At 47.7% G+C, this 143742-nt stretch overlaps 2 protein-coding genes and 1 long non-coding RNA gene across 3 annotated transcripts; 2 read left to right on the top strand and 1 right to left on the bottom strand.

Moving 5' to 3' along the window:
• Positions 1–28328: 28328 nt before the first annotated feature.
• Positions 28329–102761, top strand: LOC119845152 (Golgi integral membrane protein 4-like). Its single transcript, XM_038377030.2, is given in 16 exon segments — positions 28329–28721; positions 48524–48598; positions 52491–52540; positions 56083–56136; positions 62441–62591; positions 68319–68401; positions 75252–75407; positions 75582–75787; positions 75789–75888; positions 78536–78693; positions 84110–84309; positions 89332–89399; positions 91676–91843; positions 95633–95692; positions 95694–95705; positions 102184–102761. Coding segments are annotated over 16 exon segments (1836 nt in total). The 5' UTR covers positions 28329–28534; the 3' UTR covers positions 102292–102761.
• On the bottom strand, positions 72886–73887 carry LOC122457029. The gene is made up of 2 exons (XR_006276295.1): positions 73758–73887; positions 72886–73133 (listed from the first exon to the last, which is right to left on the bottom strand). It is a non-coding gene; the product is annotated as an uncharacterized LOC122457029 (long non-coding RNA).
• Positions 102762–113050: 10289 nt separating the features above from the next.
• Positions 113051–117428, top strand: FNDC10 (fibronectin type III domain containing 10). The gene has a single exon (XM_043499801.1). The coding sequence runs from the start codon at positions 113051–113053 to the stop codon at positions 113741–113743; it is 693 nt and encodes a 230-aa protein (XP_043355736.1). The 3' UTR covers positions 113744–117428.
• The last annotated feature ends 26314 nt before the right edge of the window (positions 117429–143742 follow it).

Raw genomic sequence — 143742 nt, 5'->3', positions numbered from 1 at the left:
TCCCTGTGTCCCTGTTGCATCCATGCCCAGAACACTCTTAGTGCACACAGATCATTCTCCGGAGCATCCTGCGCAGCTGGCTGTGCCCTGCCGGGATTACCAGGGTGCTCATCCCCAAGAAGAGCGAGGTGCAGAAATCTGCAGCCTGAAGCAGGAAGGGTGCAGTGGGCCAGCTGGTGAAGCTGTGGTAGCTGACTGCCCGCGTGTTGGTCCCCAGCAGGCCACAAACAGAACCACCAAGGCCAGGATGACTTGGCAGCTCTCTGCTCAGAGAAAAACCTGGCCAGCCCGTTCTCGGCCCCCAGGGCTCTCACATGCCTATTCAGTCTGTGTAAGGTGTACACGCTGGCGCCCAGCATCAGGACTACGGGCACGGTTTCGTGGATGACTAAGGAAGCTGTGGCATAGGCCAACTCGCTCTGCTGGGAGGGGAAAGCCCATGTGCAGTCCAGCAAAGGCCTGGTGGTACTGCTCACTAGCATCAAGGAGAGAGTGCTGTTCCCAACCGCTGCATGGCTGGAATACACCAAGGCAGGAAGAGAGTACAACACATTTGCCGTCTAGAGGGCAGATACAGTGATAGCTGCATCCTTGGCCCCTCTGGCTTCCGTAGCCCCCAGGGGATGCTGCTTCCTTATGATACGGCAATTGAAGATGCTCTGGCAGGAAGAGGCCCAGGTGCAAGGTGCTCAAGAGCCCCCAGGGGAACATGAAGACCCTACACCAAGTGGCAGACAAGGAGAGCTATAGCCCCAGGTCAGCTGTGAAGATCAGCGTGTTCCACGGCGCTGTGAGAAGGAGGTAGATGGTGGAGAGAGTGGCCAGGAGAAGGTCAGAGGCAGCCATGGTACCATGCTTCACAGTCATGGCAAGAACCAGAGCACCATACAGAGACGCCTGCACCACGTTGCCCTGAGACAGCTCATCCGGTGTCATTGCTCTGGCATGCCCCGAAAGCCCTGTGAAGGCAACCTAAGGCAGGCCTGTTATATCCAAGTGCCCATGTCATCAGTGCCTGTGCCAGCCTGAGAAACCCACCTCCTCCCAGAACCGGGGCACCTTGGCTGTGCAGGCATCCAGAGCCAATCCCATCATCATGCCTCCAACCTGTTCTGCTTCTCTGGGATCAAGACAGGGACTTCACCTTCAACCCACATTAATGGAGACTCCCAGCAAGGGACCAGTTGGGTTGTTTTTTTTTATGTGGATTTTATTTCTGGGAACTAGCCCAAGACACACACGGCCAAACTCATTATACCTGGGCCACTGAATAACCAGAGCAAGGCAACAGCTTTTGCTCACTACTGTCCTAGAGTAGATCCAGAACAGTGACCTAGATACCCTGGTACCCTACCACCAATTCTCAAATCCCAAGAATGTAGGTTCCACTTAGATAAAGGGCCTAAGTGATGGCTCATTATTCACTGTCTCAGATCCACTCACTTGTGTGTTGGGGTCCTGGAACCTGGAACAGAAAAGCAAATGCCCCTCTCCTTCAGTACTTGCCATCCTTCCAATTCCTCTCTTTTCTGGTCTGCTCACTTGTTTGTGTGAAGAGGTACTTTTGCCGACTCAGCTAGTTTTCCACTCATTTCATCAGCTCATCAGATGCTTAGCAACTAAACAAGCATTTATACAACCCACTGATTCAACAAATGGCTACAGCTGGGACTTTAAAGACCTGTGAATCCAGATTGATCCTCCTCCCTTGCTAGAATGAGACAGAATAGGCCTACAAAGAATTGCATTGTCTTTCTGTAACACTGGGAGGAGAGTACTAAAAGCCAATCAGTGGGAAGGAGTTTGCCAATCAAATATACGTTGCACCTCTGAGCTGGTGATCTTGGAGAAGTTAAAACCACTGATTCTCCCAATGACCCCTCTGAAGCAGGTGGGTATGTACCTTTGCATCTACTTTACACCTGGATAGATGGGGAGGCACAGAGGGTGCAGAAATAAAACAGCCCACAGCAAAACCAGGCCTGGAACCCAAGCATTTTGACTCTTGATGCCCTGCTTTAAAGGCTAGCTTATGGTGATGACTCATAAATTTTGGCACGGGAAGCATTGTCTTTGCAAGAGGGATTTGCTTCTGATGCTTTTCAGCAACAGGTTTTATGCACATTTATCTTGAGGGCAGCCTTCCTTTACAGCAGTCTGATCTCCTCCCTCTGTTTCAGAGGAGCCTGATTCCAGGCCCTTTGTTCTCCCCTTCACCTCAACATGGCAGCTGAGGAAGGTTTAGGGAAGATCATGTTGTGACATTACACCCCATATTCTTCATAGAAATATGGTTAGGATATGAATATGGCATAACTAAGAGATACTTTATGCAAGATGGGTCTTGTAAGATGTCACTGGAAAGGTTATAATTTACCAAATGTGTTTATCCAATTTGCATGCATGTATCATTTTTGTATCTGAAGCTGGGAGTATTGACCATGTCTCTGGCCTCATCCAACATAGTCCATTTGAAATACAAACAATGTTAGTGGTTTATTGAGGAAATGCACCCAAGCATAAGGATTACCCTAGAAACGGTGTGCAATAGAAATCTCTCGGAGATAGCTCTGTACAATGGGCATGGTTTGACTCAGGGCACAGCAAAAAAGCTTTCCAGGAAGATGGGGGAACATATAAAAGAGGGACAGTGACAATTCGAGGTGTCCTCACTCTCCCTACAACAAGAACACCTGAAATCACCTGAGGAACGAAGACTGAACTGTGGGAAGTGATGGTCCCAGGTTGGAAGGATTTTTAGCCTGTGTAAGAAAACCTGGGAAAGCCAAGGCAGGTAGTGCCTTAAGAATCTGCCAGCCTGTTTATCACTCAGGGTAAGAATTTGCTAATTTGTATCCTATCTATCTAGTGTGTTAAAGCTCAGTTTGCGGCTTTTGTTTATTTACTAAGGTAATCAGCTTTGTTCTGTCTGCTATCCCTTTAACTACTTAAAATCTACCTTTGTAGTTAATAAACTTATTTTGTTTATTACGAAACCCACTTTACTGTGATTTCTAACTGGTTGGGGGGCAAGAAATCATGCACATCTCTCTTCACATTGAGGAAGTGGGTGGATTTTTCTGAGCTTGCGCTGTGCAGATTTTTCTATATAGTGCAAGACAGTAGTATTTTGGATTTGTCTCCCAAAAGGGGTGGGCACATGAGTGCTGTGGGAGTCCTCTCACACACAGCTGACTTGAGTCTGTGTCTGCAGTGGGTGTGGTCCTACCTGTATGTGTGCTGCAAGAGGCCGGAGAGCCTAATTCTTTAAAGCAGGGAGAGGGAACCCCGGCTGGTTGAGCAGAAGGGGCTCAGTGAAATCCCAATACATCAGGTGGCATCCCAGAAGGGGGGTCCAACCCGTCACACATGTTTATTCTGCAACATTGGTGGGCTGCCATAATGCTTCTGCCCTACAGCAAAGAAGAGGATGTGGTGTGTGCTGGTATCTTCAGCCGACTGGATCACACCATTGCAATCCATCCTGCCTTAAAGGTGACCTGAAAAAGAAACTGGGATTATGTCCCCTTTTTGCTTCTCTTTGATGGATAAGGAACGACTGAAAGGATTTTTCCTGTTTGTTCTTGCGTTAGGAATACGAGCTCTCCTCTCTGCTATTCTTGCTTGAGGACTCCATGGAGGACTGGAGAACTAGGACATGAAAAGAAGTGAGAGACTGAAATCTGATCAGTTCTTATTGTAGAAACCCTTCAGGGCAGCAACTATCTCTTTGGGACATGATATAGGATATTGGGGTCTAGCACTGTCTTTTAGGGGATGTCTTCACTGCAAAAAAAGGGGTGTGTTGTTACCTTGACTAGCAGCTCAAGTGCAACCCTAAGCCCCCCTGGAACTGCTAACTGGAGTTAAAAGCCAAGTTGCCATGTCTTCACTTCTAGTTTAACCCGAGTTAGGTAACCTGAGCTAAGAACACATCTGTGTGCAGTGAAGATCTCTTTGCTTCGCTGACGTTTTTGCTGACTCTTCTAGCCCTTCAGCATCTGCTGCACCTTTTCCTCTCGAATCGTTTTGCTGATCAGTGGGAATTTCCAAGCATCCCAGCACATTCTGCTCACGACCCGAGCTCTGACAGCCAATCACCACATCTGCTCTATGCGATTCAGCTCCTCCTGGAGTAAAACAACACTGCCGGCTCCCCTTCTTTGGAAAGACAGACGGTTGAATGGCAGCTTGGCTAGTGGAAATGCTGATGGGGATGTGGGGCTGCCTGCTCTGTGAACTCCACGAGACCTTACCAAAGCCCTGCTGCTTAGCATGGCCTTACTGCAGCCCTCTGCTAATGCTCCTTTAATTGCTTCATTTGGCTATGTGTTAGCAAAGCTGCAAGGATGCGTTAGCTGGCTTCGTGGACGGCAGCTCTTGATAATCACACAGCTTATGGAAGCATCAGCCACTAATTATACCAGGACTTGCTCTCCCCCATGATCCTTTGGCCTGCAAAGGATGATGGGCTCATCCCACTGGGCCTGATGCAAACTAGGTTGTGTAACCCTACCTTCTCTCAGCTTTGGCATCTAACTGAAACAAAGCCTGGTCCTTAAATCATGGACGATGTCATCACCACAGCTCTAATCCTGGGAGGTTTGTGATTAAATCCAGGACAATATCACAGGTGTGGGCTCGATCCTACAGTTGCAGAGAGGCTGGCTACAATATGGTTGTGGCACACAGATCCTGTTCTCTACACGCATGGGCCCGTGAGATGTTCAGTGCATCAATTCCTGTCTGTCATTTGGTGTCCGAAGTGCTCAGAAGAGGCTCCAGGCCTCCATGGATGTGAGGAGCAGAACTGAGGGTGGCTGTGGTGGGAGCCAGGATCCCTCGCGAGATGTCTGCTCCCTTCAGACGGGCACACGAGGAGCCACAGCACAGCCTGCTTCTCGGCAGGTGAATGTTTAATGTCGAGTAGAGGCTGCGTCTGGGCTGCTTTGACCCTTGTTTTATCCCAGTCCTGATGAGATCTGGTTGGCGTTGTGGGCAGCTCCAGGGTCCCACCCCTGCCCCTCGGCCTTGCTGTGCACATCAGCGCGGGAAGGTGCCTCTCTCTTCCTAGGGAGACAACAGGGCTTACATGTCTGCTTGTTGGCAGGTAAACAGCGCCTGCTCCTATGAGTCACGTCTGAAATCACTTTGTGCCTTTAGATGGCACCGTCCCCAAAGCTGGTCTGCGAGTATGTTCCGCCAGCTCCAGGGCCAGATGTGCTGCTCAGACAAAACAGAGCATCCCTCCAGGGCTGCTGGGGAGTGACTTGCTGTGTCCCAAAACCCTGGCGCTGGTGTGGCCTGGGGCTCTCCCCTCCTCGCGGCCTCTGCTCCATCCCACCTGCAGTGACCCCTTTAGCCCTTTCACTGGCCCCTATACACTGCTCCCCTGGCATATAGGGGCAGCAAAGGCATTTCAACAGCCCTGGGGAGAATTCCCACAGCATAGGGCAGAGACACATGGCCCTATGCTGCCCCCACTCCTACTAGAACTAGTGGCTTGCTCTCTGGATACTCTGGGCTGCAGTGCAACTCATAGACAGCACTTGGCAGGCTGCCATATGTTAGGGCAACCGTGGGGGGCTGCAGCATATTGGGGACAGCAGCATCAGGGAGGCAGAAAGGGGGCTTAAAGCCCCTCTCTCAATTCCTCCTTCTGAGCTGTGGCTTCTGCACCTGCCTCCTGAGAGGGGCAGTGTGGGGTCTGACTCGTCCTGGGAACACTGAAGCGAGCTGAGACCGTGCAGGAACGTTTGCATGGAGCACAGAGTCAAGTGTCCAAATCAGTGCTTTTAGCAAAGATGTCAGGACACGTTTCTGTTCCTCTGGGGCTCGCCCTCAGCCCCTGACAGGGCATCTCCTGGCTTCGAGCAGAACTGGAAGATCTGGTGCTGGCTGATTAAGGTTTGTGGTTCTCTCTTTTGCACGTTGGCGAGTTGACAAAAGTGAAACAGTTTCCCTGAGGTTAGGTTGGAAGGTGACGGTCACAGTGTTTTATGTTGAACTAATGGGGTTGGGTGTTCAGAACTCTTTCTCCCTCTCTCCCTTCACACACATGCTCCTGCGCTGGCCCTCACTTCGGTGGGAATTCTGTCATCCTCTATGGGCAAAAGAGCAAGGATCACACATGGAATCAGCTTGGCACACTTCTTTCCTTTAGCTTTGAATAATAATAATAATACCTAGTTTTATCTAGTGCTTTTCACCAGCGTATCTCAAAGCACTTTACAAAGGAGTGTGGTCTCATTATTCCCATTTTACAGATGGGGAAACTGAGGTACAGAGAGGTGAAGTGACTTGCCCAAGGTCACCCAGCAGGTCAGGAAATGAACCTAGATCTCCTGAATCTGGGTCAAAAAGCTTTTTCCAGTAGGTCACACTGCCTCTTTGTGTCACCCATACATGATTCACCGAAAGTTTATGCTCAAATAAATTTGTTAGTCTCTAAGGTGCCACAAGTACTCCTTTTCTTTTTGCGGATACAACACAGCTGCTACTCTGAAACGGTACATGATTGTGCCCTTTCACTACTAAGGGACTGATTCAGGGTAGCAGGTCCATTGGCATAGATTTAATACATCAGCCACCATCTTTTTAAGAGCTGGATTATCTAACTCTTTCATCCAAACTGTCTTGGTGCCATTTAAATCCCCACAGCATAAATCCAGCCACCTGTCACCTTCGTTCACTTCCCTGTGTATGGAGAAAATGTGACAGGCTTTTTTTAATAATTGATGGTCTTTGTTAGCTAGCTGTTTCTCACACAAACTATCCTATATTTATTTTTCTCCTCCAGTTCAGAGTTGCCTTGTTTCATTTGTGCTCTGGCTGGAAAGAAGAGCTGCTGTTACACAGAGATGCATTTGTTAATAGCAATTATTATGTTTGCACAGGTAATATCTAAACAAGTGCTTCACTGCCCTGTGTGTCGCAAACAGCTAATTAATCAGGAAAATATTAACAGCCACTCGTTTTCTTTCTTCGAGCAGCCGGCACTGTGATATTGTGCTGCAAAATACAAGAGTTGACTGAGCCCTAAATAATTGATAACACTAGAAATCACATCTATGAGTGAGAGTGACAAGCGCATATTAGGTGGGTCTCTTTCTGAATGGAAATGGGCTGCAGTTATGCACCTGGAAGCTGAGATCAGTAAATGTAGGTGCCAGCTCAGAACTAGACCCAAGGAATTCTGTTCAGTGAAACCATGCATAAGTAAAGTGTGCAATTGTTTGCAACGACTGGATCTTAGAACCACGGGATAATGGAGTTCTTTGGGATCCTGGAATAAATGCCAGGTTTTTTTTTTTTCTGTATTGCTAGGGGCTGAGGTTCTGGGGGGCCCATCCTGCAAGCCATGGAGGGCCTGATTCTGTTCCCCTGCAGCATGTGTGTCCTCACTTACACTAATGCAAAGAGGGTGTTGAATTATTATAGCACTCAGAGACCTCAGCAGAGCTCACAGTCCTGTTCTGTCAGGAGCTGTGTGTGCAGCGCCTTCCCCAGGTGACTGCATCCTAAACAGACAGCGGGAAGGTGGCGAGATGAAGGCACAGGGAAGAGAAGCCGCTTCCCCAGCTCACATGGCAAGGAGTTGCCCAAGCAGAATGGGGGCGTTTTACACCCATTTTGCACTGGGATAAATAACACCAGGAGCTGGGCAATGCAGAATCCGCCCCAGAACATGCTCTGGGAGGCGCTGGGGGCCCTCCACTCCCAGCAGCTCCAGTGGAGGCTCTGGATGTTTAGCACCTTGATTAGCAGGGGAGTTCGCTCTTCACCAGCTCGCGATGCAGTGGCCAGGCAGGCTGTGGCCCAAATCCCACGTTGCTTCTTTCTTCCCTTTCCTACCAGCCACCAGCTGCACGCTCCACTTCCACTTTGAAACTTGCCAAACTTCCCTGCTGGGAGGTGAGGGGCGATTTGGGAGGTGAGGTGATTAAAAGGACAGGACGTGGGGATGGGTGGGGAGGGGGGAAGGTAGGAGGTACATGGGGGCACTGAGATTGCTAGAGCCCTACTTTGTGGGCTGTTAATTAAAAATTAAAATAAACTGTCGACGGAGCCTAGGCTTGACTTTGACCAAGTAAATCAAGCAGAAAGGTTTTCCTATGCATGTCCCACAGGGGAATATCCATGGTCAGGGCAGGGTTCACTTCAACCTCTTTTTTCCTAATCAGGACATACCTACAGAGTTCTCTTCTGGGGTGGTGGTAAGAAGCTCCCCAGAGCTCTGGCTTTTGGCATCAACATACCGCTGACGTGAACAGGGCCATTCTCCTCTCTCAGATCTATCGTTTCAGGCTCTCTGCAGACTCAGGCAGGCTGCACTGCATAAATCACAGTCAATTCCTATGTTCAGATTTTTTTTTTCACAACCATGAGAGCTAGAATCTTAATTTTTCTTTCGAACAAAACCTGAGATTCTGACACACTAATATCTCCAAGTAAATCAAGCAGAAAGGTTTTCCTATGCATGTCCCACAGGGGAATATCCATGGTCAGGGCAGGGTTCACTTCAACCTCTTTTTTCCTAATCAGGACATACCTACAGAGTTCTCTTCTGGGGTGGTGGTAAGAAGCTCCCCAGAGCTCTGGCTTTTGGCATCAACATACCGCTGACGTGAACAGGGCCATTCTCCTCTCTCAGATCTATCGTTTCAGGCTCTCTGCAGACTCAGGCAGGCTGCACTGCATAAATCACAGTCAATTCCTATGTTCAGATTTTTTTTTTCACAACCATGAGAGCTAGAATCTTAATTTTTCTTTCGAACAAAACCTGAGATTCTGACACACTAATATCTCCAAGTAAATCAAGCAGAAAGGTTTTCCTATGCATGTCCCACAGGGGAATATCCATGGTCAGGGCAGGGTTCACTTCAACCTCTTTTTTCCTAATCAGGACATACCTACAGAGTTCTCTTCTGGGGTGGTGGTAAGAAGCTCCCCAGAGCTCTGGCTTTTGGCATCAACATACCGCTGACGTGAACAGGGCCATTCTCCTCTCTCAGATCTATCGTTTCAGGCTCTCTGCAGACTCAGGCAGGCTGCACTGCATAAATCACAGTCAATTCCTATGTTCAGATTTTTTTTTTCACAACCATGAGAGCTAGAATCTTAATTTTTCTTTCGAACAAAACCTGAGATTCTGACACACTAATATCTCCAGGAGCTGGAGCCCGAGGTCCAGGCCGATGATGTCAATGCCTTCCTGCGACCATGCGCATCAGGGGCACTCTTTGGGTCGGAGAAGTGCATCCTGTGTGATGAAAGGTGCCATATGCATGGATTAGTAACAAGAGAAGTGGTTTGCTGTGTAGGTCGCTCTCTGCACGTCACCCCAGAGTACAGGTGCAAAGTCATCATTCCCTGTGTCAGGAGCCAGTTTGCACTCGGAGTAGTTTTCATTGCTGACTTCAGCCAAGGCACTATTGCAAGTAATTGATTTGCCCATCTAATGACCTTCTGGGATGGCCAGAGGCCTCCCAGGGGAGGACACAATACCGGGTGACCTTCTTTCTGTGGATAATCCCATCAGTGCTGTAGCATCTGGCTAGCAAATGAACAGCGACACCTGCCTACCAGCTGCCACTGAAGGTTCTGATGATTGGTTGATCTTTCAGCCCTGTGTTCATTTCCTGTCCCAGGCCAACTCTTCCTGCTTTAGGGACTACGCTTCTCCAAGCAGGTGCCATGTGCCTGCTGCCTGCCTTAACGGCTCTTCTGGTTCTCGGGGTATTTAGAGCTGCTTCAACAGTATCAAGGCAAGGTTCTCCCTACCCCTGAGTATCCTTCTTGAGTCCTGCCTTGCATGCAGGGGCCTGGACTAGACGACCTATTGTAGGACTGGACGGGACCTTGCTTCTATGATTCTGATCTGGAGGGGCCATTTCAAAGAGGGCGAGACCCGTTTAATGTCGGTGGCTCATTCAGTCCTTACCCCCTCACTGCTGAAAGTGCCAGTTGTCATCGCGACAGAGAAGGGTGCGGTTAATGCACAGGACTGGGCTCAGCAGAGCGGCGTTCAATCCTAGCTCAGCCACAGCTCAGGCGGGATCTTGGGCAGCGTGCCTAGGGCCAGTGCACTGAACTCTGAACCTTTTGCCCCTTCATCGCTCTGCACCCCCTTAGTAAAATGGGGATAGTATTAATATTTCCGAGGACGGCTGCAAGGATAGATTCCTTCATATTAGCGAGGTGTTCAGATTTACGATGGGCAGGGCCATGTAGATAGAGTATGTGATGTGGGCAGTTGCCAATCAGGAACTGACTGAGACCTGCCAAACTCATTTCACCCACTAGATCTGCTTTTTAAAAAGGAAAGGCTGTGGCAACACGCCAGCTGGGTAAGTATATCAGACGATATGAAGAGAAGCCCAGTGGCAGAAGAAACGATCTGTTACATTTCTTTGGCTGCAAGGTACCGGCAAGAGGATTTATCTGGCTGTAAAAGCTGTGACTTATTATTTTAATATTTTACCAATATTGCTGCATATTTAACCCCACTGAGTGGAGGAACCTGTTAATCTTCCTTCCCAGAGTGTTTTACAAGGGACTTCTGCGGAAGGATCTGCAACAACTGTGCTATTTCACAGCAGAGTGTAAGTGGTGCAGGGGAACTCAAAGGGAGTGGCAATGCGTCTTTAGCATCGCAACAGACAAAACGACGCTGGGTCAATAGGTTTGTTTCTATTCCACTGTGCCTATGGGAGAGGAGCACGGACTACCTAGCAACTCACTCGGCTCTTCCTTGCAGGCCAATGTTTAATACACTCGTCCGAATAGCAGCCCTTATTCATCTGCTGCTCAAAAAGGACCAAGTCCTATTTCCCTTACTTAGAGGATTAGTCCACTGTGGCCATCAGCTTTCTATCCTGATTAAATTGAGCAGGGCTATCTGTTCATGCAGGGTGAAATGATTGCAAGCTTCTGGGGAGAGGGACTCTCTCTTTATTTTGTTTGCACAGCACCTGGCACCCTGCGGGCCTGGTCCAGGAGTGGTGTTCCCAGAGGCATCTGCAATAAAAAGAATTAATAATAATATTCCCCTGTGCAGAGGGTCGGCTCCACCCATCCATCCAGCTTTAAGGCCACCATCACCACCATATCTGTCTCCTCTAGATTCAAAGAGGACTATGCTTTCTTCACCTGACAGGCGCTGGGTGTTCTGTGTGGGAAGGAGGATGGCAGGCAGGTTTCGCAGATTGCTCTGAGGCTTGTGATCTCACTTCTTCCAGCCGTGAGTTCCATGTGCCTGGGCCAGCTCCGACAAAGGTTCTGTCTCATGCCCATTGGCTGACAGTAGCATTGTTCCAGTGGAACACAGCTGTCATTGGAATTATGGTCACAGAGGCCATCTCCGTGCTAGCCAGGATCAATGCCAAAATAGGGCTTGTGGAGGAGTCAAATGGGTTTGTGATGCCCTACACAGGGGTGGGTTTTACCCATCTGCTTGGTTTTGAGGTGTCCTTTCCTAAATGGATGTGGGATGGAACTTGAGGGCCCTGCTCTATCCCCATGTTACTCCAATTTTATGCCACTGAAAACAGTGGAGTTGCACTGACGTAAAACTGGAATTCTATTGACTTCACACTGGAGGTGAATCAATCTTGTTGCAACCTGTTATCCATTGGCTGAGATTTCTTATACTCCCTTTGAGTTCCCCTCACCTATTACACTCCTCTGAGAAGTGTCATTGTCGCGGCTAGTCATTGGAGATGCACACAGAGATTTGGGGTTGGTTGGTTTGATTAGCACATTTTTATCAGTCTAAACAAATATCACCCACAGAAATACTGCATTGAAAGAGCATTATCGAGGTTCCGATGTCAAGCACTCAAAAGCTAAGAAATGCCAGATTTAATGCACCCTTAATTCAGCCCTCCTGTATATAAGCATTTTGATACAGCCACTAATTACATTGTCAAATACTGTTTTTCCACCTGCTTCATTCAGTGCACAGGATGGAACTGTTCTGGGGATAATTTTTCAGAGGCTTATAATTTGGCCAGATGTGGGCAGATTTTCATAAGGATGGCAAAAAGCACATGCCTGCCAAATGTCAAGTCCCTGCTCCAAGGCAAAGAGGTTTGTGGACTTTTCAAAGAAATGGGCACCAGAATTTTTGAACTTGAACATGAGCAAAGCAAATTATTTTCCCCAGCCTCATTTTTGGAAATGGCCAAACTATTTTGGCTGAAATTTTCCAAATAACTTCAGCCTGAGGCAGACACTTGGCCTGGAACATGCACCCCAAATAGTTTAACATTTGGCAAAGCTATCAGCAACTGAAATCAGGGTCTTTTAATGGGAACTGTTGGGCAGCCTTAATAACTGGCAATCTCATACCAGCCCCACCCATAATATAATATAGATGGAGCTATAAGTGTTCAGGAATAGAAAGGGTTCCATTTTTTTCAAAAGCAGTCAGGCAAATAACCCCATGCCCATAATTAATTAGCTACGTACAGAAATATTTGCATAGCTTTGGGAGAAAGTCACCAAATCAATGACATTTGCCATTTGTTTTGCATGCTCAATAATTATTATGCCCCACTCCTCCTGTCATGTTCCTGTCCTGTGCAGCTCTAAAATTTGTCTAAATTGGCCTGAGTACTTCCTTCCAGATGAAATAGCCTGGACGAATTGGATGATTTGAATCCACACTTCCTCACTGGAACTCCATCAACATATTTGTTCTGTCTACTGCCATGTGTAAAACATCAAGTGTACTTGGCAGAAACTGCTCGAGACCATTAAAGAGGGAAAATTAATGCTAGGATTTTTTTTAAAAAAAAAATAAACATCAAGCATTTCTGCCCCAATTGCAAACGAATTAGTGTGAACTAGAAGCGAGACATGCAAACATGTAATACAAGTGGAGATAAGGCATTGTATGATAGAGAAGATATAAGATGGAAGCAAGAAAGGCTAATAGCTGGACATTTCATACAGCATAAAACACTAGGCTAGACACCACTGTGCCAAGATACTGAATGACATACTGGCAGCAGAATTAGAACAGAGGAAATATATAGCAGAGGTGTACGTATACAGACACACTAGTACCAGAATACTAGTTAATACCACCCACTTTATGATTATTTATTGATTTATACATGTTTGCATGCTTCAGTGAGTTCATCAAGTATTTATGCCGTGACAGTGAAAACCAAAGGAATAATAACAAATGAGTCACTATTTAGAACCCCCTACCGTTTTCAAAGTGGTGCTCTGCAGAGTTAGCATAATCCTAATAATAAATAACAAGGAACACGTTATGCATGGAATACCAGGATTGCAAAGCACTTTAGAAAGGTGCAGGAATGTTATCACTCCTATTTTACAGATAAGGAAACTGAGGCATGGGGTGGTTCAGGTGAATGCTTTCTAACTGGGTGCCCAAAGTTAAAACACCTGTCTCCATATTTCAGCACCTAAATAAGTGGCCTGATTTGGTTCAGAGCCAGTGTACTCAGCACCTCTTGCTATCATCAACCCCTGCCCTAACTCAGCCCTGGCGTAGAGGTCAGGTAGAGGGTGTGGCCAACTCATGCTGAACTGCAGCTATTCCCAGCTGATGTACAATCCCTTAGAGATTGTGTCTCAGATGGTAGATGTTAGAGAAGCTCCTGAGACCCTCTCATCTGCACTGAGGTAGGTGCAGATTCACTTTCTCAGGGCTTAGAGACACACCTACAGAGCAATAGGCAGCTGGAATTTCTGGCCAGGTGTCTCTTTAATCTACTTGGAAGGGATTTACGGTTGTCCAACAAGAAAATATTCCCGATGAAGAATGTCTGAATGATTAGATCTGTTCTCTAGCATTCGGTAGATACGTCCCTGGAATCTGGAAAACGGAAAAGATAAGGAACAAATTAGTATTTAAATATATGAAACCATTCTAGTAGCGGAGGTTATATTTATGAGGACTTGTAAGAAATAGCTTCCCAGCCTTTTTCTTTGACATATTTGTCAACCTAAATGAGTATTGCACATGAAAATCTGCCAGGGAACTCTGTCTGCGCTGGTGTAACTAACTAGCAGGGCGTATGCCCTGCTGCTTATTATCTTAGAATTCTAGAGGCTGTGTTATGGCGTAAATCTGCACTGCATCAGAATGTTAATGCCTGGGAGAGCCTGTGAAATGCACTATCCGGCTGCACTGATCTAACCTTTGAAATGTTCTGGACCAAATTCATCCCTGCCATGGCTGCAATGAAATCAATTGGGGTTACACCAAGCATGACTCTGGCCTCTCTGTCTCCTGATAGACTGGGGATCCCACCTTTGTCGCATGCGGGAAAGGCCAACGTGATCTTGCCGCACCCAAACAGGTAATTTTAATAGGCACTCCTGGGGTCCGATTCAAGCTCTGGTGTACGCAGGTGCAGTGCCTGGGAGTTGCACTTGCTTACACTGAATTTCTGAATTTGCCCCCCTCCCCCAACCTCGTTGACTCCTTTCTCAAACTGGTTTGATGTATGGACACACGCCAGGGGAAGCAGCCCCTGCCCTTTGCTCTAACTGTACCTGGACACCTTTGATTAATGCATGTATGATACCAGGCTAATCCAAGAGCCCCACTGAAGCCAAGAGAAGTTTTGTTGCTGACGTCTGTGGGGCCAGGATTTCACACTCCCACTGTGGCCCTCCCAAATGCACACAGCTAGGGGATGAAACATGCCCTGGCTCTGTTGGACCAGTGCAGGGAAGGAAGGCCAAAGCAGACAGGCCCTTGTGGAGATACCCCCGACAGCTACCTTCTCTGTGTGATGCTGGTGTGTGGGGGTGCTCCCATTCGAGTGTCCCTGCTGAGCCCCATGGGGGTAGCATGTGAACAGGCAGAAGCTGCTCATGTATAAGCTGGTTCTGCCCACCATATTCACCCCCTCTTGGGCACTGTCCTTCACATGCCAGACAAGCCACTGTAGGGGGAAATGTCAAGAGGGCTTGAGGGACTGATTTAGGAAAGTAGATGCCAGGAGGTAACTATGCCTGGCATAGATTAGCTGGGGGCAGGGGCATGTAGCATGTCTGGGGGGATCTGAAGGATATAAACACCCAGGAGGCAGATGAACCGTCTGGGGTGCAGTAAGGGGCGCTAAGTAGGAGAAACTGAATGACCATCTGAGAAGGAAAACTTGGTCTGAGGATCAGGAAAATGGTTCTATCTGATTGTGAGATGTTTCTCCAAGCCAGGCACCTGAAAAAGTCACATTACTTCAGAACCTAAAAGCAGCCTGCACAACTCACTAGCAAAAGTCCCACAGTGAACAATCCTACATTATCCAGGAGGAAAAGGAAACAGGCCCTCAGGCAAAATTACTTCAAATAGTTTTTTTCCGGTGTCTAAATGACATAAACTGGCCAGGAGAGTCACTTTCCATGAGGTTTGTGGTTTATGTTTGTGTACGACTCAGACTTCATGTGACTGTAATTGCTCCTTGAGATCAAATTTTTCAGGCAGTGCTGGCTAACATACAATAGTGTGTGAGAGAGGAGTGCCTGGTGCCTAGTTGTCCACTGGTGTGTGCAAAGGCAAGGTTTGCAGCTCTCTAACACAGATGCCTGTGTATATTTTGTCTGACAATTTCACCTTTTGCATTTTTATGGACGTGAGAGACAAACAATCGCCATTTAAAGCCACTCTTTGACTTTTCCTCTCGAGGCTCTTTTGTGGGTCAGAAGAATTGAGCTTGGAACTTTAGGCCAGTAACCATTTTTCATGTTTAAAGATCTCTGTGTAATTAGCTTAGTGTCAACTTGATTGTTGGCGAGAGAGAGGATTTCTGACAGGGTAATATAGAATGGAGGCTGATTTACATTTCTGTAGCTTCATCTCTTGCAACATAGAGGAACAACTGCCATTTAATGTATCCAGTTGGCTTTTTCCAACCACTGGGGATGTGTACCTGGACAGAGACGGCTGAGGGCTATCAACTAGCCACAGGCTCTTTAAAGGAATATTTGAGTGGTTAATGCTATCTTTCTGCCCTTGCTTAGCAAAACATTATAGATCTCAAACAGCATAGACTGCACTGCCGTGACAGATATATTTTGAAAGGTTCCCATTAAAATGTACTGTACAGTAGAAACAAGGCATGGGGTAAAATTTTCAAAAGCACCTAAATGATTGCAGAGCATTAGTCCTTTGGAAAATCAATGGACCATTTTAAAAACCCCACCATAAATGACTGACCTGTCCAGCTGGCCACAATTATATCGAACCTCAGCAAAATAGGAGAGGGTAGGGGAGCTCTTTGATCACTCTTGGGCATGTTGGTTTACAAAGTTCTAACTGGACTTCCTTGGCTGACACCCTCATTAGTGACTGGTCAAGGGAGCTAACTAGGGATCTGTCTAGCTCACCACTCAGCGCATTCTGAAAAGCTGCCTCAGGTTTTCATGGACATCTAGGCAGTGCAAAATATTTGTGTCCAACTTTAGTGAAAGTTTGGCCAATACAAAGGAATGAATGTTCGCAGAGAAGCTTGGACTCAGAACCACTAGATTTCAGTACTAGAGTTGAAGATTTCACAGATGTCTACTAACGGTGGGAGCCATCCTGGTATAGTGGAGAACACTAGACTAGGAGCCTGGGTTGGGGGGGGCGGGTCTGTTCCTGGCTCTGCCACTGATTTTCTGAGTGACCTTGGGTGAGTCACTTCCTTTCTCCGTTTCTCTGTTTCCCCTCCCTCCATTTATCTGTCTTGTACCCAGGTCACAGACTGTCTCTCTTTATGTGTGTGTAGCAACTAGCATGCTGGGATCCCAATAACTAATAACCCACTCCGATTTTGTCTAGCAACTCTGGATGGACTCTGAGAGTGCAGAGGGAAAGGGTAGGTTGTATTCAGCTAGGAAAACATTTGTAGCCCGGGAGTCACTCAGTGCAGCCAGTAGATTTAGATTGGGCTCAGAGGAGGGGGATGCATGTTTGTTCCCCACATCTGCTCTTGCTGCAAGTCAACAGCTTGCTGTTTCTTCTTACTTAGTATCCTGTTTGTATGCCCTTGGAGTGACACCAACTATGCAGCCTACACAGCTCCACCAGCCTGCCTAGCAGTGAGCTGCAGCATATTCTACTGGTCCAGGCCTGATCCAACAAATATCTGTGACAGTGCACCATGCCCACAGTACTGCAGTCATGGGACACAGCACAGACCAGGTTGCCAGTCGAGGACTAAACTGTACTGGGGTTTGTGGATGCAAACAAAATGCAGTGAGGACCTATGCTGAGGTCAGCAAATGCCTGCTCACACGTGGCCTGAACCACGATTTAATAAAACCAAATGGACACCTGGAATGAAAAAGTCAGACGCTAGCTAAAGCCACTCAGTTGCTTTGTGGGGGCTACCACGTTCCATCTATAATGGAGCCCACTGGAAAGGGAACCAAACGAAACCTCTGGATTCAAACCCTCCCCACCCTGAGCTTGCAGAAGGTTCAGATCTGTCACTGAACTCTGCGGGTTGCACTGCAAACACTCTTGCAGGTTGCTCCTGCAAATGCCTGCAGAGTTCTCCTGCTGCTCAAACAGATCAGCTGTAGAAATCCTGCCCCCCCTCTCACCCCCCATTGCAATATTTCCCTGTGGTTAAGCAGGGCTTTGCTTATGGCCTTGGTCATTGTCTTAACTCCATTTCGAGTTCGTGTGGGTTTCATGACTGGTGCCAGCCTCCGAATCTTTGCCCAGAGCTGCTGCTGCTGCAGGGAGAGAAGGGGCGATTAATGGCACAATGGAAAATCAGATTCACCTCTGTGATTGTGCTTCCTTAGCTCTGCCTGGCTGAGTGCGAGACAGGCCAGTATAGAACACTGGGTGGAGGAAAAACCAATTATGACTCGATGCCACAGCAGAGGGAGGAGGGAGCGTGTGAATCCGGCCCCGTTTGGTGGGCTAGCAGGGCTGTGCGTTTTCTCCCTTCTGTCACATACAGCTGGGCCAGGGAAAGCATCCAACCTGCAGAGAGCCAGGCACTTGACGCTCCAATAGCCATTGGGCTTCCAAGCCTCCCAGCATTCGCAATGGTCTGTGAATGTGAATTAAACCAGGCTGTGCTCTGTGGCTATCAGGGATGTAAACAGGATGGATTTGGAAACCAAATAAGCCTCAGGAGCCAGAAATAAAAAAACAAAACAAAACTCCAGAACAAAGTGTTCAGCGTGGAACAAATAAATCCATTGTTTGCTAGCATCGGTTTCTACTTACTGTGAATCCCTGACTCCCTGCACACCCTTGGCTTCCTCAGATTGTCCCTGCTCTGACATGAGTGTGGTTGCCAAAGGGCTGTTTGTCTCTCAAGACAGGGGCTCAGGATTGTCTGCTTCCATGTAGAACACTCTAAGGGCTGTGATTGGCCTAAAGCCAGCTGTGGACCAAGCAGGGGACAAGGAGTCAGAAGAGCTGGATTGAATTCTTATATCTGTAGCTGACTCCCCACAGAAACCTTGAACAAATTACAAGCTCTCTGTTCCCTGATCTCCCTGTCTGTATAAATGGGGGACAGTGCTGCTTACTCTTCTTTGGAAACTATTTGGGAATATCCCTCTCCATCTGCCATGAGCAGCCCATGTTTGTTGCTCACGCTGGTGGAAATGAAATTAATAGGCAGCTAGTTTAAAACAAACAAAAGGAAGCATTTTCTCACACAACGCACAGTCAACCTGTGGAACTCCTTGCCAGAGGATGTTGTGAAGGCCAAGACTATAACAGGGTTCAAAAAAGAACTAGATAATTTCATGGAGGAAAGGGCCATCAATGGCTATTAGCCAGGATAGGCAGGGATGATGTCCCTAGCCTTCTGATTGCCAGAAGCTGGGAATGAGCGACAGGGGATGGATCACTTGATGATTACCTGTTCTGTTCATTCCCTATGGGGCACCCAGCGTTGGCCACTGTTGGAAGACAGGATACTGGGCTTGAGGGACCTTTGATCTGACCCAGTATGGCCGTTCTTTTGTTGTTCTTATGTCTTCTGTGTGGAGAGCCAGCACAATGTCTTTGCACCATTAATGTCTCACTTAAGCTGTCAACATAGAGCTGAAATAGAGCGTAAGTGGTGCACCGTGCCATGTACCTTGTGCCCAGGGTACACAGGGGAAAACTTTGTCCTCTGTTTCAGAGTAGCAGCCGTGTTAGTCTGTATTCGCAAAAAGAAAAGGAGGACTTGTGGCACTCTGTGATATATACACCCTGCATCCTCTCTTGTAGGCTGCATGATGTTCCACAACCCACCGCACAGCTGGAATATGTGTGTGATCTCACCTGTGTTCCCTGTTCTCTGCTGCCCATTGGACCAGCAGCCTGGATGCAGGTTGGTCAATGGGATGTATCAATCTTTACAACCTGGACGTAAATCTCTATATGAGCCAATCAGCATCAAGGCTTCCTCTGTGTTCTCAAGCTGTCTGAAAGTCCAGGGTCTTGATTGGTCAAGCTCCTACACAAGTGAGCTTCTCCTCTTGAAACATCCCATTATCTCAGGGTAATTTTCCCTACTTTTAAAATAATTTAATACAACCAAACAAGCAAATGCCACTTGTCCTGCTCTTCACAGGAGGTACCAGAGCTGCTGGACTGTGCTTCAGAGCTCTTTCTGCCATCATTCAAGGGAGGGACTTGCTTGCTCCAGAAAAGGTCACTTTCTTTCTACAGATGGACCTAAAATTGGATTAATCTTTCGGAATTTCTGAATCCAGATTTGTGCTTTCCAGCTGGCCCCATCTCTGTAATGGGCTGAAGCAAAATCGGAGATCTGAACAAAGCTTGAATATTGGGAAAGTTGGATCTGAACACAGATCCAGCCTTTGGGTCCCAGGCCCATTGCTCCTTTTGTCCCTTTTATCCCTAATCAACTTCCAGAGGGTGGTGTTTTTCTTGTCTGGGTCTGAGATCCCCCCATACCACCTGACTTACTTGTTGGGAGCAACTATTTTAAACTGTAGTGATTTAGACAATGACTGTGGTAGAATCCTGCAGTGTGTTCTGCAAGGGGACTTTTTGTCCTTGTATTTGAAGCCTTTATCTTGTCTGGGTTCTACATGTGACTCTTATTGTCAAGTGGAAGCTTGTCTCCACTGCTAAAGTATGCCAGGAAGTGGATAACTGCTCGTCTCCGAGCAGGGTTTTTTAATATCCAGATTTGAGAAATGGGTTACACCTTGTGTCTCTGATGTAATAAAATACAGTCACAGGTAGATTAATTTCCATCCACCAGGTTCTGTGCCAGAAGGTGGCTGTTAGCTAGGGAGATGTATACCTGTGCCTCCAGCATTGCCCAATAGCTACTTAATTACCCCACACCAGAGATGCAGAGATCTATTTTCAGTCTGCTTCTGCAGGGACACCTGCCTGCTTGGTTTCAACTGGTGCTTCATATAAATCGGAAACAAATGAACAAATTCCACAGAGGAGCATGGTTCTGCTCGTACAAGAGTCCAGCGGTCCTGTAGCTCATGCATGCGAGACCTTGCTGTTGCAGTGCCAGGGGTGCATTTATCCTTTTGCTCTTAGAAGACGGTTATTCTGTTTCATACAAGAAAGAGGAAGGGAAGAAAGAACCTCTTCTTGTGTATTGATAGGATTTATAGGACCCAAAAGGAAACCCCAGACTCAAAGAAGCTACCTAAGAAGCTTTCTGGAGCATTCATGTTGATTTTTCAATATATCTTGGAACACTGGGGAAGCTGCGTCCAGTTCTGGTGTCCACAATTCAAGAAGGATGTCGATAAAATGAGAGGGTTCAGAGAAGAGCCATGAGAATGCTTAAAGGATTGGAAAACATGCCTTATAGAGACAGGCTCAGGAGCTCAATCTGTTGAGGTTATCAAAGAAATTAAGGGGTGAATTGATGGGGATAGCATGAGAAACACTTGTTTAATAATAGAGGGCTCTTCAGTGTAGAAGAAAGAGGTCTAACAAGATCCAGTGGTTGGAAGTTGAAGCCAGACAAATCTCTAACACTGGAAATAAGGTGCAAATTTTTAACAGTGAGAGTAGTTAATCATTGGAATAATTTACCAACAGGGACATATTTCAGCCAAAACTTCTTTCAGTTAAAAACAGAACTTTGGCAATGCCATTTATGTTTTATCAATTTTGTAAATAAAAACAAACAAAATTAAAAACCCAAAACAAAATTCCAAAATAGTCAAAATGTTTCTGATTCAAAATGTGCTTCTATTTTATTCAGAAACATTACAAAACACTTGAAATCTAATCAGAGTGTATAGTTCCACCCAAAACTAAATGTTTGGGGTTGGTTTTTTTTGATCTGCTGAAAAATTTTAAAAAAATCATTTTCAGTTTGACACTAAATAATTTTTTCCCCCTGAGTTGTCAGTGAACCGAAAAAGACATTATTTGCACAGCTTTACCCAGGAGTAAAAGGTGCTTTAGCTTTATGGCAAAGGGGTAATATATATATTGGAGTTGGTGGAAAAAGTTAGTGGCCTCCAGTTTTGCAGCAGTTTTCTGAAAAAAAACCAAAACCTTAGCCTGAGATTTCCATTGTTTTTCTGCTAAATTTTTTAATTATGGCTGGGAGTTGGAATTTTCCCTGGTTCTAATAAAAAGCCATGCTGTCTGCACCTCAGTAAAGCAGTTAAGACTGTGCATATTTTACAGGGAAGCAACTTCCTTTTAAATTACTTCTCCTGCTTTGCAGGCATTGTACAGAAGCAGGCAAGGGAGTTATAGAGCTCTAATTGCACCATGATCAGTTTTCTAAGGAGAATACACTCTTTGCCCCTTTCTGTTTGTAGCTTGTCACTTCAAAACCAATCCTCATTTTCTTTAATTAAAAAGGTACCTGACTTCCACAGAAGGACTGGACTTGCCCGTAATAGCTTCTTGTCATGCATGGCCAGGTGCAGTCATTGCAGCAGTATTGCCAACCCACACAAAGATCTTGAGTTGGGATTAAAAAACCCAACCCAGTTATTAAAAAAAATAATTGGGGTTTCTCTATATTTGAATTCTGGTTTCTGAGCTTTAAGGTGAACTCCATTCATGTTTTCAAGCTTTTCTTGGCAACCATGATAGAACCTTACTAATTTTTAAAATGAAACCTGAGAGTCTTATCTAATCAGTTGACTCCAGGAGCTGGGGCTTTAAGAAAAAACACCAGCTATCACAATCAAACACCAAATATCATGGGATAAAGTCGTGAGAGTTGGCAAGACACTGCAGTGCCTCAGAATAAGAATAGCTGAGCCTGATTGGAAACTGTGATTCAGAGGCAGAGACTTTGCCTCTGGCTGTTGAGCTTGTCTTTTGAGTGTGGGGGGGTTTGTCTGGGAGTTTCTGCCATCTTGAATTATCATGGAAATCTGGTGAGGTTAGCTATCTTTGAGATCTCAGCCACACTCTACTTGGACTCCAAGAACAGGTCCCTTCCAATTTTGGAGCCAACCCAGAACCAAAACCATAGAGGTGGATTTGAAACAGGAGACTCACATGTTAGGTTCCAGCAAAGGTCCATGTCTCTCTCTCTTTTTTTTGCACATTCCATTTTTCCTTCCTGTGCTTCAGAGAGATGTGGTCTGAGTGAATGACTGGGAACCAGGAATGGCTGAATTCTAACCTTGTTCTCATACTGACTCCCTGTGTGGCCTTGGAAATCACATAACTCCTCTGTGCCTCAGTTTCCCCATAAGTAAAATGGGGCTAATCCTGTTCATTGGGGTGGGGGTTGTGAGGGTTAATTTGTGTTTGTAAAATTCTATGAGGATGAAAAGTACTTAGTATTGTTGAGACTGGTGCAGGCTAAAAATCAGTCTCTGTTTCTATAAACCATAATGGGAGAGTCCCCTACAGTGTCTTTGTCTCCCTTGAATGGCTGATACACATAAAACGAGTCTACCTCTACTGCGACTTAGCTAGAGAGTCCATTAGCTCAGGTAGTCAAAGCTCATGCTCTTGCTCTTAGAGAAAAGATCTAGATCTAGAATTGCAGCCTGAATGGAGGCAATTATGTTTAGTATCATGGCCATACAGCACCATCTCTCTGCCCACCCCACTCTGGTCTGTAGGATTGTCCCTAAGATATGGGCATTGTAGCTTCCCCTAAAGTTCCTTCTAATGGAACCTAATTGTAAGCTGTCTCTTCTCATTATGGGAATGAGGGAACAGTTCAGCTTCGAAGCCCCCTAAATTTGGTATGCTCTAGAGCCTCTTTTTACTTTAAGTATAAATGCCCCCTGGGAATCGTATAACTGGGGATGGGACACTAGATGGGGAGGCTCTGAGTTACTACAGAGAATTATTTCCCAGGTGTCTGGCTGGTGGTTCTTGCCCACAAACTCCAGGTCTAACCAATCGGCATATTTGATGGCTGGGAAGGAATTTTCCTCCAGCTCAGATTGGCAGAGACCGGGAGGGGGTCACTTTCCTCTGCAACAAGGGGATGAGTTACTTGCTAGTTTGAACTAGAGTAAATGGTGGAATTCTGTGTAACTTGAAGTCTTTAAAAGAACAGTTGTGGACTTCAGTAACTCAGCCAGAGATGAGGGGTCTATTACTGGAGTGGGTGGGTGAGGTTCTGGGGCCTGCGATATGCAGGAGGTCAGACTGGATGATCACGATGGTCCCTTCTGGCCTTGGAGTCTAGGAGTCGAAAGCATTTTGACTTGTGTGAGAAAGCAGGTGGAGTAAGAAGCCAGCATACACTGGGGCTGGCAAATTTTGGAGTGCGAATGCAACGTGAAAACTCTGTGTGTGTGTTTGTGTGCATAGGTGTGTGTATTGTGGGGGGATCCCTTCCAAAGATTATCAGCTGACATAAGAAGAGCATTAAATGCAGCTGAGAGCAACTGTTGTGAAATTCTGTAACTAAACCACTCTTGAGCTGAGCCCATTAATTGACCCATCTAGGAGAAAGGTTTTGGGATCCATGCCCAGTGAGCCATTAACTTATCAAAAGTGCCCAAGAGATGCTAGAAATAAAAAGAGTCAGTGTGAAAAATGCAACAATACCTGCAATCATTACTGCAGCATTCTAAATGAGAACTAGGGAATTTTTTGACTAAATATTTTTTTCATCAGAAGATTCCAATTCATCAAAAATTAAACTTGCAGAGGGAACGAATGGGTTGGTTCTGATGCATTTTCAACTCAATAAAAGTTTTGATTAATAACAGAGTTTTGAAATTGTCATTGTTTTGTTTCAACATTTTCAAAATGAAAACATCCAATTTTTTCAGTTTGAAATGACTTTTTGTTTTGAAATGTAAGATGATTTTAGTAATAAAAAAATTAAATGGTCAAAACTGAAACAAAACAGTTCAAAATGAAACCTTTCAATTGGCTGAATTGATTTTTTTTTTCCTGCGTTTTTGGTTTGTGAAAATTTTCAAGATTTCAACTTTTCCTCCCAATTCGTGGTAGGATAATTTTGTTGATATCTTGAAAATTTTCAGTGGGGAAGAACACTTTGTCCAGCCCAGCTCTGTTTCAGTCACTAGGGCAGAATATTGTAAAATGTAGATGTTGTCAGCACGGCCACTAATCTGCTGTGCCTACTTCCCCCTCTGCCTCACGCTCTCGGCCCACCAAGACAAGCGTTGACAACGTGTAAGAAAGAGACAAGCTGCCTGTGATATCTGTCAGGGGTGGGTATGGCCCACCCAGGGCTACACACTGCATTTACAGATTTCAGCAGTGCTCACTGCTGTTGTGGGACGCTGCTCAAAACGTGGCTCACAGGTGCTTTCCTGGTGGTCTGCAGAATGAACCACTGCAGCTAGGGTGACCAGATAGCAAGTGTGAAAAATCGGGACTGGGGGTGGGGGGTAATAGGTGCCTATATAAGAAAAAGCTCCAAATATTGGGACTATCCCTATAAAATCGGGAAATCTGGTCACCCTAAGGGCAACATCACATGGCAGGGGATTGGGAGAGATGGGTTGATGGAAGAATCTCTCTCTTGTGAAGTGGCTTTCTGAATGAAAGAGCTGGACAGCTACAGCAACATAATCTTTCCAAACCTCTTAGGTCTACAGATTTGGGATGCAAACCCCACTACCCTCTCTTCCTTAAAGTCATCGGTATGTTCCTGTAGGTGGATTATTTGCTGTTTAGGCTACAACTACCCTAAAGGACTCTCTAGTGGTATTTTGGCACCTTCTGGACTAAGGTCAGAACCAGAAGTCCAAGAGGGGGTGACAGGAAAAGCAAGAATAAGATAAGAAAAAAAAGTATCCACACGTTTTTGAAAAGATGTTTGATAGAAGGGAGAAGGGTCATTCAGCATTGTGGAGGGGTTTTAAAGGGGGAAGGGGAAAGGAGGCACATGATGAAAGAGGAGCACCCAAGTATGCTTGATGCAGTCCTCATACTGAATCCTCAATCGCCCTGTACCTTATGCAGTTATGTGCATTCACACAAGTGGGGGTCAAATGCTACCAAATCAGAATTGCCCTCTATGACAATCGATGGCCTGACTGCAGGTCACAGGAAGCAAGCAGAAGGCCCAATAAAACTTCTACTGGTTAGCGATACTTTGGGTTTTTCGCTCACAAATGTTGAAATTCTTACTCAGGCAAAACACATTAGAAAAAAACCCCATTTCCCTTTACCCATCTTAGCTCAGAAAACAGAAACAATTCCATAAATTGGTTGTTTCTTGTCTGCTGCAGTGTCAGGCTCTCCTGCACTAGCCCACCCCTGCTCCATTGGGAGCGGGGTGGGGGGAGAAGCAGTCCATCAGCCTGTTTCAATTGGATTTCTAGGGGCCTGGGGTGTCAGAGAAACTTGTATTTAAAAAAACAACACCACAAAAATGTCAGTTTGGGACCAAATGCGACCTGATGAATGCTTAACTCTCAGCTACCTCCACAACATGCAGACGCTGCAGAGCATGACAAAAGTCTCCCTTGCTTCCTTTACAATACTAATGGGATACTGAGCATCCCCTGGTCCATTAGCTGGAGCCGCAGGCACGCATCGTCCCCAGACACTGGGCCAACGCCAAGCCCTCCATCTTCGGGGGCTGCTGGAGCTTGGAAAAAACCAGCCCAGATATAAAATTGTTTCCTCATAACAACAGTGACTTATCGATCCTGGCTGCCGGCCCTCTCGCTTCCTGCCGTTAATGCCTCTGACACCGCCCCTTTGGCCTATCAACCTGCTGCTGGGCCAGCTTGGTTCTCTTTGGGGTGTGGGGAGAGGAGCAAGAGGCAGAGCCAATCCCCTGCTGCAGAGCGCGCCTCTGGCTTCTCCCCAGCACCACTTCCACCCCACCCTTGTTACCCCTCAGACCAGAGGCTCTATCCCCAGCCCCTCACCCTCTCTGCCGCCACGTGGTCGCAGTCTCAGCTTCTCCTGCAGCCCAGATACATATCCCCAGAGCCACCTCCAGCCCACAGGCCCCGGCCCTGCGGGATCCCTATTCTAAGCTGAGCTGGTTTGGACCATTAGTCAAGTGAATCCATGTGCACACTTCTCCCACACCCACTCCACATTTTCCCCGTGCTACAGCCCTGCCTGCCCCCTTCCCAGCAATACCCATCCCCACGCTACAGCCCTGCCTGCCCCCTTCCCAGCAATACCCATCCCCGTGCTACAGCCCTGCCTGCCCCCTTCCCAGCAATATCCATCCCCGTGCTACAGCCCTGCCTGCCCCCTTCCCAGCAATATCCATCCCCGTGCTACAGCCCTGCCTGCCCCCTTCCCAGCAATATCCATCCCCGTGCTACAGCCCTGCCTGCCCCCTTCCCAGCAATACCCATCCCCACGCTACAGCCCTGCCTGCCCCCTTCCCAGCAATACCCATCCCCATGCTATAGCCCTGCCTGTCCCCTTCCCAGCAATACCCCATCCCCACGCTACAGCCCTGCCTGCCCCCTTCCCAGCAATACCCATCCCCATGCTACAGCCCTGCCTGCCCCCTTCCCAGCAATACCCATCCCCACGCTACAGCCCTGCCTGCCCCCTTCCCAGCAATACCCATCCCCGTGCTACAGCCCTGCCTGCCCCCTTCCCAGCAATATCCATCCCCGTGCTACAGCCCTGCCTGCCCCCTTCCCAGCAATATCCATCCCCGTGCTACAGCCCTGCCTGCCCCCTTCCCAGCAATATCCATCCCCGTGCTACAGCCCTGCCTGCCCCCTTCCCAGCAATACCCATCCCCACGCTACAGCCCTGCCTGCCCCCTTCCCAGCAATACCCATCCCCATGCTATAGCCCTGCCTGTCCCCTTCCCAGCAATACCCCATCCCCACGCTACAGCCCTGCCTGCCCCCTTCCCAGCAATACCCATCCCCATGCTACAGCCCTGCCTGCCCCCTTCCCAGCAATACCCATCCCCACGCTACAGCCCTGCCTGCCCCTTCCCAGCAATACCCATCCCCGTGCTACAGCCCTGCCTGCCCCCTTCCCAGCAATACCCATCCCCGTACTACAGCCCTGCCTGCCCCCTTCCCAGCAATACCCATCCCCACGCTACAGCCCTGCCTGCCCCCCTTCCCCGCAATAGCCATCCGCATGCTACAGCCCTGCCTGCCCCCTTCCCAGCAATACCCATCCCCACGCTACAGCCCTGCCTGCCCCCCTTCCCCGCAATACCCATCCCCACGCTACAGCCCTGCCTGCCCCCCTTCCCCGCAATACCCATCCCCACGCTACAGCCCTGCCTGCCCCCTTACCAGCAATACCCCATCCCCACGTTACAGCCCTGCCTGCAGTTCCCCCTGCACGCCCACATCCATTCAACCTCTTCCTCTCCAAACCCCCCCTATGCTGCTACAACTCCTCCTCCCCACGGCTCGGCCCCTCCTTTTTGATCCTTCCTCGGTCCAGCCGCCCCACGCTTTCCTTCCCCGGCCCGGCTCGGCTCGGCTCGGCTCCTCCCCAAGTCACATCCCCCCCCCGCGCCGGGTCCTCCAGCGCCTCCTAAGAGGCGGACTCTCTGCAGCGGCGGCTCGGGTGCATTGGTCAATTTTCCTGTCAGTGCCCCGGCCCGGGGGCTGGGGCTTCCTCTTTGAAATTGTTGCAAGTTTGGAGGGAGGCAAGGGCCGGAAAGTGGGGAGATTCCCGCAGGAAGGAGGGGGGGGCAGGGCAGGGCAGGGCAGGGCAGGGCCAAGAGGCCTCCATCGCCCTGCGTTGGGATCATTCTTATTTTAGTTTTTATTATTATTACTATTTTTTTTTTGCAGCACATGGGAAGCAAAACTTTCCCACGGCCCCCTTGCCCGCCGCTGCCTCCCGCCCCTCGTGGCAGCCGCCAGCCGCCGCCGCCAGCCCCTGCCCCGGGGCCAGGCGCGCGCGGGCTCCTCGCTGCCCCCCGTGCAGCTGCGCCGCGCCGCCCTGGGCGCTTCTGCCCCGGGTTTGCCGCCCGCGCCTGCGGGCTCTGAGGCATCACAGGCGAGGCCGGGCTGGGGAGGCGGGAGAGAAGCGGCCTCGCCCGGCGAGGGCACAACTTCAGGGATGGGCGCTTTGCGGGGAGCCTGCTCCGGCTGTGCCCGGCGGCGGCTTTAGTGGAAGCGGGGAGGCGACGCAGCTGCGCGGCCGCTCTGCTCCGGTCTCGTCATGGGCACGGGGATGTGCTCGAGGAGGCAGAAGGGGCTCTTGCAAAGCGGCTTCTGCCTGGTGGCGGTGGCTTGTTTGGGCTCCGGAGTTTTCATGTACGGTCACTTGCAGCAGAAGGCGAGGAACGCCGAAGCCCTGGCTCTGAAATACAAACAGCAGCAGGAAGCCCTGTCCGCCCAGCTCCAAGGTGAGTGAACCCCTGTGTGGCTTTGCGCCTCTTGGACCCCCCCCCCCCTCCCCGCTTAAAGTGCTCTGCTGGATGATTCCTCCCCAGCGCCGCTAACAAGTGTTAGCTGCTCTTTGTAAACAGGCTCTGGTGCCGATGTGAAGGGGTTGCAAAAAGGCAGGGCTCCAGCCTGCTCCTTTTTTAACCTCCCTGCCTGGAAATAGGCTTACTATGCATCTCAGCTTTCAGAGTGGCAGCCGTGTTAGTCTGTATTCGCAAAAAGAAAAGGAGGACTTGGGGCACCTTAGAGACTAACAAATTTATTAAAGCATAAGCTTTCGTGAGCTACAGCTCACTTCATCGGATGCATTCGGTGGAAAAAACAGAGGGGAGATTGATTTTCTTTTTACACATCTCAGTCTCTCTCTGCAGATAGCACCAAGGGTCCCCTGTGCCTTTGTTTAATCCTTGAGTTCAGTTACATCTGATCTTCCCGGGTTTATGTCCTGGTACTGTCTTTGGCTCATTAGCACAAGCTTTTATGTAACTTTTTGGTTTTTAATTATATCAATTAACTCTTATTTGGCTAGGCAGAATCAGAACCATAATACCCAGCTCTTCTGGGTGAGGAAAGTTAGGTGCCAGGATACCAAATTGTGGGAGGGAAGGTTTTTTAAGTTATCATAACATCCGGCACAGCTGTTTTGAGCAGAGAAACCCCCTCAATTTAGTGAGAAAATTGATCTGCTGTTCTCCTAGTGCTCCTGCCTGCCTGTCTTGTTGTTGATGAATGCTAATATAATGCCATAGCAATGAGGCGTGCTTAGGGGGAATTGACTATGCAGGGCCCATTCCTGGAATCCAAAGGGAAATCGCTTTTTTGGGGCTGTATCTCTGTAATTTTTCCAGAAGGACCACCCACTTATACTGGCAGAGTTTCTGCACAAATACCACTAGCAGCAAACTTTTTTAAAAAATTGTTCTCCCCCCCCCCCCACCTTCCCTTCAGACAAAATCTCCAAACTTGGGAATTTTTAATTTTAGCTCCTGGAGAGATTTCCCAGAACGGCAGGATGGAAGACGTGTTCTTGTTCTGAACTCTCTTTTTTTTCTGGACTGTTCATTCTAGACTTCTTGTCTCTTTGCTAAATCTAGAGCTCCCAGTGTTAACACCAGCATTCTCCCAAGGTCCTGAGCCTGTCTGTATCTTTGTTAGATATAAGTAAAGGGATTTATTCCTTGGAGTCCAATTCTCTGGAGCCAAGAGCTCTGCATCTGTAGGGTGGACTCAGCTATGGAATGAAGACCCACAGAACACATTTCGTATGGCTACACGCCACTCTGATTCTGGTGTCTCAAGGACAAGAGAATCACTTAAACATATTTCTGGTCATAAATAATAGACTAGTTTCTGGCATGTAAAGACAAGATGTTCCTCAGGCTCAGAACAATTATGACCTCCATCAGATATAAAATTATATCTTATGGACGGTAGCCTGCATTGCTAAGAAGGTCTACTGGTTCCATCCCTGCCATTGACTTGAGCAGGATTATGCTGAAGCATTTTCTTTTCTGGGTCAAATCTTCCAAAGTGTGTGCGTGCTGCATTGCATGCCCGCAGGTGCCAGTGTGCATGTGCTGTGCAGAACTTGGCATGCAATTCAGCACGTGCTCTTCTTGCAATTTGGACTCTGTGTTCCCATCTGTAAAATGGGTAGAGTGACTTTTTATCTGCCTCACAGGGGTGTAGCAAAGTGTAAATCTGTGGCGTGCTGTGTATGTGTTCAATACTTACAGTTCGCTTCCGTTTTTCCTGCTAATTGCTTGTGGCATTAAGGCAGCAGCTATAGGTGGTGCCTCTGGCACTGCCCCACCAGAGACCTCCCACACGGGCCTCTGATCAGAGACAGCTGGGTCCAGATAGAAGGATCAGCGGTGCAGATATTCAGTCCACACTATTTCTGCTGACGCCCACCATCGGGGTGGGGTAGATGTTAAAAGAATAAGTTGAGACCACCAATCTCTGGGACCTGGTTCTGGGAGCAGTACAGAGGAAGTTACGGAAGTCAGGCTCATAATGTTATTCCACTCGGAGAAAGTTTTTGTTTGGATGCGTGAACAGGTAGCAAGTCGCCTGGTCGGTTTCAACCTTACCACTAACAAATACAGGCATTGCCATGGAAACCCTTCATATTTTGGGAACATTTTGTCCAGTTATTTTAAGAAAGATGAAAGTTTGATTCAAATTTTGTTGGCAAAAGAGGCAGAACAGACTGGCATCCGCAAAGCTGTCAGTGCTGTTCATAGGTACCTTCAGGTACATCGATAGTTGCACATCTTGCTGTGTATCTCATACTGTCTTCCCATACCTCCACCAGTAGCATTGGTCTGGTGCTTAAAGCCGGGGAGTGGGCACAGGGCTCCTGGGGGCTGTACCCAGCTCTGCAGCTGTCTTGCTCTAAGACTTCGAGCAGTCGCTTTACCCACTCTGTGCCTCAGTTTCCCCCGTCTCTCTGTGTGTAAAACAGAGACAGTATTTCACAGGAGGCTGAAGCAGGCAATGTTCACCCCGCACTCTACATAGTTCTTCCCATCTCTGAGGTACTTCCTGTTCCCTTCACAGCCAGCAGAGCAAGTGGCCAACGCTTCTGGCTGTCCTGTAAATAAAGTTTTCAAGTGGAACAACAGGCCACAAATTATTGCCGGGGAAAGGAAAGGGAGGGGAGGAAGTGAGCCTGTTCTCCTTGCAGGGCTGCCCTGGAGCCAGTGACACGTGGCCCAGGTTATGTCCTCTTGTTGGCACAGGCAAATGGATCTTCCCTTGCTCTGCTGTCAAACAGGAGCCGAGCAGCTGCTGAAATCGCTTTGGAATAAAATGGGCGGGCTCTGAACTCGGCTGCTTGTATCAGAAATGTGAAAGGAAGAGAGGGAGGCTTCCTAAGTGTGTGGGTGCCTCCTGTCCCACATAGTCTCGCTGCTCCAAGCCAGGGCATGAACCATTGGGGCCCCCTGCAGTGTGATCAGTGGGGCCTGAGGGGGAAAGCTTGCCTGCTGCTGCCTGGGATCCGCTACGCGCGTCTGGTGCTTGGGGGTGCTGGTGTGAGACAGAAACTGCCAGGCCTTCTGGTCCTTGGCTGGGCTCAGCTGTCTTTTAAGGGATGAGGTTGAGGGACCTATCACGGGTCAGTGGGAGACGGTGAGGGGATTACATAGGCGCACCCAGGTTGCAGCCTGGCGTGCCCTGCCTAAGATCTCATTCCTGCTGAGGCTCCAGATTTCCCCCACCCCAGACTAATGCAGAGCCCTGAAATTTTGTGGCAAGTGGCTTTAAAAATGCCTTCCCTTTCCTCACAGGGTCAGGGAAGAGGGGGTGTGTGTGTGTGTTGGAAGGTTTTAGATGCTCTTTACCAATGACCGTATTGACCGTGGAGACTGAGACTGGTGTGATCTTATTTCAGTTATTTTACTAGCAAATGGTGCTATCAGCGCATTGGAACTGGGGGATGGAAAAGATGTACTTACAACCCCATCCGGTTCTCCCTACCTCTGCCCTGTGGCCTGGCACGTACACTCACACATTAAACAGACTTCTGGGCCAGAAGAATTCTCCATCTCCTAAAGAGCCACCATCATACATGGGTGACAGTAAGACTTTAATACTCCTACCCCAGCCACTGGGCATCCATCATGTGCTTTGTTGCCTTTGCCACCGCTCATGAGTAGAAAGAGCTGCATGGTAATGCTGGCTCTCATTCTGGGTTGTAATCTGTTGCTCACCCCCCCCACCCCCCCGCCCCTTCCATGTGTGATTTCTTGAAAGCTGCTGCAGTTTGGCATTTTGGGAGGTGGGGGTTTGCTACGCCAGAGATGGCGCCAGTGTCACGGGCAGTGGGTTGTGACGTGACTGAAGCAATCTGGCAGTGGGATTCAATTGATTTCTGTAGAAGAGAGAGAGAAGCTACCTGGGTGGTTAGCATGGGGGGGAGGGAGGGAAAGGAGCAGGGCTAAGTACTACATTGAAGTTGGTGTGGGACTTTGTGTGCTGTGAAACTGCCTGTAGTTTGCAGGCATCCAAATGCATCCGATGAAGTGAGCTGTAGCTCACGAAAGCTTATGCTCAAATAAATTTGTTAGTCTCTAAGTTGCCACAAGTCCTCCTTTCTTTTTGCGAATACAGACTAACACGGCTACTACTCTGAAACCTGCCTGTAGTTTGCAGTTCTGAGATGTATGTTCAGTATCCTGCCGTTGCAATTGCTGCAAACTCACTCACTCATCCTAGCAAAGCAAGAGCCACGCCTGATTATTGTAACAAATCCAGGGCTACCTTGGAATTTCGCTATGCTGCCCTTGGAACTTCTCTGCCAAAGCTGTGAGAGAGCCCTGGTGCTTCTGCTCCAAAGTCACTGGCTTCTTACCCCAAACTTTAACGTAGACTCTCCATTAGCTGTTCATGCTATGGGGCATAGGACACACAGCTGAATTCCTGATTCCTTCCAGTAGAGGTCAGTAGGATATGACTTAACCAGGTCATCCCATAACATTTGAAGTCTGGAATTGTAGATTTTTATTAAGGACAAAGCGATTTGTGTCACCAGGTAGCTGAGGACATGAAACAACTTGTCATAGGAAAAGATGCACCAAGGTTAACAGCAGAGTCAGTAAGATGTGAGGGAGCTCAGACCTGTCCCCATCTACACAGTTCACGTATGTTAGTATTTCTAAGCAAATCCTCCAGTTCAGGGGAATGTGTGTAGTGGCAGGAAATGGTTAAGAAAATTAGCTCTCATTTAATTTTTGTTCAAGTCTATTCTTTTCAGAAGTTCAGGGCTTTGTATTTTAGTTTGCTTGGCAGCATGTGACACTGCTTTAGCCCTGGAATTCTGGCGAAACTCCAGCTCTGTTAATTACACTCCGACCTCCTTAAATACCCTGCTGTAATTTCAACTGGCTACAGAGTTCTTCACTTCCTGCCCTAGGCTGCTATGTAAAACTACTCTGCTCTGTTAAGCAGCTGCTGTATTCCACCTCCGAGATGGGTGAAGTGATCCTTCCGTACAGGACTTACTTCCAGTTTGTGCAAAACTTAATCCAAGTTTACAAGGTTCTGATAGCTTTGCGTGAAAGGTGGTATGGAAGGCAACGTTTTGTCCTTCTCATTGGCTGCAGGGAAGGCTTACCTTGCTTTTAACGTACCTGGCCCCGGGAGTCAGGAGATAGGGGGTTGTGTTTGGCTCTGCCACAGAGTTCCTGTGTGATGTGGAGCATGTCATTGCCGAGAGATGGCCCTAATTTGTGAAATTAGGATTAGGATTTTTGGATCTGGGCTTCGGTTCAAGTTTGTCACTACATATAACTGCTCCATGCCTCATTTTCCCCATTTGCATCATGGAGATAGTAGCACCTCATACCTTTATGGGGCTGTCAGAGCAGACCTATGCTGCACAAAGGATGTGACTGAGTGAACACTTGTGTTGCAGAACACATGCAAGTATCTCTTTTGACATGAAACTTCCCTTGCATGGTGCACCATGCACTTCTTTCTTCTGCAGTTCCTAACAGCACCGGGTTGTTTAACCAGAGTTGGGGGCCTTTGGTCTTGTCTGAGCTTGGCTTGGCAGTTCTTCCCACTGTTAGGAGGTGGTTTTGAAGTAACACATAAAAAAGGCTTCTAATTCTGGGTTTTAACCAATTAACTAATAAAACATCCTTGATTTAAAAATGTGTTTATCCAATAAACACTAGAAATAGTTACTTGTATCTAAGGGGTTGTCTACATGGAGCAGTAATATGGATTTAGGAGGTGTGATTTTTTTAAAGCGCACAAACATGTGCATTAATGGTCCATGTAGACCTTGCTGGTCTACCCTAGAGGTACTCTAGTGCACTTTAATGTAGTGCTGTTTGAAAGAGTAGTATGTTAAAGCGCACTAGGGATCATTACGAGAGATTACTCATTACAGTATATACTACTGTAATGGGCAATGTATATAATATTACATGACTATACAAAGAGAGCCTCGAAAACCCCCGATTTTGAACATCTACATAAAATTTAAGAATTGCTAAAAAATAATCTCCCAAAGATGAAATGAATAACCCCCCAAAAACAGAAGCCCTACATATAAACAAGCCCATGTGGCAGTTGTTTGTAATGACTGTGTCCAATATTGATGTCTCGGGTCAATGCATCTTGATGATCCCTTGCTTATGTCTTGAAACTATCAGTGTTCTTGGAAACTAGCGCTGTTGACTGAAATACCCTCATGCCAAATACCCAGAGGGGAAATTTCCTCCTAGCGCATGGCTGCTCATGCAAATGTAATGAACTTCAGTGTGAAATTGTGAATCAGAGGGATCCTAAAAACCAACAGTGCCATTGCTTGCCAGTCTTCCAGGTGTCTTCGTTGCTAGCCAAAGCAGCCACGCCTTTTTACTGCTGGAACACCATGTCCAATCTCCCATCCCACCAAAGAGTTGTTACCATCCCTGGCTGTGTCCCAGCTTAATTTACACTGGGAGCTCTTTGTGGCAAATGAGAAACTCACAAAGAAGGGTAGTGCCGAGAGGGCCTCTGGAAGGTGACTGACCTTCAGATGACAGAATGTCATTGACTGAGCTCCTTCATGTGTGTCTGTGTGCTGACTTTGGCTTGGATCGAGCAGGGCAGGGAAAACCCCCAGGGTGACCTCTAGCTGAGCAAATGGCTGGATAAGTGCTTCTAAAAATATAGTTGTCGTTGAAGACTTGCGAGTGCTATGCTCGTGTTCCAGCCGGCTGAGCCACTCCAACAGCGGGGGGCCTGCTTTGAAGGATGATTTCAGGTCCTTGGGATGGAAAGTTAAACAGCAGTTCCTGGCCTGAGTTACGAAGAGCCTGTTGAAAACTGAAAGGATCACTCCCTCTTCTCCCCCTTCCCCTTCAAATGTACAGTTTTTCAGGAACCAAATTGACAATCAAGCAGCTGTGACTGAGAACTTTAACCCTTCCTGATCCCAGTACTGACAATCCCAAGTGTTCAAACATCATAAGCCGGGCCCAAAAAATCACAGGATTGGCTTGACAATCATGACAAGTTTTACACTGTTTTTCTTTGTCTTGGGTTTCTGAACCTTGAGGTTGCACTCTGGTCATGCTTTCAAGTTTTTCCGTGTAACCATGAGAGCTAAAACTTTAAAAATGAGCTGAGATTCTCACCTAATCATCTGACTCCAGGAGCTGGGGCTTTAAAAAAATCCACCAGATAAAGAATCATAGAAATGTCAGGCTGGAAGGGACCTTGAAAAGTCATCAACTCCAGCTCCCCTGCACTGAGGCAGGACCAAATAAACCTAGAGCATCCCTGACAGGGGTTTGTCCAACCTGTTCTTAAAAAATCTCCAATGATGGGGATTCCACAACCTCCCTTGGAAGCCTAGTTCATGGGTTGTAAAACCTGCAGGGGAACAACTTAAGGGAAACGCTTGGTTCTTTTTCGTTTTCAGGGTTGGCTTAGATTCTAGGCCACAATGGACCTGACAGTGTCCTGGCAGAATGGACAATGCCTTTATTTTTAGTAGAGTCTCGATGCACCAGCCGAGACCGGGTACTTATTGTGCTGGGCATTGTAATGCACAGAATAAGAGACAGTCCCTGCCCTGAAGAGCTTACAGTCTAAATAGACCAGATGGCCAAAGAAAGAATTATTATCCCTATTACATAGCAGGGGAATTGAGGTACAGAGAGACTAAGTGATGTGGCCAGGGTTACGCAGGGAGCCTGTGGCAGAGCAGGGAATTGAACCCAGGTCTGAGCCCTCACCCAGCATCCTTCCCACCGGTCAAACGACTTCTTTATGATGTGCATAGTAACCGACCCTCTCTTTGCTCTGTTGCTTCTGGGCCATCTCCTTTGCCCCTCTCTTTCATGCTTCACTCAACCACTTTAGCAGACAAGACCTTGCTGGCAGGGTGAGTCCGGCTCCGATTTACTGCAAGATTTTCGTGTGGTTGAATTGAATTGGGGGCGGGGGGAGACTCATTACTGAACCACTCGGTGGCTCAGGCGCATTGTCATGGGCCACCGCGCTGAGGGCTCTGCCAAGAATGAACAGTGCAGGCGCTGTGCAGCTTTGGGAACGGAGGCTCAGCGAAGCTGCTGAATAAACTGCAGGGCCTGGAATAGTTACAGGGACGTCAAAACTCTTGCCAAGGGTTGGGGTTTAGCAGCCTTGCCTCCCCAGCTGTTTCAATCCCCTTCTCCCAATCAGCTATGCTTCTTCAAGGGATTGGAAGGTCCTTGCTGGTCAGTTGCTCCTGTTGTTGATCCTCCCAGAAATTCCCCTAGCAAGGAGGATTCTGTGGGAACTCTATGCTGCACAGAGAAACGTGCATGGCTGCGGTGTGTGCTCTCCTTACTGTCCAGGCAGAAGCCTTTGCTTTCCACTGTGGCCCTTCCTCTTTAGGGGGTTGGGTTTTATACCTGAGTTCTCTCTGCCTGACGCAGGACCGGTCCCATTACCTCTTTTTGGGCTTCCCTCTTTGGAACTTTCAAATCGGAACTTGTTGCCAGGGGATGTTGTGAAGGCCAAAAGTATAACTGGGCTCAAAAAAGAATGAGAGAAGTTCATGGAGGATGGGTCCATCATTGGACATTAGCCAAGATGATCAGGGACACGACCCAGTGCTCTGGGGGTCCCTAAGCTTCTGGCTGCCGGAAGCTGGGACTGCATGACAGGCGATGGATCACTTAATTGACCTGTTCTATTCATTCCCTTTGAAACATCTGGCTCTGGCCACTGTGGGAAGACAGGACGCTGGGCTAGATGGGCCATCGTTCTGACCCAGCATGGCCATTCTTATGACACTCTCCTGCCTTCACCAGGCGCTTGTGGGATTCTGCAGTGTTGCAGAAATGCAGAGCACAAGAGAAGCAGCCTGGCAGGGTCCCCTGCACTCCGTTGGATGTGTGCCCCCAGCGCTCTTGGGGACTGTGCTCTCTTGCTCCATTGTCTGCTCTCCGAGGGGCCTGCCCTCCGGTTGGCTCAGGGCTCAAGGAGATGTTTTCAGCAGGGAAACTGGTAATTATTTTTAATCCAAGCTGCACTGGGCTCTGTTGGCTTAGATAGAGAGGAGGTGAGGGCCAGTGGTTAAAATGCATGTCTGGGCATCAGGAGATCTGGGTTCTAGACTGGACTTTGTCACTGACTCGCTGTACGTTCTCTGGCAGGTCATGTCCCTGCTCCGTGCCTCACTTTCCCCATTTGAAAAATAAGACGTAGGCCTGGTCTACACCCAAAACTCAATAGCTACGTTGCTCAGAGCCATGAAAAATGTTGTCCTGAGCACTGTAGTTAGGTTGACCTAACCTCACCTTCCCCCCCCTCCCCATGTAGATCTGGCTAGGGAATGGAGGGATTCTTCAGGAGAGCAGGATTACCTACATTGATTGAAAAAAACCCCTTCTGTCGCTACCGGGCTTACGGGGGCCCGCTGTATCTGTGCCGCTGTCGTGTAGACAGAACTGAGACTTGACTTACCTCCCCCTTGAGGATGTTGTGAGGCTTTATGCATTACATTGTAGGTGCTACAACAGGACCAGGTTAATAGAAGGGACCACGTGATCATCTGGTCTGACGTCTGGTCTAATGAAGATCAGCAAATTTCACTTTGTGATTTCTGCATCGAGCCCCTAACTCGCGGTTGTGCTAGAGCACATCTTTTAGAAAGGCTTCCAATCTTGATTTCAGGACTTCGGAATTGTAGGTTAAGTTCATGTCTATATAATAGAGGTGTGTGTGTGTGTATGCACTCCCCATGTGTGTATAAAATAGCATACACAGATGTGTACATAACCCTAGTTTGAAGCTTAGCGCGATTGGGTGGCTGCACAATAATATTTTAGACACAGTCAAAGCATTCCTAGAATTTCCTCTGATTTGGAGTCCCTGCTGCCACGCGTCTTGCATCCATGGGATCCTGGCACTGAGCATGCCATGTGTTTGGGAGGCTTTTGGGGGGGGGCGGGGGAGGCAGTAATTGTTTTTGCCTGCTGCCGAGTGATCAAGCTGATGATGTGACAGCCTTTCAAGATTGATTATAGACATCTGAGGATTTTGGCTGCGGCCCGTGTAATGTATTGCAAGGTTTCACAAAAAGAAAAGGAGTACCGGTGGCACCTTTTCTTTTTGCGAATACAGACTAACACAGCTGCTACTCTGAAACCTGCAAGGTTTCAGTGAGGGATGGTCGTGCGTGTGCAAAAGGGCCCAGCTGTGAAAGGATTTTCTTTGGAAGCAGCTGTTTTGTCCCCTCTGCCACCCAGTCACAGCCCAGCACCATGCCTCAGCCTGGACAAGTCTCCTTTCTGGAAGCAGGAGGTATTAGCAAACCAGGGAGAGCTCTTGGGGAGCTTTCAGATTTCAAACTGGATTAAAATCATCATACATCAGGAGGTTTCTTTGGCACTTTATCTGTCATGTGGCTGATGCACAAAACAATCCTTCGCTTTCCCTCCGGGTTACTGCAGTGCACAGCATAGATGTTCTTTTGTGCATGTAATGGGAGAGCAAGCTGGTTGGCCCATTTATCCTCAATGGCTTGTGTCTGCTTTAGGACCAATTAATGGGTCGGGGAGGGGGTGGGTGGGAGGAAGCATTCGTCTGGCTGTCTCCTGCGTGCGGCTGACACAGTTTCAGAGCAGCTGACCTGGGAGGCACTGGGCAGCTTGAGTCTTGCAGTGGACTCGGCTGGGAGTTGTTTCAGACTTGCTACAGAGAGGAAGCTTGTGATTTGGCTGGCCAAAGAAAAACAAACTCCCAGGCTTCCTAGCTCAGGCACCAAAGCAGGTCTCCGTCATGATAGAGGAGCATCCCCTTTGCAAACCTCCAGCCCAAGCGGCTTGTTTGCTGATGCTACAGCACAGGGCAAGGTATAAGAACCTGGAGAGAGAACTAGTTTGTACCCAAAATCTGGGCACTTTTACTGCAACAGTGATTTGCTTATAGTGCATACATAGCAACTCGTCGCACCTTGAATGTTCCAAAGCATTTTACAAATTGGGGTCTCTGTAGAAATAATAATGCATCTAGGGATCTTTTCCCCTGCCACTTAAATGCAGCCGCCTATGGTGTTGAATGCAATAGCTGCATGGTCAATTGGGAATAGTCTCAATTAAAAGTACAGAGGGTGGCTGCTTGCCTTTTTTTTTTTTTAAGGTAGAAGGTCAAATTGGAATCACTCAGACAGCAAAAGCTAGCCCCCACCTGTTGTGAAAAGTCTTTACTAATCACACCTGGTTGGAACATTCTACTTCTAGATGCGCAGTGCTCCCCCAACGCCATGCCGGTTTGGTGCCCAGGCAGAGTTCGTCCTGTCAATTCACTGACACCCACTTTGCGCTGCACCCAGGATTTCCTTAGCGTCCTCCCAGTCCAATTATTGGCCTGGCCTTGCTTAGCCTGGGAGATCTGGTAGGGTTGCAAATTCTCATAGCCCTGAAGCAAGCCCTGGACATCCAGTCAAATGAGGTGTCTGTGCGCTGGCCTGTTTTCCCTGGAATCCTCAGTTCAAATCCTATCTTGGGCCGAAAGTTCAAATAAACCTGGTTTCCCTGGTCATGCCCAAAACGCCGATGGTGTGGCCTGGCATGACAGGTCCTCTTCGATGGGAGGGGACAGAGGACTGGAGCAGCAGTCGGTGCTGCTGTGGGTCAGTGGAAGCTTGTGCAATGCAAGGCTCAAGTCCGCACTCTTGAGCCTCATTTTTAGGGCAATCCCACTTGGGATACAGTGGGCCCATAGAAGATTGACTGAGCAGCATGACTTGTCTTCTGGACAGGAAATACTTCCCGCCACCCAGTTCCTTCTGCCTCTGGGCACGCTTGCATGGCTCTCTCACGCTCTTTTGTCATGCTGTACCTCCCTTTCTAGGAGTGTTTTTCCCCCGCAGGAATTTTTGTCCAAATCAACACTGTTTAAAATGGTTTAGAGCAGACTGTGATGAAAACAGCCTTTTCTGTCGAAATCAGGTTTTGGCGATAATTTTCCAAGTACCTCTAATTCCGAGCATGTCTCTGGCCAATGGTCCACTGTCACACCCTCGATTCCCCTCCAGTCTCTCTCCCTTGGCCATTCCTCGAGGGTTCTCAGAAATGTTCAGCATTGGCCTAACTTTGCTCCCGTTGCCGTGCAAAAGTCCCGTTAACTCCAGCGGGAGCAGAATTGGGCCAGTGCTGAGTGCTTCTGAGACGCCCACCTAGGATTTGCCCTTCGCTATTATGAACTTGCCGTTATTGCTAATGGAGTTTTTAAGACTGCGCTTTTGGTTTTCCATCCTGCCCTTTAATGTTCCATCAAACGTAATTGTCAGGAGCATTTGATCTTATTCATCGATATAAGGCGGGTTGGGGAGGATTGACAGAGCCTTTAAAGACCTTGTTGCCGATGTGAAATCACTCACTAGACAGATGCTCTTAGGAGCTGAAACTCTTTCCAGCTAAACGCAGGTAGAGATCGAAGGCTCTTTTACTCGGTTAAACTGTTGACTTGGACCACCTGAACACTGCAACTGCTGCTCTGTTTGGGCTGCTTTTCCTGCGAGGAGCCATGGCTTGGACTCGGATGGTCACAAGCTATCGGGTGCTGTGCTGCCTTGAGGGGTGAGTGGCTGTGGGACGGAGCCAGTTGATCCTTTCTGCGTCTCATTTGGGCTGCTCCGCTCCCAATTCCAGCTCCCTTTTCCGCCATCACTTTACAAAGAAATCTCTTAGCCCCTTGGCGTGTTACTGCAGCCCAGCTGTACGGAGTGACTGTACGTTAACAAGCTTCCTCAGCGTTTGCCCCAGGATATAACGTGTGGCTGACCCCATCCAGAACTGGCAACTCCACGCTTTTTGGTGGCAAAACCTGCTCCCTTTAATTTGATAACTATTCACCTGGCCCAGACTGATGCTGTGACTTGCGGGAGAGCAGGAGGAGGGCTCCGTCCCACTAGTGAGTCATCTAGTTCCATGTTTCTTTCCATGATGGGGAGACAATAGGATGGAGATGAGGATGGGAAGAAATAGAAACCATTTGCCCACTCGTCACAGACACAACTGCAGTTATTTGTTTTTGTTTATGAACATTTGGGGTCTCCAAACACCTGTTTGAAGGACCCCAGAACACTTGCAAAACCCGCTAGATGGGATTTCACGTCCGTATTACAAAACCTCCCTTTTGGCTTTTGAGCCAGCTCTCAACCAAAAGGCCCTTGCAAAAGGCCCAGCTCTCTTCTTATCCCACTGCTTCTCCTTTTGGGGATGATACCTGTTGGATTTAGGATAACTGGAGCTGCATGTTAATTCAACCTCTTTGCTTCACCTGCTTTGAAGTGAGACCTTCACTCCCTTTGAGGAACGGATTCCTCTGTTGAAATGCTGTCCAGTGATGTCTTCAGAGCTATATTGTCTGAGGAATCATAGTAGATACCCCTATGGCCAATTTATTGGAGGGAGGGGGATTGTTTGCTTTTTCACTAGTGGCAGAACTACATGACCCTCTGTGGATAACCTCCAGCACCTGCCATGTTCTGACTCAATTACGTGAGGTCAGAGTGCAGAAGGGTTGGCACATAAGAACGGCCACACTTGGTCAGATCAAAGGTTCATCTAGCCCAGTATCCTGTCTTCCGACAGTGGCCAATGCCAGGTGCCCCAGAGGGAAAGAACAGAACAGGGCAATTATCAAGTGATCCATCCCCTGTCGCCCATTCCCAACTTCTGGCAAACAGAGGCTAGGGACACCTTTCTAATTGCTGGTAACCGAATGCCTGAGGCCCCGCCCTGCCCTGCCTCTTCCCACAAGGCTCTACCCCCATCACTCGCTGGGTCGTCTCAAGGAGCCTGCCTTCACGTCGGAGGTGGCCCCGGCTGGCATGGGTTAATGACCCAGCATTGCCCCATGGTAACTGGACTTTTGGTTTGGGTGCTATTTAGGGTTGCCAGGTCCCCTTTTCGAAAACCGAGCACCTGGCAACCCAAAATGGCACCCAGAAGCCAAAAACCGGACTGTCTGGGTAAAAACCGGACAGATGGCAACCCTAGAGTGCAGGGATAATTTACTTAGAAGGGACGCAACAGTGACTGTGATTATGATTGTGAAGGGCTCTTTGTCACCACAGTTCATATGCATAAAGGGTGCTTCAGGGTCTCGGGGAATCTGTACCATTGAGTAGCTGACAAATAGCATGTGACGTATATACTCCATACATGGCATCCTTCAGAAAGCCATGACTGTACTGGAGTGTCTGTCAAACAGAGCAACTAATCCTCTAATACCATAACGCGCATTTCACCATCCCTGAGAGCAGGAATCCTCTCCAGGGTACCCAGGGACACAGCTGCCAGCAGCCTTTCTGCAAACTCACTGGCAGGGTGGGGCCTTGCTTGTACAGCGGGCTGCTCCCTCTGGTACACTCTGGCTCTTGTTTTATTACTGGGGCCAGCTCATCGGTTCCCCGGAGGCAAATCTCTGACTTTGAAACCTCGCTTGGCCAATGGGACGCCCTCCTGCGTGTCCCAGAACTGAAAGGGCTCGATGGAGAGAAATCTTCTCCACATCCTCAAATGCCTCTGCTGTGGAGTTAATATCCATTGTAGAGAACTTCTTAAACCACCTAACAGAATTAAATGGAAAATTCTCCTCCTGCTTCAGAATTTGATAAATCTGTGCAAATTCTATAGGAAGATTATCTTTCTTTCTTGAATTCTCTAAGCGTTTTCCATAATTCATTGATTGGCTATCATTCTGAAGGATCCTTCACAAGTTTAAACAGATAGAGATAGACACTGAGTTGGTGTAAAATGTCATAGCTAAATCAGTAGGGTTATTAAAAGTTATACCAGCCAAGGATGTTCCCCCAGTGAGTTAAGGGATTCTTAGACACACATTCGTCTCTGGGGTAGAACACAGCAATTGTTCAAACGATGCATGGCAGCACTACGCAACAGTCTAGGACAGGAAGTGAAGATGCCTGTATCCAGTAGAAACTGCAAGTGGCCCTGATAGCAGGTGGAACCTCTACATGCTACTGTAGAACAAGTGTTAAGATTCAGTCGCTGAAATATTCGATCAGACCAGAAATGTGCAAAGAGTGAAGAAGCAGCAAGATGGTTGTGATGATTACATGATTTTACAAAGGCCCAGTATCTGATGGCCTGCCAGGCTGCACTGGCTGGAGATATACGAATGTCTTCAACACCAATAAACTTTAGGTCTGGGCTTGTGATCACAAAAGAGCACTGTTAATGCAACCTTATTTGGACCAGTATATTTTATAAATGGAATAGCCCCAAAATGCGTGATCGTCTGGTAAGACTGCCATAGAAAGTTCACTAGCCTAAGTGCAAAAACCTACTGGATATTTTGCTCACTGATCTTTTAAAAAATAAAAATTAAAAAAAGGCTAATGGCCCCAAGCAAGTGGGTAATTCAGCTGTCCCTTTATCTGGTGCACACAACCTGCAAGTTCTTGGAAGATAAAGACAATTCAAGTTGCTAGGTTAGGGTAGAGCAGCTCGGAATGGCTGGGTCTTGGAGCCAGCACAACATGCTGGAACAGAGCCTAAATTCAGGGGATGTTTACTCCTAGGATTGGAGCAGCTTAAAAGAACCTGTCAAGCTGTGGTTGTTTTTAAAAAGTTCCATCACCTTTTATATCCCCTTGTGGGCTGGTAAACAATGGGCTGAAATGTGGTCCCTTCCCATTCAGCGATACAGGGTATGGGATTCATAAAGAGCAGCCTTGTGGTTTTTTGCTGGAAGCTTCTTGCAGAGAAATACAGTTGAGCTTCTCAGGTAACTGCATGCACCAGCCCTATGGTGAGCCCTGGGCTCACATGCTAGCTGGTGATTAGTGGAACCTCCTTTTAAAAATCACTGTCTGATATATTTTTTTTTCTTTCTTCCTCAAATATGTGGACAATCCTGTCCGACCCAAAGTATCTCTAGCACTAAGAACAATATTTTGCATTCTGTGTGGATTTAAAATACATACATATGCGCCACCCAAATCTGCTGCTGTTGCTTCTAAAGTGTCTTAGAGTCAGGTCTAAGTGAGGATAAGTTGCACCAATGAAGTAGTGAACTCTGGGAGAATGGGTCCTCCATGTTGTGACAGGTCACCCTAGTGCTTGTTATCTGCTATGTTAAAATTCGTCCATCATGTTTTGCTTCTTATCCCGCTGAACAAGAGACCCTATAAATGTGTCTGCGCAGCGTCAGCCAGGTATAAAGAGACGATCAGGGCTTCTGTGAGGCAGGGAAGTGCTTTACAGCAAAATGAGGTTGGCTTGGCTCAGACAGCAGGACTGTGACAGAGCTGGGAATAGTACCCCGGAGTCCCAGCTGTTACTGTTGTGCCTTCCTTACTCCTTCCCTTTGACACTTCCAGAAAAGCAACTGAAATTGGTTTGGAGTAGCAGTGAGTGAGTGAAATTGACTTGAGTAAATCAAATCAGTGAATGCTATTACTTTGTATAGTCCCCTTTTCTGACCCTAACCATGCTTGATGCACATATTGTTCCACTTGACGCCAGTTTGGATTGCTATGCTTTGTGTGTCTGGGGAGGGTTACCTGGTTTGCTGAAGAGCTGGCTGCATTTCAGTGCTGGGTGGCATGATCACTGTCTAGCTTGAAAAGCTCCTTGGGATAGTTCAGGTTGACAGGGGCAGAAGATGTGGGTGTAAGATGTGAACTGAAGCATTCTGTGAACTGAAGCGTGGCCTTGGTAACTTATTACAAAGTGGGACTTCGTTACGGGTCCCATCAGAACTATAGCAAGATTGTATAGCTCCTTTAAATATAATCCTGCTTTAAAGGATAAGGAATCCCTTTTTAAACCCCAATAAAAAGCCGCTGCTAGCTTCTCAGCATTAGAGAGAGACTCCTGACTCTTGTCACTGGAAGGGGTGAGCAATAGGGTGTGTATAACGGTTGTTTCTGGTGCATTTGAATCAAAGCCATATCAGCTTGATTTTTTTTTTTTCAGGGCCAAATCCTCAGCTGGCATAAATCAGTGTAGCTCTGTTGACTTCAGTCGAGCAACATTGATCTACACTGGCTAGGGATCTGGCCTCTCGGGGCTCCTCAGAATCTAGATGTGCTTCTCAAAGTAGCATTGGATTTGTTCCACTCTGGCCTCCCCAGCGTGAGAGCCATTTCCAAGTCTCCAGTTCTCCATGCAGCAAAGGAGCAGCAGCACAGGATCAACCGCTCTCGCGGGAGGCTCGGTGCTCTCAGCCTATAGGAGAAGATTTTTGAGAAAGGGAAAGCGTTGCCTAGCCAGTAGCCCAAGGGTGGGCAAACTACGGCCTGAGCTGTTTTAAGCCGGCCTGTGAGCTCCCGCTGGGGAGCGAGGTCTGGGGCATGTCCCACTCTGGTGCTCCAGACGAGGCACTGGGTCGGGGTCCATACCACGTGGCTCCCGGAAGCAACCGCATGGCCCTGCTCTAAGAGTCGGGGGCTGCTCCACGCATAGGAGCTGGAGAAGGGACATGCCATTGCATCCGGGAGCTGCTTGAGGTAAGTGCCACTTGGCACCTGCACCTCTGAGCCTTTCCCCCTACCCCAGCTCTGATCCCTCTCCTGCTCTCCAAACCCCTCGATCCCAGCATGGAGCACCCTCCTGCACCCCCCTCCCACACCCCAACCCCAATTTTGTGAGCATTCAGGCCCGCCATGCAATTTCTATTCCCCAATGTGGCCCTCAGGCCAAAAAGTTTGCCCAGCCCTGCAGTAGCCCATACCTCCTGTAGGAGCCCGCAGCAAGGGATATGATGCTCCCAGGAGAAGAGGTCATTTTCGGTAGAGCTGGTCAGAAACCTTTTGATGAAACGTTTGTGTTGGAAAATGCCAATTTGTCACAACAGACACATTCTGTGGAAATTTCGATGAAACTTTCTCAAGTCCAGGGTGGAATTTCGGGGGGAGGGGAGAGACACACAGAATAGCCAGGAGCCCAGTGGTTCGGTTCAAGTCTCTCCTCTCCCTGATTCAGAGCAGGACCTGGATCTCCCACATCCCAGGTAAGTGCTATAACCACCGGGGTATTCGCCACTGTGTGCTGGGTCGGGTTCTCTCTCTTTTTTCTGTTTTAATGGCAAATTTCAAAGGTTTCACTTGCATTGTGAAGTGAAATTAGACCAATGCCAAAACCTCAGCCTTGGTGAAATAGGGACTAGTCTGGCTGGCTGTCTGGTTTGCCACTCGCTCTGGGCTTTTCTCGAGGGAAACTATGAACCCCCCTGTGCGAGCTGCTTCTAAGCTCAGTCCTCTTGGGAAGGATTTTCTGTCTTCCTGGCATTTCCCCAGCACACAGGCCCTCCTGGCAGAATTATCTCCGGGGATGTACAATATTCTGCAGCCAGCCTCCCTTGTTTCTACAGTATGTCAGAATGGCTCCTGAGTGTAATTTACATGGGAGCCAAAGTTGGCTGTGCATCGCTGGGCGGTTGTTACACTTGTCTGTCTGTAGCCTTCCCCTTAAGCTTTATCCTCCACAATGGCCCAGGTCCTGCACTGACATCCAGGGGTTCAGTGTTTTAAAGGCTTTCTCAGTGGTTCGGGTAAGTCTCGTGAACTTGTCCTCTCCAAGCCCTTATTTTTAAGGCGATGGCCATGAGCATTTGAGTGGAGGGTTGGGCAGGTTTGAGTCTCCCACTGTCCCAAATGTGGAAGCGTAGCCCTCCCCGGTGGTTAGAGAAGGAAACCAGCGTCGTTCTCTTCCCTGATTCGCCCACTGACTAGCCCTGTGGCCTCGGGCCAGTTGCTTCCGCTCTTTGTGCCTCCGCCTTCCCCTCTGTAAAACGGGGATGGCAATACTTAGCCACCTCCGTAAGGTGATCTGAAATCCTGGACTCGCAGGGCTACCCAAGGGCAAAGTGTAATAACCTTCCGTAGCCCCCTAGGACATCGTTGTTAGTGCAACATCAACTCCCTCTCCCTCTGCACAGAAGTCTCCCAGGCCCTTGGATAGTGCTGATCTTGGGGCCTTTTGGGAGTGTGTGAGAGAATCTGTATTGTAGGGATTGTCTCCTTCAGGATGAATTTCTGCTCCGTCCCTCCCTTCCCATGAAGAACAATAGAAATAACCAGGGGACAAAGACTCAATCAGAGGCTGTTCTTGTGCCCCAGGAGCATCTTTCCAGTTCTGTGCCTTCTTGAAAAAGTGCCTGCACCTGTCTCTGTGAGCAGAGGCTCGATAAATCCTTTTTCCTTCCCTGCCTGCGGGAGTGCAGCTGTGCTGAGCAGCCCCATCAATAAGAACTGCCCTTAGCCAGAGATGTGGCTCAGCAATCTGTACCGAGCTGGTTCGCTATGGGCTGTTTAACCCTACAGAGCTGCTGATGCATAACCAGCTTTGGCCCCCCAGTGGGTTAGTAACTCCACCGTGATGCAGTCCCAGCCCTAAATGGAGCATTGAGGCCGGTTTTTGATCCATTTGTCCCTTCTTCTTTGTTCTGAAGTGTATTTTACATGGAAGTCAAGGTTGGCTGTGCATCGCAGGGCAGTTGTTGCACTTGACATGGGGCCTTGTTGCTACACCTGAGCCACCGTGGGCTAATTGTCCAGAAAGTCAGGGCCTGTTGTCTCCTAGTCATGAAATAGAAAGGGAGAGTTAGAAGGAGGAAAGATCTGTTGGCCCAAGTTCACCCCCCCTCTCTGCATGATGCTGTGTCCCACTGCAGGGGACGCTCAGGATGTGCCCCCTACTTGCACTCTGTGGCTGTGGGGAGCAAATGCAGGGGAATGCATAATTGTTTGGCTGGTTTATGTCATGCTTTCCCTTTCTCTTTGCGTCCCTAGTTGTGTACGAGCACAGATCCCGGCTCGAACGATCCCTGCAGAAAGAGCGAGGGGAGCACAAGAAGACTAAAGAAGGTGAGTCTCTTGCACAGGCATAGCAGAGGTCGGCAGCAACTCAAAGAGTCTCGCTAGGGAATAACGCACAGCACCTAGAGCGATTTCCACCTTCATAGCACTGTTCAAAGGTTCACTCCCAACATCCTCATGAGGCGGTAGGTGGGAATTATCCCTGCTTGACACATGGGGAAACTGAGGCAGAATGGTTAGTGACTCACCTGAGTCCACAAAGGGAGGAGGTGATGTGAGATTGGGGATTGAAACTCTGGAATGAATGGTTCCTACTCCTGTATTTAGTCCCTGTGTAAGCAATCCGTCTGTCTAGGCTCTGGCATTGACACCTCGGACGTAACGTCTGAGTTCCACAAACCTGTTAACTAAACCCACCACTGGACCATGCCTCTTCTTTTTAAATAGGTAAACTTTACAGCAAAGTGAACTAGCTTGGTCAGTTTCACAAAAATCAATACAGCCATGATAGGTTCAGTGTTTGCAAGGTGCTCTGGAGATGTGTAGCTGCCTAATGCTTCTTAATAGTAATAATAATAATTAATAATAGCATTATTGCAGGCTTTTTGTTATTGACATCGGCTACAGATTGTAAAACCTCCCATTAGCTTGAAATCCAGAGATGAACATGTCTATTTTTAAGACCGTGAAATTGAATAGGAAATAAGACGCAAAGGGGCTAGAGCCTCTATCTCGTAGCACTGAATGCTGGATGGCAGATCACTTTAGCCCTGAATGTTGCTGGCAATTTAACAGCTTGGTTTGTATCTTCAAAGCTGCTATGTGGAGAAATACATCTATCCCTTTTGGTCTCATTCCTAAGCTCCCTGCATTTCTGGAAACGTTGACATGTATCAGCCAAGTTTGTCATGAGTCTGTGGATAAATAGTTGACTCAAATGTTGAATGTCTGTCTTCTAATATTTAGATTTCTTTCATAGTTTGTCAGCGTTGCTCTAGGAAATGAGGCGACTGCCAAAGGGATTGCCGCAGAGCATGCATGGACTCTGAATGGCTCCAGGCTGCGTGCTTTTTGGCTCTTAAGAACACTGGGGAGCTTTTCTCCATGACTGGATCCAGTAGACCATTTATTTCAAGCAAACATAGCATTGGATGCTTGTGGAGTGAAGGACGAGTAGTGCTGTCTTCAGTTAGCTTTCACCACACGCCCCAGTGTCCTGACCAGCTGTACGCTCTGCAATTACTTGGGTAGCCACCTCTTGGAAAGCCATATATAGCAAACCATGTAGTGGTTTGGTGACTGGGGCACAAAGACGTTGGCACGGTTACTCTACCAGGATCTGCGAAGTCAATGCATTAACTCCCTGTGCCCATCCCTTCCCAGGGGGATTTGATTACCATTCTTTGTGTTCTGGTAGCACCTGGGAGTCCCGTTCTTGCACCAGGACCCCCTTGAGCCAGGTGCTGTACAGACATCGATCCAACAGACGGTCCCTGCCCCAAAGAGCTTGTGCACTGAGCTGATGTGCTGCTGTGCCCTTTAAATGGAGGGTAGCAAGTCTGTACAATATTGGGCTAGAGTTTGCTCGGCATTTTGGGGGGTGAAATGAAAAGCTCCACCCCCCAGTGCATCCGTGCAGAGTGGTATGTGCTTGGCTCCCAGTGACACAGCAGTTAGGGTCAGTTCTGTTTCTCTGAAGCTTCTAAGGAAGTTGGGGGTGTAAGTTTCATCGAGCCATTCCTAGCCTAACCAAATACCATAGCCTCTTGCCTGACCAAGATTTGGACCCCTTTGCACTCTACGTGACAAACTTACAATCTAAATAGATAAAGGCTGGTGAAGGGAAACTGAGGCACCACGTCAGGAAATGACTAGTCACAGCAGGTCATTCACAGGAAATAGAACCCAGGTCTCCTGATTCCCAGTTAAGTGCCTTATCCCCTAAGCCACTCTGCCTCCTGGCAGTAGTGATTTACACAGCCTTCTTGGGAGTGAGAGCACAGAGAAGGATTCTTGGAGGGGCCGCTCTCGCAGTGGCGAGGAGAAATCTGAGGCACACTGGTGCTCCCAAAGGTATCACCCCTTTGTCTGTTGCTTCCTAGGAGCTCACTTCTGATCTCACTGTGGCCCTGATGACTCGGCTGGGCAAGGGAGGGAATCTCTGGCTTTAGAACTGGTTGGACAAAGCATGGGTGCTCCTGGCCCTGTGCTGGTCTCTGCAAGCCCACCAATGTGTTATGGGGTTTAACTATTCTGTGTTAACTCCTGCTCCCCTGACGTGGTACCTCAGCAATGAGGGCTGGCACTGTCAGATCCTGGTTGTTTAGGGGAGCTGTCTCTCTTCCCGCAGTGACAGTCCTTTGGAGAATGCAGGGGAACCCTGGTAGTGGGAATTTGGGAGATGCATGAGATCACCAATGCCACGTTCTTCATGGGAAGGCCTTTCTTATTTGTGTGTTTGATTCAGAGGGAGGAGCATGCGGGAACACACCAAATAATTGAATCCCTTTCCCAATTCCAATGATAGATCTACAATACCGTGATCGGATCTAGTTAGCACCAAGGTGGAGTGCGAAATTCACCTAACCTCCCATCCTAAGAAGAGGATGCAGTGTAGCAAATAAATGATACACCCTCATGAGGCTTGCAGGAGCCAGTGCTTCCCCGTTGGCTGGTGCAGACAGGACTGAACGCAGTGCTTTTTATGCCTGTCTACTGGAGCTCGGTTGCACATGGAAATGTGTGTATCTGGCTTTGCTGTACACTTATTTACATCAAAGTATCAACCAGGCAGCTTAATTAGAGGCCCAAGCACTGGGATATCGGGGGATGCTGCAGAGCAGGACAACAATGAGGTGCGTTATGTGTTGTCCCAAGACTGGACTAATGGGGGATGCTGCAGATCAGGATTGATGGATATTGCTCGAAGCAGGCAAGGGGACACAAGCCCGGAATAGCAGCTTGGTGCTGTAGGGCCCCGTTGAGGTGCAGTGACGGAGCGGAGTGGGCCCTGAAGGGAGGTGAGCGGTCATGGGAGTTTGAGGAGGCCAGATACAGCAATTGGGTCCCTCGCTTGGCATAAGCAATGAAGCCTCAGGAAAGGACAGGCCATTTTTTCAAAGGGCTTTCTGGATCTAATGCAGCTATGCTTTGTTTTCCTTAATCATAGACACTGTTATCTTCACGTTTTGCCTTTGCAGTGGGTTAAGTTGAGTCTGTTTGAATCATTTTATTATGATTTGTTTTATGGTAGTGCCTAGGGATCCCGATCAGGTGCTGTACATGCAGTGCAATGACATTTCCTGCCCTAAGGAATTGACAGTCCAGCCTTCCTATGTAAATCATGTCTGAGAGAGGATGAGATGTCCCAAGGTTCTCTTTGGACTCTTGGAGCCAGCTTTGGCTCACTGTGGCTAGTGCTCACCAGCCAGCCCTTGGGGAAATTTGTGTGCAGATAAATCGGTTTGTTGTAAATGCATTGCCTCCTCCACCTGTGTATGCTGCAGCTTGCCACTGATGTTCTCCTTCAAGCCCCACCGCCGTGCTGGGAGAAATGCCACTGTGTAGCTTTAAAATGTATTTCTCACTAGCATCTTTCGTCTCAAAGGACCCCAAAGAATTGCGCAATCTTTGCACCCACTGAAATGCAGCCATGCCTGGGGTGCAGAGTGGCAGCGATCTAGAACACTATACTGTAGTGGGAAGAAGGGAAATTTTGGCCAGGACAGCAGAGCGGACAGGTTTAATGGAAAGTACTACATGGTCTTTGATTGCACAGAGCAGACAGGACCTCAGTGTTCTTTAAGTCTCTTAAAAGCTTCTGCATTCCATCCGGCTGGATCAGCCTTTTGCCCAGTTAGGAGTTTTTCTCCTTCTGAAAATTATAAAACAGATCCTTGTAAATTCCATCCAATTAAACTCTCTTCTTTTTCAATTCTAGATTTTTTGGTGTATAAATTAGAAGCTCAAGAGGCACTCAACAAAGAGAAGGTAGGTACAGTATGTTCCTGTGTGTGTTAGAGAGAGAGAGGGAGAGAGATCCTTTCAGTATTTCCACAGTTGCACAGCAACATACATTGGGCATGATGCTGGCATTAGAGTTTTGGGCCAGTAGGTATCCCATCAGGATGAATCCTGGGTCACTTCATATTAATGGTCTAAGGGCTTGTCCATGTGAATGTTTAGTTCCTGGCAAGCTGTGGTGTGAATCCATCCCATGCTAGCCTGCTGTGGACTAAGTGTCCATGTGGACCCTGCTGACTTGCGTTAACACTTTGAGTTTGTCTACATGGGGGCATACAGAAAAATTAATCCAAATTTTTTAAAGGTGTGAATTTGAACTGGATTAGTTAAACCTCATTAACATCTGTGTGAACAGCTTCATTCAGAATTAAAGTGGCCTTAATTCAGTTTATTTGAATTCATTTCCAAAATGAATTAAACTAAACTGAATTATTAAGGCCACCTTAATTCTCAATAACAGCATTCATATTGGGATTTAATGTGGTTTAACTAATTCACTTCAAATTCCTATCTTTAGTTAATTCAGATTAATCTTCCTGGATGTTCCCATGTAGACAAGCCCAAACTGTTAACGCGCATCAGCAGGGTCCATATGGCCAGTTAGTCCGCAGCAGATTAGTGCATAGTAGATTCACATCCCAGCTTGCTGTGAACTTGTCTACACAAACAATTAGTCTTATGTGAATAAGGGTCTATTTCAACTCAGTTGGGAAGGAAAAAAGAACCGTGTCTCTCTGGGGATGTTGCTAGCCCAAGTCCCTATTGTTTGTCCAGATCTGTAAATGGCAAACTGAATGACTGGACTTCTAGCCTCCGTGGCATCATGGAGTCCTGTTTAACTGCCTATTGGCAAAGGAAAGGCCAGTTGTCTTTGTATTGGACAGAATTCTATTCACCTGAGAAACAAAGCATAGGGACAGCACAGAAGAGAGAGGAACTATACTGCAGAGAAGCTGTGGACACTGTCACTGCGATGGAGGTAAATGGTTTCTCCTGGGGTGGGTGGAGCACGGCAGCAGAACGGAGTCAGGGAGATCATGAGTAGCAACAGCCTGCAGCCCCGTCCCAATGGGAGATGGGTGTTTGTCACTAACAATGTGCATGTTTAAATTACCAGCTACCTGGTGCAGAGAGCCGGAGCAAAAGAGTGCGTTATTCAGCCTATCGTAGCAGAGTTGATAGGCTTTACAGCCAACCCCCGTCTGCCAAAAGGAGGGGGGGTCTTTTTCCCTTCGGTGGTGGGGCGAGGGCATCTTTCTTTGGAGATGGGAGTCCTTTGTCATCATATTCATAGCCCCTGACCCTTTGCAAAACAGAGAGCTTTGCATAACTGATGGCTGTTGTTCACTGCATGTGATGCTGTGTGACCAACAGCAATGAAAGTGTCAGTGCTGCTGAATTCAGGCAGAACTTTATTACTCGAGTCCCTAGGAGCCCAGATAGTTCAGCGTTTGCATCTGATTTTCACAGACTTCCTATTGTCTCTATTTATGGGGCTGAAATAATGCAAGATTGGTCCCATTCCAGGGTTTTCAGCCCCATAACTACTCTTTGTGGTGTTAAATCCAGACAGCTAGACGTGCAAATGCTAGAGCCCCTCTTCATTTATATCCTCACTGCAGTTTGCCAAGTGCCATGAATACAGCAGCACAGAAAACAAAGGGGAACCTTTTATGGTTAAGTAGTATATTCAGTTTTAATGAAGAAGTTAATAGGGTGTACTGGTGAGATACTCCTGTGAATGTGAAGAGCATCTACAGTTACTGGGGAGAAAATGACAAGGAATCTTTATCCTCATGCTTCAGGGCTGGGGTCAGGAAGAAATGCATCCCTAGGGTAACTCACTCACTTTAGATTATAGGACTTGTTACTCCTTCCCCGAAACATCTGAAATTGGTCACTGCTGGAAACTGGGCGCCAGACTAGGTGGAACATTTAATCGGTTTCATTGTGACTGCTAAATACCACGCAGTAATGGAATTCGAATAGTAGATATACTTGCTGAATAGACTGATGGCTATGCAGCTCCATAGCAATTGTGTCCCTGAAACTCATTTGCTGGTAATATTTTGTGTCCCATTGAATATGTAATTTGAGTTGTGGGTTAGAAGATTGCAACAACTATGCACTGTGCTTAGTTTGCAATTCCATGGTGCTGCCTGTGATCTGTACCGGGCTACTTAAAGCTGCCAAATACAGATCTGAGCAGAGATGCTTGTGAAAAGGCAACAATTCTGCATCTTGTTCACATCCTGCACCCTGCAAGCTCCGAGTTTTCACAGGGAAAAACAGAATCTGGGCCCTGCCTTCTGGGTCTTGGGCCTTGTCAGCACACTAACTGCACTGGTTTGGTTAAAATTGAGTTGGTTTAAAGCAGTGCAAGCCATTCTCTGGTTACGTGGTTTATCGGTAAACACATGGTTTATAACTGGTAGCTGTACCCATATCCAGGAGTTTAAACTGGTGCAGTAAAACCAGCGCAAAGATTGGTTTTTAGTTAAATTGGTGTAACTTTCACATGTAAGGGAGGCCTTAGGGTTTGTGTTGTCTGTCTCTCCCCTGCGGCTCATTAACAAGAGCCCTCATCCCAGTTCCCAGGGAATTCTCTCCTTTATAAAGCTCCAGCCCATTGTGCTCTGGTGAGAATCACTGGTCAGTGAGAATTACTCTGTATTTACACCAGAGGAATGAGAGCAGAATCCTGCCCCTTAATTTTAATTAACTTCCCTGTCTGCATCTCAGTGCATGTGCTCGGGAGCCAGATTCTGATCTTACTTACACTGGTGTAACTCCATTGAAGTCAGTGGAGTTACTCCAGTTTTACACCACTGTGAGCGCAGAATACAACCCTTGATTTTCTTTAAACTGGAAAAAATTCCTTGAAACCAATATTTTTTTGTGAAATGGGCGGGTTCGATGAAACACCTGCACTGAAAAACTTTTGGTTTAAAAAAAAAAAAAGTTTCCAGTTGCTAAAGTCTCTCATTTCAGTATTGTCAAACCAGAAAGTTCTGAGGTTTTTTTGGTCTCGAAACAACTTTTCACATAGAAATGTTAGTAAATTTTGCACTAAAAACATTAGTCAAAATCAAAATTATCAAAAAGAACCATTTTGATTAACCCAACCAAAGGGATGTTTTTGGATTTTTGGTTCACAAAATTTTCAAGCTTTCAAGTTTTTGTCCAATTTGTGATTGTATTTTTTTTTCCTTTTTTTTTTTTTTAAATGTCAAAAAGTCTTATTGGACAGGAAAACTGTTTCCTGCCCAGACTACACGAGTAGTTCAGTTACTTTAAACTAATCCATTCTAGCAGCACTCACTGAGAAGTGACCCTTCTTAGGTTAAATGGATGCAACGCTTAGTCTTATACAGGAGACCAAACATCATGGGCACTGACTTGCATGTACTTTTAATGGTATGATTATGTAGCCACACTGATGTTGGTGCGTGGTTTTGATCTGCCTCTTTATCTTCTGCATTCTAATGTCTTTATAATATTTGTTACAGCAAGATTCTATGAACAGATATGGGGCCCTCAGTTCACAGCATAAGATACTGAAGGTAAGTCAGTGCATGACTCCTCCTCTTTGACTGGTGAATACTCTCTGTGCCTGGGTTATACCATGGATCTTGACCCCTATTGGGTCACAATAGGAGGACATGTTGGAAACATTGCAACAGTCATTTTCCCCTCGCTTTGAACCTCTCCACCTTTCACAAAAGGTTTGACTAGCACACAGGTGCGGGGAGACTGTGCTGTCAAGTGGTTAGAGCAGCAGAACTGGGGGCTCTTGGCTTCCAGTCCCATTTCTACCAATGACTTGCTGCATGATCTTGGGAAGTCATTAATATCTGTACCTCTGCACAATGGGAATACTACAGTCATCACCGGAGCATGTTCAGGACTCTACCGGGGTCTGCGTGTTGAGTGAGGGGTGGGGCAGTAGCTCTTTGTCAGACGAATCTGGCTTTGCAGCATCAAATGTGAGGGGGGGAACACAAATTTCCACAAGTTTTTAGACAAAAATATGAAATGGGCCTTTTGTCAAAATTTCGCCCAAAAGAACCAAAACTGGAGGAGGGGGAATTGTACGCAACACAGCAGGGCCTCCTGTGAAACAAGTCGCGTCTTGCACAGGCCTGTCTGGGAGCAGAACTTTCCCAGGACAAATGTCCCATTGTCTTTTTCTACACTTGGCTTGACCCTCTCCATCACCCCCCCTACCCACTATCCCATTCTACCTGGACCCTGGAACACTCTCTGCCTTCCCATTTGAGAGGGGAACAAGTACAAATGTTCCTTGGTGCTGTTACTGCACCTCCCATCTGCAGATTTCAACCTGCTTCACAAATGGGAGGGAATTAAACCTTACAGAATCCCTGCCAAGTAGACAATATCCCCCCCTTCCACTGAGGGGAAACTGAGCCCCTCTTCTGGCTTCCTAGAGGAAAGGGCGCATATATGAGAGATGCCACCAGCTTGACTCAGGGGCTGCTGCCCCCTCTGTATCTGCGTGTGATGAACATTTGTAACAGGAAATGAGGCTCATGGTGGAAGGTGCAGGGCTTTCTCCACAAGTAGCAGAAGCCTGTATCTGGATTCCTGTTGTCTCATCAGCGATGTGATTTCTCATGACTCTTTGCATCTCGAGTGGAGACTGAATTTTTTTTAAATGTTCATCAGAAGAATGCACATCGTCACCATTTACTGTCTGCAAAGGAAAAGAGCTGGATTCGAATGAAAGGGATTTGTAGACCAGGACCTCCTGACATTGCCATACACTGGGAACTTGCAATGAATGGCATTTTCCTAGCACTCGTGGTACGGGGCATATATTATTTACCTCTTCATTTTTCTCAACTGATATTCGCAGAGCTGCTTTGTAAGCCATGAGAGAACTGTTTATTTTGTAATGCATGTCTCCAGATGTTGTCCAGAATTAAAATTGCAGCTGGCAGAGAGGTCTCAGGCACCGCACTGAGCAGGAAAGTAAATGTGGAGGTCTTGCGCTGTATTCTACATGGCACAGATCAGTGATTCTCAACCTCTCCAAGACTAGATGTCTTTCTAAAGGATATAGTCTTGCTCAGCTGCAAATTGAAGGGCTTGATGTAGGGAACACTGAATGAAGTTTTATGATAGATCCATAATACATCTTAAATACTTTATGGCTTCCATTACCATAATATCTGAGCACTTCACAACACCTCTCTGAAGTAGGAATGGATTAGCTCCCTCCCCTTTTTATACATGTGGGAAACTGAGGCACAGAAAAACTGAAAGACTTTACCCAGGTCACACAGGAAGTCTGTGGCAGAGCTGGGAATTGAACCCTGGCTGCCAGCTAGTGCTCTAACCACTGGACCATCCTTCCCACAGGTCAGATCTTTAAAATCAGTCTTTGGTCAGCAACCCCAAAACTTGCTCTGCAATCCACTATGTTTAAAATAAAATAAATAAATAAATAAATAAGCAACATTGATCCAAGGCTAATAAAATATCAGTGTAATTTAATTCAAGATGCATCTCTTCACGAATTCCTTTTTAAATTAAATTTAGTAAAAATTAATAGTAAAAATTTAGTTTTATATTAAGTCAATCAATTATTTTAATGTAAGAAAGTAATCTAAAACTATATGTGGCTGAAATCACATTAAAAAGGAACCTATGTGAGTCCACTGTGAAATGTATTAGAGAAGGATTGCAGCTAAAAGTGCTAATTAATTCTCGTTAATGTGAAATGTGAGCTTGCTTGCAGTACATCACTTTCTCTGTTCTTGGTGCAATGCACTATTCAGTGTGTTCTCAACCCGGTGTGTGCCCATTCCACAGCAGAGAGGAGTCTGCTATAGTTCTCAGTTACTGGACTTTGGCTCAAATTGTAGAGTGTCATGGCTCAATTCCTGCTCACAACCAGGACGGTGGTGGTCATGCTTCTGCAACAAGTGGCATTGGCTCATTCTCCAGGTTTAAACTTGTTCCTGTATTTTTGTCTATAGGAATTTGGTGAACCTGAAGCTGAAAGCAGTGGTCAGACCTTCTGGTTAAGACCTTCTGTCTCTGGCTCCAAACTTGCCACTGGCTTCTATCTCGCTTGCTGAGTTTATGCTCGATGCCTTTTTCCACACATTGGAACATGTCACACTCACTCATGCAGTTGCTTTTAGACTCGTAGACTTTAAGGTCAGAAGGGACTATTATGATCGTCTAGTCTGACCTCCTGCACAATGCAGGCCACGGAATCTCACCCACCAACTCCTGTAACAAACCCTTAACTTATGTCTGAGCTGTTGAAGTCCTCAAATTGTGGTTTAAAGACTTTGAGGTGCAGAGCATCTTCCAGAAGCTATGGACACTGCAAACCTGTTGGAGCTGTTGAGGGACCCACTTCCACGCTGCTCCTGTAACTTGAGAAGTCCTTCTGCGCTCATAAAATGAACCATGTGCCGTGTATGCCAGACTTCTGGCTTGGTACACTGCAGTGTGTGAATACTTGGTGTACTTGTAAAGGGTAGAATGGCAGCCAAGACTCCTGGCTTCTCTCCCTAACATTGACTGAGGTTTCAGGCAAGTTATTTAACCTCGCTGCCTCACTTTCCCTGTTTCTTGATGTTTCCCACTTTTGAGTTACAAGCCTTTTTAAACAATTAAGTTTGCTCTAAGCAGAATATTTTTCCAGAGGCTGATTTGTGGCTGACCAATCCCCTGGAGCATGCAAGTTTAAATTACTTTGGACCCCTCGTAAGCCTTGTGTTCACAAACCATTACAGTTCTTTGTAGCTTATTTTTTAAAATGGCAGGCTGGGAAAGATGCTCTTGTGGTGAAGGAGCTGGACAATGGGTATGTCTACACTGCAAAAAAAAAAAAAAAAAGTTTCACTCAGGTTGGTTAATTCGAGTTAACATAGCAGTAAGGACACAGCAACTCCATTAGCAGCTTGGGTTAAAGCCCATAGAGCAGCCTGGGGCTCAACATGAGCAGCTAATCCTGATTAAACGCCAAGTTGCTATCTCTTCACTGCTATTTTAACTCAAGTTCGCTAACCCAAGTTAAGGACACACCTCTTTTGCAGTCTAGATAGACCCTGCCACTCTGGAGATCTGGGTTCAGTTCCTAACCCTGCCACAGACTCCCTGGGTGACTTGGGCAAGTCAATTAGTCTTTCTTTGCTCAGTTCCCTATCTCTGTAAAATGGAGATAGTAATCCTTCCTTCGTCTGTCTAGATTGTAACTGTTTGGGGCAGGAACAGTCTCTTCTCTATACAGCACTTACATAATGGGGTTCAGATCTCAACTGGTGCCTCCAGGTGCTACTGCAGTACAAATCCTAAATCAGCATTGGGACAACTCTGTGGATCCTGGGATACTATTTTCATCCATACTATATGTACGTGAGGACCTCCGTGGCATCTCTCTCTTTACCTTATTGCTCTGAGTAAGATTGTTCAGCAGGAGACAGTTTGTGCTATGGACTTCCCACAGATCTGAAGGCCCCATAAAAGTATGTCCCATTGTTACATGAAGCAGCGAGGATGACTCTAAGCACTGATGGCATTTTAAAAAAATCATTTAAGGGAAACAAATTGGAATGATTGCTGCAGCCCTGCAGAGTTATTGTATTGAAAGGCCAGGAGTTCACCTGCGAGCCGGTCAATTTATATATGTAATTGGTGCTGGCAAACTAAGTGTGGAAGGACTCCATGGGTTACTATGGGAAACCAAAAGGAGGTGAATTCTGGTTCACTGGGTTTGAGCAAAAGGATGTCTTGACATGTTTTGTTCTCTAGTGTGGGGAGGGCAGGGAGACGGAGTCTGTTTTCAAATTATTCACCCTGCATTTTTGAAACTCCACTCCCCATGAATCTCATTAGGACCCCTGGTCCCAGTGCCCTCGCCTTTGTCTGGAGCAGAACTGATATGTGGACTGTTGGCCGTACATGTCCCCCATGGGTTAGATTGAGGCAGCAGATGTGGGACTCCCTCCAGCTCCGAGCCGTCTGTACTAGTGGAGAGGGGGTCCCTGCAAGGGGTTCTCTAGCAGTTTTGGTGCAGTGGGGGAAAGCAGCTAGCAGGTTTTCAGAAGGCAAACCCAAAAGAGAGAACAAAGGAACAAATAGATTCCCCATTCAAAACCTCAGTGTGTGTGCGCTTGGCAGGCAACATCGGGACACAAAATGGCGGCGGGAAGGGGAATTTTGTCCTGTTTAAAGGTGCAGGAATCGGGAAACTTGGCTTAGCAGATCAAACTACACACACCATGGAAACCTCTTCTGTCTTTCCGTGTAACGTCCCGCAGTGTGGCAGGAGCTCTGGAAAGGACGTCTGGATTGGCGCAGTGTGCCACATGCATATGGTAAGGGAAGGTCATGGTCTTTGGCTAGAATGTTGGGTGAAATCCAGAACCATGTGCCAGACCAATGAAAACGGAACGTAATGCAGCAGGAGGCCACGTGGGGTGAGGAGCGTCTCCAAGAAAACACATGTTAAATCCATTGGCCGGTTGGAGACTTTGGGACAAATAACAGCACTCCCTCCTGGTTAACGTGCACCATGCGCTGCGCTAGGATGGGTGGCTTCCATGGAGAGTCTCCAGTTATTTCTTCCCCGTACTGTTACTCAGAACCGAGAAGTTTTTTTCCTTGCTTTCTCAGGTCCCTCCTCCCCCAAATCCCTCCCTCAGTGAGGGTTAGAAACTCTGTCCTTAATGTGTCTGGAATTGTTTGGCATCTGACTACAGGAACCAACTTCAAGAGGAATCCTCCACTCTCTACCCCGGGGGAAAAAGAGGGCAAAGAATCCCTGAAAACAGATCTCCTCCTCCCCTCTATCAGCCTCCAGTGAGATGACAGTGAGAAGTGCAGGAGGTGGTCTGCTTTTGTTGGCAGTAATATGGAGTTTTCTGGGTTTAAAGGGCCAGGTAGTTTTGTGGCTTGCTGCCGTTTTCATAATGGGTATGAGCCAAAAGCCTGGATCCAAATCCCCCATCCCGAGCTCTCAGGAGTTCCTAGTCCCATATGGGAACTTCACGGCCCCAAGCATCACCCAGGTCAGCGTTACTTGGTGGTTGGAACACATCAGAGGACTGAATGAAACAAGCGGGTGGGTCACAGTCCCGGATCCCATCGGACACGCTTTGACAGCCTGACACCCACCGCCGTGAGTGGCTCTGACTGACTGACTGACTGGCCTTCACAGCCTCAGCCGAGAGGCCAGGATTGTGTGGCGCGTGGAGGCTCAACCCTCTCACCTAGACAGGTGTCCTTCCAGCTCCAGGGCATGTGTGTAAAGTAGAGGGTGTGGGTGACGCTTGTGTCTGGGGACCGAACAGATGCCTGCAGGAGTGGGTGGGTGAGATTCTGTGGCCCGCATTGTGCAGGAGGTCAGACTAGATGATTATAATGGTCCCTTCTAACCTTAATATCTATGAATAGTCCAGGCCTGTGAGATTGCACTAAAATAATGCTGTCTGGGTGGTCAGCACTGGAAATAGGCCAGGAAATAGCATTGCATAGTGGAGCTGAGGGCACTTCAGCATCCGGTGTGGCTACTGCAGGGCATGGGGCTGTTACTCTGTAAACTATTCTAGCATGTGTCTAGGTGGGGAGAGGGCCAGGGAAAATACAAGCGTGGAATGGACTTTTGGCTTCGACTCTATTCCTGGGTGCCAGGGGGACTTTGGAGATGGGGGCATGAGGCTGAGGTGGGCTGCAGAGAGGGCCCTGTACTGGAGAGGTGTGATAAAGATGGGACTGCAAATGCATGCATTGGCAGTGCTTTGGAAACGTCCCAGCGGAGGGGATCAAACAGCCACGGGGGGGATTTGCACCAACCCTGAGTGTTGCTTTTTCACCCCCCCCATTCAGAACCAGCATGAAGATGTCAAGAAACAGCTGCTTGACCTGCAGCTACAGCAGAACAGTTTGAAACTAGAGCATCGCAAGACGCTGGAGACCCACAGCCAGAAATACGCCCAGCTGCAGCGGGAGAAGGAGAGTGAAGTCACGGGCTTGCAGGGTGAGTGCGGCGGGAGCTGGGCCAGTGGGAGTAGAAGGCGCGACTGATGGCCTGGGTGTGGGAGAGGGTGACCTTCCGCCTGTGAGCTCCTGCTAGTTCCCTTCTGCAACTGCCAGAAGGATCCTGAACAGAGTACAGGCTAGTTGGGCATGCGTGTATGAGGGAGGAAGGGGAGGGAGACCGGGTCAGTAGAGACAGAAAGCTCTTTAATGGTCTATATTGAGTGAGTTTGGGTCTCAGTCTGGTTCCCAGTGTCCATAGTGCGCACCATCCCCCATTGGCAGTCTGAGCCGAGAGGCCAAGGACTGAAGAGTTCAGGCTCCATGAACTGCCTCTCACCGCAGGAGGTTCGGGATGCATCCTGTTGGCATGGGACCGTGGGGAAGCTTGCCTTGCTGCCAGCCATGCAGAAACTGTCCTGTGGGTAAACAGAAGCTGTTGGCCCCAGGGTTCTCACCCGCAGAGCTGGGCGAATAACGGAGTTTCTGGCTTGCTGGCTATTTCGAAAATGTGTTTTGGGTCGAACACGACGTGTCATGCGACCCGAAGCAAAAGGCTTGGTCTCGATTTTTTTGAGTGGGTTTTACGCCTTTTTGGATTTTTAAAACGAATGAAAGTTGAAGTCTCAAACCGAAAAGGAGTTTTGACTTTCTTAATTTGGGGTGGTTTTTTTGGTTTTGGTTTTTGTTTTACACGAACCATTTGGCGAAACGGACACAAAATCACAAAATGTTTCGACGTCACCACATCTGCATTTTTCACTGGGGCGTAGGGGAAGTTTTGGCTGAAACATGTTGCCCAGCATCAATCATGAGCCCTAACTAAGCTTGAAGCGAATCATAGGGAGCCTGGTTACGGTCTTCTGAGTAGAATTCTGCCCACGGGTGGCCCCACTAGTCTAAGTGATGAGTGTTTTAAGTTCAGCACAAGTTGTATGGGAGTCACATGGCCCCTGTGTTAGTGAAGTCTCCAAACTGCCTGGAACGGGCAGGACAGTACTGAAATTCCACACTTCCCTCTTTTGGGTCTTGGTATTGCTACCACACCCCTCAGCATGGTATCTGGGCCCTTGTTCTGTTAGCCAGAGTCCTCATGGTGCTGCATGGTGAGACACTGACACAGTAGAAGGGAATGGCTTGCTCTGGAGGATCCTAAGGGTTGTCCAAATCCAAAATCGGAGGCATTGAAGTGCTATTGTGCTCGCCAGTGTGTTGCCCATGTGGCATGAGCTTCTGCTGGAGCAGAAGGATAGAAACACACTGGGGGTGGTCTAGCTGGGATTCTCCATGCCTGTGTCCCACGGTACACCTGTGTGTACCTACTTTCTCCGAGCACCTCCTGCATATCAACATCTGAATTCTCGCCTCACTGTTCTCCTCTGAGAAGCTGAAGGCTGAGCCCCCATGTTCTTTCTCTCCCGACTCCAGTTTCCCATCTCTTGCTTCACAATTGGCGGTTTGATGAACTGCATGTGCTGAGTTTGGTTCTGGGATGTTGTACGCAGTATAACGCTCATGTCCTTCAGAAGGGGTAAGGCTCAGCACATGTGTAAAGAACACTTCAAAAAGCCAGCTAGATGGAGCCTTTGCCCTGTGCCTTATGGCACAGGGCCAGGGAATCAGGCTATTTTAACCTTGCTAAGTCATTGTCATAGTCTTTCTTGCCACTTCCCTGTTTGGGGTTGCCGACTTTTATAGAGTTTTTCCAAAACTCATGATTGTACACCTGGCTGTCTTGCAAATTGGTCTCTGTAAGGTCTGTTGATATCTGGTCCCTGTACTAAGTCTCTGGCCTCCGCCTTCGTCATCTTCCACCCACGATTATTGCAGGGGCTGGCCTATCACTATGAGTCTCAGATCTCTGCTGGACATGTCCATTCCAATGTAGCCTTGTCTCCCTTAACTTGTCTTCAGTTGAGGCAATTCAATCTTAGGCCCCGTATAATTTCATTTCATTTTCTGTCACATTTGACCATCTCAACACCTTCATCTCAGTGATGGAGAGCATTCAGATTTATTTTTGTGTGACTGGCCAAGTCTTTGTTCCATACATTAGGATAGGTTGAATTATAGTTCTCTTCCTTTTTAACTTTACTGGCATCTTTTTGTCACATGTGGGTCAGCTCCCACCATTTGCACGAAGCAGCTTTTGTGCGATACTGGGGGGCACCGTTGTCAGCAACCACTGATCCTAGGTATTCTTTCACTCTCAGAGCCGTCTGCCTGTGATATCTTTTTATGGTGTGTCCTCCTCCTTCAGCTTTCATCACCCCAGTCTTACCAGCTTTCACTCAACTTTCACTCTGTCGCCGCTGTTCAGAGTTGGTTTGCCGGGTCTTCATACATATCACAAAGTCACCAGCAAACTGTTTATTCCAAGGTGGCTCCCTTCGGATATTCTCATTTATCACATGCAAGACAAGTGCAAAAAAAGTGGATCCGCAGTGCAGGCCAACGTTTACTGGAAACTCTCTGCTGCAGCCCCATTTGGTTTTGACTGTGGCAGTTACTCCATTGTCTATATCATGGATAAGAAGGACATATCCTTCTGGCACACCTCTCCATCACAAACTCCACCAAACTAATTCTCTTGGTACATAGAAGTGCTCAGATACTAGGTCTCGTAAATTCTAGAACCTACCTATATATTTGTTCATTAGCCCATTCATTTATAAGCCAACCCCCCAAGATGGATAGGTAAAAATAGTAAAAACTGTATGACCCTTTCATAAGCTGACCCTATATTTCTGGGGTTGGCAAACTTTGGCTCCCAGCCTGTCAGGGTAAGCCTCTGGCAGGTCGGGAGGTTTTGTTTACCTGGAGTGTTCACAGGCACGGAGCCCCTCAGCGTGCCACTTCCTGCAGCTCCCATTGGCTGGGAACGGCGAACTGTGGCCACAGAGAACTGAGGGGCTCCATGCCTGCAGACGCTTCAGGAAAACAAAATGACAGTGTATTAGATATTCAATTCAATGATTTCAGAGTTTAAAATCATCAAATTTTGATGTAGACCTGTTTATAAGCCGACCCCCACTCTTTGATGCGTCCCTTTTTTACCAAAATATTCGGCTTATGAACGAGTATATACGGTACATTTGGAGTAAATTTAACCCTCCCTTTTTAATTCACGGTAAGTGTATATAAAACTCTTCTAATGGCAAAAATTGCTGCAGGGAATGCTGATACCTCTAATTCCTGCAGAGCATATCTATTTAGTTCAGTTTTTATTGAGATCGTGAGATTTTTTTGAGGTTCATTCTAGCCCCTGGATTGGGTCCGAGAGTGAAAGCTGCTGATGGGTTTTTTTTTTGTGTTTGTTTTCCCCTGGGGGTTACTGTAGTCTAATATTTTAGTAATGCTGCTAGGGCGGAAAAATAAACCTTACGTGCAAGCTAAACAGATTACCCAAATATTTGATTCCATCTCTCTCTTTGAAACACACAGCAAAAAACAGCAAGGAAAATGACTTTTATCAAAGCAAAGGGGGAATAAAGCTCAGAAAAAACACTTAAGGGCTGGAAAAAAGCTATTCAAGGAGTCTGACTTCAGCCTGTGGTAATTGACATTCAATGCCCATCTTCCCGGCTGCTCGTTGACTTGGTAGGATACCATTCCTGTATTATTAACTCTAAGCTGGCTGGTAAATCTTTCCTTTGTGGGAAGGTGGTGGTTGAAACCCCTCTCAATGAAACGGCATAAGAGATCCCTCTGTCACTGAAAATAAAGGAGGTATCAGAGTAGCAGGAACCTTTTTGTAACACAGCTGGAAACCAGGTGGTTTTTACCAGGTATTGTGATGAGAATTACCTGCTCTTGGGCCAGGGAGGTGGTTAGAACAGGTGATTGCTGGCAAGGCAGCTGTGGTGTGTTCTCAGCTCTTGCTCATTTGGGCCACCGGTCACTTTACTGCTTTGTGTCTCTGTCTCCCAGCTGGTAGCATGGAGATACTGCCCACTTTTGTAGAGCACTTTGTGATCCTTGGATCACTGTATACTGATTCTTCAAAGACCTCTGAGGCTTGCAAATACTGCTGAGCGAGCTGGGGTCTGCTTCTCTCCCAGGCCCCCATGCGCACCCCTACTTTATGTTCCCTGCTGTTTTTTTCCACTCCCTCGTTATAGGACTTTACGTGTAGTAACACCAGGTCTCCCCCTTACAGCCCCTTGCTCTAATCCATGCGGTTCAGATTTCTCCCGCCGTGTGGAGCTACCCCTCTGCTTTCTGCAGATTTGACCAGGGTTGAACTTGCACTAGAGAAAGGCCCTAAAGACAAAAGGTGACATCCTGGCCCCGCTGGGTTTGTCCACACTGCAATAAACCACCAGGGCTGGCCTGTATCAGCTGACTTGGGCGTAGGCTGCAGGACTAGAAAAACCGCTGGAGCCCAGACTATGAGACCCTCCCCCCCTCGGGTGTGACATGCACAGTGAATAGAGACACCATTGTAATTAGGTTTCAGAATAGCAGCTGTGTTAGTCTGTATCCTCAAAAAGAACAGGAGTATTTGTGGCACCTTGGAGACTAACAAATTTATTAGAGCATAAGCTTTCAAGGGCTACAGCCCACTTCATCGGATGCATAGAATGGAACATATAGTAAGAAGATATACATACATACATACATACATACATACATACATACATACATACATACATACAGAGAAGGTGGAAGTTGCCATACAAACTGTAAGAGTCTAATTTAATTAAGATGAGCTATTATCAGCAGGAGAAAAAAACTTTTGTAGTGCTAATCAAGATGGCCCATTTAGACAGTTGACAAGAAGGTGTGAGGATACCTAACGTAGGGAAATAGATTCAATATGTGTAATGACCCAGCCACTCCCAGTGGCTGTATGGTGAGTGAAAATACCACGCCCTCACTTGCCATGAGGTCCCTCCGATCTATTTGCAGGCTAAAATACACAGCAGTGCAGGTTTGAGATTCTAGTGGTGTTTTAATACAGCCTTACGCAGAGCCCAAAATAAGGCCGGCCCCGTCTGTCTCTTCCCTTGGGGATACAGAGTCAGTTTTTGTATTCAGTGCAATGCGGTATGTCGGAATTGGTGCGTAGCCTTTCATGCATTAGTGAGGATACGAAGAGTTTGCAAGGAGTACAACCCTGATGCTTCAGGGCATAAGCCAGCCGCTGAACAGGTTTAGGAAGTAATTTCCCCAGTGGCTGGGTTAACCTAGAACTGCCTTCTCCAGGCTTTCTTGCACCGTCCTTTGAAGCAACTCGTTGTCTGAGAGAGAGGAGACAGGAGGCTGTGCTGGATTGGCCCCCCGGTCTGATGCGCTCTGCGTTGCTGTATGTGGTTGAGGGTTGACCATACTCTGTCACAGATGCCCTGCCTGAAGTGCCTTCCTTCCAGAGTAGGGGCTCTGGCATTACTGCCTGCCTGCCAGCCAATAAACAGCAGGAGAATAGCTGGGCTGCAAGTGAAGGAAAACCTCTTATTCTGACCAGTAAAGGGCATAAAAATGGTGACGGCCCCTGACCACCCCCTGCTGCCATCTGGTGTTTAGGTCCCTCTCTAGAGAAGGGAGTTACTTGGGTTGACAGGAGGGGATGGTGGCTTGTATCTGAGAGGATGCTCCAGAGGTGCCACCTGATCTTCCTCATGCTTTGAGAGGCCCGGCGTTTCCATGTGAGTCAACGGGATGCGAGTGAGGAGCTGCGCTTAGCCGAACTGTTGTGTTCACCTGTGTTCTCTCTCTTCTCTTACAGATACCATCTTCAAACTCCGAGAGGAGAGCAAGCTTCTCCGGCAGGCCCACCAGGATGTCCACTCTCAGCTGCTTGATGCTCAGGTAATAGATGCGTTAACAAGGTAGCCAGAATGCAATGGCCTGATCCTGAAGTCAGGTGAATGATGTTTATAACCGGCTTAGAGCAAACACACCAATTGGATAAGGCTTCCCAGTTTCAGAGGGACTAATGGCAAGAGGCTTTGTGCTTGTAAAGCCGGTTTGGTCTAGTGACTCAGCGCCCATAGACCTTAAATCGGAGACACTGCTTTGCCGCTGGCTGAGATGAGATGAGATGAGGAATCTCCTGACCTTAAGGCTTCCCAGGGCTTTCCACTGTTGTTGGCTTGTACCCTGGCCTCTTGACCAGCACTAGTAACTTTCTAAAGTGTTGTGCTTGCAGAGTGCTTTGAGAAGGTGCTGTGGGGGGGGGCTGAGCAGTGGTCTCATTTGAAGTGTGTGTGGATACTAGGAAGGAAAGGGATTTATTTAGGGACAGTCACAGGAGGTCTGGATGAAGCTGAACACAGGGAAATGTGAGTAGAGCATCCCAAGAATGAAAAATATCCCCCCGGGAATAAACTCTGAACTGAAGTGACGGGAGCATCATCCTTGGAGTGCTTTAATTAGCCAGAGCCCTAGGGAATATTGAAGGGAACAGCTCTCCACTGGCTGGGGCATGGCCGGCTCTCCCAGGTGGGGCTTGTCTGTGGAGTCAGTGTTATACCCTGAGTTCCACCATAGACTTTCCCGACTCTGGCTCTCCCATCCCAGTGGGATACCTGAATGGAGAGGACTGATTGGATTTCATGCATAGACTGGGAGGCCATCTGAAAACAAGGGGTGAGGGCTCCCTGGCATCTTCCGGAGGTCGTTTGTCTTTGCTCCCAGTACCTAAGAGCTGGATGGAAATCCGCCACAACCCAGGTCCTTCGTATGTTCAGTATTCGTTTGAGCTTTGTTTGGGAGACAATTCTTGAAGGTGTCTTCCATTCCGTTTCCGATGCCCTACCTTTTGCGTTCAGCCTAGGAGGGGTTGCAGCACATCCTCCAGCTCCGAGGCTTTTAATAGAGCCCCTGGCCTTTCAAAGGGAACTGCTGCTCCATTGCTACCTTGATGGATCATTCATTGGGGAAGCCTCTTGCCAGCTGAAATTTCTTTTTGTCTCTTCTTCTGAGGAGGAGAAGACAATATCCAGCTCCAGGGTCCAGATCAGCTCTGCCCTTCCTCCTCCCACCCCAGCTCGGTTCTATGGCAATGAGATATGCAGTCTTCCAGCTGTAAGTGGGCAGTTCAATGCAACTGGAAGCTGTTACCCTTTAATGCTCTGTGTGCAGTGACTTGATGGTCTCAGCTGAGGGGTCTGCGTTACAAGACCCATGCTGCAACTGACTCTCCTCAGTGCCCTGCTTAGCAGTCTCAGCATAAAGATGAGGGTTGAGGCAGGTCTGGAGGGAGATGTCAGGGAAGGTTGTTCTGGTCCTGTCCATGTTGTATCCACTTAGTTCGCTAAGGGAAGCCTTCAGCCTCCAGGGCTGTCCCTCAGTGCTCTTCACCAGCACTGAAATCACTTGGAACGGCTGTTTGTTTTTTCTGTCTCTGTCCTAGCACAAAAGTCTCAGTTACACAATTCACAAATTAGGCAAGGGAAGCAGTCGGTGTGGTTTTAATTCAAACCATCCAAAAGTGTCTGGCAAGGCCTCCAAAGATCTACTTACCTCTAGCAATCAGCTCTCTATATTATGGAGCCTGGAGTCCTCCATGATCTGCTTTTTTTCAGTCTGAATCCTTTGGAAAGAGCTTTACAGCCTGTGTTCCTGGAGGGGCTTTGTGGGGTTGGTTGTACAGACATTTTCCCCTGACATCTTTTCATTCTGCTTATCCCAAACTGACCCAACCCCAATATCATCCCAGAGATCAAAGGTTACACTGATCTTGGACTTGTTCTGTTAGGCCCAGAATGAGTCCCAAGACTATCATGCTGCTAGAACGGGAATCAAAACCCTTGGCTTTGGGGAGGAAGAGATTCAGGAACATCTGCTTGTAAGGGGGTAAAAAAACCCCCTGAGCTGGGGAGAAATCTGGATCTGAGCTTTGGGGCTGAGGCCCATCGCTATGCTAGACTAAGAGACCAGTGTGGTCCTGGCAAGGTTTTGGGTCCCCTAGTATTAGGGACAACTGTTCTGCACTCTTAAAAGGTGCTAGCAGGGTGTGAGACCACTGACCGTGAGATCACGCCATTCTGATTAGCAGCTTGCTTCCTCCCCAGCCACATGAGTTCCAACATATCTTTGCTAAAATCCTCTGAGCCCCTGTTCTCAAATGGTCTGAAGTCTTCACTGCTAATCCTAGCTCTTGATGCAAGCAGCTCGTCGGGGATTTGTGTTTTCATTAGGTGTTTGCATGAGGCATATCACGATGGGGAGCCTGGGTCCCTAACTGAGGTCCATAGACACTACCATAGTGCAAACAACAAATGACAAAGAAAGGCAGCTGCTGAACGTCTCTGGCTGAGATGGCTGCAAAGGTACTTTGGTTGGTGGAGCAGGACAGATGCTTTCAGGACCAGTAAACCTCTCCGAGCACTGGGCTGGGCCCAGCCCTTGGAGTTGCAATGATCCCTGCTGCATGGCTGAGACAGTAGTAAGCATTAACCAACCTCTCTGTGGGTTAATTCCTCCCGCAATAACCAGCGTGTGTCATTAAACCCAGATCTCAGGAACGTTTCCATCCTGAGTGGTGTTCGGTCACCTTCTGCTGACGGCTATCCAATTAATTGCAGAGAGAAATAGTGCAGGGCAATCCTGCCTGGTTGAGACGGGAAGTCACTTGGGAATACAAATAGGCACGCGCAAACGGTAGAAAATGGTTCTCTGGCTGCTTCGTGCACTGATGCTTTTGCAGAGGGGGAGGCCTTGGAAGGGTTCCTAAGAGCGACACCAACAACAGGTCCTTGTTCAGCTGTAAAAGCTGTTGAGTTTTTGAGGAAGGGGGCAGAGAGGGAAGCCTGAAGCGCAAGGAGCATGTAACACACGCAGTTTTCCTGGAGAGGTGCTTGCGATCAACACGGCCCCTGAATCCCAGCACATTGCAGGAGTCCCACTGCTCCAAGATGGGGCTGGGGGCCACGGGGCCCCCATTACAGGCAGGCACTGCGTTTCCAGTGCGGCACTGTGCAAACTGGACAAAGCTGGGGCTTGGCAGATTACCAAGGGACAGGAGAGACCGAGGGGGAGATCAGTGTCTTTCTGAGGCCCTCGAAAGGAGCCAGACCCTCCAGTCGCTTTGTCAATATATTCTCTGAAGTCATGTCACTGGCTGGATTAACGTCTTCTGTTGTTAATTAACAGCCTGCTGTCACACTCTCCTGGGCTGTGTGCTAAGCTCAGAAGCGGGGAGCTGGTTGTGGCTGGATGCGGCTGACAGCCAATCCTTCCCCTGAGCCAGGCGCCAGGGGTGCTAAGGGCTGGAGGGGAGGGGATTTTTCTTCCCTTTATTTGCAACATTGTTCTTGTTTCCTGGCCTGCTCTGTTCTGGATGGCTCCAGGGAGTGCCAACATCACAAAGAGTTCATCACTTCAGGTTAGTTACCTGAATCCATCGCCGATTGTTGGCTGAAGTCCAGGTCTCTGGATCTGAACGCAGTCGCTCTGTGACAGCTGTTTGCTGGCCCATGTGACATTTAATTGGATGGATGAGGGGGTAGCTCCGTAAATTTCCCCATGGGCAGGTGCCCAAACAACCACCAATGTACTCGGAGACTAGCCTGGTGATTGAACTGCCTTTCCCCTCCTCCTCATGGCTGAGGCAGGTTGGTGGGACGGCTCGCATGGGCCTGGACCGTGATGTGCCCAGTCTGGGAATAAATAAAGGACCTCAGTCAATCCAGCACCCTCCACTGGGGCCTACTTCTGTTCCTCACTGTTTCACGAATTCTGGACAGCATCCGCTCATTCCTTCAGGGAGTGGTGGGCGTTGTCCGGCATCCTCTGCCTGGAGTCTCCAGCTGGTGCCCTTGTTTTCACCCTTGCTCCTATGCCTGTTGTTCTGAGAAATCATTGGGTCCTGGTGCTGGTGCCCCTCCCTCAGTTGTGGGGGCAGGGCTTTAGTTTTGGGTGGGCCGAGGCTCTCCCTCCCGGGATTCAAACAGGCCAGCAGCCTTAACCAGCACCAAAACCAGCAGGTGATGCAAGCGGCTCCAGACATGTGCCCCCGCCCTACCTGACAGCACCCTCCTGCAGAGTGAAAAGCAGCTCAGCTTTAGCACTCGTGCATCGTTTTGGCCTCTATACCAAAACTCTCAGAAGTAGCCTCAAATGTGGATTTAGTGATGTGGGCACCTGTCCTCTACAAAGCAGATTGAGACCGAGCCAGCTCGTATAGGGCATTGAACAGCTGTTGGAGGGTGGCATGTTTTCAGGGGCAGCCTCCGTCAAAACCCGAGGCGCTACCAGTGAGAGGCTCCATGTCCGTTACCAGACACCCTTGTAGCTAAAATATATTTGTCTGGCTCACTAAGTGCTGAGAGCATTTGCACCTTGGCAACAAATGCAGGATCAAGGGTGAATAATTCTTTAGCTAAGCACTTCTCAAATGCTCTTTCATGGATTCTGTGCTGGGGATATTATAGCCAAGCAGTCAGGAAAATGAAGCGTATTTTTTGTGTGTGTCACACTCTCTCTCTCTCAAACCCTTTCTCTCTGACATTTAAAAAAACGTGTTAAAAGATTATTATGGGTACAAAGTCAAGTACTGGAAATTAGGAAATGCCAGAACTAAGGCTGCCTGTGTTACCTTGGCCACAAATGGACACAAATCAGACGTCAAGAATTATAACATTCAAAAACCAGTTGGAGAACACTTCAATCTCTCTGGTCACTCAATCACAGACCTAAGAGTGGCTATACTTCAACAAAAAAAGCTTCAAAAACAGACTCCAACGAGAGACTGCTGAATTGGAATTAATTTGCAAACTGGATACAATTAACTTAGGCTTGAATAGAGACTGGGAATGGATGAGTCATTACACAAAGTAAAACTATTTCCCCATGGTATTTCTCCCTCCCACCCCACCCCCCACTGTTCCTTTGATATTCTTGTTAACTGCTGGAATTAGCCTACCTTGCTTGTCACCATGAAAGGTTTTCCTCCTTCCCCCCCCTGCTGCTGGTGATGGCTTATCTTAAGTGATCACTCTCCTTACAGTGTGCATGATAAACCCATTGTTTCATGTTCTCTGTGTGTGTGTATATATAAATCTCTCCTCTGTTTTTTCCACCAAATGCATCCGATGAAGTGAGCTGTAGTTCACGAAAGCTTATGCTCTAATAAATTTGTTAGTCTCTAAGGTGCCACAAGTACTCCTTTTCTTTTTGCGAATACAGACTAACACGGCTGCTACTCTGAAACCTGTGTTACCTTATTTCACCCGCTTGTGCTGTGTTCTGTGGAAAAAAGTGTGATCACACAGTAAAAGACTATCATAATGTGTACATGCACAAGGGGCTTGAATTTAGGGTGCCACTGACTTCGCTGGGGCCAGTATTTCACTCTTGGTAGCTAAGCAAGCAGATTCCTGCATCAGCCAGCAATTCTTGCTATTAGTACAGTGCTGATTTGCACCAATCTTGCCTTCCTGCTGCAGATGACAGGTGAGTGTTTATGCAAAGGGAATTTACGTAGCGTGTTCATTATCCAAGGACTGCAAAGCACTTGGCACGCCTTAGTAAATTGACAGGAGCATTGACTAGCTGGTGTTCTGATAGGTTTTCTTTTTGGTGTTCTGATAGTACAGATGGGTGAAGTGAAGCACAGAGGGGCGAAATGACTCTCACCCAAGGCCTTGCAGAGTGAATCAGTCTCTGCTGGGTTTGCTAGAATGAAATCTCTCTGGTTTGTTCTAATCTAGCCAATCTTCTCATACCAGCTGGGCTGATCCTTTCTGTCCCGCAACCCATTCCCTACCTCCTTTCCCATGCTGCCTTGTCTGTTCTTAAAAAACCACCACTGCCACCCCTGAGGTCAAAGCAAAATATGATGGCAAAGGAGAGACTTGAAATCAACAACCTCTGCTCAAGGAAGTTTCCTCCCAAACTTTCCTCTCTGCTTGGAAGACTTATCTCCCAGCTCTGGTTTGGCAATCAGATGAAAAGAATTCCCCTCCCCTCCCTTCCTCCCATGCAGACTTCCCTATGAATAAAACGGAGAGGCATGCCAAGCCCCTTCTGAAAGGCTTTTTCAAGCCCTTTCGCTTTCTAGGGTGGGGAGGGAGGAAATGAGCTGATAAGCCGCAACAAAGAGAAAAGTGTTACATTTTGCCTTGGAGTCCAGGGGAATCCATTTTCATTGAAGTAAATTGAATTGTCAAGTAGAATTAAGCCAATTATTGTGTCAACCCCTCTGAGATGAACTCATCCACTGAGAAATGGCTCCATGGAAAAGAGCCTTGACCCGAACGTACGTATGTACGTGTGACCCAGAATGAAAGGGACCAGAAAACCAGAGGTGTAAGGGCAGAAGGAATCCATTCTGCAACATAGGCTGTGAATAGCACTGTTTGAAAAGTCGGTTTCATGGGTCAGCATTTCTGATGTAAAAAACGGATGGTAAAAGCTGGACGCCATCAGGCTTGCTGGGGTAGGGAAAAACTGAGTCTGAAATGAGGGCCATCCGTGCAGTCGGGACAGAAGGGAGAATTATCATGGCGGAGACTAGCTCTTCTTGGGGGCTTGCTGCAGTCTGTGATGGGGTGGTGCTGGACAATAGATGTGAATTCTCTCCAGCTCCTTCTTGCACACCAATGCCCCGCCCCAGCCTAGAGGAGAGCAGGACTCTGTAGTGATGGCTTTTTCCAGCAGGGAAATGTTAACCCTTTGTCATCTGAGTTTTTATTTGCCCTTCTCATTTCCCCAGACCCAGATGGAGGAGTTCAGGCAGCTCAAGGAAGCTCTGCAGAAGATGCCAAGTTTCAAGGAAGTGGGACCTGTGAAGGGGCAACAGCAGCTCCAGGCATTGAAGGAACAGCCCCCGGTGCCGGGCAGCAACCATTTACAATTCTCTAGGCAGAAGGTACTGTACCCTGGCATTGGGCCTTGCTGGGTTCCAACCAGGACGTCTGAAGTCTCCTGGGGAGAGGAATGCTGCTTGATGGGGTGGTTGAGTATCTGGGGCTAATTCTTCCCCCTTCCCGCTCTCCGTAATTAACGCAGCCTTGCAAAATTCTTCCTTCTCTCCTCCTTCCAGGTGTTTGCAGCCAACGGGGCCAAAATGCCTCTGAGCCCCGTGGATCAGGAGAAGCCCCCTGGTGGGAGCCTGGTGAGACCACAGATCTCTGGGGTCAGGAGCCAGGGAGAGGGAACTTTGCCCCAAGGCCAGACCTCTCATAATAATGATGGCCCCAGGCCCCAGGGCAATGTGCTGTTCGCCCATCCCGCCCCACTGCAGGAAGCCACCCACAGCAGCAGCCCTGCCTGCCTGGCCACAGGGGCACGGGGACAGCCCTGTGATCCGATTCACACGGACAGTGAACAGTGTGCAGAATGGGAACTCGGTAAGTGGAGTGCAGTCAGCTGTGTAATCCAGGCCGGGACCTAGGGAGAGCCTGTGACACTAGACAGCACAGGCTGGGAGCTAGGGAGTGAGCGAGAACCACAGGGTCTGTCTGGGTCCAGCAGCCTCGTTTTAAATTTGGAAATGAAACCAGCCCCCTGTCCTGGGAAATAGACATCGTTCAGCACAAAAATGAGTCAATTCCTGCAGTCTGTAATGAGCAGCAGTGCCCGCAGCCATACACGCGTTACGCCCAGTTCATACCCTTGGCAGGGGGCATGACTGCCCACAGCGTAGGTCAAAAAGGGCAGTTTGCCCCAGGCTCCCATTTGAGGGGGGCCTCCAAACCAAGTGGCATTGTGACCCGTTGTGCAGTGCCTCAGCGCCACTCGGGTTTGGCTCTGAAGCTCCTCCATCAAGACGGAGTTGTCAGGTCAAATTTTGGTGAGTGGTCCTGCAATCTCGTGTGCTGGGTCATGACGACCAGAGTGGGGAGCCAGGCCCCACCACCACTGCAGGGTGAGTATGCCCCAGGTGAAAAATTTCAGGGGGTGCCTGTGCCATGAAGTGTGGCAAACTTCAAATTCTGAGCAGCTTTGCATGGAATCTGACCGTTTCCCTAAATATTAATGTGCACCCCCCATTTTCCAGTCCCCAGAGTGCTGTGGCACGGTTTAATGGGCTACTCGGCAACAATTGCTGCCCCTAGATTCATTGTGAACAACCAGGGTGTTTTTATTTCTGTTGATCGTGAGAGATGACTTTTTTCCTCCCCTGGAGTCTGACCGCTTTTGGTTTCCATTTGCAGATTTCTTCCCTCTGAGCTGAAGGGAAAGGTGGATCCCTCTCTCACTCAGTCTTCAGGAAACCATCCTTTGTGAGGTGTTTGTGTTCCCTCTTCCCTGGGTGCTCTCCTCCAGTGGGGGGAGAGCTGACTGCGGGCCTGAGGGGCAGCCAAGCAGGATTAATGAAGTGGTCCGACTGTTTCTGCATCTCATTTTCCCCATTCTCGCTAGACTCTGAGTCACTCCCTTTGCAAACTGCTGGACAGTAGTTCAGAGAAGGGCTGGAGCTTGCAATCCTATGGCAGCAGGGAATCCTGCTCCTGGGAGGATGCTCGCTCTGCAAATAGGTCACCGTGGGTGTCTTCATCTAACCTCATCCTGTCTACCCCTCTTTGCCGTCTAGCTACAGCCCAGAGGTGGACCTAGGGCTTCAGCCACATACTAGGAGGATCTTGTCCATTTGCTCCAATGGGCTTTGGATGAGGCCATAAAGTCCATGGGGATCAGCTACAGGCTGGTTCTTCTGCTGTGCAGTCAGTGGAACTGATTCCACCGTCAGCCAATGGACAGGGAATAAGTGGGTGACCAGCCAAGTCCTCTCCTTTTCCTTTTCATTCAACTAGCTCCAGAGGGCACTGCTCATCCATATTTATCCTAGTTATTCATGGCCTTTTCTATTGCACTCTTCACCATGGCATCGGAGCACTTTGTGGCCATCATGAATTTATCTGCCCAACACCCCCCTTCCCTGCCCCCCCAGCCCAGTGAGGTGGGGGAATATGATCATCCCCATATTACAGCTGTTTTAGAGAGATTAAGAACCTTCTTTCCCGAGGTGCTGAGCACCCACAGCTCCCATTGACTCCCACCAGTTAGCGACTTGCCTGGTACCACACAGCAAGTCTGCGGCAGAGCCAGGAGCCCACATCTCAGGGTCCCACAGTCATGGGCAGGTAGAGCTAAAAATGCTGCCGTAGCCAGCTGTAGGGACCCGCGAAGTGAAGCTGGGCATTGGTGTATGCAGGAAGACTGGAGACAGGGGCGGGGGATACATCCTACAGTGCAGGTGTGGGAAAGAGGCACCAGAAACCTTGGCTGTTTGCCGTGTTAGTGCCTATTTCTCTCTCTGTGCATCACTGCAGGCATCTTTTATGCAGCCCCTGGTTGGGGACCCCCAAACTATATTTATGTTTCAAACCACATGTGGATGTGGATTTTCACAGCTGGCCTGGTCCAGAAACACTCTTGGTCTCAGACTTGAGTAAGGACATCCTGTATGTACTCAGGAGGATGGTCCAGTGACTAGGGCCCTGGCCTGGGACTCAGAAGAATGGGTTCAACTCCCTACTCTGCCACACACTTCTTGCGTGACCTTGGACAAGTCATTTGACGCCTCAGTTTCTCATCTGTAAAATGGAGTTGTTAATAGCACCAGCCTGTCTCACAGAGATGTTGTGAAGATGAGTAAGTGTTAATTACATCCTGACAAACCAAACCACAGTATAATAACGCTAATCGCAGTGTAATTACATGGTAATTACTGTACCCTTATTTTAAGGTGTGACCGTAGGATTGCCCTTTTGTCCCATGGACATTGGCCTGCTGAGGACAGGGCAAGTACATTTCATATAGCCCACCCAACAGAAAGGTATTTTTCTTAACTCTCTGGGACATGAATTACTTTCCTTTGCTCAGAAAATGGTAGCATGGCTGGCAGGGAATGCATCTCCTCTGCAGAGCGATTCCTGTCCCAGTGTTCCCTGATGAAAGATGTGATCCAAAACCAGGAACCTTCCAAACACAAGGCGGCAGTGAGGGTCCGAGAGGCCAAGTAGATTGTACGGATCTTTGTCCTCTCTGCAGGATCACAAGGTGGTGGTGAGCATTCAGGGGAAAACCAGTGAGGAAAACCATGTTCCCAGACGGGTGGTGTCCAATCTGAAACACCCATCTACGTTGGAGAAGGAGGCGGCTCCAGCCAACCATCCCTTGGCAGGGAACAAACAGGCGCAGATGCAAAGGTTTGTACTACAGGGCTCTCCTCTCACTCTTACAGTTTAGGGGGAAGAATGCTAAAGAAGGTCCTCAAGACTGGCCCATTGAACTCTTCCCCTTGCTGGGGTATTCAGTGTTATCTTCCACATAAAGAGCTGCAAATGAAGACTCCAGGTCCTAGCATGCTCTGCTCTTTCTTGATTTGCCCATGCAACATCCATCTTGCTTCAAGCTGCAGGCCACTCGTGTCAAGATGCAGCGCTACATGCTAGGACGCATGGCCTGGTAGGTTCCATTTCCATGTGAAAGGGGAGGGCAACAGGGCGCCATGTTGTGGAACTCTCCACGGACTGCATTTAGCCAGCAGGGTGGGCTTTGTCTACCAGTTCTGTAGGTGTTGTGCACTAAGGAAAGACTGAGGAGCTTCTGTTGAGCAGGGTGTAGGGCATGGATTGAGTCTTAGCTAGAAGAAATGACAGAGCAGAATTTTGAGTTGACTTCTGCCAACCTCTCTGCGGTGGGGAACTTAAAAATAAAAATGGTGTTGTTTAGCAAGCTGAAGAAATACAGCAAAGTGGAAGCCAGACATCTTCAGCAGCAGGGCCGTTAAGGGATCCCATCAGCTTCTCTAATTAAGAGGCGTTAAGCTGTGTATTAAAGCTGAGGTTCACTCATGTTTTCCACTAATTAATTAGTAATCTGTGGGAAGAACCAAAGCAAGATCTGAAGGCTTGTCATTTTCAAGGTTATATGGTAATCGAGAAGCAGCAGGCGACTGGCCCCAATTGAGATGCTGACTTCTCCAGGCTTTGCATCTGGGTTTTGAGGTGAAGGTTCTATCCTCTTCTCATTTGTGGATTTTCTTTCCATCTTGTGGGAATGGAGCTGGTTGCTTTGATCCATGTCTACGTCCATACCAGCAGGGAAGCTTCTTTTGAAGAGCCTTACATGAATTGTACGGTGGACACCTGGACCTTGTCTACATATAAACGTTGCACGGATTTAAAATGTTTTTAATCCTTGAGTTAATTCTGGTTGCATTTCTCCTGAGTAGCTGCACTTGAATTGTTTTGCAATTGGCTTATCTTTGACTTTAATTGTGTCCACACACGCGCAGCTTGCATGGCTTTAACTAAGAGATTTAAAACAGGTGCACTTTCTCTTTTTAGGTTTGAAGGCCTAGCTTATTATGAAATTTCCGAGCCTTTGGGTGGGGGGGGCTGTAGTTTTTATTAAGACAATGCCAGAATGGCCTCTTTGTACAATCGCAACCTCCATCGCTCGGCATTCATTCCATGGTATAGGGAGAGGAGGACGAATGCTCTCTGGGTATTTACAAATAAAGGTGGATTCAGAAGTAGGTGGAGACCGTTACACTCAGATCATGGAAATGGATACTTATTGTTTGTATTGCGCTCACGCTTAGGAGCCCCACATCATAGACTGGGACCTGTTGTGCCAGGCGCTCTGTACAAATACAGAACAAAACTACTGTTCATGCCCCAAAGAGCTGACCATCTAAGTGAAGGTCTCTGCTGACCAGTTAGAAGAATGAACATTCTGCGTGTGAAAACACTTTCTGATATTGCAGTTCTTCCAAGTTTGGCTATGATCCAAAAAGAGCATCTTTCTCAGCTCATCTGCTCCCTACATATCTCCAGGTTACATCTACTTAGTTTACTGAAACAAACCAGATGTGGCTCCTGTTAGATCTCGCAGCTGCAGTCAAGCTGGGGGAGAGACCCGCTTTCTGAATTGTCAACTGAGTTCTGATGGGGATAGTAACAGTTTGTTTACTCCCCCTTGTTCTTGTTCACTTTGGTTGCCGCTCATCAGGGCAGGCACTGCCTCTTCTTATGTATCTGTAAAGCACGTAGCCCAGTAGGGCCCTGGTCTCAGTCTGGTCCTCTAAGTTTCACTGAAACAGCAATCATACTAATAACCTGGCTTTAAGAAGCAAACTGGCTTTAAGAAAAATATACTAGATGGAAGGGTTCTGTTGTTGCGGAGCTCCAGAGCCATGAAAGTCAGTGGAGGTGGGTGTCACTAAAGGCATCAGCGCTATATATGGTTGCATATAACACAGAAGGGAGTTTGTCACCAGTAAGTAAGTCCGAGCATGCAAGCGTTGAGCTGTTGCAGATGGAGAAGGAGACCACAGCATGGCATAGATCCATTCAGGAAGAGTGCTGGGTCAAAAGTCAAGAAGTCGTCAGAGCAGCTAGGGACTGTCCTATTACTGGATAGTGTTGGAGGGGGTGGGGGAACATCAGAGTGACATTCTCTTGGAGATGTCCATGCCAAAGATAACACGCAGCCTGCCAGAGGCAAAGAAGCCATTTGTCCAACACGAGGAATTATTGCAGGGGTGGATTAGATCAGCAGATTCCAGAGAGGCCCTGGATGGTTGATTTACATTTTGATTGTTTCTGTGATGGGTGATCCAGGATGATATTCTGGCTGCAATTTCCGATCTAAAAGCTTGCGCAGATGGCAGCGTGCTGACTTTAAATGCAGCAGCTGAGCCCGGTGGGAACAGGCAGAAGGGAGGAGCGTGCAGAGCTGGTGTTGGTGAGCTGAAAACCACGTCCATACAAGGGCTCAGGGAAGGACAGACAAGTTCTACACAAGCCAGGAATCAAATCCTAGAGTGGCTCCAGTTGGCTAGGCGCCAAGAATTCTGGGATACGCCCCCAGAAATCCTTGCGCCAGGCACAGGTAGCTGCAGTCCCACTGTGGACACAGGTCTACAGAGTATAGGGCACGTATGGCATAGCAATGTGGGATTCTCGGAGGCGGGTTTAGCTAACGTGCTCACGTGTGCATGAGCCAGGACCCAGGGCAAACCTGCAGTGTAGACATATTGAATGCACCAGTCCCACTAATTTTAGTGGCAACTGGGTATCCAATCTCTCAAGCAGATTTGAAAATCTCAGCTAGGTGTGCATCTGAATCGGGGATCTCAGGCTGTATAAAGGAGGAATCTGAACGTGAACTGAAGCCGTTTTTTTTGAGGTTTAAAGTTCTGGTAATGCCCATCATTTTTCACTCCTGAAAGTCTCCATGCCTCTGGGATTGGTGATGGAAGTGGTGAAATGTTGCAAGGGTTGGTAACTATTCTGGAGAGTTTCCCCTGCTACTTTCGGGGGGACAAAGTGTTCAGAGAAGCAAACTGGTCTTCTGGAGGCTTTCCCAGGATTCTGAACCTTTAGGTTCACCCCCTAAAAATGTGAAGGCATTCCTCAGAAATCAGGGCCATGTTCAGGCCTGGTGTAGGTAGGTGCCACTCGAGTAAATCTCAAGGTCTGGGTTTGGCTCTTAGTGTGTTATAGATCTTCAGAAGCACGAGGCTAGGTGCTTGGGTGATTTGAAACTTGCCCATTGTGTGGCGTTTCTGCAATGAGCTGGGTGGAGAACAGACCCCCTTGTTGGAGAAGGCTAGGCCATCTTTGTACCCTGCATAAAAGACACTTCCCTCTGGCACTGGATGAGAATGTCTGCATAGGTATTCTACCTTAAACACCCCTCTACAGCCCCCTCCACAACCCATCTCTCCATCTGTAATGCACATTTATAGACAGGGAGTGGAGCCTCTGACTAGCCATGTAGAGATGGGCTTCTGAGCCCAGTGGTTGGTACAGGTACCCTGCAGAGATGGCAGCATTGAGGAGAAGAAGGGCGTGGCATTTGGCATTTGTCCTGTTGCCAACCATCATTAAAGCCTTATTGTGCCAAGAGGGAAGCAGACAGACAGACAGTGGATCCAGGTAGCAACAGGAGCATGTTTGAGGCATAGCATTTACAGGGAAGGATCAAACTCCCAGCCTAGCTCATGGCTGGCCAGAAGGAGCTGCCTGTTCTTCCCCCAGAGCTCAGAGTCAGGCTCGCAGGCTAGTCGCAGAGGTCGGGCTCTAACAGAGACAGACACCTCCCCCTCCTCCCCACCTCCCCGAAAGAGGACACCCAAGTAGACTTTCACCACAACATCTGTCACAATTATTACAAAGAGCTTATGAGAGAGATTTTATTAAAATAGACCAGGAAAAGGCTATCCGCAGTGCTACACTGCAACAAGTTTTTTATACAGTAAAAGCAGAGCTATCTGGCACTTTACCAGCCGGAAAGCTCTATAAACTGGCATTTCTTATCTTCATTGAAAGTCTGATTTATAGTCTGGTTGGTGCGGGGCTGGCAGGCTCTCTACCTGGCTCCATGTGGCTCCCTGGAAGCAGCGACGTGTTCCTGCTGCTCCTCAGCAGAGGAACAGCCGTGGGGAGCTCGGTGCACCGCCCCTGCCCCGAGTGCGGGCTCCGCAGCTCCCATTGGCCGGGAACTGTGGCCAATGGGAGCTGCAGGGGGGGGTACCTGTGAGCAGAGGCAGCTCACAGAGCCATCTGCTGCACCGCCTCCTAGGAACAGTGGGGACATGTCACAGCTTGTGGGAGCTGCCCAGGTGAGCGCTGCCCAGATCTGGCATCCCAAAACCCCTCCTGTGCCCCAGCTCTGAGCCCCTTCCCGCACCCATTCTCCCTCCCACACCCCAACTCCTAGCCCTGTGCACCCTCCCACACCCAAAACTCCCTCCTGCACCCCCAGCCGGCACCCTCATGTCTCCCCGCACTCAGCCCCTTGCCCCCAGCCTGGATCCCCCACCCGTACCCTGAACTCCTCATTTTCTGGTCCCACCCCAGAGCCTGTACCCCCAGCCCAGAGCCCATACCCTCTCCCACACCCTATCTCCCTGCCTCATCCCGGAAAATTGGTATTCCATCGGTAAGTATAACTCTTAGTGAACCGGAATATTTGACTAACTGGCACCCCCCCCATTCCCCCAACATGCCAGATGACAAAGCTTTTACTGTATCGTTATTTTTCTTAAAAAAGCTTTTCTACGCTCGTAGTTCAAAACTCTATAGTTCTCAATAATGATTCTTCAGAGTTGGACCAATTACTATAAGACTGTGGTACAAGTAGCATTATTACTTTTTATGTCTCAACCTTTATTTAGAGGACTTTAAGTCTGGTATTTTTCCAAAAAGGCAAATTTATGCCTTCTAATATGTGGGAAGCATGAAAATATATCAATTTGGAGTTAGAAAATATTGCCACTGCTATATGGATACTTTATCACAGTGCATGAATAAGAGATTAAGCAGTTCTAATATACATTGCAATTATTAAAGCATTTTTTTTTTGGCATTTGTGTAGCATATTAATTGTTTTGTAGCTTTTCCATGTAGCTTGCAGGGATAACTAATTCTATTGGCCCCTTTGCCTGAGATGTACAATTAGGCAGGAGTTTTGCGTGTGTGGGAGGTGGGTTTCTCTCTGTGTTGTTGGTTTTGTTTTTTTCTTTTCTTTTCTTTCCCTGCTTGCGTTTAGATTATGAAATGCCAACAAGCTGTGTGGCTTGTTCTGTTTTTATTTCTTTCTTTGCTGCAGCTGGCAAGACATTGTTAACAAAGTGAACGCCCGAATGGATGAGGAACAAGTGCACGGTTACCCAAAGCACCTTCACTTTGACACCAGATCTGTGCAGAATGGCAATCTGTTGCTGGCCAATCAACAAAGAGGGGCCGACCATGCGATAGCCAATCGGGAAGGAGACAAGGAAGGGACGGATGATGAGGAACTCGAGATGGGTATGGTTTCCAAAATGCAGTGAAGTACAATAATGACCTGTGCTTACCAAGGGGGAGGTTTTTTGAATAAAGGAAGTCTCTCAAAACTTGAAGAGAGAAATTTTAATTTGAAATTTTTGTCAGGAGATATCATGTATTTAAATTATCCAAACTTGGTCATTTTTGCCATAGTTTCTAGTCCCTTTTGTTCCCTCTGCCTCATGCCCTAGCTCGGTCCCGTTAGTTTGTCAGCATTGCAGGAGAATGCTTGCAGCCCCCCAGTGTCTCCAGCATTAGTTCATACACTTCCCCAGTGTTCCTGGGAGGACTCCCATTCAATACTGACATGGCCCAGCCCTGCTTAGGGTTAGCACTGATAGGCTCAGAGCACAGGTAAACCAAGGCATGTTTCATTGCGAATGAGGTACAATTGCTAGGAATTTTAAAACTCTTCTCCTCCCTGCCTTGCAAAGTGCAGAAATGGAGCCTGGCTCTGGGAATCCCCTGACATCCTCCCTGCTCCTGCCTCTGGGAGGAAGCATGCGTAACATCTGCAGTCCCCTTATGGATGACTAAGGAGTTTGTTTTCCTAGGGATGGAAGGAGAAAGGACCTGCCTCCCGTAGTAATTTACAGGAGATGCTATTGCCCTTATTCTCCTCTGTCATCTGAGGACTGCAGTGCATCATCTTGTTATTGGGGATAGGGCGGCCCTTTTATCCAGCCTTGACCTGTCTCCTTTCTCCGGGCCATGCATGTCATACGTACTAAAGCAATGTGCCAGGAATTCACACAGGTTGCAGCAGTTTGTTTCCCATCTATAAGAGAGGGATGGAGAATCCCCTTCCACTGTTTCTTGCAAAACTTGAGTTTCAATCTCCCATGTGATTTTGTTTTTGAAGAGGGATTCCAATCTTAATCATGGCGATGAATTTCCCAGTATCCTTTTGGGGGTGAAGAGCAAGCCATTTCAAAGGCCAGCTAATTCCATTAGTCAGTCAGACAAGTGCAGCAGCTGCAACTATCTTGGAAGACTCAAAGTCTGTGTGTCTGAGCAGCTGGGGGAGACCAGCCCTCAAATCATTTGGCACATGTTAGAGTTGTACCCTCTGCTGCTCCAGCTGCATTCAGACTCCCGGACTGGCTCAGCCAACTAATAATGTACTTGCAAGGGAAGCCATTAAAAAGGGGAGAAGGGGGGAAGCATTTGACCCGGTGTGACCCATGATCAGGCCAGGAAACTGGTTCGTGAATAATTCACCAGCTGAGATTTGCGAGGGAGGAGCCTTTATCTCTGCTTCAGTTCACAGGCACAATGTATAAATATTGTTACGCTGAAGGTCGGGCGATGGTACCACTGTCATTGTTATCATGCAGGACAGCTTCAGTCTTCCAAACAGGGGAACTGAGGGAAACAATGAATTGCCCCTCTGTTTAGTGATAGCTGAAACAACAGAAGATGATTGCCCAAGGACTAGACTGCTTTCAAGCCTGGGCAGTGGATGGGACATGTGGTTCCAGGAGTTTCCTGGGGATCTGATAACAAATGCAAGGATGAGGGATATATTTGATTGTAGTCGTGCATCTGTGTGCAGGAGAGAAGCGACAGGAACACCTCAAACAGTGAAGGCAACAAGGAAGCCACAGAGACAGCGAGAGAAATGTGTGACCTTGAGGGGGAAAAAAAAACGAAGTGAGAGCTTTTGAGCAGATTGCTGGCTGGAATCTTTGAACAGAGAAACTGTCTTGCTGCTTTTTGATTCCTAGTGTGTTCAGGGAAACAGGACTTGATGTACGTTCTTTGTAAATAAACAGGATTGCATCAAAGAAATACCTGACTCCATCATCAATTTCTGTCCTTAACTGAAACAATCCACAAGATCCAAATATTGATTAACTGCTCGGGTCTAAAAGGCTAACCGTGTAATGCAGATTTGATCGATGCAACCATATGGGATTACTAGACCAAGCTGAGCTAACAAAGTCTCTGTTGCCTTTGGTCAGTGACCTATATCTAACTGTCACTGGGATTCTGAATGCAATATCCTTAGACAGGTTGGCTAGTGGGTGGAGTGGGAAGTTTAGGAGTCAGGGCTCCTGGGTCTATCCTCAGCCTCTGGGGATCTGGGTTCAAATCACAAGCAAAAATGAGTTTGGTGGTCTCAGCCTGAACCCTTGCAGTGGATTTTGGCACAGTTTTCATTCTCTGCTCAGGAGAGGGCTCAGATTAGGAATAGCGGTGGTGGTGAGGGGCAGAGATGCAGGTCGGTATGACTAACAGAGGCTTAGATAATAAGGCCATAATAAAGATAGGGAGGAAGATCTAGATCATTGGGTCAGTGCCCTTCCAGTGCAGGAGAACCTCTCAAATATTGGACATGTTAGATATTAAACTAATCCTGTGCTGATCAGGTCCAGACAACTGGACACAGAGAAGTGTGGGGGTTGCGTGAGAAAGAGAAGAAGCCATGTTCTTGTTTCAAAGCCCGGATGCTTTGTCCCTTTCCATAGAAGGACCCAGCTGGTATTTCATCTTTAAATGCCCTGCTTTCAACAAATTCCCTCAGAAGAATCAAACTAATTGCCTCACATCAAAGCAAACTCCTCTTTGAAGAAACGGGCTCGCACTGGGGGGGTGGGGATGGGAGGAGTGTTGGGACCAGCAGGACTTGCCTCCACATCTTAATTAGGATTAACGCCCTAGGAACGACTTTATAGCCCAGGCCATGAAACTATCTAATTGGGAGTCCTGTTGCCTCTTGGTCTCTTACTTAATGTTTCAAGAGGGAAAACTTGGCTAATGCTGATGACAGACAGCACAGAAACACTGACCCAACTCCCTGCCTCCGGCCTTCGTTAAGGCCCATTCTTGTCAAGGATTGTTAGGAGAAGGATAATAAATGATGCACTGTCAAAATGGGCGATTAGTCCTCACTGTCTTCCCACCCCCGGAGACCTGAGAAGCGTCTCAGGCAGAAATACTACTTTTCTGTTGCTTGTTTTTGCTTACTAAAAACACATCCAGGCCTCAAAGACACCAGGTCTAATGCAGCCAGACTTGGACCACAAGCCTGGAGGGAGAACCATCTCTGCACCCCAGGATTAGAGATTACAATGAATCAAGCTGTTTAATGGGAGGGGGGATCATTTCTGAATGGGGGAATCATCCTAGAAACTCATCTCATTATTCTGTTAGCACCCCGTGGTTCCCTCCAGCGCGCCCTGCTTTACACCCCGCAGTCTGCCATCTTGTGGCCGCCATGATTTCTCATTGGGATGTTCTTCACAGCTCATAAACTCGGCTTCTAACTGGCCAGAGCCTTATGGGATGCCCCTCCTTTGCTTTGTGCACCCTCAGGGGACCTGTGTGTTGCCTCCTCATCTCTCCAGCTCCTACCACACTGGGGGGTGAAGGAGTGGGTGCGGCACCTCGCGTTCCCCTTGGAGAGCTACAGATTGTTGCTGCATCCGTCCCTTGGGACCGCGCTTGCCCTGTAGATTACACACCAGGCTGAACAGGGCAGCCTGATCCTGGAGGCTGCTTTGCATCACCCCTATCAACCTGCTCTGCTTGCCGCTGCAGTGGTCAGCATGACCATTGGAGCCAGCGCAACCAGATGTGGTAGCTGGACCCACTTGGATCTGGATCCAGATCTGGTGGGGTTTGGGCCTCCCTCTGATCAAAACAAAGGGTTGTCCAGGGTCCCAAATGTACGACGGGAGAAATAAACATAATGAGCCACCTTGCTTCCCCCAAAACCGACGCTCTGTGCGGTTCCCCTTTCCTCTCTCCCTTGCCACACAAGCGCCAACGAAGGGCGAAGTGGTGCCGACCTGTAACCCGCCGTGGCACGGCTGGGCCCGGAGCGATGCTCTGACTGGCTGCGCAACTGGGTTGTTTCCATGGATACCACCCAGCCTCTGCAGTAGCCCAAGGGACAGAGAGAGAGACTATTTCCTGAACGTACAGATGGAGTGACTGAGCATCCGGTGGCTCAGTAAGCCAATCGCCCTGTGGTCTGACTCCAGCTACCTTGCCACCTAACAGGAAGCAGATGGGCATAATTGGCACATTAAGGATCATTAAGCCTCCAAAAAGGTGGCCTTACAAATCCTGGCCCTCAAAAGCTGTTACTGTTATGTGGCGTTGTCTGTCTTGCAAACTTGACATAGGGGAGAACCATGAGTCAAGGCCACTGTCCTACGCAGCACACAAGATGGATGCCAAGATTTGGACCCTGAAATGTTGCACCCATCCCCCCTGCACTGCCAGTCTGTGCCATGTTCCTGGGAGTGTATGTTTGTTTTGGTGTTAAATGTGTTTTCCGCTCCTCCTCACGTCATCAGTTGTCAATAGTTCCAGAGGTTCTTGTGTCGCCAGCACATACCTGCACCATAGATGCCAGGAGAGGTTTTGGCAGCTGGGTAGAGGGGGTTTCTGGCACCCACGAATATGCGGGAGGTGGTTTTGAATTTTGGCACCAAGGAGGCAGTGAATGTGCCTCTGCTAGTGACTTCAGATCTTGGAGGCAGGGGATTGAATTGCTTCTTTCCCCATTGCCCTTGACAGCAACTAGCTCCCCGAGCGCTGTCCTTGCATCCAGCAGTGGCAAATAAGCATGTTAGCTTGATGCCTACTAATGTGATCGTTGATGAAACAGTCAGTGTTGACATTTTAACATACTATCATTAGCACCAGGATTAACCCATTACAATGAATGGGAGCAGTTCACACCCCTCCATGCTATTGTGTCAGACTGTCAGCAGAGACAGGTAGACAACACAGCATCAGCTTCCACTCTATACCTGTTCCGTAGTGTGGAAACTAGCCTGCTCTCTGGTTCCAATGATGCTTCATCACAACCCAATGTGGTGTCTTTCCGAGATAGGCACGAGTGATCAGTTCACTTTCTTTCTCTAGGCGAGAGAGAACTTTCCACGGCGCATGGGGCCAATGGTCACATTGCCAGTGCCCTGTGGGTTTTGCTGCTCCCTGGATGAGCCTTTTGGTGGGACGGATTTACTCATTTCATTTTTCTTGCAGATGCTGGGATGATTGAAAGAGAAGAGAATATCCACACCCGAAAAGAGGCAGTGGTCCAGGAGCCAATGGTAAGAGACGTCACCATGCTGTCATCACTTGAATCTGATTGGACACCAAACTCTTCCATTCAAGCAGAACCTTTCCATGCAGTGCATGTAGTACATCATTCCCAGATCTTTTCACCCCCGTCCCCAAGAGGTGTTGTTTTAAAGAAAAATAGTAGGGGTTTTCCTAGCATCCATTCGAGTGCTAATGGGGAGGTATGGTCAGCACAGAGTGAGAGCTGGGAGTTCTAATCCCAGTACCTGCCATGAGTTCTCATCAGACAAGTCACTTCTATGCCTCCATTTCTCTTAGCTTAAAAACAAGCAAAATTACCTCTCTCTGATGGGTGTTAGGTGAAGCAGAGCTGGTCAAACAGAGCATGTGTGCACATGCGGGGAGGGGGGATAATTTATTTGCTGTTTGATGACATCTTGTATATAATCCAGTTGCAGAATCTCTCACCTTGGGGGCCACAACCTGTTACTTCAGGGGGCCCTCAGCACCCAGCCTTTCCATATGGCTAAATAGGCCCCAGTTTGATCTCTGCTGTGTGGATGGGGGGAGGGATCCCCAGGAACAGGTGCTGGTTGTAGAAAAGGACCTAGGACCACTGCACTAGTGGAAGGAGGTTGTTTCAACCATCTGTAAAGATGGTCAGATTGCAGGGGAAAAAATATACTGGCACATCATTTTATCTGACAAGCTCCGGGGAGGCAATGCATTGACTGGTGTTTATGACGACGGTAGGGCTAGCTTGGCTAATTCGCTGGTGGTTTGTAAAGTGCTCTGAAGGTGAGACGTACTATGGAAGTGCCAAGCAATATTAGTTCAGTAATCGATGTCCATCGGGAGAGCTTCAGCTCCATTTATCAGCCTTCTCTTGGCTTCGAGAGGCTAAAGGAGAGAGACCATGCACCCCTAAGTGGAGAAAGAGGAGTAATAACTTCAGAGGGAAGTGATCTTTCCCTACACATTTCCAAAGCCCTGCTGGGATGATTTAGTTGGGGATTGGTCCTGCTTTGAGCAGGGGGTTGGACTAGATGACCTCCTGAGGTCCCTTCCAACCCTGATATTCTATGGCATTCCTCCCTGGCCTCCATGACATCGGCAGGGGCCTTGAACCTCCAGCTTGAATGACTTTCTTTTGCCCACCGTGGTGCCTGCAGGTCCGTGGGGACATCACACCTTTATCCATGACCTTGACTCGTGCACATGGCTTTCACCTTTCTCTGCCCTCCCTAGAGAGGAGAACATCGATGTTTTCGTTGAGCATGCCAGCTGGTAATTCCCCCCAGATAGGAGTCAACTCTGATCCAGCTCCACTAGAGGAAACAGACTCTTCACAGGTGACCTACAGAGGAGAATACCAAAACAAAACGATGGCAGATATTAAGCACAGGAGATGATGGTGCCTCCTCTCCCTCCGATCCATTCTTTTATTTAAGTGACAGGGTATGTTTCTATCTGATCTACTACAAGGCAGAAGTCTTGAATCTCCCACAACCTGGAGCTATGTGTCTGCCCCTCTCTGCTGGAGCTCAGGGTTTGATGTACCTCCTGAGAACATCTGTGCCAAGGACACCATCTTGGCTTATGGTTCCCGGAGCTTTAGATCTGAAAAGCATCGCGCACATAACAAGGTGTAGAGCATTGTCAAAATCAGATTGTTTTGGCTAAGGCAGCTTTTTCTTCTGAGGTCAGTTTGATAAACAGAGAGTACCGCTTCTTCCTTTCACAGGGGACTGATTTAGGGTCATTACACCTATTGCCAATGAGTTATTTCATTGCCTATGAGGGAAACCAAGTTTCTGATGTGAGGTGGTTTCCTTCCTTCCCATGCTAAAGATTCCATGCAATGACTTCCTAAGAACTTCATTAAGACTCAACTTCTGCAGAGTGTTTCTTCGTTTACCGACGTAGCTGGACGATGGATGAGACCTACAGGATAGACGCACACAATGCCATAGGATTTCAGCAGGGGTGAAAGTGAGGTGAAGGGGGCAGATTACTGGTAAGCAAAGAAGATTGCCTGTTTCTTGCTAGGCCCCATCACCTCCTTAGCCGTAACTTCTTACAATCTCATCTGAGGAGACTGTGATGTGGGGAAACCCTGAGCCCCGGCTGAGGAGGACTACTGCAGCGAGGGGGGAAGCCCTTCCTGGAAGCTGGTGTCCCCAGCTGTAGCTTCTCCCCCTCACTGGCCTGGGCTTAAGTGCTGGAAAAAGCCAGCTCAAGTTGGACACCGTGTGTCCTGGGTGTGAGGGGTGCTGGGTGTTCACAAGAGGCTTCTCTCACCCAGATGCCTGATGATGCCGCAGACCCTGCTCAGGACCCCAATAATCAAGGGGAAGATGAGTTTGAGGAGGCCGAGCTGGAGAGGCCAGACTTTGAGGAGAAGGTGGTGCAATCGGACAAATACAAGGAATCCAGCGTGCTAGGGAAAGAGGAGACAAAGAAGCCGCTGAAGGTAATGTAATGTGATGGGGAAGTCATTTCTGCAGGGAGGGGTGTCGGGGTGGGGGGGATGAAGAGGGTTCTTGGCCCTACAAGTGGGAGGAGGGAGGGAGAGGATGCATGTCCCCCATGAGAATTTTTACTCCCAAGCTCCTGTGCTGTATTGTGATGGGCTGGCAGTGAGAGAACCCTTCCCATCATCTCCCTGCTCCTGGGCAGCTTGTAGTTATGGAGTCCCAGCTGGGTCATGACCAATTTTTCTTTTGGCTTCCAGGAGTCACTGGCAAGCTGCCCTCCTTTCTCCCTCTTCCACCTGCTCTGGGGCTGACATGGCAGCACCTGTTCTCTGACCAGCTATTGCGCAACATGTCTCACTTGCTCTTCAGCCTGTTCCAGTGCCGCTTTGGGAGCTGGGCTTCCCAAGACCTTAATTCTTCAGGGGGTGAAGGGAAGGGGGAAGAAATGTGGTTGTAAGGTGGACTTTATTATTCCAACTATGGCCACTTGCCACCATTGCAATAGGTATAACGACAGGAGGGCTGAAAACTGGGAATCCTGGCATATCCCATGCTGTCTCTATAGTTTGTTAGAGCCTTAAGGGCCCCGCGGCCCTCGATACACCCTCCTTCTGAGCTGATGCTGGGTCTAGAGAAGGTAACTCAGAAACTTCTCTCCTTTCGGTCTCACAAGACAGGAGCCAGGAGACGTTCAATGAAATTAAAAGGGGAAACATTCAAAACGATCAAAGCAAATCTTTTTCCTCAGACCCTGTGGCAATGAGCTTCACTGTTTATCCTAGGGAGTTAAGGCCACGAAATTAACTAGACTCACAAAGGGGAAACTGATAGCCAGAATATCCTGGCTGTCACCACTTAAGGACAATCAAAATTTTGGACAATCTTTTACTTTGGGGCTTAAGCCAACTTTAAACTATTAGAATCCAGGATGAGATTGAATGTGGGGGGACTGATTATCCCCTCTTTGCCTACTTCAGGATTCTCCGCGACTTCCTCAGAAGCACCTGGTTGTAGTCATTGTCAGAGATGGGACACTAGACTAGATGTACCTTGCTTGGTCTAGTCTGGCAATTCCTGTGTTTCTGTGATGTGGCCGCGACCATGGTGGATTGGTGGCAATTACGCTGTGCAAGGGAGAATCTTGTCTCCTCCAAGAAGATGCTTGCTTGCACCTTGTGAAGCGCTTCTTTGTGTTCTGGAGCAAGACTCTGGAGCAGGGAAATATTAGCTTGTTTTGACAGGCTGCTGAGAGTTCTCTGGGTTACTTGTTTTTTAAAAGGAGCATTTTTCTGTCAGGCTCTAAACCGATGATTGTAGCAAGTCCTAAAAACACTCCAAACCAATGGAATAGACATTGAAGCAAAGAACCCACCACTGCAGGATTGCATCTGCTGAATAAAACCCTCCAGCCCCTTTGTGAGAAAAGAATTTGTACCTTAAACTATTTGTCTTTGCATAGGGCTAGGCTGAGCTGTTCACGCTGTTTGGACAGAGCGCCGGTACCTTAGGACGAAAGACCTGAGGGCTCTGGCGGAGAGAACTTGTGCAAACTAGCACTCCTTTGGGAGGAAAATTAAACTCCTTAATCAGCTTGGTCAGTTTCTTACTAATGAACTACTTGATGGAATCAGAACTGCACAATTGTGTATCATAAGTCCTATATTGCTCATAGGAAGCAGTGATCTCCCGTTGTCCAAGTGGAGAGGCCTGTGCTTTTGAGGGCATTCTATCCCTGCTGTTGCTGTTATGTTCTGATGGCTGTCCTCACGAGTTTGTTACGGTCTATATTGCAGCATCAAGATACTGCAGCAGCCAGAGCTGCATAAGCACAAGGATATAAATAGGGCATTGGCAATCAGATGGTTGACAAGAAAGGATAAAGTCAACAGCCCTAGAGAAGACAGAACTAACCAGAGGACAGAACCTCCCCCTGTCTGTTATTTTTCCCCTTTCCTTTCTTGTTTCCTTCCCTTTCTCTCTCTTACTGCATCTCCCTGCTCAACCTGCTCCTTCACCACCATGTGAACGCTACAAACCTTAGCACAATGCCTGGCTTCTGTTCTCCTTTTCTTGAGTGGGGCGGTCAGCTGGGTTTGGGTGTTGGAGCACTGCTCCCTTAGGCTCTGATTTAGCTCCGTGGTGGGCCCAATGGGGAAGGTATTTGGAAGGGTAGCTGATTTTGGGTCCTATTGGTGAGGTCTGGAGGGTGACATGAGTCGTTGCAGCTCTGGCAGGAGCCTGCTCGCAGCTCAGCCCGTCAGGTGAATGAGGAGCTGCTGAATCATTGCCTTGAGTGAAGGCCTGTAAATCAGAAGCTGCATCAGTGTGTCTGAGTCCTTCTCTCTGGGAGGTGTAAATTATCAAAAGCATTAATATTTCACACTCGCCAGCAAAAGCTCCAAGAAACTCCCCTCAGATCCAGCTCTATTTGTCTCTAACTCTGCGGCTTGGGCAGGCTGCTATGGGTGGAGTCAGGCTCATGCGGGGCATAATACCCTGCCCGATACCACTCCTGGTGCTCTCCTGAGCCAATGCCACTGGTGCCAACCTCTGACTCAGTGGAGGAGCTGGACATAGAACCTGGGAGTCTTGGCTCCAGCCTGTTGGACCATGCTGCCTCCCAGAATGATGAACAGCTGAACAGAGCCAGCAGGATTGAACCCGTGACTCAAAGGAATATGAATATTCCCAAGTGAGCAGGGAGCCCTCAGCCATTACTATTGAGAGGAGAATGATCCAGTGACTTTCCCACTCCACGGACCCTTTCTCTCAATGCCCACGCCCTTATTTAACAGGCTTGGCCATGGTGCCCTGCAGCAGCCCGGGCCTCCTTCCCTGCAAGCTGAGATCTCAGCTGATGCGAATCACTGGAGCTTACCTGGAGTCAGAGAAGCTGCATTGATTGACCCCAGCTGAGGCTGTGGGCCCTACATGTGCGTGGAGAGAGTTCTCGATCATTACCCCCCCCCTTGCGCTCCTGTTTCCTGTTCAGAGACCTTCTCGGTGCGAGCTGCACAGCCCAGTGGCCCTCCCCAGGCCACAGGGGCACTCTGCAGCCCTCTGTGCAACTAGGAAAGCTGAATTGCTATTCGTTTTCTCAGGCTGCCTCCCAAACAGCTGCCATCTACTCATTTAATGGGCAGCAAGTAGAACTCATGGTCTTGGCTGCCGGCTCCTGGCTGGAAGGTCTGCGCTCGGCTGTGCTTGCTAATGTGACTTGGGCAGCTGCAGTGGGGTGGAGGAATGGGGGACTGGTGCCTCGTAGAGCCCAGAACATCACTCCCCTGGTGCTTGGATGCTAGCTCAAACTGTACGATCGCTGCCCATCTCTGCCAGCTAGCTTGTTCGTGTTCTCTCTCTCTCTGTCTCTAACAGATGCTTCCCCACTGTTTGGAGGGACTGTTCAACCCAGGGTGACCGCTTGCACACACAGGGCTCTGGCACAGGGCTGATCCCTACCATGAGAGTGCTCCCATGCTCAGGCTGATGTGAAGGCGCGTGGCTGCCGGGCATGACTTGGCTGCTTCCATCCGCCCCCCCTGGCTGCCTGTGGGATAAAAGGGGCAGAAGCATTGATTGGGACAAGCACCCAACAGAGATGGGGTCACCTCTGATGTTCCAGGGTCTTGATTCAGCCTCCAGACCTGGGGCTCTAATACATGAAAATCTGGGTCTCCAAAGCTACTTTGCCACTCTGTCAGGATTGGAGTTTTTGGGGGGGAAGGTGCTTCTGGGGGCCTTTAAACCAGGCTGACCTACCAATGTCTGCCCTCCTGTGTTTCCAGGATGCCGCTGGGCCAGACAAAGCCAGGGAAGAGCCAATGGACGACTACCAAGAGGATCAGGGAGCAAGAAATTGTACGACACTGAGGTCCTCTTCAATTTCACAATTCAGTCGTGCGGCTGCGGGTGTGTTTGAGACCAGGAGTTGAGCCTGGTGCAGCGGTTGGGCAGACGGTGCGTTGGGACAGCTGTAAGGGGAAATCTCACAACGCCCCTAGGAATAGGAGTCAGGCTGCCTGTCCCTGTAAGCTCTTTGGGACAGGGACTGTGCCATTCTGCAGTGTAAATGGTCAAAGCACTTAGACTGAGATTCAGGAAAGCTGGGTTCTATTCCTGGCTCTGCTGGATGACCTTGGGAAAGTCACATCCCTTCTCTGTGCCTCAGTTTCCCCAGGTATAAAATGAGCATAATGATACTGACCTTTGAGATCTGCTGATGGAAAGTGCTGTGGAGGAGCTAGGTGACATTATTATCCGATGCGGTTGTGCAGCACCTAACAGAATGGGCCCCGATTCCAACGGGGGCCCTCGGGTAGTAGCGTGATGCACAAATAGGGTCTTCTTTCCAACGTAGCTCAGCACCCCCAAGTTGTCCTTCTCTTCAGTTAGACTCGCTGGTGCTCAGCACCTGTTGCAAATCAGGCCCTGGATGATAAATAGGATGAACAAAGCTTTTAATTTGGTTAATCCTCATCCCCTCCCCCCACATTAGTAATGACGTATATGAGCCGTTCCAAAGCACCGAGGCTGTACAGGTGCCGCCATGCTGTTTAGACGCTTCCCTTCTGTCCCTGACCCGAATTAGCGTGGCTTTCCCACCCTGATCAAACCAAGGCCCGATCCTGCTAGGAGCTCTGCACTCTGGCTCAGCTTTTGTTTAAATTGTCTAATTTTGGGAGCAGAGTTCAAAACCCCCCTCCTCCTCAGTGCGTCTGTGTTTTGCTGTGCTGTCTGTTTGTTTCCAGTTTATTAATAATGGACGAGAGATAAGTGCCTCCCACAGAAACTGTCCCTCTGGGCTTCTGCCTGCTTTTAAAACAGAGCGATTACCTGTCTTCAGCTACTTCTTGTTAACTCTGCTGCAGCCAGAGCCAGGAATCCCGAGGTTCCTTCTGGGGATGCTGACACGGAGGGGAAAGCTACTACATTGCTGATATAAATGCATGATCAGTGGTTAAAAATGGCTTGTTGCTATGCAAGCTGAGATAGGTGGGTGATTGGATTTCACGCCTCGAGCCATGAAGGCCCTGATTCAGCAAAACATGCAAGTATGTACACAAGTCAATGGCGCATAAGCACACAGTTAACTTGTCTGAACAAAACAAAGCTGCAGATTTCTGAGAGAACCATCCTACAGCCGCGGGTAACCTCTCTTCATTACTTGCCTGCGTTTTCAAAAGTGACCTGTGGTCTCAGGTGCCCAACTTGAGACAGCTGTAAAAGGGGGGCCTGATTTTCAGCCTGTGCTGAGCACCCGCCATGTGACAATCAGGACCCTTTAAGGTGTCTGAAGCTAGGCAGTCTCAGTCTCAACTCATTTCTGGACAATTTAGGCCAAGGGTTTTATGGTGTGTTCTCAGGGCTTAATGTGGTCTGAAAAATGTAGTGGTAGTGGTGATGGCTGTTGTTATCTGGGAGAAGCAGGTTTGGTAAGACAATGCTTAAAAATTCACCCTACAGGAACCCAGCTCAATTTAATTTTTTTTTTTTTTGGCCAGGTCTGTGACCCTTGAGAAATAAGAGTTTTTGGTGGTTCTTCCTGTGGTAATACACATAATTAATAATATTTGTCTTCTGGTTATGGACCTTTTATGGAGTCACATTTTCAAAATTTTCTCCACAGCCAGGAGTGCTAGAAACTTTTTTTTTTTTTAAAGTAATTAAAGCTGAGGTTCACACCTAATCTCAGGACTCCAGGAGCTGGGACATTGTCAGAAATTGTCAACGCTACAGGCAAGTTTTATTTTGGTGGTTTATTTGCCCTGCCCTTAGCTTAGGCAGTGACCACATTTCATTTCTGCTTGTAGCTATGTTGAGTCACTTTCGCTGCCTGGCATTATGCACTAGAATAACCTGATTGTCGCAGCCATGCTGGCAGAGCTTTCAATTGAACCATTTCCATTTAACTTCAAAAGAGAAAAGATTGCGGGAACCATTTTCCATTTAAACGGGGAGTTTTGTGTGTATGTGTATGGGGAGCTGTTTTATCAAGATCTAATAGATTTCAGAGTAGCAACCATGTTAGTCTGTATTCGCAAAAAAGAAAAGGAGTACTTGTGGCACCTTAGAGACTAACAAATTTATTTGAGCATAAGCTAATGCTCAAATAAATTTGTTAGTCTCTAAGGTGCCACAAGTACTCCTTTTCTTTTTTTATCAAGATCTAAGTTTTCTTCCCCAAAATGAATTCAGTATTTAAATCGCAGCACCCCGGCAAGCTAATTTTGCCTTTGACGGTGCCTCCCTGAGGTCTTTGATTGCGAAAAGACAGGGAGATGCCCTTTATTGCCACCTGTGGAGTCCTTTTGAATTTTTACTACCATCTGATTGTAACACTGAAATGTAATTTCCACTTCAAAACCAGGACAAGAGGGATCTCTAATGCAAATGCAAGGCGTGGGGGAGGATGACTTGCATGCGGGTTAATGAGCAATTTCTAGACAATGCCCAGCTCTCCTCACCTGCTCCATTCTGTGCCTGAGGAGCCGCCATCTGTGGAAGCTGGATGTGTCCTCACAGGCGGGGATTCTGAGGTTTCCTGGCTCCCGGTTTGGGAAATGAATGACCTGCAATGGCAGAAAGGGGCCAGATTTTCAGAGGCCTCCCCCTGAGCTTCAGTGGGAGCTGTGGGTGCTGAGCCCTTCTGCAGATCAGGGTCAGCTGATCCCAGTCTCATAGAAATCCGGTGAAATAACTCCCTTGACCTCGGTGGATAGTGAAGCAGGCCCCCACAATCTGCCAGTCTGGGCTGGGTTTGAGGGTGGAACATGGAGGAGCGCTGACCCCAGCTCTGCCGTGCGACCTCTGTCGTGGAGTAAATAAACATGAGAAGAGGAGAGCAGCTGGAAAACATGAACCTAAACGCTCAAAGGCAAAGGAAAAGACCCTCATGCTTATGTATTTTTAATCTCATGATTTTTAAGCTAGTCTCATGATTTTGGGGCCCCACCTGATGGTTTTTGATCATTTAGGGTTGGCAGTGCTGTTCCCCTTAGTGCCAGCTAAACCAGTGCAGTGTCCCCTTCCCTTCCTGCCTCTGGCTAGGGGAGGCTTCAGTTAGATATCTCCCCTCCCCACCCTCCCATCTCCTGCCTCTCTCTTACCACTGCCCTTTGGCTGATGGGATCAACTTGCTCCCACTGTTTTTACTTAAGAGCTCACCCCAGGCTGGCCTGAAGCGCAAGCTGAATAAACAGCTCCTTGGGGCTTGCAGTCGACAGCCAGATCCCCACCACAAACCTTGTAAAAGCTAGTACTGCTTGTGCGTAACACCATGCATACTGCGAGGTCAGCCCTTAGCCGTAGGTCTGGCCTTGCGATTGGGTCAGAAGGGAGTCCTCAGCCCACCATCTCCACTGAGCCCATTGAATGTTCTCTCACGGCATGTAAGAAGAGCAAATAATTAATAATGTCGAGCTCTTTTCATCCATAAATCTCAAAGCACTTTACAAATGAGGTATCATTATTCCGGTTTTACAGATGGGGAAACTGAGGCACAAAAAGGTGCGGTGTCACCCAGCAGGCCAGTGGCCAAGCTAGGAATAGAACTCAATCTGCTGATTCCCAGTCCAGTGCTCTGAACACTAGGCCTCTCTTGCCTTATGCAGGGGGTGGGCTTCCTTGGCCCAGGAGGGGCATTATTTCCTAATATCAAATGACAGCGTTACGTGAGAGGAGGCTGTCTCCTCTAGGGGCGTTAAGTCATTTCCCTCTGTATCAGAGATCACAGTGTGGGGTGTGCATTTGTTGATTGATGGGTGGTAAATCTGTGGGCTCAGCCTGAAGTTTCAAGGGAGGAAGGCAGCAGTCCTGTACAATGTAGGACATGAGCTTTGCTGTTCCTCCCTGTGGGAAGGATGGTTGCTGGCAAAGAAAGTGACATGATGGGACGCGGAGTGTTACTGACCTCTTTTGCTTCTCTCCCTGCCCTTTGTAATTGACTGCACTGCTTTAGATAGCTTTTCCTGTGGGCCTGGGTGGTGTGACATAGCCTGCCTCTCTCTTGGAGTCATTTGGGTTCCTCCAAGGACTTCTCTCCCTCTTCTAAAAACCTGGCTATTCATTCACCATTGTCAGGGACTTACTCCCTTTGTAGCGAGATCTAGCCATCTCTGTATTCTGTACTGGAGTTTTCCTGTAGTATCAGGGCAGCTCTGCAATGGCGCACCAGCTCGATGTTTGGTGGGGATGGAGCCCTGGCATTCACTCTAAAGACACGCTTCCCAAACCGCATGGAGCTGGTGGTTGTTGGAGACCTCATGATGCTGGCTCCTTTTCTTTGATTCTAGCCACTGAATTGCATTACAGTGTGCTAAAGTACAGCCGAGTGTTGTTTTTCCATATAAGTGCTGTAGTTGTCACAGGGATGTTGTGTGATGGCAGATGGGAGACGGTGGGGTGGAGGCAGGAAATGGGAGGGGAAAAGTCCCCAAGACCATCTCTGTTTAGATGTTGGCCCCAAACAGAGGTTTGCAAACCCCTAAGCTAATGTTTTTCTAGGTAGTCAGTCCCAATAGCCTCTAGGCAGCAGATCTGGAGTGGAGCCTTTCCAAAGTCTGGGGGTAGGGTTCTGAGGCTGAGCTGCGCTTTGTACCCGATTCGAGTGGCCCGGTGCCATCCAGCCCGCGCGGACAGGGATCTGAGATTTGAGAGGGGCCTGGAAGCACTTTTTGACTCTTCTGCTATTTTAACGGCTAGATGTGCTTGTTGGAAAGTGGGTCAGAGAGTAAAGCTCTAGGCCTGGCTGATTCAGTGAAGCTGGCGACAGCAAAGCCAGCAGCAGCTCATCTCCTAGAAACCGACGAGGAGAGAGAGACCAGGCTGCTGGCGAGCGTGGTTGGTAATAAAAATCTACCTTGGAGCCCCCTCCCCCTCCTGTGCCCCAAAGTGTCCTTGCTGGTCAGAAACCTCCCAGGGGGAGAAAGCCCACCTTGCTTGTACCCTGTGTGTGCTGCTGGTGGTGGGATGGGAGGGCTGTCCATGGTGCAGGAAGCAAGGCGCCTCAGGCTTCAGCAAAAGAATTTGAACTGCTACATCAGTGCCAGATTTGGCGTCTTATTCAGATGGACCCAAGCTGTGCCTGGCTCTCCCTAGCCAGCTTCCTGTTCAATACCAGTCCGGGCCCACATGTGTAATGAGCAGTTGCATGGCTGCATGTAAGCACCCCGCAGGGGAGCGGGATGCTCTCACAGGCCAACAGCTCTAATACAGCTGGTGCTCAGGGCCTTAGGCTGCCTGGAGAGGTTCCCCCTGTGGAGCTGGGGCCAGCTCGAAGGTTGCTGAGCTCCGGAGCAGTATAAGGCCCTGGAATGTTTTGTTTGTGCTAAATCTTGAGCACCGATCTCTGAGTAGTACGGCACAAGCCAGGTGCCGCTTAATTAGAGCTACCCCCATTTGCTTGCTAGCTGTAGGTGGCTGGGTATCCATGCCTAAAGATGCCAACTCAGTGCATCAGAACCCAGGGAAAGACAGGGTGTTAATTGGCCAATTAACTGTAAATCACAGCCATGTAATTTCCTGGGAGTTTAGCCGCGCCCACCCTTTCCCTGAATCCCTAGTATATGTTCTTGTATGCACTGCCTGTAGGAACTGAGTATTTTTCAAGTAGTCCTTGAAAAATTGGACTTTGGTCAGTTTGCACCTGCGGGGTTCACACAGTTAAATACAGGGGGATGTTCATGAATGACAGCTGTGAATGACAGCTAAATGGCCAGTTAGCACCCCTGGCGTTCCCCAGAGTCCAAAGTATTGGATCATGTGGACATGCCCTGGGACCAGGGCCCCAGTGAGCGAGGCACTGTGTACAGACACACAGTAAGGGCTTGCCTCCACTTAAAACACTGCAGCAGTGCAGCTTCACTGCTATAGTGCTTCAACGTGGACCCTACCTACGCCAGTGGGAGGGGTTCTCCCATGGGAGTAGGAAATCCACCTCCCCGCGACTTACATGGGACTTAGGTTGGCTTAATGATGCCACTCAGGGGGGTGGAATTTTCACAACCCTGATCAATGTAGTTAAACCAACCTAGTTTTCTAGTGTAATCTAGGCCTAAGAGATGGTCCTTGCCCCAGAGAGCTGACATCTAAACCGATGAGGCAAGACACCGGGTGAGAGGGAGGAAGGTTAACAGGTGGGGTAGAGACTTTCAGTGACTTGCCCAAGGTCACCAGGGAAGGGTGTGGCAGGGTTAAGAATTAAACCCAGACCTGGATCCCAGCCCACGTTAACTGGTGGCGAAACCATGAATGTTGGCCACCCCTGGGCTGACTGGGTTGGGCTCTTGCTTTCTGTTCAGTGTTGATTTCTCCATCTCTCCTTTCTCCCTGCAAATAGGAGGATCACGGAGAGGAGGTGGATGATGATGATCTGGAGCTGGTGCAGGAGCATAAGGACCGTGGTGGCATCCCAGGAGCTGAGAGCAAGAAGGACGATTACTACTGAGGGTGCCAGCGGCTCAGAGCGCCCAGGAGGAGAATGCCGTGTTATGGGAGCGGGGGGGAGGAGTTGCAGGAATCTCCTTGAGAGACATGGATCCAGTGTGAACTTCCGAAGGCGGAGCCAGAGGAATGTGTGGCCAGCCCACAAGCAGGCCACTTCCAAATGCACATTGTGTGTCTGGGGGTGCCTGGTGCAATCTCAGCCACGCTGCCCGCTGGCGGAGAAAGCAGAAGGGCTCTCTGACCCCCGGCGTGGCCATATCTTGCTGCTTCTCTCGGGGGTGCTTGTTGATTCCCCCCCCTTTATTTTCCTCACCCTCGTTTCAGATGGAGGTTTTTTTTAAATTTTTTACTGCTTGGGGCACGGGTGAGGCAGATGTTTGCAGAACTACAAGACACCAGTGGTTTCACTGGCCCAGGCTGCTGCCCTGGACTCATTTGATGATCTCTAATACAAAGGAATCTCTTTCTAAATCCTTTGGTTAATGGTGCTTCTTTAAAATGGTGTCTGTTGCTAACTTGGAGCATGCCTCCTGCTGGCAAACCCCACCTGGAAATGGTGTTGGCAGGAAAAATGAACATCTTGGTCATTTAAACACTTGGGGTCCATCAGCAACTGACCAGCCGGAGCCCAGAGCAGGGGCAGTGGGAGTGGAAACTAAACAGACCTTTGGGCGCAAGGGGCAAATATCTCAACTTGGTAAATTTTTGGGTTACTTCTGATGGCTTGATGGGAGCCTGACTCTCATGGGGACTGTGGGTGGGTGGTTAGGAGTAGGGGGAGGGTTATACCAAAATAGACTCCCAGGGTGGATTCATTCATGTGTCTCCTGACCAGAATGATCAGCTGTGTTGAATGCATCGTTGATAAATCTCTGGCAAAGGGGAGAGGCAGCAACCATTTTACCACTTCGCAGCTGCCAATGTTACCAGTAGCTGGGTTCTTCCTATGGATCTGTGGCTAAACCTGTACAACCTGCACTGCTGCTGGTCCTGATTAAATGCTTGTGGGAGGCGGCAGCTGTTGCGAAGGGAAGGAGCAGTGGTGAGTCTTACTGAGCGAAGAGAGTTGTCTGTGGGTGGTGTGGGCTCTGACTGGGACGTACTTTTGCAGCTCTTGGTCATTCTTGGCTAGTTGGAACGCTCTTGTGCATGGTTTGGAAGGGACCATGGAGGGGAGGGGGAAAAAGAGCCAGACGTTTCACTATGGCAAACAATGCTCACTTCCTGGTGATTGTACAATCATCTGTCCCCCTCTTCTGTACCATCCCCTCTGAACTATTCCATTAACAGTGCTACTGGCCCTCAGCAATATTACGGAAGGTGTGTTTCAAAACATGCTAGGGAGCAGATGTACATAAGAACGGCCACACTGGGTCAGACCAATAGTCGATCTAGCCCACAGTGTCCTGTCTTCTGACTGTGGTCAGTGCCAGATGCCCCAGAGGGAATGAACAGAACAGGGAATCATCAAGTGATCCCATCACCTGTCGCCCATTCCCAGCTTCTGGCAAACAGAGGCTAGGGACACTTCAGAGCATGGGTTTGCATCCTTGCCCATCCTGGCTAATAGTAATTGATAGAATTCAATAAGTTCATGGAGGATAGATCCTTTCCGAACCCTGTTATAGTCTTGTTATAGTCACACGAAGTCCACACAGGAGTGTGTTCTCGGGGAGATACGGACCAATCGCTCCCTCGGTGCCTACTTTTGAATTTACTAGGCACTCGCTTGCCCCTGACATTGATCTTGGATTTATTATTAGAGCAAGCTGTACTAATCCCTGGCCACTTGGGACCAGCACAGTTCTGTCATGCTATTCAGAACTTCCCAGAGACGGCGGGGATGCAGCTTAGCTGCTCCAGTTCCAAAAGCACAAGCACGCACACATCCCACTGCTGCGTGCCTGCTACAGAACCCCCTCTGTGCCAACCCACAGCGGATGCGAGTCGTTACAGCCACCAGCTAAGACGCCCTAACTCTTTAGTTCATGCTTTTAGCTCTGGAGGTGCTCAGTTCAGTCCCCAGTGTGTCAGCCAAGACGGGAGCCATTGTACCCCCTCCTGCCCAATTCTGTACCCCAGGGGGGTTCAATTGTGTTCTGTTAAACCTGCGTACCCCCACTAATTGCAGTGCAATTGCCTAGGTGTGAGAAGAGAATTTGAGCTTAACAATGGCTTTAAGAAATCCTATTCCCCGATTTTATTTGTCTTGTCAAAATAGCTGCTATTCCTTAGTCGAATGAAAAACAGCCTGAAGTTCATGGGAAGACGATGTGCCACCTTCAGATGTCCCTCAGCCATTCTCAGCAGAAACCTCACTGCCGGCCAGGGGAGCGCTCTGTGGGGTGGAAAGGGTGGCTAGTTAGCATATGTGCTGAGGCTGTGTTAATATCTCTGCACATCACAGAGCTGCTCCCCTCTCCTCGCCACTCATAACTGGAGTACTTCCCCTTTTCCAGCCTTGGGCCAGAGACCTATAGCCAGGAACTGTTCACTTGCCCACATAAGTGAAGCTTTAACTGGGCCCTGGGGTTTTGGAGTAATTCCACAAAACTCCAGCTACTGAGCATTGTTCCCAAATGTGTCTGCTTTGGACAACTCAAACGATTCATTGATATATCCTGCTGTTTTAAATATAGCGTGGAGTTGAGTGTTCAGAACTTGGGCAACCCGTATAAATATTTTGGAGAGACAAAATGTTGTATGAAGGCTTTTAGCTGGGGCCTAGGGGACACTTGTCCACATTGCCACAGGCACTAACTTGCCCCCCTCAGCAAAGAGGCCAGGGACAGAATGGCAAATTCCTTGCCTTCAGTAAGACAGCCTCTTAGTCCAGGTTGTCCCTGGAGGTCAGGATTGAGGCACATTAGCCAAGCAGCACTGCTGCGGGTGATGCATTCTCCCACAGGAAGCCACGCCGTGATCTGTTAGGGAGTTCACTGTAAGCTACAAAGGAATAGGCATTAGCTAGCGTGATTTGGATGAAATGGTTAATAGTGTGCCTACGCTCTGCATTATCCTCCTCCAAACCCTGCTGCAGGAAGCAACACGATTCTGTCTCCACCACCTGCTATAAATAGATTAATCAGAGGAGAATGTATCTACCCAGACGCATCCCTAATTCTCAGCTGGCCCTAGAAACATCATTGTTCTACAAACCAAGATAAGATCAGCAGTGACTCATAGGGTGATGGTTTCATCTCTGCGTCCCCAAGTCGGCACTGTGAGATGAATAATACAGGTAGCTTCCTACTGAATTTTTTCTCCTCCTCTATTCCTTTCCACGTTCTCCTTCACCTGTGGCTCCCAGATGGTGGGAACAGGAACAGGCTAGGTTAAGTGCTGAAAATAAACTCCTAGTAGTGATGAGACTGGTGTGCTGATTCAGAGAGACTCAGCAGAGGTTATCTAAATGAGGAGGCTAATTCCCTGCCTGCATAGCAGCAATGAGTAATCTTTGAAATTTTGACTCGGAAGGAATATAGCAACTCAGCCCTAAACGCAAGGCTCCCTCCTCAGAGAATGCATTTAACATCCAGCCAGTATATGCTGGCCTTTAATGAGACCTAAGTAGCTCCTCTCTGTGGACTGTCTACCAAACCCAGGTGTGGGTCTAAAATCTACACAGCATTGTGCTAATTTTGTCAGCCTTGGGTGACCTGGACCCTAATTGTCTGGATTAGAGCCAACTGCCCCCCATTATAATTCTCTCTCTAGCGTCCCCTCTAAACTGTGGGCTGGAATAGGAGGTGTATTCTACTCCCCTTACTCTGCCAGGGGACAGGAAAAATGGAAAAGCAGCAAAATGGTGGGGATACATCTGTGTACAAGAGCACTAAAGCTTGTTTGAAGGCTGCTTAAAAGCAGATGATGGAGCAAAGGGTTGGACCAGGCAGCATAGCCAGAAAGTTGACGGCAGATTAGGGACAAGCCTGAAAATACAGTTAAAAGACTGAGATGTCAAGGGAACAAATGTTGAGCCAAAGCTTTGGCTTAAAACCTTTCATGACAACTTCCTGGGGAAGGCATGCCGGGCTTAGCCATTTGACCCAAAGTCAGAGGGGACCCAGCGTTTAGTCCTGTATATAGTTGACTGGCTAATGCGAATGGGAAACTGTGTGACCCAGCCAGAACTCTCCATACTCCCGTTTTGAACTTGAAGGTGCCTGTTGGGGAGGATGATCTGGGACACTCAAACCAGAGCCCACCAAACCCAGCTCCCGGTCCCCAACCAATGCTGAAGTTAGCCCATGATGTCCTGTGGGCAGGTCACTTGGGTGTGGAGAGAACTCAGGGGAGGGCACTGGTCCAGTTCTTTCAGGCAGGTGTTTATCAAGACGCTAAGGATTATTATGCATCCTGACCGGAATGCCAGGTGAGGGGCTCTGCAGCGTATGTGCAGGTGACAGGTGTCTTTTAACCACATTAAGCAAATGCAACAGTTTCAGGACAACAGATGCAAATGGATGCACATTTGCTGAATGTAGGATAAGGTGTTTCCTGATGTAAAGTCTCCGATTGGCTGATAAAACATATGTCTCAGGCATTGAAGCAAAACGTTGTTTTTTTGTTGCTTTTGTTTTTTCCCTTCTGGCCCTTCCAGAACTTTATCAAAAGAGAGCTTCGATTTTTGTAAACAAGCACGTTTCAGGGTTGGTATGAGGTCAGAGTGGTAAGTGCAGCTTCTGTCTCTGGTATTGACTTTCACTTGCAACCTCACTGCTGGAAAAACATAGGCACAGCACAAGGTCTTATTAGCCTCTCTGCAAATTTCTCCTGCTATGGGGCTGGTTGTTTAGGGCATGGCTTTTAGCAGCCTCTTTCTGGTCACAGGCTCACAGCAGGGTTGCAAAATATAGTCAGCCTCTTACTAGACAGAAGGCAAAAAGAGAGACGTAGAAAATAAATAAAGTAGGGAAGGAACAAGAGACACAAGGGAAAAGGGCCCCAAAGGTTCACATCTCAGGGGGCATCTGGGACTTAGCCAAAGGCAGCAGAGGTGGTGAAGTCATCTGGGTTCCTCTCTCTGGCCAGGACGTGTCTCAGGGTCAGCACAGCGCAGGCCCAATGGAAGCCTGGCTCCCAGGAGATGGTTAGGGCAGCAGCCACGATGGTGAAGTTCGCTCTTTCCTGTTGTCCCATCTTTCAGTCCACCAGCATATGTGTGTCCACTTCTCTCCTAGCGGAAGGATGCCAAAAGGGAGCAGTGGGTGGAATAGCCCATCCTCTCATCGTTTTGTCCACCTACTTTCTTACACACCAATTTTGGGTCACTGATTTCCAGTTCTATGCTTTTCTTGTTCACTACGCATGATCTTAACACAGTCCTTGAGCTACAGCAGGAAGACTTCTGTTGTTGTTAATGACTCCTTTACTCTGTCTACCTTTTGCACCTTCAACATTTGTTCTTACAGGTTATTGTGACACTTTATTAATTTTCACTCACTTTTCCCAGTTGAGCTCACAAACAGGGTCAATTTGTAGGCCCGATGATCACAACAGCACAGGGTGTTGTCCCCTTGAAGAGGACTTGAACTCACAGCAACTTGTTCAACTGAATGCTCAGTCAGAGGTGTTGCATAATTAAAGGTTTGTATAATTGTTCTGGAAGGAAATTTGTCCCAGCTGGAAGACCCCATATACCTACGATGCTCTGCATTCCGGAGCTGGCTGGCAGAGTACCAGTGCTCTGGGATTTAAGAGGGGAAACTACCATGCATAGGTATAAAGAAATTGTAAATAACTGGAGACCATTCCCCACTACTCTTTCCAAATTCACTATGAGCCGATTCTGTATTCAGGGGTCTCCAAAGGCTCTTCCTTCAATGACTAACGCTTCTAACAACCTAACAGTCAAAGGTCTCCTTTGGAAACCCTTACTCATGCAGAGTAGCATTTTACTCAGTGAGCAGCCTCAGTGCTTTCAAAGGGATTCTTTGTGCAGTTAAAGTACTGCTCAGCATGAGGTAGAGTAGCTGAATTAGGCTCAAAGGAAGCAACATTACAATATTGGCCATAGAGTAATTAATAAAAATCCTTAGCAAATCCAGACACCTGTTCTGAGGCATTCTAGGGCACTCCCTTCTACGGCAGTAGACGAACAGGACTTCTCTGGTTTTTCCTCCCCATAGGTTTTAACAGGGACATAAAATAAGGCCCAGGCTAGGGCCATGTCTACACCGCAGGGACTCTAGTGGCATGACTATGGCAAACTTTGCAAATATTCTTTAGTTATGCTTGACAAACCACCTGTGAGGCAGGTACAGGATCACACCCTTGAGCACCAAAATGAAGCCAGCTTTAGAGTGGAATCTGTTTTAATAGCGGATGGCAGCGCTGCACAGACTTCAGGGAGGAAGAATGGAAGGTGGAATGGGCTCCGGGCACCTGCCAGACACCCCCACTAATAAAAGTGTTATTGGGTCCTTAATGACAATACATTTTCCTCAACAGGCTTCTGACCTGTAAGAGATGATGAGGCACCTCTAGCAGCATAGCACTCCCTATTCCCATCCCGGTGTAACGGTTCAGTGCTCACTTAAAATGACATGGTCTCCTACAGCATGTGTGAACCCTGCCTGCTTAACAATCTGCCCCACCTTGTGTTTAGCTGACACTCGGATTTCCTCCCCCAGTCCTGAAGAATAGCTCTGTGTAGCTTGAAAACTTGTACATTTCACCAACAGAAGTTGGTCCAATAAAATATTACCTCACCCACCTTGTCTCACTGATATCCTGGGACCAACAGGGTTACAACACTGCAAACGACAATTAAAAAGGTAAGTCACTCAGAGAAGTTGGCTCAACGGTAGACAATTTGGTCATATAAATGCTCATCACATTTAAAATGAGCTACATTTTAATAAATCTCAGACAGGAGTTAATTATGCTTTGAACGCATTCAAGTAACTGCTTGAATTCAGGCCAAGTCATTTTCTCAGGCAGTAAAATACATTCAATCAAACGTCAGTGCTACAACTTTTGTTATACATCAAACTTTCAGACGCTAATAAATGTTCCTCATAGAAAAGCATAGATACTCATCTATCCAGATTTCTCACTCCTATATTGTTTCTATTAGGACACATTGCATTTTCCATATTACATTGTTATTTCCACTTAAGTATTTGTTGCACATTCTGCTGTTAGAACAAACGTCCCAACCACATATATCAGTCATTCTGCACAACACAGCTAAGATTCCCTTTTCTTCTCATTCAAAGGGACGCTTGTGACCACTTCCTTATAACAACAACAAGGAGGTCGGTGGCACCTTAAAGACTAACAGATTTATCTGGGCATAAGCTTTTGTGGGTAAAAAAACCCACTTCTTCAGATGCATCATTCCTTATAACGGCTTTTCGTTCTCATTTTGTGCTCTTCTGCTTGCAGTCTGGTCTCATCAGCTTAAGCCCATGCTGATTTTTCCCTGCATTTGCCAAACATTGATTTCCCCCCGCCCGCATTTGACAAACCTTGATTTTTCCCTCCCTTCTGTGTTCTTAATTAATCAGAAGCCAATACTTCACCTTTATGTTTCCTCTTGTGTGTCTGTGCGTGTGCAGCATTACTGATCATGTAATCGATGCTGGCCATAATATATGCATACCAGCAGGGGCAGCACACATTATCTGTGACACCAAATGGTAGCTATTTTTAAAACCTAATTCTTGGCATCAAAAGCAGCAGATATAATAGATAAAGAGGTAGTATAAATCTCTATATATGGACTATATCATTATTCACTAATGGTGTAGGATAGGGGGAAGAGGAAGAAACCATACATTCTCTGCACTATATATTTAATACTATGCTGCTTAATCCATAGGTTCAGAGAATGGTCACTGTTATAGGTAATATGGGCTAAATGAGTTAATATTGTCACTAAAGAAAACATTCAACTCTTGATTAGGGAACATTAACCATATTCTTGATTGCAATGTTTTTCTACAAACTGTAATTTGAAAATTCTTCCTTGCATGATTTTGCAATGATCGGGCCAGTGTTGGACCAGGAATTATTTCAAGGTAAAAAAATCAATAACAAAGTGAAGCATCTTGTCCTTCAGCAATATTTATAGTCTCCCTTGACTGGTGGAGGAGGGGAAAGTACAGTAGTAACTTCCGGCTTCTCTGCTGCTTAAAACCTCTAAAGACTCTTCATAAAGTTGTTTATAACACAGAGCAAATTATAGCATTGGGTGGAGTCTGGGATTAGGCAAGATTTAGAGCAGCTTCCACCACTTTAACTGTGCAAAGGATCCTTAAAGAGTTGAGGTTATATGTGTATTTTTATCATCCTTTAGTTATTCAGGAATCTCCTGCACGTTTTGACAACGGCAAGATCAGCAGGAACACACTCCCAGCATAAATCTTTCAAGAGCTTTCTGAAAGCATTATGCGGTCCAGCAAACTTGCCCGGTGTTATGTCCCCACCAACGGTTGTCTTTGCTTTCCCTCTGTATTGCAGGAAATGGCTAACCCCAGGAGATTGAGTGAATGGATGATGAGTCCTTCTGGCGACTGGAAGTGACTTGGGATTACAAGTCTCTGGGGGTGTGTGTACACTGGTAAAAAACCCACAGCACCGAGTCTCAGAGCCCCTGACAGCTGACTCCTGGGGCTCAGGCTGCAGGGCTATAAAATGTCAGTGTAGACATTCGGGCTCTGGCTGAAGCCTGGGGTCTGAGACCCCAGGAGAGGGGAGGATCTGAGAACCCAGATTCAAGAGTCTACACTGCAATTTTTAGCCCTGCAGCCTTTACCCCTGCCAGCCCAAGTCAACTGACCTGAGCTCTGAGGCTTGGTGCCACATATATTTTATTGCAGTGGAGACAGGACCCATCTCCAGCCCAAGCCCCCCACGTCCCAAGGCAGCTACTGGAGCCAACCATGGTCATTTATTAGAGCGTTGATGTATCCTGAGCTAGCAATGGACTGGACTAAATGCCTTAACGAGTCCTTTTTCTTCTCTAATTGCTATGATGACTGTAGCCAAGCCATGCCACTGACTGCCTTTCACCCGTCTGTGTCTGACCCAGTATGTCATGCTCAAGTTCCCCCCCTCCCCCATTCCTCTTCAGAAAAGCCAATCAACCCTACCTGCTCCCCAGGGCCATGCTTAATAAGATTGAAATTCTAAACCTGAAAGCATAACCTGTAGTTTATAAGAAAACCCAGACAAAACCATGTCCAGGACTAAGATACCACTCACTCACCTTGACATAGCCTGGTCCGGGCAGGCAGGACACCTGGGTTCTATTCCTGCTATCCACTTACTGTGTGACCCCCCAACAGCACTTCTGTTTTAACTTTGGGTCAATATCAGTCTGGTCCAAGCAGGGTTAGGTGATGGGGTGTTAGAAACACCCGTGGCAGCCCTGCAACCTGTCTCCGCCAAAGCTCTCAATGTTGCTAATGCTGGTGGAGCTGCACGAGTCTGAGCAGTGCCAGGAAACTTTCTACAATTTTCCCTAGCAAAGGGCCCTCTAACAAACATTTCCTAACCAGTACAGTGCTGTCAATCAATGGGATCACTCTGGGCTACATGGCAGGAAGTGCCAGCTGGACTGGGCCTACCCTGTACAACATGCAGCGAAGGGGTAACCCTGAAAAACAGATCTGTAGCGATACTTTGTTCCAAAGGGAAAGGAATTCTGTTACTCCCCATTTCAGTCACAGCTCTGTAGATTTTAAGGCCCAGGTGGGACCGTTAGGTCATCTATTCTAACCTCATTCCTATGCAAGGCCAGAGACTTTCACCCAGTTACCCTCTATCAGGCTGGGTTACTTGTTTGAATAAAGCACATTATCTAGAAAGGCATCCAGCCTTGATTTGAATCTACAGGAAAGAAACTGGTCCAAGTCTCTTCTCATTACTATTGTTGGCAGAACTGCGCAGGTGACAGGGATAATTTAAAAGTCAAGCACAGATGGAACTTTTGGGTAGAGGCCCTTGCCTTCATCCCTCTCCATAAAGCACAGGGGGCCTGGATGTGATCCAAATTCGGGGTGCCAACCCTTTAGCATGGTCCTGGAGTCTCCAAGAATTAAAGATGCACCTCTAATTAAAGCTTAGCTCATGTGATGAAACCTCCAGCCACAGGTCCGACCAGACCTGGCAACCCTAATCCAAATGCATGTGGGTCTGCTCTAAAACCCAGCCCAAGTTAAGGGGAATCCTTCCATTGGCCTCAACGGGGGTGGGACTGGGAGCTTTGGGGCGGGGGCGCTGGAGGGTCAGGAGCAAGCCTTATTTCCCCCACTGTCTTGCAAGCCGGACGCGGGAGGGTCTGAGCTATTCGTTGCCTGGGCTGTGGTTTAACCACCCGCCCTCCCTTCGGATTGCGGCTCCAGCCGCTCCCCGCTTGCGCTCTGCCGAAGCGCAGGGCAGGCGGGTGTGGGCGCCGCGGCCCGGCGAGAGTTAACGCCGGAGCCGTCTCTCCATTGGACGCCGCCCGGGGGGGCGGCGCAGCCCCGTCGCTGGAAGTTGGCGGGTCCGACGGGCGCCGCGTCGCTCCGGGAGGAGGAAGGAGGCAGCAGGCAGCGCCTGCCCCGGGGCCCCGCTCCCTGCCCCGGGGCGAACTTAGCCGGAGGCTCCGCGCTGGGCTCGGCGCACGTCGCTCGCGGCCGCCTGCGATGCCCGGTGCCCGCGGATCCGCAGGGAGCGAGCTGGCCCGCGACGCGCTGCCCCTGCCCGCCTGCTAGGGCTGCGGCGCCCGGCTCCGCTCCATGCCCCCGGCGCCCCCCGGCCGGCCCAGCATGCTCCGCCCGGGCCCGCTGCTGCAGTCGCTCGCCCTGCTCTGCCTCTGCCCGCGCCGCCCCGGCCCCGGCCCCGGCCCCGTCTGGGGCAGGCGGGCGGCGGGCGGCGGCGCTGCCTGGGACCCGCCGCCGGCCAACGGCTCCGGCGCGGCGCCCTGGTGCCCCTACAAGGTGTTCGGCGAGGGCCAGGCCAGCGGCCGCCTCTGCTTCAGGAGCCCGGCGCGGGACTTCCAGTGCCCGCCGGCCAGCTGCAGGGCGCACCGCTCGCCGGGCCGCGCCCTGGTGGCCAACGTGCTGGCCAACGGCAGCGTGCTGCTGCAGTGGCGGGCGCCCGGCGGCCACCTGCGGGGCTTCGCCCTCAACTGCTCCTGGGCCGGCACCTACACCCGCTTCCGCTGCGGCAGCGTCCAGCTGGGGGCCAGCTGCCGCGACTACCTGCTGCGCGACGCGCACGGCAGCGTGCGCTACCGCCTGTGCCTCCAGCCCCTGGCCCGGGCCGGCGGGCCGGGCGCGCCCCGCGCCGAGTGCGTGGAGTTCAGCCTGGAGCCGGCCGGCCTGCGGGACATCGTCGTCGCCATGACGGCCGTGGGGGGCTCCATCTGCGTCATGCTCGTCGTCATCTGCCTGCTGGTGGCCTACATCACCGAGCACCTCATGCCGCCGGCCGCCGCCGCCGCCAAGAGGGGCACGTAGGGCGCGGGCCCCGGCCGGGTGGGGGCCGCTCCACAGCCCGGGCCTGCCACCGGCCCCTGGGGCCGGGGCCTGGAGCGCCCTCTGCAGCCGGTGGGGGGCTGGGACCGGGCCCTAGAGCCGGGGGGGGGCCTGGAGCGCCCTCTGCAGCCGGTGGGGGGCTGGGACCGGCCCCTAGAGCCGGGGGGGGCCTGGAGCGCCCTCTGCAGCCGGTGGGGGGCTGGGACCGGCCCCTAGAGCCGGGGGGGGGGCCTGGAGCGCCCTCTGCAGCCGGTGGGGGGCTGGGACCGGGCCCTAGAGCCGGGGGGGGCCTGGAGCGCCCTCTGCAGCCGGTGGGGGGCTGGGACCGGCCCCTAGAGCCGGGGGGGGCCTGGAGCGCCCTCTGCAGCCGGGGGGGGCTGGGACCGGCCCCTAGAGCCGGGGGGGGGGCCTGGAGCGCCCTCTGCAGCCGGTGGGGGGCTGGGACCGGCCCCTAGAGCCGGGGGGGGGCCTGGAGCGCCCTCTGCAGCCGGTGGGGGGCTGGGACCGGGCCCTAGAGCCGGGGCCTGGAGCGCCCTCAGCAGCCGGGGGCTGGAATCTGCCCTGGAGCTCTAGAGCCAGGGGGCTGGACCCAACCTCTAAAGCCAGGGCCTGGAGCTTTCTCTGCAGCCAGGGGGATGGAACTGGCCCCTGGAACCGGGGCCTGGAGCTTCCTCTTCAGCCAGGGGCCTGGAACCCTATACCGAGCTTGGGCATGGTGGATCCCTCTCTATCCAGGGTAGAGATGGACACTGCTCTTCCTAGCTGACTCCAAAATGCATATTGATCACAGTGCTGTAGGGGGTAGACTTTGACTAAAGCGTTATCTGGGGGTTACCAAAGCCTTATAACCTTTCTATTCCTGCTAGCGGTGACAATGAAAGTTTAAATCCAGAGGAAACCAGTGCCATCACTCAGAGCAGATTTGCAGCAACCTGAGGGACCTCAGTACCATTGTATGACTCAAAGATTTTTTGAGTTGTATCCGGTATTATTTTCCATAGAGGACTTTCTATAGATCAGTCTTCACTAGACCAAGGGAAGTTTTAAATAGCTAAAGGAAACTGTGTTTAGAAAGAAGCAAGGGAGAAATAGTTGCACATTCAGGTGTCTGAACATCAGTGTTGTGTGTTAATGAACTTATACTGTGAAATATTTGTGAGGGATGTCATTGTGGTTGGGCATGCAGACATTACTAATAGAAAAGTAAGTGTTATAGAATCCTGAAAGATTGGGTTATAAGCAACCTTCGAGATAATGTTGATGTGTGCATTTTATTGTGATTTTTTAGAACTAAACATTACACAAGACGATAAGAGATGGGACAGAGAAAGCCCCAACTCCTCACACTATGTGCCATATCCTAGATTGTTACGTTTGTTCTGCAATCGTGTTACACAGGAAAATTCCCAGGAAAATAGAGTAAGTTAATAATAGGATCAAAATTAGGCATATTAATTAGTGCTGATTTAAAGCACTCAGAAATATAAGCCTGTTCTTTAGCACATATTTCTTTAGGTACCACTGTTTTTATGAAATTGTTTTCTTTCATTTTATTTGCAGACCAGTTGTTAAAATACCACGGTCTTTTTGTTTTAATAGCAAATTTGCCAAGTGTATCATTTAAAGGTTGGGAATTTTGTTGTCTATTTTTGGTTTAAAAAAAATAAAGTAAATTAAAAAGCAGCTATTCTGCCTGAGCCGTACCCAGTTTTCAAACTTAAAATATCTCAGTGAGATAAAAATCAAGAATCTGCATGAAGTGCTAGCAAACCTGCAGTTTTGAAAAGTAAACTAACTTATTTTTAGAGGCCTCAAATCAAAAAAGCACTTAAACACATGATTAACTTTAAGCATATGCTTAAATCCCATTGATTTAGATGTGCCTAATTGCTTTCCTGAATTGGAATGCTATCCTGAAACTTGGCCAAAGAGCGTAGATCAATACAGCTTAAGAAACTCGGGGGCTGATGCAGAGTCCACTGAACTGAGTGGAAAAACTCCCATTGACGGCGGTGGGTTTTGGATCAAGCCCTATGCTAAGCAGCTCAACAACTCGGGCCCAGGCCTGCCCCTATTGAAATCAACAGGAGTTTTGTCATTGACTTCAACAGCATTACGCCCTTTCAAAAGTAACAATGTTTTTAGAAAAAAAAAATGGATCTAGCCAATGAATCTCCGGTTTCTGCCTGCTGCAATTTAAAAAGGCCAATTGAACAGAGTCTGAAAACTGGGCTTCATAATGAAACATGAACTGAGCTTTAATTATAGCGGTGTGAAAAATACACAATAATAACTACTATGGCTAGTCTTTGCTACCCCATCTTTGAAAATGCAATACACCTTAGTTCCATTAAGGTAACACCTCCTAAACGCTGAATTCTGTCATGTAGGAGCTGAGTATTTTTAATACAGGAGCACGAGCTGTAATCCGCTCACTCGAAGTGATAGTAAACTAGGATTTTAGCTAAACTCTAGAATTCATTATATTGTGCCTTAGAGTTGAAAGTTTGACCCATTTATATTGACCTTTCTGTTCTTGTTGTAAATGTTATAGGAACGTGTACCTCCCACAGTGTTTTGTCTAGTTGATAGGAAAATAAACCTAGACTCGCTGAATATTACTTGAATTTTAATGTATATTTAAAATAGAGTAAATTACCTTCCTAGAGCTTCTGTGTTAGTTTTTGTTTAGTCTTGTCTCCACATAGTTGACGGGTGTAACGAAAATCTAATATTATATCACATTAAAAATAACGGTAGGGGGAAAATAGGGTTTGTGTAACAGTGTATTATTAATTGATCACATATGAAACTCAAGTGTTTTGTCTGAATAAACACACGTTTATAATCAGTAAATGCCCAGTGGGCATTTCTTGGGTAGTATGGAAGACCTAAAACTTGTAAGTAGATGGCATATGTAGAAACCCTCTAGAATCCATTGTTAAAATACAATATTTGTACTAATCAGATGAGTATAGCCATACAACAGCCTACATTTCTCTTTTTTTCCACATTGTGTGTTTTAAATCCATCAAGCAAACTTATTTCTCTTTAGGACTGAAATAATTTGAGGGTGGTCAGGAAGCTGAAGGTCTGTATTTTGTCAGATAAAAATACCTTTCTTTTTCATTATTTCTTCATGTTTTCCTTCTCACAAGCAGCTTGCTGTAAATTACACTTCTTCCCTTCATGAGTTTCTTGCCTATGAACCTTGGTTTAAAACCACCTGACTATTTAAAATATAATTGCAATTGGGGGATGAGCCCTGACAGAGAATATCATTCACTTTTCCCCCCAAACAGAGAGAATGTGTGAAATCTGAAATTAGTTCAAGAAAATTAAGACAAGTTGTACCTAGTGGAGTCATGTCATCCTTTGTGTAAATCCATTGAATTCAGTGCATTTAAACCCACAGTGAATTTGGCCCTGTTTCCTTTGAAGGCTTCACATGCATCTATCCTATGACCAATTCTAGGCAGGATTAGTAGAGTGGAACTCGTATTGTACATTTGGACCAATTTCTGTCACTCGCTGTTGCTGCCTTGTCCTTCGTCTTGCCATGAATTGCCAGACTTGAAAGTTAAATGTATAATTAATGAGCCTTGTATCACCTTGGAGTTGACCTTAATGAATTAAAAGAAAATAATAAAAACGTAACAAATTCTGACTGATACCTTTTTTTGATCAGGTGAGTTAGAAGTCCTTTTTGATTCAAGTAGTGGATAAACCCACCTAAAGCTTGTTCTACTTATATTTCTTGCTGTAAAATAATTGCCACATCGTTGGTTATACAGGTAGAAACGCATGGAATTTTGGAGCACCTGGTTTATGGAAAACATTGTAAGCATAATACTCCTCCACAAAGATTTTTTCCATTCTCCCCCCCCCCCCCCCAACAAACAAGTTTTCTGTACACACCATTATTTTTTATTTGTTCTTGTTCAGTGTCCCACATATCTACAAACCTGAAACAAAAAAACAGTGAGGTCAATAGAAAGTCACTCATGGACTTCACTGGGCTTTGGATTGGGCCTTATAATGCTGCATTTGTTGTCTGCGTTTCTCAGCAAATTAGTTGTAAAAATATTTCCTTAAAAAAAAAAAAACAACAACACTGGTGGTTCAGCTGCACAGCAAGTATGTTCTCAGCTGTGCTGGAATTTTCAGCTGTGGTTAAACTTTCACACCCATATTTTTGGTTTGATTTCTGGCCAGTATAATAGAATTGCAGCATTGCTTCATTTGAGGTTCTCAAGTGATTTGCAAGCAAGTGCAAGTATTTTTATTTTAAAGATGAGGAAACTGAGGCACGGAAAGGTTATTGAGTGACTTGTCCAAGGTCACACAGAACTATTCTGGCAGACCCTAGATTAGAATCCAAACCATCTGACTTCTAACCTGCTTTTAGTAAACAGAATCCTCTTTAACAACTTTTATTTTCCAAATAATGGGCCAGATCCTCAGCTTATGTAAATTGCCATCATTCCATTGAGATCAAGGGAGCTATGCTAATTGACATCAGCTGAAGCTGTGGCCCAATCCATCTAGGTCTTTCTCAGTTTGATATTCAATGGTCCATTCAGATTTATGTGCCATTTAAAATAAGAGTATTAAAAATTAACTTTTAATTTCTCATCATCCATCATTGATGAACCATAATTTGGGACAAACATTACACAATTTCTTTTCTTTTCTTCTCCTTGAGCTTCTTTGTAAAGAAGAGATCACAGTATCTACCGCATTTTAATAGCAGAGTTAAATACATGCGCTAAAGGCTCTGAGCACACTACATTCCCTACTGAATCACTTTCCCCACTAATAACAACATGGTCAAAACAGCCCTGGCTGGTAGTTCACCTAGCGCAGTTTCCACCCCAAAGTGGCTGAATTTCTGGAGTGGGTGAAGTGAACTGTTATTTATTTAGAGTGTGGTAGTACCCCTAATCCCCTAAACACTTTCCAAATACTGAGGGGGAGAAACAAAGTCCCTACCCTGAAGAGCTTGCTGTCTAGATAGATAAAAGAAGCAGGACGGAGATGCAGCATAAAGGTAAGGCCCCAGCCCTTCAATCAGATCTGATAGTGTTGATCTTTCCCCTGTGAGAAGTTCCACTGAGCCAAAATGATCAGTGTGAGGATAAACACATCTTTTGTTTTTAAATAGAAACTATCCCAATCTAACCATTAAAAGCCGTTCTTGCTCCAGACCCAAGCCTCGTCTACAATCCCAAATTATTTTAATCTATGTACTCACAGAACCAGCTTCTGATCTCAGTTACACTAGCAGAAACAGCATCAGTTAATTCCTAGATTTATGTGTGGATCTTTCAAATAAACTGCATCGGTAGATAGTGGTAGGGAAAATCCACTTACTACAACATCTTCCCCACTCTACCCCATATATAGAAAGACCCTCTAGCAATGTCATCTGCTTTTCTGGATTGTATTTCTGCAGCATGTTGGGCAGGAGGGGTAAGAAATGAGAGCAACAAGATGTACTACAAAGGTTTAATCCTGTTCGGGGAATTGCTGCAACTCTCAGAAGGGTTATCTTATCAGCATTACATTCATTTCTATGCATTATGGATGGGATGTGTAAAACAATATTGTATGGCTTCTCATTGGCTTTCAGTGAATTAAATCTTGGCAATACATCACAGCTCTGGGGCAGGAAAAATTAGATAATTCTTTCCCTTTGTATACGATGTTAAGCAAAACAAGAAAGCAACATGTTCAATAATAACCCATTTGCAATTGATCTTTTGATTTTTTCTACAGCATGAATAAGGAATTTCCTATGTAGCAATAATGGGTGTGTTACGTGTATGTGCCCTGATATTAATTTGATCCAGACAAACTGTGTTAAACTCAGTGGTTGTATAAAATGGGGCAATTAAATTAAGCATTGTTAGCCAGTCTCTGCAAAATATACAGCTTGTGCTGCAGGGGTATGATTGATCCTGTTCCATTTTGGACAGCTATAAAGAGTTGGGGCTAGATTCTCAGCATGGACTTCAATGGCACTGTGCTGATTTACACCAGCCCGGGAGCTGACCATTGTATATTAATATTATGGAGGGAAAATGGAAATAGCTTTTGCTATGTTGTCTCTACCTTAGCAACTGGGGTGTTAAAAATCCAAATGATGCAGTCTAAGAGGTGTTTGGACTCAGGGCTTACCTGCTAATTTCAACACAAATACCCTGCAGTCTGCAGGCCATGTGTGCAGCTGTTAAAATAGGATCCTGCTGAATTATGCTTGCAAGCAAGTTTTCTCTGTGCCCTTGTGCTAAATGGGACAAAAATCGGTATTTGCGGAAAGGTGGGCGAACGGAACTCTTCTGACTGGCGTTGCCTTTTGAATCATCTCAACTCCCAGGCAGAGATGAACTCAGCTTCAGGCTAAGGGGGGTTTTTTTTGTTTTGTTTTCTAATTCCATTCGGTTTTGTGTTACATCAAAGGGAAAATTCAATGTGCTTTGCTTCTCTGTGAGGTGAAGGGAAGGCTGGTGCTTTGCTTCCATGGAGACCTGGAGTAGTAATCTTGCAGGGTTGCAGCCCGCTAGGCAGGTTTTCACCAAAACGTTGTAGAAAGAAGAGGGGGTAGGTTGACGGGAGGGGAATGGTAGATAACAGCTACCTTATCGTGTCCCTGCATAAAAATCCTGCAGTTATAGTAATGATGCTTGGTAAGGTCTGTTGCAGGCTAATTGTGAGCAGATGCATCTTCTCTCCTTCCCCGAGTGTTATTTGCACTATCTCTTTGAGGGCCATCCAAGCTGAAAACCGGATCCAGTCTTTGCACTGTTTTCAGGGTGGTGGGGTTTTTAAGCTTCCCTTGCAATGGCTGAGCCTGTCTCCACTCGGACCTGGAGAGATTATCACCAGGGATGAAAGAGGGCCTCTTTCATTCATTCAGCCCTTGAGTAGAGAGAAGGGGGTTTGGTTGACCAGGCCCCAGGGCAGGGAGCTCTGGGGAAACAGTGAGACACTCCAGTAGGGTTTTTACTTACTGATTTGTTTGTTTGGTTCCTGATTGTAAAACAGAATGGACGGAAAGGCAGCTAGAGGCTGTGAGATCAAGGAAGGATGATCTTGTGATTAAGGCACTGAACTCAGCTTCTGTGTGATGGGATGTACCAGGTCCTTCCTGGCCCCATGCTGGCACTCTCATCACACCTGCATGCAGTTTTCAGTTCTGCCATGGACTCCTACCTTGGGCATGTTTCTTAATCCCTCAGTGACCCAGTTCCATCTGGGTCCCTCAGTGACCCATCTGTGAAAAGTAGATGATGATACTCCCTTTGTCTGCTGTGTCTAATTACAGGGACCAGTCCTTACGGAGTGTGTGTATACAGTGCCGAGCACAATGGGGCCCGAATCTCGATCAGGGCCACTAGGCATTACCACCATGATGATTATAATAAATTGTTGTCAGTCTGGATTAAACCTTGACTACACAGTGACAGTGATTTTGCATACAAATCTGAGCCTCCTGAGAACTTTTTCTGTCCTGCCCTGTTACAATGGGTATGTTTACTGCAGAGACAATAATCTTCCTCCAGTTCACACGCACAGGGCTCAGGTTCTCCACAGCTAGGCATCCTGAAACCAATAGCACTGCATGGAGTGTACGTCAGGGTGGAGTCTGGCCTGAGATGCTTTAGCAGATAAGTAACAACAGCCAGTTAGGACATGATCCACATGGAGAGGTTTGATCCTTCTATTATAGGTACTTCTCTGGCCCCCAGCACCGCAGTCCCCGAGTGCCTCACAATCGTTACTGTATTTATCCACATGACACCCCTGTGTGGTAGGGCGGAGCTATCATGCCCATTTAACAGACTTGGAACTGAGGCCCAGAGCGGCTTTTTAAGGGGATTTAGGTGCCTTACTCCCACTGAAAACAATAGAAGTTTGGTGCCTAAATACTTTCAATAATCTCAGCCTAAGTGACTTGCCTGAGGTCATCTGGGAAGGCTGTGGCAGTGCAGGGAATTGATCCCAGGTCTCTCAAGTCCTCAGCTGACCCTATAATCACTGGACCCTACTTTGTCTCAGCTGATAGAGGTGGAGCTGCCATAGTGGCAGGGCACAGTGCCATTTCGCCTGGCAATCCAAACCCTGGGTGTGCAGTTTATCTAGTCGCTAATAGTGCTTGCGCTGAGTTGTATTGCTCTACCTACATGGTAACAAAGTCACTATTGCTTCTCTTCTCTCTCGCCCCAGAAGAGATGCCGATATCATTTATTTGCTTGGCAGGCTCATGTGTTTGCATATGATGGGGCTGGTGTTCCCTACCACTAGTATGAAGATGGATGTGCTCATTTTCCTGCATGCAGATGCAGGCAGGTTTCCCCAGCTCAGTGACTGAAGTGGAAATGTCTACTAGGAACGAGGCAAGAATCTGCTTACAGCAGCCTAGCAGAGTTGGGCTTTTCCCCCTTCCTCCTCCTTCTCATCCCAAAGCATCTTTATGGACACGAGGAGCAGAACAGCATCCCCATCCATTCCTGACCAGGGCTTTTTCCTCCATTGACCGCCCATCTGGTCATGTCACTGTATACCATGTCCTGCCAGCTGCTCAGTGGTCAGCCTCTAGGTTTGACTAACCTTGGTTGCATTTGCATTATTTTATTTGGTATCCTGTGATCTGTTTATCTTCTGCAGCATCCCCACCATCGTTATCTTGTCAGCCGCAGCCAATCCTGTTCCCTGACTTCACATTCTCCTGTCCTTCCCACGTCTTCATCTGGCTGAAGATCGCTCTGCTTTACACCTGGTGTCTTCCAAAGACCTCGCATCCCTACTGCCTTCAGCTTTCTGACAGCTGTTTCATTTAATGCAGCTGCTTCCAGACCACAGAGTAATACCCTCAATGCACTGGTTGGATACACTTTCACTTTGGTACCAAACTTAATATTTTTACCAGTCCATAATTACATCAACTTCTGTGCATTACTTGTACCTAAAGCCCATCCATCTCCTTTTAATCATATCCTTGTTGGAACTGTCAGCACTGATCAAGCTTCCTAGGTACAGGTTAGATTTTACTTGTTCTAGGATTTCACTGCTGCTGCATTTAAACACTTCATCGATTGTCCCTTTTCTAAGATGCGACCACTTCTTCTTTGCATTTATTGTAGGGCCACACCAATTTCCCAAGGTAGCAAAGAGTGTCATCATCCTTCAAACATGTCTGCCAGTTATCATCTGCATAAGCTTAACTCTAGATTACCCAATGTCATGCTCTCCAACTCATCTACTGTTCCTAACATCCCATTTAAGAACACGATGAAATGCGATGGTGATTCCGTGCCACCTTGCCTTACCTAAAACTTTGTCTTGAACCAATTGCTTAATTTTCCACCAATTCTTATGGCACTACAGGAGTGTTCGTACATAACTTATCATTTGTAATAACTGGAACTTCATATGATTTTACCACTTTCCAATAATGCTTCTCTCAAACCAAATCATTTTTCATAGCGTCCTCCAACTGAGGATCTCAAAGCACTTCATATGGGTGAGCAAAATAAGCCTGGCACCTTGAGGTGAATTGGCCTGGATAATTATTCCCAGAGGGGGGAAGTGAGATACAGCATCTTGTCCAAAGAGACACAGAACTCGTTAGCAAAGACAAGGATAGAATCCAGCAGCATCTTATATAAAGGGCTTTATTTGGCCACCTTTACTTATGCTGAGTAGTCCCTTTGTTCTTGAGCCATCCCACTGAGAGGCAGTGTGGTGTAGTGGGTAGGGCACTGACCAAGGACTCAGGGTTCTAGTCCTGGACCTGCTTGTGAACAGGGCAGGTTACGTCTCCTCTTTGTAACTCTGCTTCCAGCCCGTAAGCTCATCAGGGCAGGGACTGCCTCTTACTACGAGTTTATCTATGCTGCAGCTAGGACTGTGTTTCCCAGGGCGGGTAGACAGGTGCTAGCTCTGCTTGAGCTAGCATGCTAAAAATAGCAGCGTGGCACCGGCCGCACAGGTGGTGGCTCAGGCTAACTTCCTGAGCATGCACCTAGGCGGGTTTGTACTCAGGTGGCTAGCCTGAGCTGCTGCCTGCATCAGCGTGGCCACGCGACTAGCATTTCTGCCTACAGGTGCTGGGAGGCACACTTCCAGCTGCTGTGTAGATGTCCCTGAAGTGTCTCTGCAGGCCCTGTTCTCGAGTGCAGCCTCTAGGTACTACAGTAATACAGATCACAATACGAAAATGATTGAAATGGAGCTACTTTATGTAATAAGCTATTATCCAATGTGGATACGGGTGGGTACTGGTGTTTTCAATGGTGAGGGGTATGTGAGTGAGAGCTCCAACACCCAGTGTCTTGGTTGAGCTAGCTACCTACAAAAGGAAGAGTTTAAATACATGATTTAGCAAAGACTGGCAACTTTCACTGAAAACCTATTTGTCTTTGTTTCTTGCAGACTTTAATTGCACTAGTCTTTGTTGTCCATTGAAATATGAGGTCTCAATGTTATTTAATTAAATGCATCACCTGAAAGGCTCTGGCGTGGTAAATCAGCAACACACACACACACCTGCCCCCGTTGCTGGAATGTTCATTTGTTTCTAGCTTCATGTCGCCTTATCTCCTCCAGCTACTCTGGGCTAATTCCTCTTTGATTGCAGTGCCACAGACCAAAGAACAAAAAGCTGGACAGATCAGGCTCCCCTGCTAGCAAATCAAGCTGCAAGCTTCTCCGCATCTTCTCTGTTACTGAGCAATGGCAAACTCGCCCCCAATCCGTCCCCATGAGGAGCAGCACAGTCCAGTGAGGACCATCATGTGAGAAGGTACAAGTGCACTTTGGATAATGCATGCAAAGCCTGTTCGGTAATGGATAAGACAGAAGGGATTTCTCTGCTTGAGGATCATTCATGCCATGGTGAGCTAACACATTACTGTGTCTGAGCAGCTGGACAAAAAACTAAAATACTGTAAAAAATCACTGGGTGCCAGGATAAAACTGCCATTGTCCCATTAGTAATAGTTCATAACAGATTTTTGGATCTAGAATTGCCCTGGCTTTTTGGATCAGTGATCCATTTAGTTTGATATCCTGTTTCTCTGACTGGGTCCAGTGCCAGATGCTTCAAACGATGGAATATTATAGAGTAATTTTATCAACAGAGGAAATTTCCTTCCTGACCCTTGTGATTTAGTCATTGGTTTATACCTGAAGCATGGGAGTTTAGAGCCCTTTTAACATTTTTGTACCATTTAATGTAACTGAGGATGTTCTCATTACCTATAAAAAGCCTGATTCTTTTTTGAATGCTGCTAAACTCTTGCCCTCAATAATATCTTGTGACAGTGAGTTCAACGAATTTAGTTATGCAATGTGTAAAATATCTTAATGGGTTTTCAATGGTGTAACAGATGCGGGGAGGGGGGAAATCGGCTACTAGATGTTGATTACTAACTGAAATTCATAATCTTTTCTTTTTTCATTGCTTTTTGAAGAATAGGAAAAACAAATATGTTTGCTGAGACCAAAATCCAAATTAAAGGATTATCTGCATCACTCTTGCATGGAGCAGAGTCAGCCAAAGTACAGCCCAAATACAGCCTGTGGAGTCCTTCAGTGCAGTCCCCACCAACTGCCTTCATCTTTAAACACAGATGTGCTCATTCCTGCCCTAGGTTGCTCTGTCTGGTTCTGGTCTATCAAACTGGAGCACTGCATGCCAAGGTCTGTAGTCTCTTGAATAAAAGATGTGGTGTGAAATCCTGGCACCATTGAAATCAATGGGAATTTTGCCACTTACTTCATTGGAGCCAGGATTTATTTTCACCCATGGTTACCTGTTGGGCAAAGGTGGATCTCCCCTGCTAGAGAGGCAGAGACCTCTGAGTTTCTCAACAAAGTGGCTTGCGGATTACTTGTGCTTTAAAATGTGTTGAGTACACAGAGAGCCTGAAAGGAAGTGAATGTGTCTGAACAGAAGCTGGTTTCCACGGACAACAAGATTAAATCTGCTAATACACTTACTATCACCAGTCCTGGAGTCCAGCTGATGTGGTGCAGCAAAATGCGGCTAAAATGCTATTGCAAGGATTAGCACGACTTCCTCGCCTGTCAACTGGTTCTAGTGTGGTGGCAGCAGGGAATGTAGCTGCAGCTGGGCTTGGTTGGGGCCTGGATGTGGGGGTGGAGCGGAGCAGGAGTGTCAGTTATTGAAATACTTAAGGAGACCTATTTCAGGGGGTTCGGCTCATACCCTGAAAGGTAGTACAATGTCTCTCTCCCATTGATTTCAGCGGGAGTTAGGTACCTAAAAACCTTTGAGGATCTTGGCGTTAGTGCCTCTAGCTTTTCACATCTCGCAACACAGGCTCAGTTCCTGACTTGGTTACAAGTGAAAATATACCCATAACTATTTCACATTTGGTGACAATGTATACCTTCAAATCAGCGGCACTGCGATGGGTACCCGCATGGCCCCACAGTATGCCAACATTTTTATGGCTGACTTAGAACAACGCTTCCTCAGCTCTCGTCCCCTAATGCCCCTACTCTACTTGCGCTACATTGATGACATCTTCATCATCTGGACCCATGGAAAAGAAGCTCTTGAGGAATTCCACCATGATTTCAACAATTTCCATCCCACCATCAACCTCAGCCTGGACCAGTCCACACAAGAGATCCACTTCCTGGACACTACGGTGCTAATAAGCGATGGTCACATAAACACCACCCTATATCAGAAACCTACTGACCGCTATTCCTACCTACATGCCTCTAGCTTTCATCCAGATCATACCACTCGATCCATTGTCTACAGCCAAGCGCTACGATATAACCGCATTTGCTCCAACCCCTCAGACAGAGACAAACACCTACAAGATCTCTATCATGCATTCCTACAACTACAATACCCACCTGCTGAAGTGAAGAAACAGATTGACAGAGCCAGAAGAGTACCCAGAAGTCACCTACTACAGGACAGGCCCAACAAAGAAAACAACAGAACGCCACTAGCCATCACCTTCAGCCCCCAACTAAAACCTCTCCAACGCATCATCAAGGATCTACAACCTATCCTGAAGGACGAGCCATCACTCTCACAGATCTTGGGAGACAGACCAGTCCTTGCTTACAGACAGCCCCCCAATCTGAAGCAAATACTCACCAGCAACCACACACCACACAACAGAACCACTAACCCAGGAACCTATCCTTGCAACAAAGCCCGTTGCCAACTCTGTCCACATATCTATTCAGGGGATACCATCATAGGGCCTAATCACATCAACCACACTATCAGAGGCTCGTTCACCTGCGCATCTACCAATGTGATATATGCCATCATGTGCCAGCAATGCCCCTCTGCCATGTACATTGGCCAAACTGGACAGTCTCTATGTAAAAGAATGAATGGACATAAATCAGACGTCAAGAATTATAACATTCAAAAACCAGTTGGAGAACACTTCAATCTCTCTGGTCACTCGATCACAGATCTTAGAGTGGCTATACTTCAACAAAAAAGCTTCAAAAACAGACTCCAACGAGAGACTGCTGAATTGGAATTAATTTGCAAACTGGATACAATTAACTTAGGCTTGAATAGAGACTGGGAATGGATGAGTCATTACACAAAGTAAAACTATTTCCCCATGGTATTTCTCCCTCCCACCCCACCCCCCACTGTTCCTCTGATATTCTTGTTAACTGCTGGAATTAGCCTACCTTGCTTGTCACCATGAAAGGTTTTCCTCCTTTCCCCCCCCTGCTGCTGGTGATGGCTTATCTTAAGTGATCACTCTCCTTACAGTGTATATGATAAACCCATTGTTTCATGTTCTCTGTGTGTGTGTATATAAATCTCTCCTCTGTTTTTCCACCAAATGCATCCGATGAAGTGAGCTGTAGCTCACGAAAGCTTATGCTCTAATAAATTTGTTAGTCTCTAAGGTGCCACCGGTACTCCTTTTCTTTTTGCGAATACAGACTAACACGGCTGCTACTCTGAAACAAGTGAAAATATGTGAGCATCTGAGTTTTAGTCTCTAGCTCACAGTGGATGTTTTCCCTCACCCCTGAACCATCCTCCAATTCTGGATAATTAATGATCACAGATCAGATGGTGTCATAGGCCAGGAGTAAGGTGCGTGGATAGGGAAAGCTTGGACAGCATTTTCCTGCACAATACCTAGTCCTAGCTAATGCTATCAGCTCCTCAATTCCATCAACACGTCCCCACACAAAGCCAGGTGACGTTCCCAGATTCCTGACACCTTTATTTAAAGGGATAATTTTACCACTCATTAGACCCTTTGAGCGTTGTTCAGTAACAGCCCCAAAGCTTCAAGGAGGAGCTGGCAGATGGAACCACGCAAACAGGAACTGGCTTCCAGGTGGTGCTACAGGTGCAAAGACATTGAGGATTCCTAACTGCAAACTCACCATGATGTAGCAACCTGACTGGAAAACACTTAGTGTAGCACCGTTTGCTAGATATGCCCTGTGTGCAATCCTTGATCATATGGTTGGAAATTACAAAGTTACCTACTTCTGAATAGACTTCTCTTTGTAAACAGCTGTGCACCTAATAAAACATAGGATCAAGATTGTCCTGTAGTGTCCCCCTCTCCCTGAGACTATCGCAGGGGTTTATCCTGGTGCTTGAACATCATAAACGAATAGGCAAAGGACCCATGACAGCTGCAAGCAGTGTGGGAGGTTTGGGTTTGGGGCTTATCAAGAGAGTTTCTACCCCTAGTTCCCCGGATGGTTTACAAAGCTGGGTAACTGTCATTATCCTGGTTTTATGGATGGGTGCAAATTTAGGCATAAAAATGCTGACTGGCCCAAGATCACAGTGAATCAGCGACATAGATTCATAGATACTAAGGTCAGAAGGGACCATTCTGATCATCTAGTCCGACCTCCTGCACAGTGCAGGCCACAGAATCTCACCCACCCACTCCTACGAAAACCTCACCTATGTCTGAGCTATTGAAGTCCTCAAATCGTGGTTTAAAGACTTCAAGGAGCAGAGAAGCCTCCCTCAAGTCAACCATGCCCCATGCTACAGAGGAAGGCGAAAAACCTCCAGGGCCTCTCCAATCTGCCCTGGAGGAAAATTCCTTCCCGACCCCAAATATGGCGATCAGCTAAACCCTGAGCATATGGGCAAGATTCACCAGCCAGATACTACAGAAAATTCTTTCCTGGGTTACTCAGATCCCATCCATCTAATATCCCATCTCAGGGGATTAGTCCTATTTACCCTGAATATTTAATGATCAATTACTTACCAAAATCACATTATCCCATCATACCATCTCCTCCATAAACTTATCGAGTAGAATCTTAAAACCAGATAGATCTTTTGCCCCCACTGCTTCCCTTGGAAGGCTATTCCAAAACTTCACTCATCTGATGGTTAGAAACCTTCGTCTAATTTCAAGTCTAAACTTCCTGGTGGCCAGTTTATACCCATTTGTTCTTGTGTCCACATTGGTGCTGAGCTTAAATAATTCCTCTCCCTCTCCTGTATTTATCCCTCTGATATATTTATAGAGAGCAATCATATCTCCCCTCAACCTTCTAGACATAGCTGGGAGGAAAAACAACGAGGAGTCCTTGTGGCACTGTAGAGACTAACGTGTTGTTTTTGCTGATACAGACTAACATGGCTACCACTCTGATAGCTGGGAGGGTCTCCCAATGTCCTGTTCTCTGGCCACTGGACCACCCTGGTTCTTGCCCCAGTATCAAATGCTCACATTCCCTCCAAGGCTCTAGAAGAGCAATTAAGGCTGAAAAGTGGCTATGGGTCTATCTCTTTAAGAGGAAGAAAGCAGGCTGAGGTCAAGTACTGCTGCAAAATGAGTTCTCAGATTGTTCCCTTTAGAACTGTCTTTCCCTAAAGAAGCAAACATATGAGTTTAATGCCACAAAACTGCTGGTGACTTGTCTCTCTTTAAGGATGAAATATGAAAGGGAAAGAGCTCTGTGCTTTATTTCTCAGGGCCAACAGCACTTCAACAAACCAGTCAGGAGACAGAAACTCAGAGGAAAGAGCTTAGAGATAAGATGGAAGGGAAAGGAGCCTAGCAGGGAGAGGAGATTCATAGATACTAAGGTCAGAAGGGACCATTCTGATCATCTAGTCTGACCTCCTGCACAGTGCAGGCCACAGAATCTCACCCACCCACTCCTATGAAAAACCTTACCCATGTCTGAGCTATTGAAGTCCTTAAATCATGGTTTAAAGACTTCAAGGAGCAGAGAAGCCTCCCTCAAGTCAACCATGCCCCATGCTACAGAGGAAGGCGAAAAACCTCCAGGGCTTCTCCAATCTGCCCTGGAGGAAAATTCCTTCCCGACCCCAAATATGGCAATCAGCTAAACCCTGAGCATATGGGCAAGATTCACCAGCCAGATACTACAGAAAATTCTTTCCTGGGTAACTCAGATCCCATCAATCTAATATCCCATCTCAGGGGATTTGGCCTATTTACCCTGAATATTTAAAGATCAATTATTTACCAAAATCCCATTATCCCATCACACCATCTCCTCCATAAACTTATCGAGTAGAATCTTAAAACCAGATAGATCTTTTGCCCCCACTGCTTCCCTTGGAAGGCTATTCCAAAACTTCACTCCTCTGATGGTTAAAAACCTTCGTCTGATTTCAAGTCTAAACTTCCTGGTGGCCAATTTATACCCATTTGTTCTTGTGTCCACATTGGTGCTGAGCTGAAATAATTCCTTTCCCTCTCCTGTATTTATCCCTCTGATATATTTATAGAGCGCAATCATATCTTCCCTCAACCTTCTTTTAGTTAGGCTAAACAAGCCAAGCTCCTCAAGTCTCCTTTCATAAGACAAGTTTTCCATTCCTCGGATCATCCTAGTAGCCCTTCTCTGTACCTGCTCCAGCTTGAATTCATTCTTCTTAAACATGGGAGACCAGAACTACACACAGTATTCCAGGTGTGGTCTCACCAGTGCCTTGTATAACAGTACTAAAACCTCCTTATCCCTACTGGAAATGCCTCTCCTGATGCATCCCAAAACCGCATTAGCTTTTTTCACAGCCATATCACATTGGCAGCTCATAGTCATCCTATGATCAACCAATACTCCAAGGTCCTTCTCCTCTTCCGTTACTTCTAATTGATGCGTCCCCAATTTATAACTAAAATTCTTGTTATTAATCCCTAAATGCATAACCTTACACTTCTCACTATTAAATTTCATCCTATTACTATTACTCCAGTTTACAAGGTCATCCAGATCCTCCTGTATAATATCCCGATCCTTCTCCGAATTGGCAATACCTCCCAGCTTTGTATCATCTGCAAACTTTATTAGCACACTCCCACTTTTTGTGCCAAGGTCAGTAATAAAAAGATTAAATAAGATTGGTCCCAAAACCGATCCCTGAGGAACTCCACTGGTAACCTTCCTCCAACCTGACAGTTCGCCTTTCAGTAGGACCCGTTGCAGTCTCCCCTTTAACCAATTCCTTATCCACCTTTTGATGTTCATATTGATCCCCATCTTCTCCAATTTAATTAATAATTCCCCATGTGGCACGGTATCAAATGCCTTACTGAAATCTAGGTAAATTAGATCCACTGCATTTCCTTTATCTAAAAAATCTGTTACATTTTCAAAAAAGGAGATTAGGTTGGTTTGGCACGATCTACCTTTTGTAAAACCATGTTGTATTTTGTCCCATTTACCATTGACTTCAATGTCCTTAACTAATTTCTCCTTCAAAATTTTTTCCAGGACCTTGCATACTACAGATGTCAAACTAACTGGCCTGTAGTTACCCAGATCACTTTTTTTTCCTTTCTTAAAAATAGGAACTATATTAGCAGTTCTCCAATCATTTGGTACTACTCCTGAGTTTACAGATTCATTAAAAATTCTTGCTAATGGGCTTGCAATTTCAGGTGCCAATTCCTTTCATATTCTTGGATGAAGATTATCTGGGCCCCCCGATTTAGTCCCATTAAGCTGTTTCAGTTTCGCTTCTACTTCAGATATGGTAATATCTACCTCTATATCCTCATTCCCATTTGTCATGCTACCATTATCCCTAAGATCCTCTTAATGAAGGTAAAACAGCCATTCCAGGAAGAGGGGCATGGACTGACTGGGTAAACAGGTTTTACTGATGAGATGAAATTAGGAAGGGAGGAAATCAGATCAAATCAGATCAGGGAGTGGGCCAGAGAAAGTTGATCTTTTAATATTCTTTGTTCTTCTTTTCCGAGGGGAATTTCGTGCTGGTGCCAGGTGCTGGACTGAGCCATGGAGGTTAGTGTCCTCGACCCACAGAGCACAGGTACGGTTCCCCTGGCCTGTGGATGATGTTGTTATTAATTTGTATTATAGTAGCTCCTAGAGGCCCTGTAATATGGGGACCTTTGTTAACACCCTTTTGTGACAAGATGGGGAGCTACTCCTCTCTGGCTTCGTCCCACTTATATCGCCATGCGCCATTCCAGCTTGGTCCTCAGTAGTCTCTGTCCCCTTCAGGATGGTGGGGAGTCAGATGTTCTGTGGCTCTAGCGGGGCTAATCAGCCCTAGGTCTCCTGGGTTTAAGACCTTCTCCAAAAGCCATGCCCACTCCACTGGGTTCCAGTTCAGGACCCTTGTGTGGAATAGCCTGAGCCAGTCCCTTGCTGCTCCTTGAGCTACCTCCTGCCTCTTCTCCTTTGTGGGCTTCCCCAGCCTCTTGTCCATCTTCTCCCTCTTTGGGGTGTTGTTTGTCTCACCTTCTCACCAGTTTGCTGGAGGGATCCGCACTCTGCAATTCCTCTGCCCCAGCGGCTGTCCCAGTCCCCTCCTGCCTTGCAGCCCTTTTATCCTGACCCTGACTCCCCACAGCAGTGAGTTCCACAGGTTGCCTATGTACTGTGTGAAGAAGTAGCCAAGTCTGGAGTGTTTTTATTTGTAAATGAAAAAAACTTTTTTTTTTTTTGAATAAGTGTAATTTTTCAAGGGATCTTAGCTGCTTTTACCAAACCTGCCCTCAACCTTCCATTTATTTCCCCCTGGTGACTTTTTGGAGATTTTCCCACGTGCGGCTGGGCTTTGGGAGTATTCCTGAAGGCTTTGACATAGGCAGCTCAGGACTCTAATGCTGAGCTGCCCTCTGCTGCACGGGGGAGCACTCGGGATTTTTCTTCCAGATGGTACAGAGACCTTTTGACGGACAGCTCAGCACAGCCTCACTTCAGAAATGACACGTCGGACATCTCCAAAGTCACAAGAAGTCTGTGCTCTGCTATTCAATTCTGCTCAGGTGTAACAATCTCAGCTGTTTCAGGGCTCCCTTTAACCTCCCTAAAAGCAGCCCTGGATAATTATGGCTCTCGCTGGGTTCCTTTCCAGCAGCCTGAGAATTGCTCTGGCATGTTGGAGAGGCTGAAAAGAACTTTCATTTTCGTTTCTCCAGGGGGGAAAACCCCCAAATCAATAAAACTGACCTTGAGCTAAGAACGGGCTCTGATCCTTTTATGATCGGGTAATTGAGGGAGGCTCTTTCTGATGTAAAAAGCAGTTTGATTGCAGGCCAGATCACACTGAAGGTTATGGAAAGGGATGTGCTGCAAAAGCCATGACAGCTCTCCCTTGGCATGAGGTTATAGTTTAGAGAGGAAGATGCAGAGACGAGAGAGACTGGCTTTGGGAAGCAGAGATGGGTGGGTACTACAAATCATTTCCCACTGGCATTAGCTTGAATTTGAAAGTGGATTTGCTTGGGCTGCGTACGTGCCCCTTCAGGGTTCATTTGTATGGCTGAATTTGTTCCCGTGACTGTCTGGAGGGAGTAAGTTGAAAATTCTCAGGCCCAGAACACTTGTGCCAGATGGATTCTCAATTCCCATGCACAAGCATTTGCCCTTTGTGAGCAATCTATTTGTGATGTGTCCCTGGAAATAGACTTAGTGAACAGACCCCAGTAGGGTGAAATTCACCCTTGGGCAGGGGGCCAGCACATTACTTGTGTACCACTATGAGGACTTTAAGGGTTGCTGAATATTTGTGCTATTCCTCTGCACAGGGTTGAATTTCACCCACATTGGAGGGAATAACTGTCAGGTTGGAGGGAGGTTACCAGTGGAGTTCCTCAGGGATCGGTTTTGGGACCAATCTTATTTAATCCTTTTATTACTAACCTTGGCACAAAAAGTGGGAGTGTGCTAATAAAGTTTGCAGATGATACAAAGCTGGGAGGTATTGCCAATTCGGAGAAGGATCGGGATATTATACAGGAGGATCTGGATGACCTTGTAAACTGGAGTAATGGTAATAAGATGAAATTTAAAGTGAGAAGTGTAAGGTTATGCATTTAGGGATTAATAACAAGAATTTTAGTTATAAGTTGGGGACGCATCCATTAGAAGTAACGGAAGAGGAGAAGGACCTTGGAGTATTGGTTGATCATAGGATGACTATGAGCTGCCAATGTGATATGGCTGTGAAAAAAGCTAATGCGGTTCTGGGATGCATCAGGAGAGGCATTTCCAGGAGGGATAAGGAGGTTTTAGTACCGTTATACAAGGCACTGGTGAGACCTCACCTAGAATACTGTGTGCAGTTCTGGTCTCCCATGTTTAAAAAGGATGAATTCAAACTGGAGCAGGTACAGAGAAGGGCTACTAGGATGATCCGAGGAATGGAAAACTTGTCTTATGAAAGGAGACTTAAGGAGCTTGGCATGTTTAGCCTAACTAAAAGAAGGTTGAGGGGAGATATGATTGCTCTCTATAAATATATCAGAGGGATAAATATAGGAGAGGGAGAGGAATTATTTAAGTTCAGCACCAATGTGGACACAAGAACAAATGGGTATAAACTGGCCACCAGGAAGTTTAGACTTGAAATCAGACGAAGGTTTTTAACCATCAGAGGAGTGAAGTTTTGGAATAACCTTCCAAGGGAAGCAGTGGGGGCAAAAGATCTATCTGGTTTTAAGATTCTACTCGATAAGTTTATGGAGGAGATGGTATGATGGGATAATGGGATTTTGGTAAGTAATTGATCTTTAAATATTCAGGGTAAATAGGCCAAATCCCCTGAGATGGGATATTAGATGGATGGGATCTGATTTACTATAGAAAATTCTTTCCTGGGTATCTGGCTGGTGAATCTTGCCCATATGCTCAGGGTTTAGCTGATTGCCATATTTGGGGTCGGGAAGGAATTTTCCTCCAGGGCAGATTGGAGAGGCCCTGGAGGTTTTTTTGCCTTCCTCTGTAGCATGGGGCATGGTTGACTGGTGGGAGGCTTCTCTGCTCCTTGAAGTTTTGAACCATGATTTAAGGACTTCAATAGCTCAGACATGGGTGAGGTTTTTCATAGGAGTGGGTAGGTGACGTTCTGTGGCCTGCTCTGTGCAGGAGGTCGGACTAGATGATCAGAATGGTCCCTTCTGACCTTAGTATCTATGAATCTATGAATTGCAGTCTGCTCATGGAACGATCATGAGCAGAGAAAAGAGGTGAATTTATTCTCACTGAATACACAACTAGTCACTGTACTCAGCTCTGCTGGGAGATCATTATGAACCAGACTGCATAGTTCTCAGTGCTGCCAGTTCTCACTATTTTATTGCGAGTCTCCTGATATTTGGTGTTTTTCCCAAAGCCCCAGCTCCTGGAGTCATGTGAGTGTGTCAGAATCTCAGCTTTAATAATAAAAAAAGGTTTCTAGTCTTCATGGTTGCAGCAGCTATGTCTCTACAGCAGCCAGTGGCATGATTTGCAGCTTGTGTAGATGTACTTGTGCTAGTTTTAAATTAGCTTGCTCACTAAAATAGCAGTGAGGATACGGCGGTGCGGGCTTCAGCGGAGGCTGCACAAGTCCACCTGGCACCCCTGGGTATGTACTTGCTTGTGCAGCCTCACTTCTCTTTTTACTGAGTTAGTGAAAGTCCAGCTAACATGGCTAGGTCTCACGAGCTGCAAATCACACCCCTGGCTGCAGGGTAGAGGTAGCCTGAGTGAAGCTTGAAAACATGACCCAAGTACATCCTAAAGGCTCAGGTTTCAGAGTAGCAGCCGTGTTAGTCTGTATCCGCAAAAAGAACAGGAGTACTTGTGGCACCTTAGAGACTAACAAATGTATTAGGGCATAAGCTTTCGTGGGCTAAAACCCACTTCATTGGATGCATGCAGTGGAAAATACAGTAGGAAGAGATGTGTATATATATATATATACACAGAGAACATGATAAAATGGGTGTTGCCATATGCACTATAACAAGAGTGATCAATTAAGGTGGGCTATTATCAGCAGGAGAAAAAACCTTTTGTAGTGATAATCAGGATGGCCCATTTTCAACAGTTGACAAGAAGATGTGAGTAACCGTAGGAGAGGAAATAAACATGGAGAAATAGTTTTACTTTGTGTAATGACCCATCCAATCCCAGTCTTTATTCAAGCCTAATTTAATGGTGTCCAGTTTGCAAATTAATTCCAATTCAGCAGTCTCTCGTTGGATCTGTTTTCGAAGTTTTTTTGTTGTAATATTGCGACTTTTAGGTCTGTAATCGAGTGACCAGGGAGATTGAAGTGTTCTCGGATTGGTTTTTGAATGTTATAATTCTTGACGTCTGATTTGTGTCCATTTATTCTTTTATGTAGAGACTATCCGTTTTGGCCAATGTACATGGCAGAGGGGCATTGCTGGAACATGATGGCATATATCATAGTAGATTCAGAAACCAGAAGATAAAATAAAAAGAACCTAAAACTTATTATTTAAAAAAAAAATCTCATGCTTTTTGGGGACCTGACTCATAGTTTTTGAGCTATTGGAATTGGCAATACTAAGTTGTTACTCAAGTAAAACTTCCCCTCCCCTCTTGCATATATTCTTCCTCATCAGAAATCTGGCGAGTGCATCCCCAATACCCACACACTGTCTGACATCCAGCAGGGACATTTCCATGGGTGGCAAACTGGAGCTTTGCTTTGATCTCTTTTGACATCTCTCCGCTTTGGGATCATTAGCAAGAATGACAATGTGGTGTCGCGATGGAGAGTTGATTCGGGTAATCTCTGTGCATTTCACTCCAAGATTTCAAAGCACACGTGGCGTTATTTCATGAACTCAGGCAGTGAGGAAGGAACCAACTTTAGGCATTGCTCACAATGGGGAGCAGCCCCTGTGCTAACAAGGGGTATTTTTAGATGCTTTGGGCATGTGGTGTGCAAGAACAGAAATGTTGTTATCACAGCGCGGCTTCTTTGCAGCATCATAAATAAGGAACTAGCTTGCTGCCAATACAGCCCAAGAAAGGGACACTGCAACAGACACACACACACACCGCCGGCATCATTTTTCCTGCTTTTTCTGGAAGGAGATACAAACTGTGGTTGACACTCGGAGTGACAGGAGCTGAGATGGTTATTGCAGCTGACTCACTAGAGCAGGTGAGTCTGATTAGCTCCAGCCACGGGATATAATAACCGGGAGAGTCTATAGAGAGAATAGAGAGCTGTGGGCAGAAACCAGATTAGTCTTGCAGGAAAAACCTTGAAAGAAACCAAAGCTCGGGAAGAGGCTTAGGCTGAGGTCTGTTTGTTAATTACTACCAGTAAAAGCACAAGCCAGAAAGGGGGGGCGGGAAAGTTTGTGCACTGTGTTGTCTGTAGGGTAGGGTGGAGGCTGCCTATTTGCACCCTGCCTCTGGTTTCCTTTTGTCATTACTATTTGTATTATCATAACACCTCGGAGCTTGGACCAGGACCCCCATTGCGGTAGGCACGGCTGCGCGGGCACAGGACAGAAAGATGGCCCTTGCCCCTAAAGGTTTACAAGATCTCTGAGCTCCGCTCCATGGGGAGGCTACGGCTGGCAGATCTGGACCCTGCCATCTGCTGTGTCTTTCGCAGATGGGGGTCCGGCTTTCCATGGCGGTTTTGTTGTTTTCTGTCACCTACACTCTCGTTCTTCAGAAACCCTGAGAGCTGGTTCTCCATGGGTGGGCCCAGCACCAGCCACGCCACAGGAGACACAGTCACCCGGCACCTCCCCCAAACTGGACTTTCGGAAAGACTCGTCATCGGATTTAGAGCACCTGATAGCAACTCCTGGGCACCTGATCCTACCACAGGGGAGGCAGCACAAAGCTACCCTCTCCACAATCAGCACTAACCCATCCACCAGCTGGCAGCCTCAGGCCTGGATAGGGGAACAGAGACGAGACTATCCTCTCGCTCCTCCAGGTCAGGAGTGAGAGTGGAGGAAGCTGGGGCTGCTGCTGGCCATGCTGTGCCTGCTCTGAGGGTAAATAGAGGGTTTCACTTCTCATGCTTGTAGCATTCGAGGGCCTGGGTTCCATCCTCAGGGCTGATCCATGGAGTCACGTTATACCAGTGTGACGTTCTCTGGGAATTTCTCTCCGAGAGCGACTCTGCAATGTCCTGGGACATCCCTGCCACCCTCCCAACCAGGACTATGGAAGCACTCAAGAAGAAGCTGCCCCTAGACCATCCATTGCAGGTTTTGTACTGAGCCCAGTGCTTGCTGGGCCACAGCTTTGGGGGTCTGGCCAGTGCTGTGCGAATACGTAGCATAGACTTGGGGAAGGCCAGCTCCGTTCTCATTAACGCTGGATAACTCCCTGGAGTTACTGCAGATTTAGACCAGCATGACCGAGGGCTTGTTTACATTGGGAAGTATGACCAGTTAGACCAAGTTAGTTATAGTGATACCACCCTAGGTGGACACTGTCATTCTGCTATAAGAGGGTCTCTTTCCAGTTTAGTTTATGTAACTTGGGAAGGGATTTAAACTAAACATATCAGTTTAAATTTCACACCAGATTATACCAGCTACACCTCCCATGTAGGTAAGAGTACACACACTCATAGAGCCAGATCCTCAGCTCGTGTAAATCAACTCCGTTGGCTTCAGTGGAGCATCACTGATTTACCCCGGCTGGGGATCTGAGCTACAGTTACCAAGTCTTGAGTGTCTTGATTTAAGGAGTTCTCAGTAAATGGGGCTTGGTCCCTTGTGATTAAATTCCCCCTCTCCTGCATTTAGTAAAGTCTCTGGTTACCTTTTTCCCAACATACCTCTGATTTTCTAGGCATGCCATGAATTAGCTTTGGCTGCCTTTTTCCAGTTGATTAAAGGCTCATAAAAGTGTGATATACAAACAAGGATGTAATGAGACGTTTATTGGTTCTGTCGCTTTGAGTTAATTGCCAGCCGGTTAGATTTATCACTGACAAGGGGTTTTAATTCATAATCATTCCTTCTTTTTTAATAATCAAATGGTATTTAATTAACAATAACTGGTTTTCTGAGTGCACATTAAGTACACATTGGAGAGACCCCATAAACAAAATATATGTAGCTGGAGAGATATCTAGAGCAGTTTTCAGTTTAATAACAACTTGCCTGCTAATTTATTGTGCTGATGTAGTGGGGCAGCCCAGACCGGGGTACATAACCCAGCCTCTGCTTATTGCAATCCTTAAATGGCTGCAATTTCATAAGAGCAGCAATAACACAAATCAGTTCCACTTTAATCAAAGCGGCAGCCTGTTTCAGAGCTGCCCAGGCTGGCTTCCTTCCCTGGTTTGAAGTGACTTGATATCAGAATGAGAGCCAGTAAGGCAAGGTAGCAGCGGGTTGTGTCCTCCCTGACCTACAGGAGATGGAGACCTACATTTCCATTTGGACTCAAACTGAAACAAGCAACCAGCTAGGTTGGGAAGAGTTGGGGAGGTGGATGCGCAGAGGGTAGATTGCAAAGTCAATCTGCAGCAAGGCCTTGCAAAGAGTTTATTTGAAGTAGGTTTGCCATAGTGTCCCTCTCCCGGGGCAAGGCTTTCTCCAGGCGATATTGATTTATCTTTAAAGGGCAGGCGACAAATATCCTCTTCAAATGTTTTCTCTGTTGCTCCTGCTGGGGTCATTTGGTTTTGGCAGGCGTCAGGTCAGTGGAATGGTATTCTGATGAGTGTCTGTGAAACTGACTCATTCTCCCTGGAGCCTCAGGCTCACATAAACTCCATGTTGTTTGGCAGTCTGCTTGGTGCTCTCACATAGGACACACTGCTGCACCCGTGTAAGCTGGATTGCACACTGTACAAGCACTAAAGGAAGCATGGCCTATTGATTAGCACACGGCCTGGAGGCTGGGCACCTGGGTGCTCAGCGTAGCTCTTCCAGCTGACTCACTGTGATAGCATGGGCAAGTCATAAAGACCCAGATTCTCAGACTTATTTAGCCAGACTCTGCTGAAATCATGGGAGTTAGGTTCCTAAATACCTTTGAGAATCTGGCCCGTGGGCCCTATACCTAAGTCAGTAGCCAGATTCTCATTACCTTCAGCAGTAGAGGAGCCTTAACCTCGCTATACCTTGGCAATGGCCAGTCCTTCCAGTTGGTGAGTACCCCATCTCCCAGGGACCCCTCCTCTCCCATTGCTGGGGTTGGATGGCACTTTTCCATCCACTTTTTTTTCTCAGTGGAAGTTGGGGGGTTGACAAACTGACTGTTTTTGCAGAAGGTCTGTTACTTCCTTGGAACTTTGGATTTTTCATTGGAAGCCTGAACAGGTTTTAGAAGATCTGTTTTCGATTTATCAATGAAAAAGTCAAAATTGTCCATGGGGGGAGAGGGGAAACCCATTTTCCGACCAGCTTTACTTGTTGCCTTTGTCAGATCAAGGGTTTGATGGGCATGAGACCTGTCAATTCCCAGGCTGGCTGAGAGCCATCCAAAGAACCTCATTCTGCATGGCCTGGGCCCCTGTGGTGTCGCTCAGACCTGTTTTGGAGCATTTTCTACTCTCTAGGCACTGGTGTAAATGATGACGCACACAGTGGAGAAACAAGCTTTAAGGAAACAAAACCCTGTATTCCCCCAGCTGTGTCCTTCCCGCCCCACCATGATCCTCCTCCCTTCCTTGAGCCACTCATATTATTCCATACCTAACCCTGTACCCAGACACCCAGAACTCTGGAAGCAGAACGCAGAGCCTTGGGTCCAGCTCTGTGGCAGAACAGCATTGGCTTTCCCAGCTCCCTCCCTAGGGATGCTATGTCCACCACCAGCTGTTTGGACTGAAGACACAGGTGGCTCAGTGGTTAAATCATATGACATGACTGCAGCCGGTAGGTTTCCCATCTCAACATAAGGCATCCCTGTCCTCTATTGCCTGTTCATTTAAGTAGGTCCTTACGTGCGATGCTGCAGACACCAACCTGGGAAACTGGACCTGTTGTCCTGGCTGTCACGTAGAAGATAAAAGCTGTCAACAAGCTTCAGGCAGGGAGCCGGCTCCCTCAGGCAGGAGAAATGAATTTACAGACGTTAACGCAGCCAGACTGCTGCTGGCAGCGTCCAGAGCTTCCTGCAGCCCTGGAGCAGAGAGAATGCAGCTGGGAGAACAGGCTTACTTTATAAGGGGGGAACTGAGGGCTCTGAATGGCACGAGGATGCCATTTCATCATGGCTGGCTGGGTCCCCAGCAGCCAAAGGGTCTTCTGGAAACACCACAGGTGGCTGGAGAAGGTGGGAGACCAAAGCTCTGCAAGGCATCTCTCATCATCTCTCTCTGCAAGGCATGCCTGAGGTGGGCATCTCTCCCAGTATGGCCCCCGCTGGGCAATTGCTTTGGATGGAGACCCTGAGGTTGGTTTGAAGGCTGAGAAGTTAGCTCTTGATCAGTTATAACTCACTGGTCAATGTGTGTGATGCACCCCATCCACAGAGAGTCTGGTACAGGCCCAAGCTGGAGAGCTCAGGCTGGAGCAGCTCCCACTTTTAGCTCTGGAGTTTCCCGGGTCAGTCCTTGGTGTTGGCCAAGATGGCAGCTGTCAAGCTACCACAGGCCTAGCCCAAGTGCCGTGGTCTCTTTATGGGCAAAGGCTGATCCTTGGCACTTGCCCACAGCGTGGGAGGGTTCTGCTTTTTTCCTCTGGCTGATTGTGATGCTGACCAATCAGGTGCCAGCTCTTGGCAAGGCTTTAGACCTCAGCTGAATAGGGAGAAATCCATTGCTGTTCCTCTGGGGATTAGTATAGTTAAGATGGGTATTGGACTTAGAACAATGTGTTTAGTGCTTAGACTTTATGAAATGCTTGTATGTGGCTGATCTCTCTTATAATATCTTTATCACATGCTATAAGGTAATATTTAAGTTTTTGCTTTGCAACTGTAAAAAATGTTTGCTCTGAAATGATGAACCCAGGCAGGAGGCATTGTCTCCTGCTCATCAGGAACAGCTGTCAAAGCTAAATGGGCCATTGTGGGACATCGCAATGCAAAGACTTTGTTAACTTCCCCCTTACACCCATGAAGAGGCTACATGCAAAAGAGCTCATCCCATCAGCTTGAATTCTGGAAGAAAATAAAAATGGCTGAAAAGAAAATTTACCTTGTTGTCTGGTGTAGTACATTTTGTAAAAAATAATGAAACATTAATAACCTGAGACCTCACCACACCACCCCTGCTATTTAATCTTACTGAGAAGCTGGTAACTCTTATTTTATGGAGCCTAGGGATTAGCTAAATGTGTATTAAGGGCACAGGAAAATGTTAAACCAATATAATAATAATTAATTACTAAAACATTAAACCCGATGCCATTTCTGAGGTTCAAGTAGGCCCCCAAATGCCTGCAGCTTAATTCTGAAGTTCTTGTTAGGCACATATTGTACCATCAATTTTTAAGCAGAAATCCCCATTGATTTCAACTAGGGGGTCTATTTAAAAATCACTGACCTCAGTGGGAGACTTACCTATATAAGGATCTCGGACTTTGTCCCAAAGAAACTATATTGCACTAGGTGCCGTCCCTTTGATTGCATGTTCCATTGATTTATATTTCACAATGAACAGATTGTTAATTTGCAGGCTAAGGATGCAGAACAAATGTAAAAGTTAACAGAATAAACCCTTAATTGTGGGCCATCTCCTAGATTATTTAAATCAAAGCACTGGGACGGGATTCTGGGGTACAGAACTAAGAGTGGTCTGGATTGTGTCTACCCTGCATGAGCATTCACATTGTGCTGATTCCAGCTCCACAAGTACTGTCCCACCATGCACTGGGCTGAATGCAGAGCCTTGGATGGATTCTCTGGGATGTGGCTTTATTTGATCCGAAGTCCTGGACGGGACTCAGGAGGGCTGTGGCCAGGGTATTATAGAGACACTCTGATGGAACTTCATGCTGGAGCCCCTGTGAGCCATCTGTGCTCTGCATGGAGCAGCAAGGGACCAACCAGCCCGAGCACAATCTGGGTAGCTGGACAGCTGGTGCCTTCCTCAGGCAGCCAATCAGAATTGTTAATTACCAGCCCTAGCCACCTCTTCTCCAGCTTGGTACAAGGGCGCTGAGTCCCCATTTTAATATATTCATAAACCCCTCGAATACTGACGCAGGGCCCAGTCCTGCAAGGCACGAGGGCTTTAAAGCCCCTTTGAGTTCAGTGGGAGTGAAGGGTGCTCAGTACTCCATGGGATCCGCTCTTTAATTTGTACCATCTTCATGGCAAATTGATTTTGCTACACAGCTGTTCCCAGGGCTCTTAGCAGTTGATTCATCATGGCCTCTTGCATGCAAAATTCATTCTGGTCACTCGGAGGCCAGGGAAGAGGGGGTGGGGCGAGCGGTAACGGTTTCCAGACCATTCTCCTGAATTGGCTGAAGCTCAGTAGCTTCGTGGTGAGCTCCAGCCCCAAACAGTGTCACTGGGAGCTCTTGAGTAATGAGCATTCTCTCGCCCTCTGTATTTTATAATTACGGAGGGAGCTGGGGAGCTGGAGCCTGCTTAGCGCAGTCTCTGCCGGAATTGTCATCCACTTCCCTTCAATTACATTAATCACTGAGGCTAGTCATCGCCTTGCATCAATACACCGCTCCAGCAGAAAACCTTCAACAACTCATCAGCTCGGTGCCCGGCATGTGTGGCCCGGAGTGAGATGGGCCAGACAGGGCCTGGAGTGT

This window comes from Dermochelys coriacea, chromosome 18 (genome assembly GCF_009764565.3).
Source record: "Dermochelys coriacea isolate rDerCor1 chromosome 18, rDerCor1.pri.v4, whole genome shotgun sequence".
Taxonomy (NCBI): domain Eukaryota; kingdom Metazoa; phylum Chordata; order Testudines; family Dermochelyidae; genus Dermochelys; species Dermochelys coriacea.
Note: the sequence above shows the minus strand (reverse complement) of the source record. Positions and strands in the feature narration are given on the sequence as shown.

What these genes read in the sequence shown, in the direction of transcription:
- FNDC10 (XM_043499801.1), top strand. Translation starts at nt 113,051, where the DNA reads ATGCTCCGCCCGGGCCCGCTGCTGCAGTCGCTCGCCCTGCTCTGCCTC.